Source organism: Bombina bombina, chromosome 2, assembly GCF_027579735.1.
Source record: "Bombina bombina isolate aBomBom1 chromosome 2, aBomBom1.pri, whole genome shotgun sequence".
In the NCBI taxonomy this organism is placed as follows: Eukaryota; Metazoa; Chordata; class Amphibia; order Anura; family Bombinatoridae; genus Bombina; species Bombina bombina.
In genome coordinates, this window is record NC_069500.1 from 778,938,972 (window position 1) to 779,083,150 (window position 144,179).

General features: G+C 39.5%; 1 protein-coding gene across 1 annotated transcript; it reads left to right on the forward strand.

Moving 5' to 3' along the window:
• The first annotated feature begins 17,205 nt into the window (after window positions 1–17,205).
• Window positions 17,206–85,714, forward strand: LOC128647260 (mpv17-like protein 2). The gene is made up of 5 exons (XM_053700054.1): window positions 17,206–17,392; window positions 17,478–17,639; window positions 31,556–31,632; window positions 41,416–41,544; window positions 85,694–85,714. The coding sequence occupies exons 1-5, from the start codon at window positions 17,206–17,208 to the stop codon at window positions 85,712–85,714; spliced, it is 576 nt and encodes a 191-aa protein (XP_053556029.1).
• Window positions 85,715–144,179: the final 58,465 nt, after the last annotated feature.

The following is a 144,179-nucleotide window of genomic DNA, read 5'->3' on the forward strand; positions in this document are numbered from 1 at the left end:
CTTTTATTTTAAAAGTTCTATTAAGTTTATAGATATCAAATTTTTGGTCAAACTCCGATGTAGGAGTACTGGGCACAAATGATAGTCCTCTGTTGAGCGAACAAATTGGGCAAATAATGGCACAGTGTCAAAAGTTAATATAGGATATATTAGAGGTATGGGTAAAACCTTGGTGCTGCCCCTTTAAATAATATAGCAAAATGGGATAGGGAAAGATGAGGGACTGAGAGGGGAGTACTAGCACTCTAACTCCTATAGTTATGATATGCTTTATCAAAACAGCTTAGGTTTAGTATATAATGAAGGTATTTTTTATTTTTTTTAAATTTAAGCTTTATTATTACTATTTAAAATAAATAGAGTAAATAATAGTGATAAAGATCACGAGCTCACACACCATTATCAAAAATATAAAACCAATCACACAAAAATATTTACACAACACCTTACAGACTGCACAATTCCACCAAGTGATACCCCCCTGTATTCCTGGCCGATAACCGGATACTTCGGCTTCAGGTGACAGGGGCAACACTGGTAGCTTACTGTATCAGCAGTCAAAAATGGTGACAAAAAGTTAGTGGATTGTAAGAACCCCACACAAATGCGTTTCGGCCATAATGCAGGCCTTTCTCAATGTGTATCTGATAAAAAATGATGTAGGAGTACTGGGCACAAATGATAGTCCTCTGTTGAGAACCTTGTGCTCATTAATCGTAAGAATATATGTGCTAAGGTTAATGACTATATACTCTGGCGCCCTCGTCTGGGGAGGTCTGTACCTGGTGCACCGCCCTCCTGATGTGGGGTCTATTATGCCTTCCCTGCGTGACCGTGTAGTCACCCATAAAAATTGACTAGGGGTAGAATGTAGTCTAGTAGGATGTTGCGTGCTAAATTGGTCCTGTTGACCATATGAGCCTGGTGATGCATAGGTTAGACTGGATTGATGTCTTTCTGTATCTGAGGAATCCCCCCCACTGGTATCCACAGTGTCAAACCTAAACTTTCTAACCCTTTGTCTCCGCCTAGGTTGGCTAGTTTGTGATGTGGTGAGCCATTTGTAGACCTTTCCCTGTACATAGTCAGTGTTAACTGTCTCAAGCTTTCTATTTTTGAATGCTATGAGTTCGTTTTGATATTTATCAATTTGTTGTGTAATTTTAGAGAGCCAGTTCTCCTGTTGGTCATTGATCAGTGTGCTGTTATGTGAAGCTTCAAAAGAATGAATTTCAATTCTAACCTTAGATAGTATGTCAGTTACTTCTTCAATGACTAAGAGTATGAGGTCTAAAGAACATTTATTGAGAATGAAACACCATTTCTTCCTAAATTCTGGGTTCTCTCTGCCTATAGTAGGGACATTATGCACTCTAAAGCCCCTAGGAATATGGCCTGTTCTATAGTAAATCAGATAAATAACTGCCATGCAAGGCTAAATCCACTTTTCTTTTCTTCAATTTAAGTAGAGTATAGTAAAGGTTTACAGGGGTCTCACCGGCTGTTCTGGAGATAGGTGCAAACAAAATACGGTTGGCATCATCTTGAGTGTATGAAACTGTGCCGGTCTGTGCCATTCTGGCTTGGCAAGTCATATCCTCCACCTGGAGTCAAGGATCCATGGTTACACTGCCCTGCTGGTCTGCTTGAGATGTCATGCTGGCCCAAAGGAAAGCAAAAACAAATAAATGCAAAGTTCAGGAACAAATAAATGCAAAGTTCAGGAACACAGTCCTTCTATGGTAGTAAAGATACAAATGATATAGTCCAATGAATGCTTGGTAAAGGACAAGTGGTCAAAATGTGGGGGTTCCGCTGTTCAATCAAACATAAACAACTCAGCTCCAGCTCAACCCTCCTCCTGACATCTGCCTGGGTACGATGATACCAATAGATAATAAACAAAAAGTGGCACTCACAGGTCTTTTGAATACAAGTACTACGTATTTTAATATGAAACGTTTTCGGGGATCTAGTCCCTTTCATCAGCATGCAACAGTGATACAAAGCAAACCTTTTATAGTGTCTATACAAGTAAGTGAACAAACCTTATTTACCAAAGCGGCGCCAAACCTCCGTGTGTGGAACGCACCTTGCGTTCCACTGAACTATCATTTACATATGATCACCAGTGTAACTCACTTTATGTAGGGTTCGGCAGTGTGTTTAGCCGTTTCCATGACAACCTAGTATACATTATTGTATTCCACAACTTGCTGTGATCACTATGTTGTATAGGAATATACCTTTTTTGTACAATAGGACACATCAGATATATTGTCTTATTTACTGTGCACCTATTTTATATCAATTATGTGGTTATCGATTTATAACTTTACATAATATTCACTTGGCCGGTTCCAATAGTTCAGTGGAACACAGAGGTTTGGCGCCGCTTTGGTAAATAAGGTTTGTTCACTTACTTGTATAGACTTGCTTTGTATCACTGTTGCATGCTGACGAAGGGGACTAGATCCCCAAAAACGTTTCATATTAAAGTACGTTGTACTTGTATTCAAAAGACCTGTGAGTGCCACTTTTTGTTTATTATCTATTGGTATCGTCGCACCCAGGCAGATGTCAGGAGGAGGGTTGAGCTGTAGCTGAGTTGTTTATGTTTGATTGAACAGCGGAACCCCCACAATTTTACCAAGCATTCATTGGACTATATCATTTGTATCTTTACTACCATAGAAGGACTGTGTTCCTGAACTTTGCATTTATTTGTTCCTGAACTTTGCATTTACTTGTTTTTTCTTTCCTTTGGGCCAGCATGACATCTCAAGCAGACCAGCAGGGCAGTGTAACCATGGATCCTGGACTCCAGGTGGAGGATATGTCTTGCCAAGCCAGAATGGCACAGACCGGCACAGTTTCATACACTCAAGATGATGCCAACCGTATTTTGTTTGCACCTATCTCCAGAACAGCCGGTGAGACCCCTGTAAACCTTTACTATACTCTACTTAAATTGAAGTGGATTTAGCCTTGCATGGCAATTATTTATCTGATTACTATAGAACAGGCCATATTCCTAGGGGCTTTAGAGTGCATAATGTCCCTACTATAGGCAGAGAGAACCCAGAATTTAGGAAGAAATGGTGTTTCCTCCTCAATAAATGTTCTTTAGACCTAATACTCTTAGTCATTGAAGAAGTAACTGACGTACTATCTAAGGTTAGAATTGAAATTCATTCTTTTGAAGCTTCACATAACAGCACACTGATCAATGACCAACAGGAGAACTGGCTCTCTAAAATTACACAACAAATTGATAAATATCAAAACGAACTCATAGCATTCAAAAATAGAAAGCTTGAGACAGTTAACACTGACTATGTACAGGGAAAGGTCTACAAATGGCTCACCACATCACAAACTAGCCAACCTAGGCGGAGACAAAGGGTTAGGTTTGACACTGTGGATACCAGTGGGGGGGATTCCTCAGATACAGAAAGACATCAATCCAGTCTAACCTATGCATCACCAGGCTTATATGGTCAACAGGACCAATTTAGCACACAACATCCTACTAGACTACATTCTACCCCTAGTCAATTTTTAGGGGTAACTACACGGTCACGTGGGGGAGGCATAATAGACCCCACATCAGGCGGACGGGGCACTAGGTACAGACCTCCCCAGACAAGGGCGCCAGAGTATATAGTCATTAACCTTAGCACACATATTCTTACGATTAATGAGCACAAGGTTCTCAACAGTGGACTATCATTTGTGCCCAGTACTCCTACATCGGAGTTTGACCAAAAATGTGATATCTATAAACGTAATAGAACTTTGAAAATAAAAGAATTCTTTCAAAATACAGAGACTATCCATTCCAAGACTCCTATTGAACTCAAACGTAGCATACCGAGTTCTTTTGAACCTGCTAATTGTAGTCCTAGTACCAGAACTTTTATACGCCTGGTTACCCAAGATCTAGACAATGAGAGAGCCCATACCCCATGGAAACACAATTTAACTAAAGAAGAACGGGATGCCATACAAACTCTTCAGGGAGACTCTTCTGTAGTCATTAGGCCCGCAGATAAGGGCGGGGCCATTGTCCTTTTAAATTACCCTGACTACAGAACAGATATCCTTGAACAATTGGCAGATCTCCATACTTACACTCCCCTTCTAACCGACCCGACAGGTGCATACAAACGACAGCTTGACAATCTCATTATACTAGGCTTTGAACAAGGTTATATTTCTGAACACATTCAGGATTTTTGTATAACCAAGTTCCCAAGGATTCCGATCCTGTATACTATCCCCAAAATTCACAAAAGGTTAGACCATCCACCAGGCCGACCCATAGTGTCTGCTGTACAATCTTTGTTACAGCCAGTGTCACAGTACGTGGACATCTTACTGCAACCTGTGGTCAAGAACATTCGGTCATTCATTTTGGATACCAATGACTTTATCAGACGATTGCAGGAAGTAACTATTCAACAGGGTGACATTTTGGTCACCCTGGATGTTAATAGTTTGTACACCATCATCCCTCACAGTAGCGGATTGAGCGCCATTAAGGAACACCTTATGGTCAATCCTCTCTATGAGGGCCCGCCTGGTGGAATACATTTTAGCTCTCATTGAATTTTGCCTGCACAAAAATTACTTTCGTTTTGAGAGTGATTTTTACTTGCAGATTGCTGGTACGGTGATGGGTTCCTCCATGGCCCCCTCGTACGGGAATATTTTTATGTCGCAATTTGAGAATTTATATCTGTGGGGCGAGTGTGATGCGTCTATCATTTGCTACCATAGATACATTGATGACATTTTCCTGGTGTGGCGGGGGGGCCTGGAGGAACTCCATAACTGGTTTCACAATTTCAACAGTACCGATACCCCTGTCAGATTCAAGATGACCTTTCATGAACACATTATTAACTTTCTAGACCTTAGTGTCTATAAAGAGACAGAACGGTTAGGTACAACTCTATATAACAAACCAACTGACCGTAACTCTATTCTTAGGGCAGACAGTTGTCACCCCCCGGCCTTGCTGAAGGGCATTGTAAAATCCCAATTTATCAGGATAATGCGCAACAATTCGGACGCAGTGACAGGGGTTTCCCAGCTGACTGGAATGGGTGACAAATTCCTCGAAAGAGGATACAAATCGAGTCTGGTTAAAGAGATGATAGATGAAGCATCTTCACTAACACAGTCAGAACTCATCCAAAACAAACCTAAGAAGGAAACAACTGATAAATTGATCATGTTGACCGTATTTACACCAGGTACAACGAAAACGGGACAAATTCTTCTGAGACATTGGCCTATTATGTCTTCGGATCCCAGATTGTCCTTTGCCACCAATCTACTACCGATGGTGGGCTAGAAAAGAAATACCAACCTGAAAGATTTGCTGGTCAAGACGGACCCAAAACAGAGTTATACTACTGGAACAAGGAGCAATATAAAAGGATCATACCGTTGCCTTGGGTGCACCACCTGCAATGGTCTAATCAACACCAAATCTTTTTACCATCCACACACCAACTGTAATTTTGTCATCAGACATTCCATTACGTGCACTACTACCCATGTAGTATATTTGCTGTTTTGCCCGTGTTGCAGTTTCTATGTGGGAAAAACATCTGGAACACTAAGGAAACGTATGGCTAACAACAGGCACGCTATCAGAACAGCATTACGCCAGGGAGACTCAGATCAACCCGTTGCAAGGCACTGTGCCAGGGAAGGACATTCCATCTCGTCTATCCGGTACATCCTTATAGACCACGTTCCTATCATGGAGCGAGGGGGCGATCAAAACAAGATGCTGTTAAGACGTGAGGCACAATGGATCTACTGGTTGGGTACAATCCACCCTGGTGGACTTAACACAACCCCAGACTTTAAGGTATTCCTTTAGTTCTGATTTGCGCGACACATACTGGAGTGCATCCCTGGGGTAGCAGAGACTCTGTATTGGCGCTAGGTGTGCAGGGATCCCACTTGTTGGTGTCTATGCTCACCCTATGCCCACAGTACACGGGAGTAGGAACATTCAGTATCCCTCTCTCTGGGTAGAAGTCCTGCACCCGGGTTGAGATTACTCACTTGATACGCGCTCTCGGATCCTATTATCTAGGATACCAGGTAGTCTATATGGGTGGACTGTCAAGTATTTTGGTCTTTTCAATAGACAGTTATATTGCTGTAAGATGGTATATCTATCTACCATGGAAAGTTATTAAGCTATGGATAAATATATCTCCTGAGTATTATCTTAATGTGATGACCAACAATGAATATATAGGGTCAGGATGATCCATCATTAGTTGGTACTACAGTTTTGGTTTAGTAGAAACATTACTTGCCTCTTTACATTTACTCTGAGTATATTCCAGTAGCTTAAGCTGATTTTTAAATTGACCCTTATAGCAAGTATATGGTAGGGATATTGTCTACATACTGCAATATATCATTCATCAATACAGAATGTAACACTCAAATATGATATAGGCCTCTATTTATCAAGGTCTGTCGGACCTTATCCGACAGTGCGGATCAGGTCCGACAGACCTCGCTGAATACGGCGAGCAATACGCTCACCGTATTCAGCATTGCACCAGCAGCTCACAAGAGCTGCTTGTGCAACGCCGCCCCCTGCAGACTCGCGGCCAATGGGCCGCTAGCAGGGGGGTATCAATCAACCCGATCGTACTCGATCGGGTTGATTTCCGGCGATGTCTGTCCGCCTGCTCAGAGCAGGCGGACAGGTTATGGAGCAGCGGTCTTTGTGACCGCTGCTTCATAATTGCTGTTTCTGGCGAGCCTGCAGGCTCGCCAGAAACACGGGGCATCAAGCTCCATTCGGAGCTTGATAAATATGCCCCATAGTCTTTATGTACCTTATTTTATGTACCTCATTTTATGTATCTCTTTTATGATTATCATGTCTAAATAGGGAACACACACTATAATAGGAATATTGCTGCTTATTTCACAGTATGAACTTTGCACGAGAAACAAGATGTGCCATAAAAAAAAAGTTTTTGTTGATACTGTGTGAGCACTACACCAGCACGGCACAAATGCTTTCATTTACATATGATCACCAGTGTAACTCACTCTATGTAGGGTTCGGCAGTGTGTTTAGCCGTTTCCATGACAACCTAGTATACATTATTGTATTCCGCAACTTGCTGTGATCACTCTGTTGTATAGGAATATACCTTTTTTGTACAATAGGACACATCAGATATATTGTCTTATTTACTGTGCACTTATTTTATATCAATTATGTGGTTATCGATTTATAACTTTACATAATATTCACTTGGCTGGAAGTGACAACGTCACGCTTCCGGTTCCAATAGTTCAGTGGAACGCAAGGTGCGTTCCACACATGGAGGTTTGGCGCCGCTTTGGTAAATAAGGTTTGTTTACTTACTTGTATAGACACTATAAAAGGTTTGCTTTGTATCACGTTTAAAACTTATAAAACGTTTCATATTAAAGTACGTTGTACTTGTATTCAAAAGACCTGTGAGTGCCACTTTTTGTTTATATATATATATGTGAGAAATTCTTTATTTTAACATATTACACATGTGTTTTGTTATCCAAATATTCTAGCTTCACCAATTTACATCAGGTCTCCAAGAGATCTAAATTTTCCAGAGTTTGAGCGCAATACATAATTCACCACTTGTAATATGAGAGATTACAGTGCACCTGGGCCTGCACTTTCCAAAAGTGCAAGTCACGTTTAGGATTCAGGGATACATCATTTTTAACATTCACTTATAATAGATTCTAGATTTTAAACTTTTTTTTCCGTTTTTAACACTTGATGAATCATACGGCTAGATTAAGAGTTTTGTCGGTAAAGACCTGTGTAGCTAACGCTGCTTTTCTTTCCATCGCACCCTTAAGACAACGCTGGTATTTAGAGTTGTCTGAGTGGCTGCGTTAGGCTCAGAAAAGGGAGCGTTGAGCATAATTTAGCTCCACTTCAACCCTCAATACCAGCGTTGCTTACGGTAGCGGTAAGCTGGAAAAACGTGCTTGTGCATGATATCCCCATAGGAAACAATGGTGCTGAGCTGGCTTCAAAAAAACCTAACACCGGCAAAAAAGCAGCGTTCATCTCCTAACGCAGCCCCATTGTTTCCTATGGGGAAACACTCTCTAAGTTTACACCTAACACCCTAACATGAACCCCGAGTCTAAACACCCCTAACCTTACACTTATTAACCCCTAATCTGCCGCCCCGCTATCGCTGACACCTGCATTATACTATTAACCCCTAATCTGCCGCTCCGGTCACCGCCGCAACCTACATTATAGTAAAAAGTTCTAAAAGTCCAGCACCTGGGATCCAAGGTGTGCAAACACGGGGGCACTGCACAATACCCCCAATAAATGTAACAAGAGATGATAGTCGCACCACCAAGTTCAGTGAATAATTTTCTTTATTGAGCCAAGATCAAAAAAATCAGCAACGTTTCCGACACAAGTCCTTAATCTTGCATAACAAACAGACACTGATTCACTTCTTATATACCCAAAATAAGTCACACCTGCACAGCTAATTGTAACACCTGAAAAGTCAGGTATAACATTAACAGCCAAATGCTGCCACCATGTGGTCAACTACAAACATCACACTTATCTAAATAATTTTAATTTAACTATTACTTATCCAGCAATGAATTAATACATAGTCTAAATATATCCATGTACAGTGCAGACTCTCAAGTAAAATAATATACTGCTTGAGAGTCTGCACTGTACATGGATATATTTAGACTATGTATTAATTCATTGCTGGATAAGTAATAGTTAAATTAAAATTATTTAGATAAGTGTGATGTTTGTAGTTGACCACATGGTGGCAGCATTTGGCTGTTAATGTTATACCTGACTTTTCAGGTGTTACAATTAGCTGTGCAGGTGTGACTTATTTTGGGTATATAAGAAGTGAATCAGTGTCTGTTTGTTATGCAAGATTAAGGACTTGTGTCCGAAACGTTGCTGATTTTTTTGATCTTGGCTCAATAAAGAAAATTATTCACTGAACTTGGTGGTGCGACTATCATCTCTTGTTGCAACCTACATTATAGCTATGAACCCCTAATCTGCTGCCCCTAACACCGCCGACACCTATATTATATTTATTAACCCCTAATCTGCCCCCCCCCAAACGTCGCAGCTACCTAACTACAATTATTAACCCCTAATCTGCCGACTGGAGCTCCCCGCCACTATAATAAATGTATTAACCCCTAAACCTAAGTCTAACCCTAACACCCCCCTAACATAAATATAATTTAAATACAACGAAATAATATTCCTATAATTAAATAAATAATTCCTATTTAAAACTAAATACTTACCTGTAAAATAAACCATAAGATAGCTACAATATAACTAATAGTTACATTGTAGCTATTTTAGGATTTATGTTTATTTTACAGGCAACTTTGTATTTATTTTAACTAGGTAGAATAGCTATTAAATAGTTATTAAGTATTTAATAGCTACCTAGTTAAAATAATTACAAAATTACCTGTAAAATAAATCCTAACCTAAGTTACAATTAAACCTAACACTGCACTATCATTAAATTAATTAAATAAATTAACTACAATTAAATACAATTACATTTAATTCAATAAACTAATCTATAATACAAAAAAAAATCAAAACACTAAATTACAGAAAATAAAAAAATATTACAAGAAGTTTAAACTAATTACACCTAATCTAAGCCCCCTAATAAAATAAAAAAGCCCCCCAAAATAAAAAAAAAATGCCCTACCCTATTCTAAATTACAAAGTAATCAGCTCTTTTACCAGCCCTTAAAATGGCTTTTTGCGGGCATTGCCCCCAAGTAATCAGCTCTTTTACCTGTAAAATAAAATACACCCCCCCAACATTAAAACCCACCACCCACATACCCCTACTCTAACCCACCCAATCCCCCCTTAAAAAAACCTAACCCTAACCCCCTGAAGATCTCCCTACCTTGAGCCGTCTTCACCCAGCCGAGCCGAATTCTTCATCCAATCCGGGCGATGTGGTTCTCCATCCGGGCGAAGTCTTGATCCAAGCGGCAAAGAAGAGGTCCTCCATCTGGGCGATGTCTTCCTCCAAGCGGCATCTTCTATTTTCTTTCTTCCGGCTCCATCTTCAGACCCCCGACGCAGAACATCCACCTTCCCAGACGGACTAACGACGAATGACGGTTCCTTTAAGGGACGTCATCCAAGATGGCGTCCCTCGAATGCTGATTGGCTGATAGGATTCTATCAGCCAATCGGAATTAAGGTAGGAAAAATCTGATTGAATCAGCCAATCAGCCAATCAGATTGAGCTTGCATTCTATTGGCTGATTGGAACAGCCAATAGAATGCGAGCTCAATCCGATTGGCTGATTGATGGTTTATTTTACAGGTAAGTATTTAGTTTTAAATAGGAATTATTTATTTAATTATAGGAATATTATTTCGTTTTATTTAAATTATATTTATGTTAGGGGGGGTGTTAGGGTTAGACTTAGGTTTAGGGGTTAATACATTTATTATAGTAGCGGCGACGTTGCAGACGGGAGATTAGGGGTTAATAATTGTAGTTAGGTAGCGGCAACGTGGGGGGGGCAGATTAGGGGGTTATAAGTATAATGTAGGTGTCGGCGGTGTTAGGGGCAGCAGATTAGGGGTTCATAGCTATAATGTAGGTGGCGGCGGTGTCCGGTCGGCAGATTAGGGGTTAAAAACATAATTTATGTAAGAACTTACCTGATAAATTCATTTCTTTCATATTAACAAGAGTCCATGAGCTAGTGACGTATGGGATATACATTCCTACCAGGAGGGGCAAAGTTTCCCAAACCTTAAAATGCCCATAAATACACCCCTCACCACACCCACAAATCAGTTTAACGAATAGCCAAGAAGTGGGGTGATAAGAAAAAAAGTGCGAAGCATATAAAATAAGGAATTGGAATAATTGTGCTTTATACAAAAAAATCATAACCACCACAAAAAAGGGTGGGCCTCATGGACTCTTGTTAATATGAAAGAAATGAATTTATCAGGTAAGTTCTTACATAAATTATGTTTTCTTTCATGTAATTAACAAGAGTCCATGAGCTAGTGACGTATGGGATAATGACTACCCAAGATGTGGATCTTTCCACACAAGAGTCACTAGAGAGGGAGGGATAAAATAAAGACAGCCAATTCCTGCTGAAAATAATCCACACCCAAAATAAAGTTTAACAAAAAACATAAGCAGAAGATTCAAACTGAAACCGCTGCCTGAAGAACTTTTCTACCAAAAACTGCTTCAGAAGAAGAAAATACATCAAAAAGGTAGAATTTAGTAAAAGTATGCAAAGAGGACCAAGTTGCTGCTTTGCAGATCTGGTCAACCGAAGCTTCATTCCTAAACGCCCAGGAAGTAGAAACTGACCTAGTAGAATGAGCTGTAATTCTTTGAGGCGGAATTTTACCCGACTCAACATAGGCAAGATGAATTAAAGATTTCAACCAAGATGCCAAAGAAATGGCAGAAGCTAAAGAATGCAATGATTTCTCCTTAGAATTCTTAGGATTAGGACATAATGAAGGAACCACAATTTCTCTACTAATGTTGTTGGAATTCACAACTTTAGGTAAAAATTCAAAAGAAGTTCGCAACACCGCCTTATCCTGATGAAAAATCAGAAAAGGAGACTCACACGAAAGAGCAGATAATTCAGAAACTCTTCTAGCAGAAGAGATGGCCAAAAGGAACAAAACTTTCCAAGAAAGTAATTTAATGTCCAATGAACGCATAGGTTCAAACGGAGGAGCTTGAAGAGCTCCCAAAACCAAATTCAAACTCCATGGAGGAGAAATTGACTTAATGACAGGTTTTATACGAACCAAAGCTTGTACAAAACAATGAATATCAGGAAGAATAGCAATCTTTCTGTGAAAAAGAACAGAAAGAGCGGAGATTTGTCCTTTCAAAGAACTCGCGGACAAACCCTTATCTAAACCATCCTGAAGAAACTGTAAAATTCTCGGTATTCTAAAAGAATGCCAAGAAAAATGATGAGAAAGACACCAAGAAATATAAGTCTTCCAGACTCTATAATATATCTCTCGAGATACAGATTTACGAGCCTGTAACATAGTATTAATCACGGAGTCAGAGAAACCTCTATGACCAAGAATCAAGCGTTCAATCTCCATACCTTTAAATTTAAGGATTTCAGATCCGGATGGAAAAAAGGACCTTGAGACAGAAGGTCTGGTCTTAACGGAAGAGTCCATGGTTGGCAAGATGCCATCCGGACAAGATCCGCATACCAAAACCTGTGAGGCCATGCCGGAGCTATTAGCAGAACAAACGAGCATTCCCTCAGAATCTTGGAGATTACTCTTGGAAGAAGAACTAGAGGCGGAAAGATATAGGCAGGATGATACTTCCAAGGAAGTGATAATGCATCCACTGCCTCCGCCTGAGGATCCCGGGATCTGGACAGATACCTGGGAAGTTTCTTGTTTAGATGAGAGGCCATCAGATCTATCTCTGGGAGCCCCCACATTTGAACAATCTGAAGAAATACCTCTGGGTGAAGAGACCATTCGCCCGGATGCAACGTTTGGCGACTGAGATAATCCGCTTCCCAATTGTCTACACCTGGGATATGAACCGCAGAGATTAGACAGGAGCTGGATTCCGCCCAAACCAAAATTCGAGATACTTCTTTCATAGCCAGAGGACTGTGAGTCCCTCCTTGATGATTGATGTATGCCACAGTTGTGACATTGTCTGTCTGAAAACAAATGAACGATTCTCTCTTCAGAAGAGGCCAAAACTGAAGAGCTCTGAAAACTGCACGGAGTTCCAAGATATTGATCGGTAATCTCACCTCCTGAGATTCCCAAACTCCTTGTGCCGTCAGAGATCCCCACACAGCTCCCCAACCTGTGAGACTTGCATCTGTTGAAATTACAGTCCAGGTCGGAAGAACAAAAGAAGCCCCCTGAATTAAACGATGGTGATCTGTCCACCACGTTAGAGAGTGCCGAACAATCGGTTTTAAAGATATTAATTGATATATCTTCGTGTAATCCCTGCACCATTGGTTCAGCATACAGAGCTGAAGAGGTCGCATGTGAAAACGAGCAAAGGGGATCGCGTCCGATGCAGCAGTCATAAGACCTAGAATTTCCATGCATAAGGCTACCGAAGGGAATGATTGAGACTGAAGGTTTCGACAGGCTGTAATCAATTTTAGACGTCTCTTGTCTGTTAAAGACAAAGTCATGGACACTGAATCTATCTGGAAACCCAGAAAGGTTACCCTTGTTTGAGGAATCAAAGAACTTTTTGGTAAATTGATCCTCCAACCATGATCTTGAAGAAACAACACAAGTCGATTCGTATGAGACTCTGCTAAATGTAAAGACGGAGCAAGTACCAAGATATCGTCCAAATAAGGAAATACCACAATACCCTGTTCTCTGATTACAGACAGAAGGGCACCGAGAATCTTTGTGAAAATTCTTGGAGCTGTAGCAAGGCCAAACGGTAGAGCCACAAATTGGTAATGCTTGTCTAGAAAAGAGAATCTCAGGAACTGATAATGATCTGGATGAATCGGAATATGCAGATATGCATCCTGTAAATCTATTGTGGACATATAATTCCCTTGCTGAACAAAAGGCAATATAGTCCTTACAGTTACCATCTTGAACGTTGGTATCCTTACATAACGATTCAATAATTTTAGATCCAGAACTGGTCTGAAGGAATTCTCCTTCTTTGGTACAATGAAGAGATTTGAATAAAACCCCATCCCCTGTTCCGGAACTGGAACTGGCATAATTACTCCAGCCAACTCTAGATCTGAAACACAATTCAGAAATGCTTGAGCTTTCACTGGATTTACTGGGACATGGGAAAAAAAAAAAAAAAAAAAAAAAAAAAAAAAAAAAAAAAATCTCTTTGCAGGAGGTCTCATCTTGAAACCAATTCTGTACCCTTCTGAAACAATGTTCTGAATCCAAAGATTGTGAACAGAACTGATCCAAATTTCTTTGAAAAAACGTAACCTGCCCCCTACCAGCTGAACTGGAATGAGGGCCGTACCTTCATGTGAACTTAGAAGCAGGCTTTGCCTTTCTAGCAGGCTTGGATTTATTCCAGACTGGAGATGGTTTCCAAACTGAAACTGCTCCTGAGGACGAAGGATCAGGCTTTTGTTCTTTGTTGAAACGAAAGGAACGAAAACGATTGTTAGCCCTGTTTTTACCTTTAGACTTTTTATCCTGTGGTAAAAAAGTTCCTTTCCCACCAGTAACAGTTGAAATAATAGAATCCAACTGAGAACCAAATAATTTGTTTCCCTGGAAAAAAATGGAAAGTAGAGTTGATTTAGAAGCCATATCAGCATTCCAAGTCTTAAGCCATAAAGCTCTTCTGGCTAAGATAGCCAGAGACATAAATCTAACATCAACTCTAATAATATCAAAAATGGCATCACAGATGAAATTATTAGCATGCTGGAGAAGAATAATAATATCATGAGAATCACGATTTGTTACTTGTTGCGCTAGAGTTTCCAACCAAAAAGTTGAAGCTGCAGCAACATCAGCCAATGATATAGCAGGTCTAAGAAGATTACCTGAACATAGATAAGCTTTTCTTAGAAAAGATTCAATTTTTCTATCTAAAGGATCCTTAAACGAGGTACCATCTGATGTAGGAATGGTAGTACGTTTAGCAAGGGTAGAAATAGCCCCATCAACTTTAGGGATTTTGTCCCAAAATCTAATCTGTCAGGCGGAACAGGATATAATTGCTTAAAACGTTTTAGAAGGAGTAAATGAATTACCCAATCTATCCCATTCCTTAGCAATTACTGCAGAAATAGCATTAGGAACAGGAAAGACTTCTGGAATAACCGCAGGAGCTTTAAAAACCTTATCCAAACGTATAGAATTAGTATCAAGAGGACTAGAATCCTCTATTTCTAAAGCAATTAGTACTTCTTTAAGTAAAGAGCGAATAAATTCCATCTTAAATAAATATGAAGATTTATCAGCATCAATCTCTGAGACAGAATCCTCTGAACCAGAAGAGTCCAAAGAATCAGAATGATGGTGTTCATTTAAAAATTCATCTGTAGAGAGAGAAGATTTAAAAGACTTTTTACGTTTACTAGAAGGAGAAATAACAGACAAAGCCTTCTTTATGGATTCAGAAACAAAATCTCTTATGTTATCAGGAACATTCTGCACCTTAGATGTTGAGGGAACTGCAACAGGCAATGGTACATCACTAAAGGAAATATTATCTGCATTAACAAGTTTGTCATGACATTTAATACAAACAACAGCTGGAGGAATAGCTACCAAAAGTTTACAGCAGATACACTTAGCTTTGGTAGATCCAGCAGGCAGAGGTTTTCCTGTAGTATCTTCTGGCTCAGATGCAACGTGAGACATCTTGCAATATGTAAGAGAAAAAACAACATATAAAGCAAAATAGATCAAATTCCTTATAAGACAGTTTCAGGAATGGGAAAAAAATGCCAAACATCAAGCTTCTAGCAACCAGAAGCAAATGAAAAATGAGACTGAAATAATGTGGAGACAAAAGCGACGCCCATATTTTTTGGCGCCAAATAAGACGCCCACATTATTTGGCGCCTAAATGCTTTTGGCGCCAAAAATGACGCCACATCCGGAACGCCGACATTTTTGGCGCAAAATAACGTCAAAAAAATGACGCAACTTCCGGCGACACGTATGACGCCGGAAACGAAAATGAATTTTTGCGCCAAAAAAGTCCGCGCCAAGAATGACGCAATAAAATGAAGCATTTTCAGCCCCCGCGAGCCTAACAGCCCACAGGGAAAAAAGTCAAATTTTTGAGGTAAGAAAAATATGATAATTAAAGCATAATCCCAAATATGAAACTGACTGTCTGGAAATAAGGAAAGTTGAACATTCTGAGTCAAGGCAAATAAATGTTTGAATACATATATTTAGAACTTTATAAATAAAGTGCCCAACCATAGCTTAGAGTGTCACAGAAAATAAGACTTACTTACCCCAGGACACTCATCTACATGTTTGTAGAAAGCCAAACCAGTACTGAAACGAGAATCAGTAGAGGAAATGGTAAATATAAGAGTATATCGTCGATCTGAAAAGGGAGGTAAGAGATGAATCTCTACGACCGATAACAGAGAACCTTATGAAATAGACCCCGTAGAAGGAGATCACTGCATTCAATAGGCAATACTCTCCTCACATCCCTCTGACATTCACTGCACGCTGAGAGGAAAACCGGGCTCCAACTTGCTGCGGAGCGCATATCAACGTAGAATCTAGCACAAACTTACTTCACCACCTCCCTTGGAGGCAAAGTTTGTAAAACTGATTTGTGGGTGTGGTGAGGGGTGTATTTATGGGCATTTTAAGGTTTGGGAAACTTTGCCCCTCCTGGTAGGAATGTATATCCCATACGTCACTAGCTCATGGACTCTTGTTAATTACATGAAAGAAAAAATGTATTATAGTGTTTGCGATGTGGGGGTTTAGGGGTACATAGGTAGTTTATGGGTGTTAGTGTACTTTATAGCACAGTAGTTAAGAGCTTTATGTTCCCGCGTTAGCCCATAAAGCTCTTAACTACTGACTTTTTTTTGCGGCTGCAGTCTTGTCGGTAGAGGGTCTACCGCTCACTTGTTCCAAGACTCCAAATACCAGCGTTAGGCAAATCCCATAGAAAAGATAGGATACGCAATTGACGTAAGGGGATCTGCGGTAGCCTCGAGTCGCGGAAAGAAAGTGAGCGGTAGTCCCTTTCCTGCCTGACTCTAAATACCAGCAGGCGGTCAAAAGCAGCGTTAGGACCCCTTAACGCTGCTTTTGACGGCTAACACAGAACTCTAAATCTAGCCAATAGTTTCTTTAAATATGTTTTGTGCATTTGACAGACAAGGACATGAGTGTAATAAAAATAGATTTCTAACAATTTTTTTGAAGGCATAATTTTTTTTTCCTCCCATCTAACTCATCATTCCTGTTCTAATCCTCACATTCAGTTCTGGGCTTTTCATCTATGCCAATACTTTTACAAATTGCACTCATCCTTTTTCCTTTCTAGACAGGTCTGTAATCAGAGTCTGTCTTCTGGCGACCACCACCCTGCAGACAGAATGACATCCCAGGGTTATGCATTACTTTCCCGGTTTGCTGGTTGCTGGAGGCAGATGTTTAGCGGACGTGCTCTACTGATCACAAACACTGTGAGCTCAGGAGTATTTTTGAGTATTGGGGATGCCATCCAGCAGACTTGGGAAGTTAAGAAAAATTCTGAGAAGCAACATGACTGGCTAAGGTCAGGTACGCATAAGTATGATTGCTCTGTGTGCATCAGTATCTGTGATTCTGCTCTGTCCTGTAGAACGTGACATTTTTTTATACACAGGTAGGATGTTTGCAATCGGTTGTTTGCTTGGTCCTGTGGACCATTACTGGTTCATCTGGTTGGATCGGACGTTCCCAGGTCCTACCATAAAAGTGGTACTACGAAAGGTCTTGATAGAGCAAGTCATTGCCTCACCTATCCTATCAACCGTGTTTTTCATTGGTGAGTATTAATGCCCTTGTTTAAAATATTTTGATGGGGCAGGATTTTTAATCAGTGGTTAAATTTAACCTAAAAGAGCACAATCATGAAAGGACATGAAAAACATCCCCCCCCCCCCCCCCCCACGATTCAAATAGAGCCTATAATTTTATACAACTATCCAGTTTATTTGTACTTTAAAATTTGCTTTATTCTCTTTGTATCCTTTGTTGAAGGAGTGGCAATGCATAACTGGGAGCTAGATGAACATCAGGTGACCCAATAACAAGAGACATATATGTGCAGCCACCAAATGGCAGCTAGCTTACAGTAATGCATTGCTGCTCCTACGCCTACCTAGGTATTTTTTTCAACAAAGGATAACAAGGGAACAAAGCTAATTAGACACTAGAAGTAAATTGGAAAGCTATTTAAAATTGAATGCTTTATCTGAATAATTTAATTCTGACTTTAGTGTCCTTTCATTTAAGATGGAGGCACTTCAGCCTTTCTGTAGAGGGTAAAATGATGTTGAGTTATTTTACAGTGAAAGTAAGCAAAATGAATAATGTATATTGTAATGGTGTTTTATTTTTCTTAATTAAACTTTTTCAGACCTGTTCTTTTGTGAAATTAAAGCAGCATGTTCCTCTCTTTTGGATGTATTGAGTACTTGTAAAGCGCAGCTAATCACCGTAAGGGTCTCAAGCCGCTGCTCATTTTATCGTACTCGGAAGGATGAAAGGCTGAGTGGACCCCGCCAGGGATCGAACCTGCAACCCTTGGTTTGCTACAGAGCTCAGCCACAGTACCTTAGCATGCTAAGATATCTGTCTGGCTTAAGTACCTTAAGTACACAGACTCCGCACATGTGTGAACACTTAACCCGGAAGTGATCTGCAAAGGTCATATAAAATGATGGCCGCAGTCTGTCACTGTTGCTATTGAAATGACTAATCATACAGTGGAAATGTTTTCTAATGTTCACATAGCTTTATTGTAAGCATAACACACCCGTGCACTGTACATACAGGGTAAATAACGTTACATATATAGCTATTTACACAGTGTCTGCTACTGAGTGCATGTAGCTGCTGCTATAGCAATGCTTGCTCAGTGACCAGCAGTAGCCCTTGGCTTGCAGCCTGATGCTCATTATGTGACCGCAAAGTCATGTGTGCCAGGAAAATACCCTGCCCTAGTCACTGGCACTACTGGGGTTAATGTGTCGCCTGTTAGAGTCTTGCTACAATGGCAACTGCATGTCCCATAGTGCTGTGTACCATGTGACTGACGTCACTCACTTCTGCGCTATTTAGCGCTGCGCTACTTAGCTTCACAGTGCCACTGACTGTAAAAAAAGTTTCTCAGGCAATCAGTAAGGCAGATGGACCGAATGGACCCAAAACTGTCCGTTTAAAAAATATATATATATTTTACCAGACAGCAAATAGAAATACCGGACTGTCCGGTCAAATACTGGACACCTGGCAAGCTGGGACAGAATGATCAATCAGGTGGGACACTGGGACAGCGCCTCAAACATGGACAATCTCAGTCAAACTGGGACCTCTGGTAAGCCTAGGCATATCTGTATAGCCACCAATCACAAGCTAGCTCCCAGTAGTCTATTGCTTCTCCTTAACCTTTCTAGGTATGTTTTTTTTCCAAGATACCAAGTAAACAAAGTGCATTTTATAATAGAAGCAAATTGAAAACTTAATTTGTGTGCTCTATTTGAACCATGAATGTTTAAAGGGACATTCCAGTCAAAATATAAATGCACATAAGGGGCGGAGCCAGCAGCCATAAGTGGCAGACATGCTATCTCTCAGCTCCTGGGCCCAAGTTTCTAACTTTGATCACTACACCTATTAAAACTGTTCTAAACAGCCATCGGACAGTTGTGGGAGCATTCCTTGGTATCTGGCACAAATTAACCTCTGTCTGAACCGCCAGAGGCAAAGAGCTGATTACCTGAAACGGTCCTATACCATCAGACCGCGTCCGCGGCGGACCTCCACTCGCCAGGATCCAGGCCATCACACAGACACTCCGGAGAGTTGGGGCTCCGCTCCGGAGTCTGTGTCTGCTTGTCAGAGACCACAACCTAGAGGAGACAGTACGAGGAGGTTGCTCCCAGCTACACCGTTAACTGAACTTTGAGCAGCCAGAAGGACCGCGTTCGGCAAGGGACCAGCTACCATACTATTGCCGGTGAGACCGGAGGGTGCCTGACGGGGGGGGGGAACTGCTAGTCGGATAAAAGCTAAGGGGAAAACACTGAGGAGCATAGTTTGGAAGGCCTCCGTGAGTCACAGTAGAATCCGCCAAGTGGCCAAGTAAGTGCGTAGCTCGCAGTTTAAACACAAGCAGTAGCGCCACAGACGGGCATAAATCTGGGACCAACTTTAAAACCCTGCCACACACTGAGGTGTTCCCCCAGGCCCAACACAGGATCCCCTCCAAAGTGTGCCTGATCCTGGTACTGGACACTTATTGCTGACACACAGGGGTGTATTACATACACATAAGGCATCAAAGGCTTTTCTCTTAGTAACCGTTGAAGGCACTAAGAGCCTACCTGAGGGCACAAAGTGTTGGGACACTGATGAGGCTAAACCCACTACCCTCTACGCAGCTTAAATTCAAATGTTTGTGGCCCTCCTCACTCACAAGAAACAGTTAGACCATACAGCTACACTATCATTCTCATGCAGTGGGGTGAATTGTTATAGTGATGTGTAGCAGGATACAGTCAAGAGTGACTTTTGAAAAATACGACTGTCAAGTGCAAAACCTGTAGAGTAGTGTCTCAGATACCGACTCTCCCCTGTATTTGAGAGGCACAATTGCTTCATATTCTTTTGGGGATCTGACAGCTTTGATACTTCAGGCCCTGCATCTATAAGGAGCTATTCATTGACTCCCTCACAACATACCGGCAGAGCCCACCCGTTAGCCCACTCTCCCACATTTCCCACCTGCAACCACAGGTGGGTCATATCCCAGATACCCCTTCCCAGCTTCATCGATAGGAGACACGCTCCCTGGAAAGTGGGCTTGGGCTTTCCAAGAGGGGGCAGTCTAGATTGACAGAGGAACTCCTTTGCACTATGCTTTGCTGATTAAAGAAGATCTTAAATGGAGGGGTCTTCATAACGAGGCTTGACTACTAAGGGCTCTCAATCCCAACCTGATGTTTCCAACTATATAACAGACATATGCTATTCTGCATAAGAAGAGAGACTGAATACCCACGAGAGACTGTTTAGTGATTTACGGCATCAAGACTGGAAAGTGTCAACCCTATACATCTTAGGCCCCATGAACTGAGATTAAAACCGTCATGTCTCAGAACCAAAGAAGGAAATCTAAATCCTAACATCCTCAAAAGAAAACTGTCTTAGACCACTTCCACCTTGCCTCTTTGGTTAAGCAGGAGGCGAGGATCTATCAGACTCTAACACCCAATATGAAGCCCTCCTGGGACCAGCTCTGGGTTCAGCCCGCTACAATAACAGGCCACCTCCTAGCAACTCCACAGACTTAATAGACACCATCAAAACCCTTCTGGCAGGACATCATGACTCTATGAAAAAAAGTTTAATAAGTCACATGCCGACTTAAAAAGGGATTTTGCCTCGATAGGGGAAAGGACTGATGCTTTGGAGCGGAAACAGGAGGATCTTATTATAGACCACACTAACCACCTGTCCTATTTGGAGAACCTGGCCCTACAGATCTCCTCGCTAGAGGCCAAGCTAGCAGACCTAGAAGATAGGTCAAGGAGAAATAACCTCAGGATTAGAGGAGTCCCAGAGTCGATTTGCCATCAGGACCTAGAGAACTACCTAAAGGAATTCTTCAAAGAGTTAATCCCTGAAGCTAAGGACGCTGATCTTTCTATCTATCTCAGCTGATAAGCCTAGAGATGTGGTAACTAGGCTTCACTATTTCTCCATCAAGAATCAACTCATCAACATAGATGAAGGCTAAAACACTGCCGGAGAAATTTGAGCAAATACAATTATTTCCAGATCTGTCTGCTCACACCCTATTCTTGAGGAAAACATTTGTGGACTACACTAAAATTCTCAGAGTTAAAGGCATCAGGTACAGATGGGGATTCCCAGTAAAGCTCCTGATAACTAAAGATGGACTCCCTCATACGGTTTCAAAGACGGAAGAGGCTCGGATCCTGTTACAAAAGTGGGGATTCCTCTCTGAGGATCAGGAAGACCAGGAGACACCATCATCTAGGTTGGTTCCACTGAGAGCAGGCGCACCTGAATGGAAACCGCTCCCAAAGAGAACAGATCAGCCTTCCAGAAAACAGTCTTCCACTCATTGCAACCCCCCCCCCAGTAGGGTTTTTGTGTTCCTTTTCTCCTACTCTCTACTTCAGCCTCTCTCCAAAGGGACTTATGCTCCACTTAGACAAGTGCCTACAGAACAACTTTCTAGTACAGTATCCTTTTACAATGTGCCGTCTCTGATTCAGGAGGAGTCCCTGAACATTGAGCTCAATATTCCCTCCTATGGTTATATAAGTTTGTGGCTAAGTTGCCCTATTGCTCACAAGTTGCTTGTTACCTATTACTGTTGGCATTTGCCTGTACAATAAGTGATGTTCATGTTCTTGGATTTATTTAGTGTCTGTTATTATTTTTATTATACTTGTACTAACGCCTTGAATCCACAGGTTTCTATCCCCCACATGGCCCCTCAAGGTCAGCTATTATAGTATTAATTCCGCCGAGAGACCCTTACCTGGCCAATTATTGTTTATCACCTCAGTCCTTCCCCAGCTACCTGGCCCTAGGTGATAACTCTACATCACAGGTTTACAACTAGTTATGTGTCTATAAATGTAAGGCCCTTTATTACCCGCCTTCCCACATTAAGCCTCAGTATAACTACAGTGGCCTAGTTGGAGCCCGGAGGATAGAAAAGATTACAACCCAAATTTCGAGTGAAGGCCCTTCCTACTCACTCCCCCCCCCCTCATTTAGTGAGTACTAGTGTACTTGTTTGAGCGCTACTCTGTGAATCCATACCTGGAATTCCCAGAGTCACCTTGGGCAGTGCTTTTATGCACTAACCACCACCCACACTCTATAAATGCCTGTGAAATGTGATAATGTGTTTTATTTTTCCTCTCTTCTTTTGTCTTTCTCTTGCTGTTCTTCCTCAATCTCTCCTCCTTGCCATTCCCCTCTCCCAGCAGGTTGGAAGTTAGAGCCCAGTGCGAGGTCCTATTTCGATAGCCATATGACAGACCTAACTATTTCCACCCTTAATACTAAGGGACTCAACATACCCACGAAATGGAGCCTACTGGTAAGATACTTGAAAAAACATAAAGACAGAGATAGCATATGTTCAGGAGACACACTGGACCGAACCCTCTCCCCATAAGCTCAGGTCAACCTTATACCCAATTTGCGAAACAGCTTCATTCACACAAAAAAAGGGGGCGTAGTTATACTCATTAGAAATTATGTAAAATATATCCCCATCACCATAGACAGGGACTCAGAAGGTAGATATCTAATCATTGTCTGTTATTTAGATGACAACCTCTATACCCTTGTTAACATTTATGCCCCCAATACTCGACAGGCTACATTCTTCAAACACCTTCTGGAGAGAGTTGATCAGATAAAGAGAGGGTCTATACTTATAGGAGGGGATTTTAATTCCACCTGGGACCCCTTATTAGATAGACGATCCTACAACACGACTGACCCTGACCCGGGGTTTGCCTCCCATCGCCAAGATTCCATAATCTGATGATGGGATACAATCTCTTCGACATATGGCGATGTCTACACACAACCGAAAAAGACTATACCTTCTATTCCATGGCACACCACTCATATTCCCGCATTGACTACATATTCACAGATTCTTGGACCTTGGACAGAGCACACATTGCCAAAATTGTGGTTTGCCCGTGGTCTGATCAGGACATGGTATCGGTCACACTCAACCCCTCCTTCCCCGATGGTCACGCAAAAGCGTGTCGGTTAGCAGACCACCTGCTAAAGAACCCCTGGACACAACAGACAGCTACTGACCTGAAGGATTTCTTTACCACAAATGACACGGGACAGACAACAAACACTACTCTATGGGCGGCTATGAAAGCGTTCCTGATAGGGACTTTTTTTTAAACGGACGGCGCAATTGCAACGTAAACAAGGGGCCACTCCTGCACAACTATTCGGGGACCTTCGATCCCTAGAACGGGATAACAAGCTCCATCCCAACCCCAGGTTATGCTCTCGTATAGGGCAGATTCGCGCTGAAATCACAGCAAAGGAGGTCTTAAGAGTGCAGGATTCCTTATTGAAATTTAAAAAATTGTTTTACTACCAGGGAAATAGGGCAGACAGGTTGTTGGCCTCTAAACTTCGAGAATACAGAAGATTCAATCCTCAGGTAGAACCCTTCACGACCCCAAAGATATTGGTGAAGCCTTTATGGCCTATAACAGGGAGCTATATAATCTAGATACCTGTCCGAACACTCCCAAAGCGGAGACTCGTACTATTACAGACTTCCTGGCCTCCCTCAACCTCCCCCAACTAGACACTGACCAGACGGCCATCTTGCCGATCCCATAACTGCTTCCAAAATTAAATCAGTTATTAAGTCATTCAAGTTGCACAAAGCACCCGGGCCGGAAGGCTACACCGCATTTTTCTACAAAACATATGCGATTAATCTAATTCCTTATCTGCAGAGATTGTTTGCCGAAACTTTTGAGACGGGTTACCTGTCGGGAGATTTTGGAGGCTTCAATATTAACTCTCCCAAAGAAGGTAAGGACCCTTCTCTGTGCCAAAGCTACCGACCCATCTCACTTATTAATTTAGACTTAGTCCCTTACTGCCTAGTCTCATACACAGAGATTAGGTCGGCTTTGTGACTGGCCGTCAAGGTACGGACAGCACGCGTTGACTGTTTAAAATATTTACAGAAGTTGACAACATGGGGAGATCCCTTCTCACCCGGTCGTTTGATGACAGGGTGCGCTAGGACTATCTGACTGCGGTACTTGAATCTGTGGGTTTACTGGATGGTTTCCGTTGAGTGGTGGGGGCACTGTATTCTAACCCGACGGCTAGGGTGAGGGGGATTGGGATTTTGTTCCCGACCCTTCGTTCGCTCTTAGGAACGGCACTCGACAGGGGTGCCTACTGTCCCCCCTCTCCTTTTTGTTTTGGCCATTGAACCGTTGGCAACAGCCATTCGAGCACATAAAAAATATCAGAGGTATATATGTACATGGGACTTATCAGAAGTCTCTTCACAGATTACTTAATGGTTTTCCTTACATACCCAGACCACTCCCTCCCGAATCTCCTTGAACGTTTCGGTAGACTCTACTTTTATAAGCTTAATGTGACTAAGACTTAGGCTTACCCATTGCATCTCCCAGATGCCCAACTCCACGTTCTGCAAAGCAAATACAAATTTAAATGGAACCGCAGAGGGATCAGACACCTTACTAGTCTTCCTATAACATGACTTTAAGACAGTAATTGAGACGTATTATGACCACTTCTTACTAACTCTCAAACAGACGCTGACACTCCCCAGATATAAGGAAATTTCTTGGATGGGTAGAATCTCTGCATTTAAAATGATGATTTTGCCGAAACTCACCTACCTCTATAGATGTCTCCCACTAAAGATCCCAAATACATACCTAGATACTTACCAATCACTGTTAAATAAATATGTTTGGGCGGACTCACTTCCCCGTATAGCGAGTAGAATTTTGCAGGCTCCAATAGATAGAGGGGGGCCTAGGTCTTCCCAACCTCAAGCTGTACTACAAAGTGGCGATGCTTACTTATATATTAGGATGGGGCATTTCTAAAGAACCCCCTAGATGGTATGAAATTGAATAGGCCTCGCTACCCCATGGTACCCTCCATCCCAACCTACTTTGGATCCCTCAACACTGTAAGTCCCCTGTTTCCCCATCCAACGCAGTAATTAAACATTGCCTCTCTACGTGGCACAAATTACGTCACTCCCCGATGGTAGCTCCACATCCATCCCCAGTCCATAGTATACAGGGATTACTTAAAGGGTTACTAGATTCAAATTCCATGGCTTGGACTAACCTAAATCTTGCGACTATTCAGGATTTGCATATTGGAAACACCTGGGCCGCTTGCTCCGAGATAATCTCACATTGTACAATTCCACAGATAATGCACTTTGAAGTGATGAGGTTTAGATCCTTATTAAGCAGTTGGAACTTCTTTAAAAGCGCCCCACGTCCCAACACACTATGGGAATTCCGCTGGAAACTAGGACTGCAGGGATATAAGCCACTTACAACACATTATCAGTGCCTCCTGCACTGCCCCGTATTACAAAAGACACATAACATCATGGCATGGGAACGGGACCTAGATAGAGTACTAGATTTTAAGGTGTGGACGAGAGCCATCGCTGACACAAGACAGGTAATCCACTGCATAACCCTCTTTGAGCTTTACAATAAATTACTCACGAGATGGCACTGGTCCCTACTAGACTTCACTGTATCTCGCCTACCACCCCAGATAGGTGTTGGAGAGGTTGTGGCAAAAAAGGGGACAATATCCACATTTGGTGGAGCTGTCTGGAAGTTCACCGGTTGTGGACTAAAGTTCTTGTCCTATGCAGACACCTAGCCTTCCCGACAGAAAAGGGCCCTGAGACCTATTTGTTACATTTGGATTTGCCAAAGCCAGCTTAACCACAAAAACACCTCCTTATCTACATCCTAATGTCTACTAAGCTTGCTATTGCAAGACACTGGAAGCAGCAGAGCGCCCCTACAATAGGTAAAGTAATTGCGAAAAAAGGAAAAATTTCCTGCTACCCCCCGCCCCTATCTCCCACCTCCCTTTTATTCAATCTTTTTTTTTCTTCCCTCTTTCTCTATCATACTTTTACTTGCTGAGATTGCACAAGCTCACTTGCAATGATATCTGTAAGTATTGTTATGTATACGTTGCATTTTGCTGTTCATAAATGTTGTTATTTCACTCATGGAGCTATTTCCTTAAGCTCTCATGAGTTTACCTCGGACATGCCATTACTCTTTACTCATTGTGTTACAGAGAGTATAGTCCATGTTATTGGATGACCGGCTACCTAATTTATTTGTATAAATTGTAAGGATATGGATAAATAGCTGATCCTCGATAGGGGAATTGGTATGATTTATTTAGTAAGATGTTTTGTATCTTGTTGTCTGACTACTATGTAAAATGGAAAGAATCAGCTAGAAAAACCCAAAAACTTACTGCTGTACCTTGTTAATAATGACCTCAATTAAAATTGAATTGTTTAAAAAAAAAAAAAAAAAAAAAATTATATATATATATATATATATATATATATATATATATATATATATATATATATATATATATATATATTTATATATACAGGGAGTGCAGAATTATTAGGCAAATTAGTATTTTGACCACATCATCCTCTTTATGCATGTTGTCTTACTCCAAAAAAAGCCTACTACCAATTAAGCATATTAGGTGATGTGCATCTCTGTAATGAGAAGGGGTGTGGTCTAATGACATCAACACCCTATATCAGGTGTGCATAATTATTAGGCAACTTCCTTTCCTTTGGCAAAATGGGTTAAAAGAAGGACTTGACAGGCTCAGAAAAGTCAAAAATAGTGAGATATCTTGCAGAGGGATGCAGCACTCTTAAAATTGCAAAGCTTCTGAAGCGTGATCATCGAACAATCAAGCGTTTCATTCAAAATAGTCAACAGGGTCGTAAGAAGCGTGTGGAAAAACCAAGGCGCAAAATAACTGCCCATGAACTGAGAAAAGTCAAGCGTGCAGCTGCCAAGATGCCACTTGCCACCAGTTTGGCCATATTTCAGAGCTGCAACATCACTGGAGTGCCCAAAAGCACAAGGTGTGCAATACTCAGAGACATGGCCAAGGTAAGAAAGGCTGAAAGACGACCACCACTGAACAAGACACACAAGCTGAAACGTCAAGACTGGGCCAAGAAATATCTCAAGACTGATTTTTCTAAGGTTTTATGGACTGATGAAATGAGAGTGAGTCTTGATGGGCCAGATGGATGGGCCCGTGGCTGGATTGGTAAAGGGCAGAGAGCTCCAGTCCGACTCAGACGCCAGCAAGGTGGAGGTGGAGTACTGGTTTGGGCTGGTATCATCAAAGATGAGCTTGTGGGGCCTTTTCGGGTTGAGGATGGAGTCAAGCTCAACTCCCAGTCCTACTGCCAGTTTCTGGAAGACACCTTCTTCAAGCAGTGGTACAGGAAGAAGTCTGCATCCTTCAAGAAAAACATGATTTTCATGCAGGACAATGCTCCATCACACGCGTCCAAGTACTCCACAGCGTGGCTGGCAAGAAAGGGTATAAAAGATGAAAATCTAATGACATGGCCTCCTTGTTCACCTGATCTGAACCCCATTGAGAACCTGTGGTCCATCATCAAATGTGAGATTTACAAGGAGGGAAAACAGTACACCTCTCTGAACAGTGTCTGGGAGGCTGCGGTTGCTGCTGCACGCAATGTTGATGGTGAACAGATCAAAACACTGACAGAATCCATGGATGGCAGGCTTTTGAGTGTCCTTGCAAAGAAAGGTGGCTATATTGGTCACTGATTTGTTTTTGTTTTGTTTTTGAATGTCAGAAATGTATATTTGTGAATGTTGAGATGTTATATTGGTTTCACTGGTAAAAAATAAATAATTGAATAGGGTATATATTTGTTTTTTGTTAAGTTGCCTAATAATTATGCACAGTAATAGTCACCTGCACACACAGATATCCCCCTAAAGTAGCTAAAACTAAAAACAAACTAAAAACTACTTCCAAAAATATTCAGCTTTGATATTAATGAGTTTTTTGGGTTCATTGAGAACATGGTTGTTGTTCAATAATAAAATGAATCCTCAAAAATACAACTTGCCTAATAATTCTGCACTCCCTGTGTGTGTATATATATATATATATATATATATATATATATATATATATATATATATATATATATATATATATATATATATATACACACACATAGATTTATTGCATTTTTGAATAGAAACATATTTTCAATATATATGTATTTGCAAAAATGCTTCTAGTGCATGTGAAGCATAGCTAGATATTTTTCTTCTTAAAACGGGCAAAGTCCACAGCTGCATTGATTACTTTTGGGAAATACAGAACCTGGCCACCAGGAAGAGGCAAAGATACCCCAGCCAAAGGCTTAAATACCTCCCCCACTTCCCTCATCCCCCAGTCATTCTTTGCCTTTTGTCACAGGAGGTTGGCAGAGAAGTGTCAGCCTCTCAGTGAGAGCATGGATGAAAGTTAGAGTCCGGAGATGCAGGGAGAGTCTTTCTGCCAAACCATCCTGACTCATATTAACAGCTCCATAAGCAATCAGCGTTAATGAGTTTCGCCGCCTGCTTTCTTCACTCAAGTCCATGTCAGAAACAATGCTACTATCTGTCAAACTTGAAGGACAGTGTTACTGTTCCATGGCATAGATTCCGGTAAGATCATTTCATTTTCAAGATTTTAATAGTCTTGGATCTGTCTGGCATTCAGTAGCAGGCTTGTTTTCCCGGTCCTGGGGAAATCTCCTTGTTCCTACTGGGGCGGTTCTTTTTATCTCTTATGGAGAGATTGAGGATGTTTTTCCTGGGAATTTCTTTACTGGAATATTCCTGGATTTCTTCATTTTCCTTCTATTTATAAGGATCTGTTCTATTGCGCCTATCCAGTTGGCTCCTCCTGAGGTAGATTTCCTCATCTGATTCTAGGAGTTCAGTGGGTCGGGGTTTTCTCTTGTCTGCAGTATACCCTCCCTTCGGGTTTCTGAGGGGTAATGAATATAGGTATCCTGGATCCCGAGTTAGTCTCTCTGGGTGTCGGTGCCTCTTTTTCCTTAGGAACTCGTGGTTGGAGATTCATTATCTCTGGGCCTTGTCGATGCTGGGATTTTTTAATCTCTTTTGCCCTTGGGACATTGACAGTCGCTTCTGTGATAGGACTGCTCGATCAGAGTAGGGGTCAGGAATTCTGACTGCTCTGTTTGGGCATCGACCACGTATCTTGTCTCTCGAAGGATCCTTACTTAGGTTGGGATGCCTTGCAGTTGGTTCGGGAACCTTCCCTTAGCAGGTAGTTGGTTTTTCCTTATTGGTCAGGGTGTTGTTCTCCCTTACCCCATTTTCTAGCAGGGGGGGGACTTGATCCGCCCTGCTTTCTGAGTTTTTTTTTCTCTTGTTCCTTTCCAGAAATGTTGTGGTGCAAGTTTTCTAGCTACTCGGTTGGCTAGTTACTATGGTTTGACGTTTAGTCTGACTGCCTATCCGAGGAAAGCCTGTGGCTTTCGTTTGTGGCGTAAATGGATGTTACTATTCCGTTCCTGTTCTGCTCCTGGGTTTTTTTCTGACTTACCGGTGTTCATTTTCTCTGTGCTAGTTAGCTGTTTATGGTAAGGTAGTCTTGTTCTACCTTTTGTCCTTCTGGGACGTCGGTTCCGGTTAAGGCTTTACATTGGTTCCTTTTAGATCCATGTAGGAGGTGATTTGGAATTTTTCCTTTCTTTGCTCTCCTCCGTCAGTAGAGTATTTTCTACAGGACTTTGTCCTTTTGCAGCCTGGTAGCCGCTCTTTTTCGAGTTCTGCTAGGGACTCCTCTCTCTGTTTTGTCCTTGAATCTTCGGCGATTGTTTCTGGAGGTACTTTCGGATCTTCTTATAGGATTCTTCCCTTCTTTCAGTTAGGGAGATTGTGGTGTGGGAGTTTGTTTGTTGTTTCCCTTGCCATTGTTCATGGAGAGGTTTTTATTTGTGTGGGACTTTTGTCTCCTCGGAGGCTTTTGTGCTCAGTGGAGTCCAGAATTTAGAGTGATCTCTAAGTGGGTTCTAATTGATGGGCAGTTACCTTGTCCTCTTTCCATATTTTTGTTCTTCCTGCTTCTGTTCAAGTAGTTTTTTTATCGGGAATCTAGGTTGTGTCAGGCTGTGGTGCCATCAGAATGGGCCACCTTTTTTGTTCCCGCCCGTTTTTGCATTCAGTGTCCTCTATAAGTTTGGGTATTGATTTCCCAAAAGTAATGAATGTAGCTGTGGACTCTCCCCGTTTTAAGAAGAAAAACTTAAATTATGCTAACCTGATCATTTTCTTTTCTTCTGTACGGGGAGAGTCCACAGCTCCCCGCCCTTTTTTTTCTGTGGGCGGCCTTAAAAATATTTTTATTCGTTCTTTTCTCAACCTGATATTCCTCCTACTGTTCCTTGTTCCCTTGGCAGAATGACTGGGGGATGATGGAAGTGGGGGAGGTATTTAAGCCTTTGGCTGGGGTGTATTTGCCTCCTCCTGGTGGCCAGGTTCTGTATTTCCTAAAAGTAATGGATGCAGCTGTAGACTCTCCCCGTACAGAAGAAAAGAAAATTATCAGGTAAGCATAATTTAAAGGGACACTGAACCCAAATTTTTTCTTTTGTGATTCAAATGGAGCATGCAATTTTAAGCAACTTTGTAATTTACTCCTATTATCAATTGTCTTCGTTCTCTTGCTATCTTTATTTAAAAAGAAGGCATCTAAGCTTTTTTTTATTTCAGAACTCTGCACAGCACTTTTTTATTGGTGGATGAAGTAGCAGTGAATGCTTAGCTTGGTGTCAAAAGGGAAATGCAATAGTGATTTTTTTTTTTTTAATTGTTCTCCACTAGCGTTCTTATCTACAATGCATCCTGCATTTTTATACATGCAATGCAAAATATTTCTCATCTAAGTCTTTGTAAATATAAGCCTAAATATTTCATGAAATCTAGTATAAAAATATGATTGCAGATAATAAATCTAATAATATAGTCTATTTTAATTTTATAGGAACGGATTCCATGGAAGGAAAAAAATTGAAAAGTAGCTGGATGGAATTTCAGAGCAAGTTTTGGGAGATGTATAAGGTGGGTGATTGCGGAGGGATGGTAAAGTCAAATTTTAACTTGTATTATTCTGACAAAACATGTAATTTTAAATAACTTTCCAATTTACTTCTATTGTCTAATTTTCTTTGAAGCATACCTTGGTAGGCCCAGGAGCAGCAATGCACTCTAGAAACTAGCCACTGATTGGTGGCTGCACATATATTCCTCTTGTCAGTGGCTCACCCGTTGTGACCAACTAGCTGCCAGTAGTGCATTGTTGCTCCTGATTTTACTCTTTAATAAAGGATACCAAGAGAATGAAGCAAATTTGAAAATAGAATTAAACTGGAAAGTTGTTTAAAATTGTACGCTCTATCTGAATCATGAAATAAAAATATTTGGTTGCATGCCCCTTTAATCGCTAATTACAGGTGGAGCGGCATTGTATCTGATTGGTAAACCAGATAAGTAACATATCTCTATGTCTGGTAAGTGTAATCCAGCACCCACTCCTGGTGCCTGATTTAAAGGAAATAGCACGGTCCTCTAGGGCAGTGATTTTTAACCTTTTTTTTGCCGTGGCACACTTTTTTACATTAAAAAATCCTGTGGCACACCACCATCCCAAAATGTTAAAAAAATCACACATTGTAGCCTAATACAGCATATATATATACACATACACACAAACACACACATACTGTATGTATTGTGCTGTTATGCCATGCCTCCTACAACCTACCCCTGCACTGGGAGTAAAAAACAAGCAAAGTTTAAAAAATATGTCACACTGTTGTCAGTCTGCCGTGGCACACCTGAGGGTGTGCCACGGCACACTGGTTGAAAAACACTGCTCTAGGGTATAAATGACACAGCCTTGATAAATTTAAATAGTCAGTTTTATTTTCACTGTCCAAGTGCAGATAACAGCAATCTGTGTTTATAGCAGTTTAACACACTTAATACTACAAACAAAAGCCTAGCTCAGTTTGAGCACTTACTAACACAAGTTCACATCACTTACTGAAACAGGGTAAACTAAACTAAACATGCTGTTTTTAGCAAACTCACTTTTATCAGCTTTTCTCAGATCAGCTGCAATGTGTGTCTCTCTCCAAGTCAGAAACACTGGTGGCTCTCTATTTTTCCACCTAGCAGCTGGAGAATAAATTACCCTCCAGGTGAGTAAAGATCCCTTCCTGATTGCTTACTCTCAGCTATAGAAAACTGAGGAATGGAACCCTGGCCCACCCTCTCTCCAGTGTTCCACCCCAGGAACCCAAAAAACACAGTAGCTTAAAGGGACAGTTCACCCAAAAACCTTTCTCCCCTTTAAATTATTCCCAATGATCCTTTTTACCTGCTAGAGTGTATTAAATTGGTTGCAAGTAGCTCCTTTACTCATTTTTCAGCATTTGAAATAGCTGATTTAGCTTGTGGTTTCCCAACCTATACTGAAAGTTTTGATACTGGCGTATACGCTATTGACAAGCCTTAGTAAACACAGCCATCAGAAAAGATTACACCCTCAGTGGGGGGGGGGCATGATAGTTAAGTAATAAAATGATAATTTTCCATTGTTCTCTCTATGTATTGAGCTTTGTTATTGCAGACAAATATAAGATAAGGAAGCAAGTCTGTGTACATAAAAGTGATAACGTAATGAGATCTGATATTACCTGAAGCTCAACCCATTGTAATAGGCTGTGGTTTCAAAGCACAAAACCAGCTACTTCAGATACACAAATAAACCAGAAAATGCAATTTCTCAAATATTTTATACTCTGCAGTCGGTATAACAAGTCATTTAAAATACATTTATGGAAAAACAATTTTACAGTGTACTGTCCCTTTAATTTCTAGCCACATTTTATACAACACATTTCCCTGAGGTTTGAAAACTGAATACACTTTTCAACATAGTAAGAGAAATATACACCTGATCACTCACAATTCCCTGTTCTCTGTCACATATCCTACCCACCAGCTCAGACCTATTGGGGTGAGCGGCCTCAGACCACAAACAATGAACTCGAGAAAGACCATCTGCGTTCCCTTGTTCTTTACCAGCCCTATGCTCTATAGTATAATTAAAAGTTTGCAAACTAAGGAACCACCTGGTCACTCTGGCATTTTTCTCCTTTTTTTGCCTCATCCATGTTAACGGAGCATGGTCAGTAATTAGTTTAAACTTTCTCCCAAGCAGGTAATATCTTAAAGTTTCCATAGCCCATTTGATGGCTAAACATTCTTTCTCTACTACAAAGTTCATGGGAATTCATTTTTCTACTTAAGTACATAACTGGGTGCTCTTCTCCCCCATACACTTGAGAAAGTACTGCTCCCAAGCCTACATCAGATGCATCTGTCTGTACCACAAATTCTTTAGAGAAATCTGGAGCCATCAATACTGGGTCAGCGCACAATGCCTCTTTCAAAACACAAAATGCATGCTCTGCTTCAGGGTTCCACTTCACCATTACAGAACTTTTAGCTTTAATGAGTTCTATCAAAGGGTTAGCAATAGTAGCAAAATTTGGGTTGAACCTGCGATAATACCCAGTTATTCCCAGAAATGCCCTTACTTGTTTCTTGGTCACCGGACATGGCCAACCTGAAATAGCCTCAACTTTACCCTGTTGTGGTTTAAGGAGCCCCCTACCGATTGTATAACCCAAATATTTTGCCTCTTCTAATCCTAGAGAGCATTTTTCAGGGTTGGCAGTTAACCCTGCAGCCCATTGTGCATCCACAACAGCCTGAACACGGGGAAGATGTGTTTCCCAGTCCGCACTGTGAATTACCACATCATCCAGATAAGCAGCTCCATACGCTCTATGAGGCCTAAGTATTTTATCCATCATACGCTGAAAGGTTGCTGGAGCACCATGCAAACCAAATGGCAACACTTTATATTGAAATAGCCCCTCAGGTGTAGAAAAGGCCGTTTTCTCTTTTGCTCTGTTTGTCAGTGGGACATGCCAGTAACCTTTAGTCAGATCTAAAGTGCTTAGATACCTAGATCTACCTAATCTCTCTATTAGCTCGTCCACTTGAAGCATAAGGTAAGCATCAAATTTGGAGATTTCATTAAGCTTGTGAAAATCATTACAAAACCTTATTTCACCATTCGGCGTAGGCCACAAAACAATTGGGTTGCTCCACTCACTTTGTGAAACCTCTATTACTCCCAACTTAAGCATCTTTTTGACCTCCACACTAACTGCCTCTCTCCTGGCCTCAGGTATTCGGTATGGCTTCAAATTAATTCTTTTCCCAGGTTCTGTAATTATATCATGCATGATTACATTTGTTCTCCCTGGCAATGGGGAAAAAACATCTCTGTTTTTAGACACAAATTATTTCACTTCCTGCTTCTGATGGGGAGCTAGCATCTCTGCTATGTATACCTCAGGATTTTTCTCAACTGTAGCATGAGTAAATGTATCTTTTATTATTGTCAAAACCTCTCTGTCTACCCACGGTTTAAGTAGATTTATGTGATCTGTTCTGGTTTTCTTCTACCAGGTTGAATCACTTTATAATTAACATTATTGACCTGTTCAATAATCTCATACGGACCATGCCAACTTGCCAGGAAGTTACATTCAACTGTAGGTACCAGAACTAGAACTCTATCTCCAGGTTGAAAAACCCTTAGCCTTGCATTTTTATTATAACTGGCTTCCTGAGCTCTTTGTGCTTTCTGCATATTTTCCCTTACTATTGGCATTATAGCTTACATTCTTTCTTGCATTTGTGCTACATGCTCTATAACACTACGGTGAGTTGTAGTTTCCTGCTCCCATGTTTCTTTCGCAATGTCAAGTATTCCCGAGATGCCTGACGTATAACAATTCAAAAGGTGAAAAACCTGTGGAAGCTTGGGGCACTTCCCTAATGGAAAACATAAGGTACGGTAACAAACAATCCCAGTTCTTTCCATCCTTGTCTACCACTTTACGCAACATGCTTTTTAGAGTTTTATTAAACCTCTCAACTAACCCATCAGTTTGGGGGTGATACACAGATGTGTTTTTTTTTTTAAATGATTTTTATTGAGGTAGCAAAGACATACAAAAACAAGATCATATAATTGTCATGGCAACACGCCTATATACATACATCAAGACTTATACGTCTAATACATAGGCATGTCATAGAAACCATAAACAGAAGTAGATCTTCAACAGAAGAAGATGTAATAAGCCATGAGTTGCACCTCTTTTTAAATATTAGACATTTTAACTTGGACAAACCAAATAACTTAGTAAGTGATAATCATGAGACCTAACTTTCGTTTAAGGACTCTGAAAGGGAAGAAGTAGATCTCTGTGTCCACATCATAAGCTGCAGATCAAAAATCAATGAATCATAGCACAGAAGAAATATTATTAGCCACCTGATTCTTACTCTCCCTTCAGAACAGTGGGAGGCTTAGAGAATTTCTTCAAGTGTGATAGTAGTATACTTATATATAATAGTAGAGCCACTCTTGGACCCTACAGATATATTAACAAGCAGAGGGCTAAAACTCCCAAAAAGTTAGCGTAACCATTAAATAAGAGAGAATACGTATACCCAGAACTCAGCCACACAGCTAACGCTCCGAACATATGCTAGAATTAAACAGAGTGGGCTACTTTTGAACTCGGGAATATACATTCGTAATTAATAATGTGAGTTCTAGGATAGAAGCAGGGGCCTTTCCAGGAGACTAATAGTAATAAGTCTTACTATGCTCTATAAGTTTTATATGCATCTGGTTGAGTTGAAGAGCCTGGAACATAGTAGAGCCTCAAGTAATGATAAGAGTTAACACTGGATCTCTAAATGCTCCTAAACAAAATAAAAAATTAGGAGGGAGTATGTCCCATACGTACTCTCTCAGCCACAGACAGTACATCAAGGCTGCTATATGTATGGAGTCGAGAGACCCAGCAAGATACATTTATGCAATTAGATCCTGTGGTGGCTTTAGTGCAATGAAATATAAGCTTCTTGTTAGCCTTCAACACTGGGCCTAACAGATATATCAGATCTGGCTTAGGCAAACTACTAGCTCCATAAGCTCACTAAGATGTCAGCTAATGTCTGCAAACCTAGAGAGGCCTCCCCTACCAACTAAAAGGGATTAGTAGAAGGTTACATATGAACTAGGATTATATGACGGCTAAGAAGACAAACTTGGAAAATTTTAGTATAGCAAGGAACAACTATTTAACATAGTTAATGTAGTACATGGCTATATCAATATAACACATAAAAGGCGACATCTAGGCATAAAGAATACATTTTGTATGTTAACCGTAGGAGTCATCTTAGGAAGATATTAAGAATATAAGTGCTGCCCCAAATATTCACATCTGATCAAGGCTATATAACTCAAAAGTAAAGAAGCTGGTCTTACAATATATACTTATCAAAGAGAGATAAAAGTTCCAGCATAACAATAAGGTATAATACCACATATGTCCCATACAGCCATTCTTCCATTGTTACCAGACTTTTTATGAAGGTATAGGTATGTAAGGCATCATTGTAGAGCATTCCGCAAATCTGGCAGCTGTCGTCGGGCCACAATCATATTGTCTCCAGTCTAATTTCCTACCCGACCCCAGCTCTCACAAACCACCAGTAGATAAAGGGCCTCAGAGCCTAAAGAGTTCCCTCGTACAGGATCGACATTGGCAAACAGTGGGATCAACTCTTCTTCATCAAGTTCAGGGTGTCGGGAATCAAAGAGGTGAGTGAGCGGTCGGGAAACCACCCTGCGCCCTTCCAAAGTAAGTAGCAAGTCTTGCTCCTGCTGCGCCCAACCACCATCCGCCGAGTAGTCTCGGCATGGTACACAGGAGCCGGTCGCCCGGCCACAAAAGCTGTAGATTGTTTCCTGGTAGTAGGCAGAAGAAGTTTCACCACACACTCCCAAATCCAGGCTAGGGGGGGCAACTCCAAATATGTCTTGCTGCACTTCTGTGCTCTCTTCCTCTGTCTCATATATCTCCATGCCTGAACACCGTACGGCTGATGCATGATCTATATTCCCCCATTTATCACCTTGTTGTGCAGCAGAAATACTTGCGATGCGGTCAATCCTCTCACATATCTTCCTTTCTCGTTCTTCTAATAAAGCCTGAATTAGGGTAAGTAGCTCGTCCATGATGTAAAAGTTGTTAAGAGAACTGCTTATGTTCTCTCTGTCTACACAGATGTTTTTAATTGTTTAATTTTAAGAAGTTTACATAACTCTTTCATAATTTTGGACATAAAAGGGGTTCCCTGATCCGTAAGGATCTCCTTTGGTATGCCCACCCTGCTGAACATCATCATTAACTCCTTAGCAATATTCTTAGAGGAGGTATTCCGCAAAGGAATTGCTTCAGGATAGCGGGTAGCATAGTCAACCACAACTAAAATATGCTCATGCCCCCTAGCAGACTTTAGTAAAGTCCCCACCAAATCCATTGCTATTCGCTTAAAAGGAACCTCTATAACAGGAAGAGGTATTAGTGGATTGAGGTAACCTTTAAATGGAGCCTTCAATTAACATTCTGGGCAGGATTTACAAAATCTCTCTATTGAAATAAAAATACCAGGCCAATAAAATCGTGCAAGAACTCTTTCTCTGGTCTTTTCAATACCAAGGTGCCCCCCTAGCACATGACTATGGGCTAATTTCAAAACTGTATTTCTATAAGACTTGGGAACCAATAATTGCTCCACTTCTTTAACCCATTTCTTTTCTGCTCTATAAAGCAAGTTATTTTTCACCTTAAAATAAGGAAAACGTAATTGTTTTTCAGGATCTATGACAGTGCCTTCAATTACTTGAACATTCTCCCTCGCCACTATCAGAGTCGGGTCCTCCCATTGGGCAGCTCGGAAATTACAAGAATTAATCCCTAGATCCTAAAGTTCAATGTCTTCTCCAGAAGCATTACTCTGAGGGGGTTTTGCCTCATTGCATAGACACACCAGAGGTGCCTCCTGTGCAATGTCTGGTTCCCAATCAATATTGGAGAATGCAAACATGGTTTCCATTCCCTCCACCTCCTGCACCTCCCCAGGACTAATCCCATGACCTACTGAAAGATTTCTCCCACACTTGACAAAAGTGAGGAAAGTCTCTCCCCAGTACTATATCATAGGGCAACACAGGTACTGCCCCTAAGCGGCACTTAACTGTACCAATATCTGTGATAATTTCAACCTCAGCTGTAGGGTATGAGTGTGTGTCCCCATGTATACAGACAATATCAAGCATTTGATCTCTATCTTACTTTTCTGGCTGAAGCAAAACACTTTTTACCAAAGTAACTTCACTCCCTAAATCCAGGAGTGCTTGTACACTCTTACCCTCCACATTCACAGATCATAAATGACTAGAACATACAGCAATGGAAACAAAAGACATTTTGGTGCAGGTTAACATTGTAATATGTCTGTCCCTTGCACCCATATTACATTGCATAGGCTTCTCCCCCTGTGTACAGTTACGTGCAATATGCAAAACACCTTATTTGTTCATCAGTTTGTCCTCTTGGCCATAATGGTTCCCTAGGGAGCCGTTTCCCACCATAGTCATTTTGTCCCTGGTTATGACCTCTGTGCTTCTGTTTTTCCACTTGTTTTTTTATAAGGCAGCTTTGATTTAGGTTGAGGATCATTGCTGTGCAATTCCTTAGCAGAAAAATATCTCTCAACCAAGCTCATCATTTCTTCTGGGTCTTTAGGATCCCCTTGACTGACCCACTGTCGAAGTCCAGCTGGAAGATTCATGAGAAATCTATCCATTACAACCTTTTCTATAACTTTTGTGACTGCATTTATGTCCGGCTGCAGCCATTTCTGAGCAAGTCTCAGCAGTTCATACATTTGGGCTCTTGTAGGTTTTCCCATCTCAAACATCCAATTGTTAAATCTTTGGGCACAAATTGCAGGTGTTACTCCCAAGCGTGTAAGAATTTCAGTTTTTAGTTTCTGATAATCTTGAGCTTGGCTGTGAGACAAATCCTCTTATGCTTTCTGGGCTTCTCCACTAAGACATGGTGTGAGTAGCACTGCTCACTGTTCAGGTGGCCACTTTTCTCTGGCAGCACTCCTCTCAAAAGTTGTGAGGTAAGCCTCAATATCATCCGTCTCTGACAACTTATGCAGAAAGTCATTTGTTCGGATATAGCGCCCCCTATCCACAGTGGGGTTAGCTACAGAAGGCTGTATGACTTGCTGCAATACATTAACCAATGTAGATCTATCCTCTCGCTGGGCATCCATCATGCTGCTAACTTGTGCAGTCAGTAAGCGATTTGTCTCCTGCTGTACAGCAGTTGCTTGCACCAAAGCTTTCACCAGCTCCTCCATTTTGTAAAATGTCTCCTCTTAGAAGCAACAGGTAACACCAAGACAGGTAAATGTTTAAAAGACACAGTGTCACTTTTATTTCCAACAGTTTAAAGCAAAAGTTTTCTTACTGCAGCTTGCAGAAAACTTTTTATACCCACAGACCATATTTGTGCTATGCCTGCATTCTCCACCATATTGTAATCCAGCACCCACTCCTGGTGCCTGATGTAAAGGAAATAGCACAGTCCTCTAGGGTATAAATGACACAGCCTTGATAAATTTAAATAGTCAGTTTTATTTTCACTGTCCAAGTGCAGATAACAGTAATCTGTGTTTATAGCAGTTTAACACACTTAATACTACAAACAAAAGCCTAGCTCAGTTTGAGCTCTTACTAACATAAGTTCACATCACTTACTGAAACAGGGTAAACTAAACAAAACATGCTGTTTTTAGCAAACTCACTTTTATCAGCTTTTATCAGTTGAGCTGCAATGTGTGTCTCTCTCCAAGTCAGAAACACTGGTGGCTCTCTCTCCACAAACTCACTTTTATCAGCTTTTATCAGTTCAGCTGCAATGTGTGTCTCTCTCCAAGTCAGAAACACTGGTGTCTCTCTCTCTCTCTCCACCTAGCAGCTTGAGAATAAATTACCCTCCTTTAAAGGGACACTGAACCCAATTTTTTTCTTTTGTGATTCAGAAAGAGCATGCAATTTTAAGCACCTTTCTAATTTACTCCTATTATCATTTTTTTTCATTCTCTTGCTATCTTTATTTGCAAAAGAAGGCATCTAAGCTTTTTTTTGGGGTTCAGAACTCTGGATAGCACTTTTTTATTGGTGGATGAATTTATCCACCAATCAGCAAGGACAACCCAGGTTGTTCACCAAAAAATGGGCCGGCATCTAAATTTACATTCTTGCATTTCAAATAAAGAGACCAAGAGAATGAAGAACATTTGATAATAGGAGTAAATTAGAAAGTTGCTTAAAATATCATGCTCTATCTGAATCACGAAAGAAAAAATGTGGGTTTAGTGTCCCTTTAATTAAACACAGGTGAGTAAAGATCCCTTCCTGATTGCTTACTCTCAGCTATAGAAAACTGAGGAATGGAACACTGGCCCACCCTCTCTCCAGTGTTCCACCCCAGGGAACCAAAAAAACACAGTAGCTTAATACCTAGCCACATTTTATACAATACATTTCCCTGGGGTTTAAAAACTGAATACACATTTCAACATAGTAGGAGAAATATACACCTGATCACTCACAATTCCCTGTTCTCTGTCACATAAGTGAAGGGGGCTTCTGACAGGATGTACAGTTTAAAGCAAAGGATAGATACTTACAGTGGATAGATGCATAGACCAGGAAGTCCAAGCAGCTGGGTGTGATGCATAATTAGAATATGCACAGGTAGGTACATTAGGGTGTTGCTTTGGTCATCATATTGATTTTTCTGTTCTTGGCAGGTTGAATGGTGCGTGTGGCCACCAGCCCAGATAATAAACTTCTACCTGCTTCCTCCAAAGTACAGGGTGTTGTATGATAATATCATCATGCTGGGATGGGATGTCTATCTCTCCTACCTCAAACACAGGGTGAGATTTCTGCAATGACTATAGTAGCAAATCAGGACTGTAGGGTTGAAACTTGGTTTGTTTTTGTTAGTTTTAAGAAAGAAAATTGGTTTATAGTACTTTTCTTTATAATAGCCACCCTTTAAAATTTGAGATAACACACACTGAACAGGTTAAAACATGTCCTGCTCTAATTCAATTTTAACATTAGTGACCATGCCCTAGATGACAAGTGGAGCACAAAAATATTAACGCTATTGTGTGTTAACATTTCTCAAGCACAATCAATATAGCTGCTGCTGTTGTGCTCATTTTACAAGCCCAGGGTTATTTTTAGCTCTTGAGCAATAGTCTAGGAAGCTTTAAACTCTGTATATCGGATAGTGCAGGGGATCTAAATTCCTCCCATAATAAACATCTTTGGGGCGCACAGTAAAATTCATAACCAATATCACTCAAGCACTAAGACAATGGTGCGCTAAGCCAATGGTGTGCAAGTGGTGGCGCTCAGCACTCTTAATGTAGTTCTGTGCTATGCTGTTAATAATAATGGTTTACTTCAAGCATTAAAACATGCTAAATTTCACAGCAGTATTTTGGATTGTGCTTGAGTGCAAAATTTACTCAACATTTGTAATTTGAGCACAATGAGCGCATTAATATTGCTGCATGCACTATCCATTAAAAGTATAGGGCCTGCTAAAAAATTTTAGGCCACATTAAAGGGACACTGAACTCAAATTTTTTCTTTTGTAATTCAGAAAGAGCATGCAATTTTAAGCAACTTTCTAATTTACTCCTATTATCAATTTTTCTTTGTTCTCTTGCTATCATTATTTGAAAAAGAAGGCATCTAAGCTTTTTTTTGGTTTCAGTACTCTGGACAGCACTTTTTTACTGGTGGATGAATTTATCCACCAATCAGCAAGGACAACCCAGGTTGTTTACCAAAAATGGGCCGGCATCTAAACTTACATTCTTGCATTTCAAATAAAGATACCAAGAGAATGAAGAAAATTTGATAATAGGAGAAAATTAGAAAGTTGCTTAAAATTTCATGCTCAATCTGAATCACGAAAGAAAAATTTTGGGTACAGTGTCCCTTTAAGATGTTTTGGTTGAGATATAAAACTATCCACTTGTAATACCAGATTGTGCGTTATTATTTGCACAAGGTCACAAAAAAGATAAGGCACTCTGTAATATCAATTGCACTCCACTTGCAATCTAGACACATATGGGGTTAAACACATAGTTAAAGTACTGCTCAGGAGCCACAGAGCAACACTGGTCCAAAGCGGGAAACTGCTACTGATCGAATCAGCAGCGTCAGTTGTGCAGCTGGGTTGTGTGACTAATGCTGCTGATTTGGGTCAGCACCAGTTTCCATGGACTGCTTTTATATACCAAAAACCCTTCAGGCGATGCCTATAGAATAACAGCTTAATATATTTCTAAAACTTACATTTTTAGATCTTTTACAATGGATTGTTTATCAACTGTTATGTGTAATGCATGAATACAAAATGACTATAATTCTAATTAAAGGGATACTGTACTCAAAAAAAGTATAGCATCTCTATGACTGAGCATGGTAAAAAAATGGAGTGAAAAAGGTTAGGTTAAAGCAACTTAAATTTAAAGAGAAAGTGTATTGTATTGTTTTACTCCTGAAAAATTAACTGAAATAATTTGTTATGCCTAGAAGTGTGTGTGAAATGATGAGATTTGTGTTTTAGATTGATTTTCTGATAAAAACCTAAGCTGATCATTTTAGTACAGCCATCCCATATTGTCAGATGTTCTATTGTGAGAAGCTACTGTTGACTTCTCAGTCCCCTTGATTAGATTGAGAAATGTATTAATTTATGAAAAAAGATTCACTGAGATTACAGAAAGTACAGTGACAACCGTAACAACCTGTGCACTAACCCCTTATTACTTAAGCTATGATCACAATATTTAGGGGGGTAGTTATCAAGCCGTCTACTTTTCTGGCTTTGCCGGCCCAATACGCCCGCCTAAGCTCGCCTACCTTCGCCGCCGCGGACCTTGAATACGTTCGCCTAAGTTATCAAATAAAGCTGTCAAAAAGCCGCGGGGGCGATGAGCAGCGGACTGTGACAGTTATCACTCATCCGATCTCGCTGCCCTTCGGCTTTTTCCCAGCTTTATTGCTAGCCTGTCACTAAGCACTCACACTAAACTGCACTGTTCTACCCCCTATACCGGCGCCCCCGGAGCCCCCCGCAACTAAATAAAGTTACTAACCCCTAAACCGCCGCTCCTAGACCCCGCCGCAACTCTTATAAATGTATTAACCCCTAAACCGCCGCTCCTAGACCCTGCCGCAACTCTTATAAATGTATTAACCCCTAAACCGCCGCTCCCGGACACCGCTGCCACCTACAGTATACCTAGTAACCCCTATCCTGCCCCCCCTACACCGTCGCCCTCTATTATAAAATTATTAACCCCTATCCTGCTGATCCTGCACCTCTCCGCAACTAAATAAATAGTTTTACCCCTAAACCGCCGCTCCATGAACCCGCCGCAACCTATATTAAACCTATTAACCCCTATCCTGCCCCCCCTACACCGTCGCCACCTATAATAAATTTATTAACCCCTATCCTGCCCCCCACTACGCCGCCGCCACTGTAATAAAATTATTAACCCCTAAACCTAAGTCTAACCCTAACGCCCCCCTAACTTAAATATTAATTAAATAAATCTAAATAAATTAACTCTTATTAACTAAATGAATCCTATTTAAAACTAAATACTTACCTTTAAAATAAACCCTAATATAGCTACAATATAAATAAGAATTATATTCTAGCTATCTTAGGATTTATATTTATTTGACAGGTAACTTTCAATTTATTTTAACCATGTACAATAACTATTAAATAGTTATTAACTATTTAATAGCTTACCTAGCTAAAATAAAGAGAAATGTACCTGTGAAATAAATCCTAACCTAAGTTACAATTACACCTAACACTACACTATACTTTAATAAATTATTACTATTTAAAAATAAATACTTACCTGTAAAATAAACCCTAAGATAGCTACAATATAATTAATAATTATATTATAGCTATCTTAGGATTTATATTTATTTTACAGGTAACTTTGTATTTATTTTAGCTAGTTAGAATAGTTATTAAATAGTTATTAACTATTTAATAACTACCTAGCTAAAAGAAATACAAAATTACCTGTAAAATAAATCCTAACCTAAGTTACAATTAAACCTAATACTACACTATCATTAAATTAACTAAATAAACTACCTACAAATAACTACAATTAAATACAATTACATAAACTAACTAAAGTACAAAAAATAAAAAAAGCTAAGTTACAAAAAATAAAAAATTAAGTTACAAACATGTTAAAAATATTACTACAATTTTAAGCTACTTACACCTAATCTAAGCCCCCTAATAAAATAACAAACCCCCCAAAATAAGAAAAATCCCTACCCTATTCTAAATTAAATAAATTTCAAAGCTCTTTTACCTTACCAGCCCTTAAAAGGGCCATTTGTGGGGGCATGCCCCAAAAAGTTCAGCTCTTTTGCCTGTAAAAGAAAAATACAACCCCCCCCAACATTAAAACCCACCACCCACATACCCCTAATCTAACCCAAACCCCCCTTACAAAAACCTAACACTAATCCCCTGAAGATCATCCTACCTTGAGTCGTCTTCACTCAGCCGAGCCACCGATGGAACTGAAGAGGACATCCGGAGCGGAAGAAGTTAATCCTCCAAGCGGCGCTGAAGAAATCTTCCATCCGATGAAGTCATCATCCAGGCGGCGCTGAAGAAGTCTTTGATCCGGCCGATGTCATCTTCCAAGAGGCGCTGTAGATGTCTTCTATCCGGGTGAAGTCATCTTCCAAGCCGGGTCTTGAATCTTCCTTCCGCCGACGCGGAACCACCTTCTTCACCGACGGACTACGACGAATGACGGCTCCTTTAAGGGACGTCATCCAAGATGGCGTCCCCTCAATTCCGATTGGCTGATAGGATTCTATCAGCCAATCGGAATTAAGGTAGGAAAAATCTGATTGGCTGATGGAATCAGCCAATCAGATTGAGCTTGCATTCTATTGGCTGTTCCGATCAGCCAATAGAATGCGAGCTCAATCTGATTGGCTGATTGGATCAGCCAATCGGATTGAACTTGAATCTGATTGGCTGGTTCCATCAGCCAATCAGATTTTCCTACCTTAATTCCGATTGGCTGATAGAATCCTATCAGCCAATCGGAATTGAGGGGACGCCATCTTGGATGATGTCCCTTAAAGGAGCCGTCATTCGTCGTAGTCCGTCGGTGAAGAAGGTGGTTCCGCGTCGGCGGAAGGAAGATTCAAGACCCGGCTTGGAAGATGACTTCACCCGGATAGAAGACATCTTCAGCGCCTCTTGGAAGATGACATCGGCCGGATCAAAGACTTCTTCAGCGCCGCCTGGATGATGACTTCATCGGATGGAAGATTTCTTCAGTGCCGCTTGGAGGATTAACTTCTTCCGCTCCGGATGTCCTCTTCAGTTCCATCGGTGGCTCGGCTGAGTGAAGACGACTCAAGGTAGGATGATCTTCAGGGGATTAGTGTTAGGTTTTTGTAAGGGGGGTTTGGGTTAGATTAGGGGTATGTGGGTGGTGGGTTTTAATGTTGGGGGGGGTTGTATTTTTCTTTTACAGGCAAAAGAGCTGAACTTTTTGGGGCATGCCCCCACAAATGGCCCTTTTAAGGGCTGGTAAGGTAAAAGAGCTTTGAAATTTATTTAATGTAGAATAGGGTAGGGATTTTTCTTATTTTGGGGGGTTTGTTATTTTATTAGGGGGCTTAGATTAGGTGTAAGTAGCTTAAAATTGTTGTAATATTTTTAACATGTTTGTAACTTAATTTTTTATTTTTTGTAACTTAGCTTTTTTTATTTTTTGTACTTTAGTTAGTTTATGTAATTGTATTTAATTGTAGTTATTTGTAGGTAGTTTATTTAGTTAATTTAATGATAGTGTAGTATTAGTTTTAATTGTAACTTAGGTTAGGATTTATTTTACAGGTAATTTTGTATTTCTTTTAGCTAGGTAGTTATTAAATAGTTAATAACTATTTAATAACTATTCTAACTAGCTAAAATAAATACAAAGTTACCTGTAAAATAAATATAAATCCTAAGATAGCTATAATATAATTATTAATTATATTGTAGCTATCTTAGGGTTTATTTTAAAGGTAAGTATTTAGTTTTAAATAGGATTCATTTAGTTAATAAGAGTTAATTTATTTAGATTTATTTAATTAATTATTTAAGTTAGGGGGGCGTTAGGGTTAGGGTTAGACTTAGGTTTAGGGGTTAATAATTTTATTACAGTGGCGGCGGCGTAGTGGGGGGCAGGATAGGGGTTAATAAATTTATTATAGGTGGCGACGGTGTAGGGGGGGCAGGATAGGGGTTAATACATTTAATATAGGTTGCGGCGGGTTCAGGGAGCGGCGGTTTAGGGGTTAATACATTTATTATAGTTGCGGTGGGCTCCGGGAGCGGCGGTTTAGGGGGTAATAACTTTATTTAGTTGCGGCGGTGTAGGGGGGGTCAGATTAGCGGTGTTTAGACTCGGGGTACATGTTAGGGTGTTAGGTGTAGACAGCTCCCATAGGAATCAATGGGATGTCTGTCAGCAGCGAACTTGTACTTTCGCTATGGTCAGACTCCCATTGATTCCTATGGGATCCGCCGCCTCCAGGCTGGCGCTTTGAAAACCAGGTACGCTGGGCCGTAAAAGTGCCGAACGTACCTTCTAGTTTTTTGATAACTAGCAAAAGTAGTGAGAATGTGCCGCACTTGTGTGCGGAACATCTGGAGTGACGTAAGAATCGATCTGTGTCGGACTGAGTCCGGCGGATCGAAGTTTACGTCACAAAATTCTACTTTTGCCAGTCTCGAGCCTTTGATAACTAAGGCGAATCAGCCTCGCCACAAATACGCTGCGGAATTCCAGCGTATTTGAGGTTGACGGCTTGATAACTAGGCCCCTAAATGTTTTGGCTGATAGATGCTCTTTCTTCAGGCTTAGACTGTTTGAAAGGTTGTTCCTACAGCTGATTTGAAAACAATGAAATATTGACAGCGGCTTTCCTGAGTATACTATCCCTTAAATGTGCTTTTAAAGCGATAGTCTAGTCAAAATTAAACTTTTATGATTTAGATAGAACAGGCAATTTTAAGCGACTTTCTAATTGAATCTTATTATCAATTTGTCTTCATTCTCTTGGTATCTTTATTTTAGAATGCTGGAATGTAAGCGTAGAAGCCGGCCCACTTTTGGTTCAGCACCTGGGTAGCGCTTGCTGATTGGTGTCTAAATGTAGCCATCCAATCAGCAAGCACTACCCAGGTGCTGAACCAAAAATGGGATGGCTCCTAAGTTTACTTTCCAGCTTTTTAAAATAAATATACCAAGAGAACAAAGAACAATTGATCATTGGAGTAAATTAGAAAGTTTCTTAAAATTGCCTGCTCTATATGAATCATGAAAGTTTAATTTCTCCTGTTAAGTGTAGTCAGTCCACGGGTCATCCATTACTTATGGGATTATAACTCCTCCCTAACAGGAAGTGCAAGAGGATCACCCAAGCAGGGCTGCTATATAGCTCCTCCCCTCTACGTCATACCCAGTCATTCTCTTGCACCTAACTAATAGATAGGATGTGTGAGAGGACAGTGGTTATTAAACTTAGTTTTTATTTCTTCAATCAAAAGTTTGTTATTTTAAACGGCACCGGAGTGTGTTGTTTTTTCTCAGGCAGTATTAGAAGAAGAATCTACCTGAGTTTTGTGTATGATCTTAGCGGACGTAACTAAGATCCATTTGCTGTTCTCAGCCATTCTGAGGAGCGAGGTAACTTCAGAACAGGGGACAGCAGGCAGGGTTCACCTGCAAAGAGGTATGTTGCAGTATATTATTTTCTAAGGAATGGAATTGACTGAGAAAATACTGCTAATACCGATATAATGTAAGTACAGCCTTAAATGCAGTAGTAGCAACTGGTATCAGGCTGATATGTATGTATGTTGGCACTGAAGTATTTCTGGGGAATGGCACTTCACTAAGAAAATACTGTATACATATAACTTATAGCCTTTCTGCAGTGATAGCGACTAGCAACAGGCTTTTAATATCATTTCATATATTTATATTTAAAACGTTTACTGGCAGGTTAATCGTTTTTTCTCTGAGGTACTTGGTGAAAAACTTTATGGGCATTATTTTCCACTTGGCTGTCGTTTGTTTTTGAATAAATTCAGTTTACTGAGCTTCCCCACTGTTGTATTATGAGTGGGAGGGGATTATTTTGGCGCTTTTACTACGCATTAAAAATTCAGTCACAAGTCTTCCTTATTCTCCTTGCATGATCCAGGACGTCTCTACAGAGCTCAGGGGTCTCCAAAACTAGTTTGAGGGAGGTAATCACTCACAGAAGACCTGTGAGACTGTGATTTGACTGTGATAAAAACGTATATAATTTTATTGTTATCCGTTTTTTTGGTATTAAGGGTTAATAATCCATTTGCTAATGGGTGCAATCCTTTGCTAAATTAATGCATTTCATGTGAAAAATTGATTGCTATAACTAATCCGGTTCATTGTTATCTCAACTGTGACAGTTTTTTGTGTGCTTCTTAAAGGCACAGTGACGTTTTTTATATTGCTTGTAAATTCATTTGAAAAGTATTTTCCAAGCTTGCTAGTCTAATTGCTAGTTTGTTTAAACATGTCTGACACAGAGGAATCTCTTTGTGCAATATGTTCAAAGGTCAATGTGGAGCCCAATAGAAATTTATGTACTAATTGCATTGATGCTACTTTAAATAAAAGCCAATCTGTACATGTTAAGAAAAATTCACCAGACAACGAGGGGGAAGTTATGCCGACTAACTTGCCTCACGTGTCAGTACCTGCGTCTCCCGCTCAGGAGGTGCGTGATATTGTAACGCCAAGTACATCAGGGCGGCCATTACAAATCACTTTGCAAGACATGGCTAATGTTATGACTGAAGTTTTATCTAAATTGCCAGAACTTAGAGGTAAACGAGACCACTCTGGGGTGAGAACAGAGTGCGCTGATAATACTAGGGCCATGTCTGATACTGCGTCACAATTTGCAGAACATGAAGACGGAGAGCTTCATTCTGTGGGTGACGGATCTGATCCAAATAAACTGGATTCAGACATTTCAAATTTTAAATTTAAGCTTGAGAACCTCCGTGTGTTATTAGGGGAGGTGTTAGCGGCTCTGAATGATTGTAACACGGTTGCAATCCCAGAGAAAATATGTAGGTTGGATAAATATTTTGCGGTACCAACGTGTACTGACGTTTTTCCTATACCTAAAAGACTTACAGAAATTGTTAACAAGGAGTGGGATAGACCCGGTGTGCCTTTCTCACCCCCTCCTATATTTAGAAAAATGTTTCCAATAGACGCCACCACACGGGACTTATGGCAGACGGTCCCTAAGGTGGAGGGAGCAGTTTCTACTTTAGCTAAGCGTACCACTATCCCGGTGGAGGATAGCTGTGCCTTTTCAGATCCAATGGATAAAAAGTTAGAGGGTTACCTTAAGAAAATGTTTGTTCAACAAGGTTTTATATTGCAACCCCTTGCACGCATTGCGCCTGTCACGGCTGCGGCGGCATTCTGGTTTGAGTCTCTGGAAGAGACCATTAGTTCAGCTACGCTGGATGAGATTACAGACAAGCTTAGAGTCCTTAAGCTAGCTAATTCATTTATTTCGGATGCCGTAGTACACTTAACTAAACTTACGGCTAAGAACTCCGGATTCACCATTCAGGCGTGCAGAGCGCTGTGGCTTAAATCATGGTCAGCTGATGTGACTTCTAAATCCAAATTGCTTAACATACCTTTCAAAGGGCAGACACTATTCGGGCCCGGTTTGAAAGAGATTATCGCTGACATTACTGGAGGTAAGGGCCATGCCCTGCCTCAAGACAGAGCCAAACCAAGGGCTAGACAGTCTAATTTTCGTGCCTTTCGTAACTTCAAGGCAGGAGCAGCATCAACTTCCTCCGCTCAAAAACAGGAAGGAACCGTTGCTCGCTACAGACAGGGCTGGAAGCCTAACCAGACCTGGAACAAGGGCAAGCAGGCCAGAAAACCTGCTGCTGCCCCTAAGACAGCATGAAGTGAGGGCCCCCTATCCGAAAGCGGATCTAGTGGGGGGCAGACTTTCTCTCTTCGCCCAGGCTTGGGCAAGAGATGTCCAGGATCCCTGGGCGTTAGAGATCATATCTCAGGGATATCTTCTGGACTTCAAAGCTTCTCCCCCAAAAGGGAGATTTCATCTTTCAAGGTTGTCAACAAACCAGATAAAGAAAGAGGCGTTTCTACGCTGTGTACAAGATCTTTTACTAATGGGAGTGATCCACCCGGTTCCGCGGTCGGAACACGGACAAGGGTTTTACTCAAATCTGTTCGTGGTTCCCAAGAAAGAGGGAACCTTCAGACCAATCTTGGATTTAAAGATCCTAAACAAATTCCTAAGAGTTCCATCGTTCAAAATGGAAACTATTCGGACAATATTACCCATGATCCAAAAGGGTCAGTACATGACCACAGTGGATTTAAAGGATGCCTACCTTCACATACCGATTCACAAAGATCATTTCCGGTATCTAAGGTTTGCCTTCCTGGACAGGCATTACCAGTTCGTAGCTCTTCCCTTCGGGTTAGCTACTGCTCCAAGAATCTTCACAAAGGTTCTGGGTTCTCTTCTGGCGGTACTAAGACCGCGAGGAATATCGGTAGCTCCATACCTAGACGACATTCTGATACAAGCGTCAAGTTTCCAAACTGCCAAGTCTCATACAGAGTTAGTACTGGCATTTCTAAGGTCACATGGGTGGAAGGTGAACGTAGAAAAGAGTTCTCTTTTGCCACTCACAAGAGTTCCCTTTTTAGGGACTCTTATAGATCCTGTAGAAATGAAAATTTACCTGACAGAGGACAGGTTAACAAAACTCCTAAATGCTTGCCGTGTCCTTCATTCCATTCCACACCCGTCAGTGGCTCAATGCATGGAGGTAATCGGCTTAATGGTAGCGGCAATGGACATAGTTCCCTTTGCACGCCTGCATCTCAGACCACTGCAATTGTGCATGCTAAGTTAGTGGAATGGGGATTACTCAGATTTGTCCCCTATGCTGAATCTGGATCAAGAGACCAGAAATTCTCTTCTATGGTGGCTCTCTCGGCCACATCTGTCCAAGGGGATGCCCTTCAGCAGGCCAGATTGGACGATTGTAACAACAGACGCCAGCCTGCTAGGTTGGGGCGCTGTCTGGAATTCCCTGAAGACTCAGGGATCATGGACTCAGGAGGAAAGCCTCCTTCCCATAAACATTCTGGAATTAAGAGCAGTTTTCAATGCCCTTCTGGCTTGGCCTCAGTTAGCAACTCTGAGGTTCATCAGGTTTCAGTCGGACAACATCACAACTGTGGCTTACATCAACCATCAGGGAGGGACAAGGAGTTCCCTAGCGATGATGGAAGTCTCAAAGATAATTCACTGGGCAGAGTCTCACTCTTGCCATCTATCAGCGATCCACATCCCAGGAGTGGAGAACTGGGAGGCGGATTTTCTAAGTCGCCAGACTTTTCATCCGGGGGAGTGGGAACTTCATCCGGAGGTCTTTGCCCAAATACTTCGGCGTTGGGGCAAACCAGATCTGGATCTCATGGCGTCTTGCCAGAACGCCAAGCTTCCTTGTTACGGGTCCAGGTCCAGGGACCCGGGAGTGGTTCTGATAGATGCTCTGACAGCACCTTGGGCCTTCAACATGGCTTATGTGTTTCCACCCTTCCCGATGCTTCCTCGATTGATTGCCAGGATCAAACAGGAGAGAGCATCGGTGATTCTAATAGCTCCTGCGTGGCCACGCAGGACCTGGTATGCAGATCTAGTGGACATGTCATCCTGTCCACCTTGGTCTCTGCCTCTGAGACAGGACCTTCTGATTCAGGGTCCTTTCAAACATCAAAATCTAATTTCTCTGAAGCTGACTGCATGGAGATTGAACGCTTGATTTTATCAAAGCGTGGATTTTCGGAGTCAGTAATTGATACCTTAATACAGGCTAGGAAACCTGTTACCAGAAAGATTTACCATAAAATATGGCGTAAATACTTACATTGGTGCGAATCCAAGAGTTACTCATGGAGTAAGGTTAGGATTCCTAGGATATTATCTTTTCTACAAGAAGGTTTATAAAAGGGTTTATCTGCTAGTTCCTTAAAGGGACAGATCTCAGCTCTGTCCATCCTTTTACACAAACGTCTGTCAGAGGTTCCAGACGTTCAGGCTTTTTGTCAGGCTTTGGCCAGGATTAAGCCTGTGTTTAAAACTGTTGCTCCACCATGGAGCTTAAACTTAGTTCTTAACGTTTTACAGGGTGTTCCGTTTGAACCCCTTCATTCCATTGATATCAAATTGTTATCTTGGAAAGTTCTGTTTTTAATGGCTATTTCCTCGGCTCAAAGAGTCTCTGAGTTATCGGCCTTACATTGTGATTCTCCTTATCTGATTTTTCATTCAGACAAGGTAGTTCTGCGTACTAAACCTGGGTTCTTACCTAAGGTAGTCACTAATAGGAATATCAATCAAGAGATTGTTGTTCCATCATTGTGTCCTAACCCTTCTTCAAAGAAGGAACGACTTCTACACAATCTGGATGTAGTCCGTGCCCTGAAATTTTATTTACAGGCAACTAAAGATTTTCGCCAAACTTCTTCCCTGTTTGTCGTTTATTCTGGACAGAGGAGAGGTCAGAAAGCTTCTGCTACCTCTCTCTCTTTCTGGCTTCGTAGCATAATACGTTTAGCCTATGAGACTCCTGGACAGCAGCCTCCTGAAAGAATTACAGCTCATTCTACTAGAGCTGTGGCTTCCACTTGGGCCTTTAAAAATGAGGCCTCTGTTGAACAGATTTGCAAGGCTGCAACTTGGTCTTCACTTCACACTTTTTCCAAATTTTACAAATTTGACACTTTTGCTTCTTTGGAGGCTGTTTTTGGGAGAAAGGTTCTTCAGGCAGTGGTTCCTTCCGTGTAAAGATCCTGCCTGTCCCTCCCGTCATCCGTGTACTTTTAGCTTTGGTATTGGTATCCCATAAGTAATGGATGACCCGTGGACTGACTACACTTAACAGGAGAAAACAAAATTTATGCTTACCTGATAAATTCCTTTCTCCTGTAGTGTAGTCAGTCCACGGCCCGCCCTGTTTTTTATGGCAGGTCTAAATTTTGACTTAAACTCCAGTCACCAGTGCACCCTATAGTTTATCCTTTCTCGTTTGGTTTCAGTCGAATGACTGGGTATGACGTAGAGGGGAGGAGCTATATAGCAGCTCTGCTTGGGTGATCCTCTTGCACTTCCTGTTAGGGAGGAGTTATAATCCCATAAGTAATGGATGACCCGTGGACTGACTACACTACAGGAGAAAGGAATTTATCAGGTATGCATAAATTTTGTTTTTGACTAGACTATCCCTTTAAGATCATCAATCTGGAAAGACTGACTTATTTTTCTCTCTTGTTTATGGCTAAATCAGGACCCTTGCGAAGGTCCTGAAACACCTGAAGAACCGATAGATGATGCCACAACTGTAACAAACCCAAAGGATTTAAATGTGTAATTAAATGTTTTTTTTCTTTTAATTATTGTTTAGCACAAACACATTTTATAACAAGTTTTTTGCAGCATTATAATTCATTTCATGCGCCAACTGTGATGTTTCTGACAATGTGCAATTGAATAGCAGCAGGTCAGTGGTTCTTATCATATGATCTGGATCCAAAACTGCTACCACAAATATAATCAGGGACCAAGGTTCCTGTTTAATGTCAGTGCAGAAGACACTAATGTTAAGTGTCATAGAAGCACACTACAGATAGATAGATAGATAGATAGATAGATAGATAGATAGATAGATAGACAGATATATTGTTTTCTTTTTTAACAAAAACAAAGCATAAGATTTGCATTGCATTATAATAAAATGGTGTGTCTGCTCAGAGAGCAGTTACATGATACAAACCACAGCCAGTTCTCTAAACAGATGCACTGATTAAAATACTGGTACATTAAACTTTTAGTTATGCTACACATTCACAGTAGATTGTACTAAAAACATTTTTTGCTAATGAAAGTATTTTGCAAAAAAAAAAAAAAAGAAATTGGTATTCAAAATTGAAATGCACTGACTTTATTGATTTTATAAAGGAACATTTGATGAACATATTTAATTTGTGTACACATTTCATAGTATAAAAGTATTTTTTTTAAAGTGTGATTTGAACTTTTCATTAACAAGTGAACTTAGCATGCACAAGAATTGTATTATTGGCAGAAGTCATGCATATACTGCCAAGATAAGCATTTGAAACAGGCCAAAAGTGTATCATTTAAAAATTAAACAATTCCCTTGACAAACTGCAGAAAACACATTTCTTATCAATTGGAATACAGGTGTCAAATTGCCCTCATACAGGGTTCAGTGGGTGTTTTTATAGCCTAAATGTATTTGAAATGTTATGATGAATGGGTTTTCAAATGTTTTAGACTAAGCTCAAATTGAAAATGTAAAGTAAGCTTATGAAGCACTTAACAAGGGAGTTGGCTCTGTTTGAAATGGAGGCAACATTTATTGAAAATTTGATAATATGCAGCTTTAATTTTCATAATAAATATAATTAATTTACTGTATATGTTAAATATGTTGTTATTTCTACATATTGAAATAAAGTGTATTTTCTTTTTTTGCAATATCAGTATTATAAATCTTTAGATGTTTATGTTTAAGTTTAACATGCTTGGATATAGCACTTATGTAAACACACTGCCTATTCTTACTACAATGACTACATTAACCCAAATTCAGAAAGCCCTTATAAAAAACAATGTGCTTGTTTTGAAAAATCACTCATAGGTATGATTCACAGAAAGATCCATTAACTCTGCAATATATTTTTGTCCAGAAGGCAGAGAAATTATCCTTAGTGCTTATGTCATATTGTATAAAATAGAATAGGATAAATATGAACAATAAAAAATCATTGACAGTTCACATTTATTCATGTAATATAATAATACATCACCTGGTATTGTTATATAAAAGTATCCTGGATAATGTAGTATAGTCATAATTATAGTTGTAGCATCTATAACTCTTCTTGAATGCCAGATACATTTTCATGGGAGCTGAAGGGATACGTGCAGTTTTATAACAGTATTTCTCAATATATCTTTTGTTAAACCCATACACAAAAAAGCCCAGATTTTCATGATTTGATTTGTCAATGATATTTGAACTAACATTCTATACTACATATAAATAGTTATTGTTTAAAGGGACAGTCTAGGCCAAAATAAACTTTCATGATTCAGATAGAGAATGTAATTTTAAACAATTTTCCAATTTACTTTTATCACCAATTTTGCTTTGTTCTCTTGGAATTCTTAGTTGAAAGCTTAACCTAGGAGGTTCATATGCTAATTTCTTAGACCTTGAAGGCCACCTCTTTTCAGAATGCATTTTAACAGTTTTTCACCACTAGAGGCTGTTAGTTCATGTATTTCATATAGATAACACTGTGCTCGTGCACGTGAAGTTACCTGGGAGCAGGCACTGATTGGCTAAATTGCAAGTCTGTCAAAAGAACTGAAATAAAGGGGCAGTTTGCAGAGGCTTAGATACAAGATAATCACAGAGGTTAAAAGTATATTAATATAACTGTGTTGGTTATGCAAAACTGGGGAATGGGTAATAAAGGGATTATCTATCTTTTAAAACAATAAAAAATGAAAAAAGTGAAAAATGTTGGCAAGTTATGTATGCCAGTTATATTCATTTAGATTTGTTAACTATGTAAATACATTTATTTTTCATCTAAATCAATTAGTTGTGAAACTTCTTTTTCTAAGGGAAAAAAAAACTTTTGACCCCTAAATATGGTTCTGCATACACATTAAGAACATTGTTGTATTCATGTGACTCATAATATACATACCCCTAAATGTAGCTCAATATCTAGATCACCATGGGCTGACCAGTAGATCACATTATCATTTCCCCTTATCTCTCTCATACTGTATTACCAATATTGCCCCAAGTAAGAAGACATGTGTAGATGTGTTTTGTACAAGTATATCCCCCATTCCCAACTCTGGATTTGAGTTAAAAATAAAAAAATGGCATCTTCATAGAAGAAACTTGTAATTCAATGTAAGGATAATTGAAAATTTGGTGTATAATATTTTCAATTTAAATTTTGCTGAGTGAAGTTTGTCCATTATGTTATGCTTTATTTATGGAAAACCTGATTTCTTTTTGACAGTAGATCCTATGTCAAAAAAATCTGGACACCACTGTTGTAATCTAATTTGCTCTGAAACTGCTGAACAGATTTACTCGCTCTTACCCACACGCTAAATATCTCCGGGCTCTGAGGTTGCTGAACCAAACTTCTCCAGAACCTCTAAGTAGTTTTGACTGTAAACAAGGTAAAATATTTATTATGGAGGAATGACTATAACATATTTAACATAGTGTTTGTTGTTGTTTTTTTTTACATTTTTCGATTTGATAGAGACAGACAGTCCAATTTATAATACACAATAAATAAGTATTAGAAAACAAGGCTTGAAATTGCTACATCATTTCATTCTAAACTATGGCTGTGCTATATAGGCAAATATATAATTTTAACTGCTGGTACTTTACTGAAAACTTTTATTAACAGACAGACAATAAAACAGCAGAGTACCAGCACAACTTATGCAAGCCAAGGGGTTAACCACCCTTACTGGGCACATTAAAAAGTAGGCCACATTATCACTGAATGGATGATTTATTTTACTTTAGCAAATGCCCTCAGTTCCACTCTTTCCAGCCTTGTAATCGTTTGTCACTTGGGGTTTTACTAGTAAATTATTCATGAGCCTATATAAAAATACTTTGATAAAATAAATTCCACAACAAAGCAGAAGAATTCAGAAGAGCAAGCCAGGTGGGGTGCACATCAAAGCAGGCACTAATCAAATGTATATAGCACTGAGGAAGACAGCAAAAGAATACAAGGTGTTCTTATATGATTAAACCAGCTGGAGAAATGAGTGAGTGTTAATGAGATTCTCTGCAAAATAGTGACAGATTCTTATTTATTTTTTCTGAGATACAAATGATGATTTATTTGCACATGAAAATAAATGTATATTTATTATTATTATTATTATTATTATTATTATCGGTTATTTGTAGAGCGCCAACAGATTCTTCAGTGCTAATTTACTGATAAATTAACCTCTAACAAAGTAATGTAGTATATTTAATAAATCTTGGGTTGATTGCTTCATAACCATATGGAGCAGGTGTCAAATCCTTCAAAAAAAGCGTGGTAACTTGCCAAGACTTCCACCCCTCACAATTAATATTGTTTTATATTTATACTGTACAGACACACACTGTATTTATATGTATATAATCTATACACTTTGGTTAATGAAAGCAAATTAAAACCAACGAAGGGTTGAATGTTTGCCTTTGGGCCTGAGACAACTCCTCTGTCACAGAGTCTCACCCACTAAAAGTGCAATAGTCCTATTTCTGCTGAGGGTAGCTAAATAACACCAGAGCAAGCCACACATGATTGTAAGCACCATGTGTGCACCAGTGTGGGGTGATCACACAGCAGGACTGCTGAAAGGCTTACATTTAGTGTATTGTAGGAAGTGTTACTGCCCATTACTAGATGATCTCACTATCCCTCTAACCAGACTGTGCTCCAGCTCCTCCCACTACCAGCAGCAGTGTTTACTGAAGCATTTCTGTTCTCTGTCCAGGGGGAACTCAGTTCCTGGACTTGACCCCTTTTTTCTTGCTACTGGTTTTATTTCACATATAGGGCCAGATTCTCTAAAGCTTTCTGAGAACATAGATTACAATAGCACTCACTTTAAATATAAAATTAATAAACTAACGGCTAGATTACGAGTTTTGCGTTATACTGAAAAAGCAGAGTTATCAGGTTATAACGCTGCTTTTTCACTACCGCTGGTATTACGAGTCTTGCAGATTTAGGGGCACCGCACACTTTTTTGGCCCTACCGCAAATCAACTTACGCAAATTGCGTATAGTCTTTTTTCTATGGGACTTCCATAGCGCCAGTATTACAAGCTTGTCCTGGGAGGCCAAAAAGTGAGCGGTACACCCTATCCCGTCAAGATTCGTACCGCATTTTAAAGTCAGTAGTTATGAGTTTTACACTACAAAGCCGTAGCATAAAACTCATAACTAAAGTGCTAAAAAGTAAACTAGTACCCATAAAGTACGTATTAACCCCTAACCGAGGCCCTCCCGCATCACAAACACTGAAATAAAATTATTAACCCCTAATCTGCCGCTCCCGACATCGCCACCACTAGAATAAACATATTAACCCCTAAACCGCCGCACTCCCGTCTCGCAAACACTAGTTAAATATTATTAACCCCTAATCTGCTGTCCCTAACATCGCCGCCACCTATCTACATTTATTAACCGCTAATCTGCCGTCCCCAACGTCGCCGCCACTATTCTAAATTTATTAACCCCTAAACCTAAGTCTAACCCTAACACCCCCTAACTTAAATATAATTTAAATACATCTAAATAAAATTACTATGATTACCTAAATAATTCCTATTTAAAACTAAATACTTACCTGTAAAATAAACCCTAAGCTAGCTACAATATAACTAATTGTTACATTGTAGCTAGCTTAGGGTTTAATTTTATTTTACAGGTAAGTTTGTATTTATTTTAACTAGGTAGAATAGTTACTAAATAGTTATTAAGTATTTAATAACTTCCTAGCTAAAATAAATACAAATTTACCTGTAAAATAAAACCTAACCTAAGTTACACTAACACCTAACACTACACTACAATTAAATAAATTACCTAAATTAAATACAATAAAATAAATTAAATACAATTAGCTAAATAACAAACAAAAAACACTAAATTACAGAAAATATAAACAAATTACAAGATATTTAAACTAATTACACCTAATCTAATAGCCATATCAAAATAGAAAAAGCCCCCCCAAAATAAAAAAAAGTCCCTAGCCTAAACTAAACTACCAATAGCCCTTAAAAGGGCCTTTTGCGGGGTATTGCCCCAAAGAAATCAGCTCTTTTACCTGAAAAAAATACAAACAACCCCCCCAACAGTAAAACCCACCACCCACACAACCAACCCCCAAATAAAACCCTAACTAAAAAGAACCTAAACTCCCCATTGCCCTGAAAAGGGCATTTGGATGGGCATTGCCCTTAAAAGGGCATTTAGCTCTATTGCTACCCAAAGCCCTAACCTAAAAATAAATCACACCCAATAAACCCTTAAAACATCCTAACACTAACCCCCTGAAGATCCACTTACAGTTTTGAAGATCCGACATCCATCCTCGACGAAGCCGGGAGAAGTCCTCATCGAAGCGGCAAGAAGTCCTCAACGAAGCCGGGAGAAGTCTTCATCCAAGCCGGGGGAAGTGGTCCTCCAGACGGGCAGAAGTCCTTATCCAGACGGCATCTTGTATCTTCATCCATCCGGCGCGGAGCGGCTCCATCTGCAAGACATCCGACGCGGAGCATCCACTTCATCCAAGAGGGTGTCCCTTAGATTCCGATTGGCTGATAGATTTCTATCAGCCAATCGGAATTAAGGTTGAAAAAATCCTATTGGCTGATGCAATCAGCCAATGGGATTGATTTTCAATCCTATTGGCTGATCCAATCAGCCAATAGGATTGAGCTTGCATTCTATTGGCTGTACCACAAAACTCGTAATCTGGCCGTATGTATTGAAATAAAAATACACAATGAAAAATTGTATTTAATCGCATTAAAAGCAATAACCAACGCGTTTTGCAAAACTAATATTTTATAGAAAAATTTAAATTCTTATTGAAATTGTGCAGGAAAGAAATTATTTAAGGTGCACAGTAGAAATCATAATAAAACTACACTTCATGTGTTGTGAAATTTGTATTTATAATGAGAAATTTAAAGCATATTATTTTTCTTTATAGGGAAAGAAAAAACAGCGCATCCGCGACTCACAGCTTCTGTTTATTAGGGTTACATATAACGCAAGACAAGATTGCACTTACAAGATGTTCAAAGTAAACAGCCACATCAACAAAAGGCCAGCTTTCCGTGGGTACTCCTTCCTGTGTAGGTATCCTTAATGCTGACCCGCGGCTCCGGTTCCCACTTAGTAGTGCTCAACAGCTGGAGTATCCTAAAGGTAATAGCGTCCGGGCTTCTACCGTTAACTCTTCCCTACACGTTTCGTCCATACACAGACGGACTTTCTCAAGGGCTTAATGAACTGATGGATGCCTAGGATGCCCACTCCGACTTTTTAAATGTTCCTCTCAATCCCGCCTTTCATGAAGTAGACGTATACGTCATCAGGTTGTCAATCAGGCCTGAGTGTGCGTTTTAGGATTGTATGTACTGTGTGCTTGTAACACAATGAGGAAGAAAAAGGCCGACACAGACACAGAGTTGGTCAACCAACTGGAGCAGAATCAGGAAGTCCATTCATTAAGCCCTTGAGAAAGTCTGTCTGTGTACGGACGAAATGCTTAGGAAGGAGTTAACGGTAGAAGCCCGGACGCTATTACCTTTAGGACACTCCAGCTGTTGAACATTCCTAAGTGGGAACCAGAGCCATGGGTCGGCATTAAGGATACCTACACAGGAAGGAGTACCCACGGAAAGCTGGCCTTTTGTTGATGTGACTGTTCACTTTGAACATCTTGTAAGTGCAACCTTGTTTTGCGTTATATGTAACCCTAATAAACAGAAGCTGTGAGTCGATGATGCGCTGGGTGTTTTCTCATAAACCAACAGCTGCTCTGCACACAGCAATCTGTCCTCAATGAAGTCCTCAACGAAGTCCTCAACGAAGCCGGGAGAAGTCTTCATCCAAGCCGGGGGAAGTGGTCCTCCAGACGGGCAGAAGTCCTTATCCAGACGGCATCTTCTATCTTCATCCATCCGGCGCGGAGCGGCTCCATCTGCAAGACATCCGACGCGGAGCATCCACTTCATCCAAGAGGGTGTCCCTTAGATTCCGATTGGCTGATAGATTTCTATCAGCCAATCGGAATTAAGGTTGAAAAAATCCTATTGGCTGATGCAATCAGCCAATGGGATTGAACTTCAATCCTATTGGCTGATCCAATCAGCCAATAGGATTGAGCTTGCATTCTATTGGCTGTACCACAAAACTCGTAATCTGGCCGTATGTATTGAAATAAAAATACACAATGAAAAATTGTATTTAATCGCATTAAAAGCAATAACCAACGCGTTTTGCAAAACTAATATTTTATAGAAAAATTTAAATTCTTATTGAAATTGTGCAGGAAAGAAATTATTTAAGGTGCACAGTAGAAATCATAATAAAACTACACTTCATGTGTTGTGAAATTTGTATTTATAATGAGAAATTTAAAGCATATTATTTTTCTTTATAGGGAAAGAAAAAAACAGCGCATCCGCGACTCACAGCTTCTGTTTATTAGGGTTACATATAACGCAAGACAAGATTGCACTTACAAGATGTTCAAAGTAAACAGCCACATCAACAAAAGGCCAGCTTTCCGTGGGTACTCCTTCCTGTGTAGGTATCCTTAATGCTGACCCGCGGCTCCGGTTCCCACTTAGTAGTGCTCAACAGCTGGAGTATCCTAAAGGTAATAGCGTCCGGGCTTCTACCGTTAACTCTTCCCTACACGTTTCGTCCATACACAGACGGACTTTCTCAAGGGCTTAATGAACTGATGGATGCCTAGGATGCCCACTCCGACTTTTTAAATGTTCCTCTCAATCCCGCCTTTCATGAAGTAGACGTATACGTCATCAGGTTGTCAATCAGGCCTGAGTGTGCGTTTTAGGATTGTATGTACTGTGTGCTTGTAACACAATGAGGAAGAAAAAGGCCGACACAGACACAGAGTTGGTCAACCAACTGGAGCAGAATCAGGAAGTCCATTCATTAAGCCCTTGAGAAAGTCTGTCTGTGTACGGACGAAATGCTTAGGAAGGAGTTAACGGTAGAAGCCCGGACGCTATTACCTTTAGGACACTCCAGCTGTTGAACATTCCTAAGTGGGAACCAGAGCCATGGGTCGGCATTAAGGATACCTACACAGGAAGGAGTACCCACGGAAAGCTGGCCTTTTGTTGATGTGACTGTTCACTTTGAACATCTTGTAAGTGCAACCTTGTTTTGCGTTATATGTAACCCTAATAAACAGAAGCTGTGAGTCGATGATGCGCTGGGTGTTTTCTCATAAACCAACAGCTGCTCTGCACACAGCAATCTGTCCTCAACGAAGTCCTCAACGAAGTCCTCAACGAAGCCGGGAGAAGTCTTCATCCAAGCCGGGGGAAGTGGTCCTCCAGACGGGCAGAAGTCCTTATCCAGACGGCATCTTCTATCTTCATCCATCCGGCGCGGAGCGGCTCCATCTGCAAGACATCCGACGCGGAGCATCCACTTCATCCAAGAGGGTGTCCCTTAGATTCCGATTGGCTGATAGATTTCTATCAGCCAATCGGAATTAAGGTTGAAAAAATCCTATTGGCTGATGCAATCAGCCAATGGGATTGAACTTCAATCCTATTGGCTGATCCAATCAGCCAATAGGATTGAGCTTGCATTCTATTGGCTGTACCACAAAACTCGTAATCTGGCCGTATGTATTGAAATAAAAATACACAATGAAAAATTGTATTTAATCGCATTAAAAGCAATAACCAACGCGTTTTGCAAAACTAATATTTTATAGAAAAATTTAAATTCTTATTGAAATTGTGCAGGAAAGAAATTATTTAAGGTGCACAGTAGAAATAATAATAAAACTACACTTCATGTGTTGTGAAATTTGTATTTATAATGAGAAATTTAAAGCATATTATTTTTCTTTATAGGGAAAGAAAAAACAGCGCATCCGCGACTCACAGCTTCTGTTTATTAGGGTTACATATAACGCAAGACAAGATTGCACTTACAAGATGTTCAAAGTAAACAGCCACATCAACAAAAGGCCAGCTTTCCGTGGGTACTCCTTCCTGTGTAGGTATCCTTAATGCTGACCCGCGGCTCCGGTTCCCACTTAGTAGTGCTCAACAGCTGGAGTATCCTAAAGGTAATAGCGTCCGGGCTTCTACCGTTAACTCTTCCCTACACGTTTCGTCCATACACAGACGGACTTTCTCAAGGGCTTAATGAACTGATGGATGCCTAGGATGCCCACTCCGACTTTTTAAATGTTCCTCTCAATCCCGCCTTTCATGAAGTAGACGTATACGTCATCAGGTTGTCAATCAGGCCTGAGTGTGCGTTTTAGGATTGTATGTACTGTGTGCTTGTAATACAATGAGGAAGAAAAAGGCCGACACAGACACAGAGTTGGTCAACCAACTGGAGCAGAATCAGGAAGTCCATTCATTAAGCCCTTGAGAAAGTCTGTCTGTGTACGGACGAAATGCTTAGGAAGGAGTTAACGGTAGAAGCCCGGACGCTATTACCTTTAGGACACTCCAGCTGTTGAACATTCCTAAGTGGGAACCAGAGCCATGGGTCGGCATTAAGGATACCTACACAGGAAGGAGTACCCACGGAAAGCTGGCCTTTTGTTGATGTGACTGTTCACTTTGAACATCTTGTAAGTGCAACCTTGTTTTGCGTTATATGTAACCCTAATAAACAGAAGCTGTGAGTCGATGATGCGCTGGGTGTTTTCTCATAAACCAACAGCTGCTCTGCACACAGCAATCTGTCCTCAACGAAGTCCTCAACGAAGTCCTCAACGAAGCCGGGAGAAGTCTTCATCCAAGCCGGGGGAAGTGGTCCTCCAGACGGGCAGAAGTCCTTATCCAGACGGCATCTTCTATCTTCATCCATCCGGCGCGGAGCGGCTCCATCTGCAAGACATCCGACGCGGAGCATCCACTTCATCCAAGAGGGTGTCCCTTAGATTCCGATTGGCTGATAGATTTCTATCAGCCAATCGGAATTAAGGTTGAAAAAATCCTATTGGCTGATGCAATCAGCCAATGGGATTGAACTTCAATCCTATTGGCTGATCCAATCAGCCAATAGGATTGAGCTTGCATTCTATTGGCTGTACCACAAAACTCGTAATCTGGCCGTATGTATTGAAATAAAAATACACAATGAAAAATTGTATTTAATCGCATTAAAAGCAATAACCAACGCGTTTTGCAAAACTAATATTTTATAGAAAAATTTAAATTCTTATTGAAATTGTGCAGGAAAGAAATTATTTAAGGTGCACAGTAGAAATAATAATAAAACTACACTTCATGTGTTGTGAAATTTGTATTTATAATGAGAAATTTAAAGCATATTATTTTTCTTTATAGGGAAAGAAAAAACAGCGCATCCGCGACTCACAGCTTCTGTTTATTAGGGTTACATATAACGCAAGACAAGATTGCACTTACAAGATGTTCAAAGTAAACAGCCACATCAACAAAAGGCCAGCTTTCCGTGGGTACTCCTTCCTGTGTAGGTATCCTTAATGCTGACCCGCGGCTCCGGTTCCCACTTAGTAGTGCTCAACAGCTGGAGTATCCTAAAGGTAATAGCGTCCGGGCTTCTACCGTTAACTCTTCCCTACACGTTTCGTCCATACACAGACGGACTTTCTCAAGGGCTTAATGAACTGATGGATGCCTAGGATGCCCACTCCGACTTTTTAAATGTTCCTCTCAATCCCGCCTTTCATGAAGTAGACGTATACGTCATCAGGTTGTCAATCAGGCCTGAGTGTGCGTTTTAGGATTGTATGTACTGTGTGCTTGTAACACAATGAGGAAGAAAAAGGCCGACACAGACACAGAGTTGGTCAACCAACTGGAGCAGAATCAGGAAGTCCATTCATTAAGCCCTTGAGAAAGTCTGTCTGTGTACGGACGAAATGCTTAGGAAGGAGTTAACGGTAGAAGCCCGGACGCTATTACCTTTAGGACACTCCAGCTGTTGAACATTCCTAAGTGGGAACCAGAGCCATGGGTCGGCATTAAGGATACCTACACAGGAAGGAGTACCCACGGAAAGCTGGCCTTTTGTTGATGTGACTGTTCACTTTGAACATCTTGTAAGTGCAACCTTGTTTTGCGTTATATGTAACCCTAATAAACAGAAGCTGTGAGTCGATGATGCGCTGGGTGTTTTCTCATAAACCAACAGCTGCTCTGCACACAGCAATCTGTCCTCAACGAAGTCCTCAACGAAGTCCTCAACGAAGCCGGGAGAAGTCTTCATCCAAGCCGGGGGAAGTGGTCCTCCAGACGGGCAGAAGTCCTTATCCAGACGGCATCTTCTATCTTCATCCATCCGGCGCGGAGCGGCTCCATCTGCAAGACATCCGACGCGGAGCATCCACTTCATCCAAGAGGGTGTCCCTTAGATTCCGATTGGCTGATAGATTTCTATCAGCCAATCGGAATTAAGGTTGAAAAAATCCTATTGGCTGATGCAATCAGCCAATGGGATTGAACTTCAATCCTATTGGCTGATCCAATCAGCCAATAGGATTGAGCTTGCATTCTATTGGCTGTACCACAAAACTCGTAATCTGGCCGTATGTATTGAAATAAAAATACACAATGAAAAATTGTATTTAATCGCATTAAAAGCAATAACCAACGCGTTTTGCAAAACTAATATTTTATAGAAAAATTTAAATTCTTATTGAAATTGTGCAGGAAAGAAATTATTTAAGGTGCACAGTAGAAATAATAATAAAACTACACTTCATGTGTTGTGAAATTTGTATTTATAATGAGAAATTTAAAGCATATTATTTTTCTTTATAGGGAAAGAAAAAACAGCGCATCCGCGACTCACAGCTTCTGTTTATTAGGGTTACATATAACGCAAGACAAGATTGCACTTACAAGATGTTCAAAGTAAACAGCCACATCAACAAAAGGCCAGCTTTCCGTGGGTACTCCTTCCTGTGTAGGTATCCTTAATGCTGACCCGCGGCTCCGGTTCCCACTTAGTAGTGCTCAACAGCTGGAGTATCCTAAAGGTAATAGCGTCCGGGCTTCTACCGTTAACTCTTCCCTACACGTTTCGTCTATACACAGACGGACTTTCTCAAGGGCTTAATGAACTGATGGATGCCTAGGATGCCCACTCCGACTTTTTAAATGTTCCTCTCAATCCCGCCTTTCATGAAGTAGACGTATACGTCATCAGGTTGTCAATCAGGCCTGAGTGTGCGTTTTAGGATTGTATGTACTGTGTGCTTGTAACACAATGAGGAAGAAAAAGGCCGACACAGACACAGAGTTGGTCAACCAACTGGAGCAGAATCAGGAAGTCCATTCATTAAGCCCTTGAGAAAGTCTGTCTGTGTACGGACGAAATGCTTAGGAAGGAGTTAACGGTAGAAGCCCGGACGCTATTACCTTTAGGACACTCCAGCTGTTGAACATTCCTAAGTGGGAACCAGAGCCATGGGTCGGCATTAAGGATACCTACACAGGAAGGAGTACCCACGGAAAGCTGGCCTTTTGTTGATGTGACTGTTCACTTTGAACATCTTGTAAGTGCAACCTTGTTTTGCGTTATATGTAACCCTAATAAACAGAAGCTGTGAGTCGATGATGCGCTGGGTGTTTTCTCATAAACCAACAGCTGCTCTGCACACAGCAATCTGTATGGTGGTGATCACTACAGGACTTTACGAAACCTGTATCTGATGTGTTCTTAACCCCTAAGTAACAGATACTTTTGGGACTTAGCTAAGTGCTTATCGTTTCCATTGCTCTGGATGTTGATTGTTATTTGATCCAATTTATCTTATGTTTATCTGTACCATTCACCATTAATAGTGATTATTGCCATATACTATTGATTATCACCATTTCTAATTAGAGTCACTTGTCTAGTCTGGTGTTTGTGTTGCTGTTTATTGTTTTTTCCTGTGTGATATTATGTTTCTTAGTATAACATTAATTTTCATGTCTCTACTAGTAAGCTGAACAGGGACGTTCCATGGCAGTAGTTGAAATTTTTCCTCTAGGTCTAGCATATTCTATAAACATTAACCCAGCAGATCTCGCTGTTTTCCTGCAAACTAAAAGGTGGCGAGATTGTGTCAAAATACACAAAACACTTATTACAAAAATGAAGGAAACCTGCATATGAAAATACAGGTGATTGTAACATACTATACACTGAAAACAGGGTAATCTGATTTATATTGGTTGCTCCTTGCTAACTTTGATCACTTTCCAGCAAGTTCCATTACTTTCAATGGGGGGCATCTTGCAACTCGCAGGGACAGCCCCTAGTTTTAAAGAATTCCGTGAAGGTAGCCCATGTGAGTGTGTCAGCATTGTTTTTCATGTCTGACCCGTGAGCTAGGATCAATGTAAAAAAAAAGAAAGGTGGAAAAGAAAGTCTGCAATCATAACACATTCGCAAGATGTGAAGAACAGTATATTATTATGACTAGCAGCTTATTGTTTCATTATGAAAAAACTGATTTGTTGCTAAGTATAAATCTAGTTTTCTTTTATACTCTCTTGGAATTGTATTCAGTACTAGTGGATGAATACCAAAGCAACTTAAGGCCAGAAAAATACTTGTTTACCTACCTCTTAAAGGGACACTCAGCACCTCTTGCTTTTGTGTAAAATTGGACTTTGTCCAACACTCCCTGTAAAGGCCCAAAAAAATAATCTGTAACCTATCTTTTCAAAATGCAGAAAACTGCCTGAACCAGCCATTTGATTTGCAGGTGACAGAATTTTCTTTTGACTCTGTGAGTGTGGGATAAGCACAATTTTTACACAAAATTGTCCTCAATACTTTACTCCAAAAATGCTGCTTTTAAATATACATACACTTTTAATTGTTAAAGTATAGTGAATGTATCCACTGAAGACCAAGTGGCTGTCTTCCACAGTTGTATCAGAAGCAAATACAAATTAACTAAATACATTAATTGCATTAGTACAGTAGATGGATATTAGAGCCATTTAAAAAAAAAAGAAAAAGCATATTCTTTTCTTAACCAACAATTTTCATTTAAGCCACTGATTTTGTTTCTTTTTTTTTATTTGGTGGTGTTAAAAATAGTGACCCCTCCACCATATAAGGGCTGGTAGTGTTACTATGACTACACTGTCACTAAACTATGTTAAAGGGACAGTGTATCCTACATTTTCCTCCCCTTTAATTTGTTCCCAATGATTCATTTTACCTGCTGGAGTGTATTTAATTGTTTCCAAGTAGGTCCTTTACCTTTATTTCAGCTTTTAAAATAGCTAAGTTTGCTTATATATCCCTACCTTTAGAAAAGTTGTGTAAACATAATGAGCAGAAGAAATTACTCTCCCAGTAGGGATTAGGAGAGATACATAATAAAATGTAAAGTTTCAATTGTAATATAATACAGATAATATAAAGAAGCAAATGTGTGCACAACAAGTTATAATGTAAGAAGATCTAATTTCCCTGTAAGTTTAACATATTTTAATGGGTTGTGGTTTAAAAGAACAAAACCAGCTATTCCATATACAAAAATAAACCCAAATAAGAAATTTATCATACATTTTGCATTTTATAAAAAATTAACTATCCTTCCTAAGATTAGAAGGGGTCACTGCATACTGTGCATAATGATCAATATGACTAATTATTTTTTTTATTTTTTTTTGTTAAATCATTATAGCTGAAAGGTACGTTAAACATAAAATATAATGATTGACTGCACCTCATGAAATGACTTTACAATTTACTTTATTAATTTTCTACCTCTTCTTGTAATTTACCTCAGAAAACAAACCTAACCCTGTCACATATATGTCCGTAAATGGCCTCAGAAGAAAAGTAACTGTAAAACAATTAATATTTTGTTAATAAAATGACTGCGCTAGCTATATCTACTCCAGTAACAAGTCTGGAGTGGCTATTATAAATAAGGCAAGTGATCAATGGAGTTTGACCTTTGAAAAACAATTGTAGCAAACATGGTGTTAAGGCATTAAAAACTTTCCACTCTTACCTAGTATGTAAATGTATTGCAACTTCAGAAGAATCTTGTAATTACAAGGTGTTTACTGTCCTTAAATGAACATAAAACTCAAAAATTTTCTTTCATCATTCAGATAGATCATATGATTTTAATCAACTTTCCAATTTACGTCTATTATCAAATTTGTTTTCTTGTTATCGTTTGTTGAACAGAAATGTAAACTCAGGAGTGTGCATGTGTCTGCAGCAAAATATGGCAGCAGTTTTGTAACAATTTTATACATTAGCAAGAACAGTAGATGGCAGCACTATTTCCTGTCATGCATTGCTACAGACATGTGCACACTTCCTATCTAGATATCTCTTCAACAAAGAATAACAACATTAGAATTGAGCAAATTTGATAATAGAAGTAAATAGGAAACTTTTTTTAAAATTGTATGTTCTGTCGGAATCATAAAATAAAAAATTTGAGTTTCATGTCCCTTTAAAATGACAGAACTGACACAGAACTATTACCCATATTATTGCAAAAAGGAGAATTGAAACTGGCGGGAAAGTTTTTCTTTGCGTGAGTTTTTACCTATTCTAAGTGGGTATGAAGGAACTATATAGCGCATACCACAAGAGTATGGGAGAAATTCATTCAAAAGGATACCATTGCACCACTGTACATTTTGTACTCTGTACAAAACAAACATGGAGAAACATTAACTTAGTGTAAAGTTACAAAAATAATATTTTTTTCCCTACTGTGGATCTTGGGTTTTGCACATACATTTTCCAAGAGGGTCACATAGACTTGTGTTTAAATGGACATTGTACACTAGATTTCTTTCCATAAGACAGGGAGAGTCCACAACCTCATTCTTTACTGTTGGGAAATACAACACCTGGCCACCAGAAGGAGACAAAGACACCCCAGTCAGTCCCTGACTCTCAATTAGAGCTGTGGAGCTTCATCCCTAAGGTGGATGGCGCCATGTCGACACTAGCTAAGTGTACTACTATCCCTCTTGAGGATAGCTCTTCCTTTAGAGAACCTATGGATAAGAAGTTGGAAACTTTCCTTAGGAGAATGTTCCAACACACAGGTTTTTTATTTCAACCACTGGGGCCGCCACCTAATGGTGCAACTCCCTGTCAGAATTATCGAGATGGAATCTCCCCTCAAGGATATTCAGGAAAGAATTAAAGCTTTAAGAGTAGCTAATTCTTTCATCTGTCATGCAAATATGCAGATTATTCTGAATGCTAAGGCTTTAGGTTTTGTGGTCCTAGCCCGCAGGGCTCTCTGGTTGAAGTCTTGGTCTGCGGCTATGACTTCTAAATCCAGACTATTTTCTCTTCCTTTCAAGGGAAAGATTTTATTTTGACCAGGTCAGGTTTGGAATCCATCATTTCTACAGTTACTGGAGGGAAAGGTGCCTTCCTACCTCAGGATAAGAAGAACAGACCTAAGGGACGGCAGTCCTCTAATTTTCGCTCCTTTCGTTTGGACAAATCCCAATGATCTCAATCTTCATCCAAGCCTGAGCAGCCCAAGAGCAATTGGAAGCCTGCTCAGTCCTGGAACAAGTCCATAAAGACAAAGAAGTCCACTGATAACAAATTGGCATGAAGGGGCGGCCCCCGGTCCAGGATCGGATCAAGTAGGGAGCAGATTGTCGCTTTTCTCAGACTCTTGGTTTCAGTATGTTCAGGATCCTTGGGTTCTGGAGGTCGTATCTCAGGGATACCAGATAGGATTCAAATCTCATCCACCCAGGGCAGATTCCTACTCTCCAGACTGTCTACAAGACCAGAGAAGAGGACAGCCTTTTTAGATTGCATAAGGGATCTATCCTACTTAGAAGTAATAGTCCCGGTGCCTGCATCAGAAAGTGGTCTTGGGTTCTATTCAAACCTTTTTGTGGTTCCCAAAAAGGAGGGAACTTTTTGTCCAATTCTGGACTTGAAGTGCCTAAACAAGTTTCTAAGTGTCCCCTCCTTCAGGATGGAGACTATAAGATCAATGCTTCCCCTGGTTCAGGAAGGACAGTTTATGACTACCATAGATCTGAAGGATGCATATGTTCTGATCCACAGGGAATTTTCCAGTTCCTGAAATTCACCTTTCTGGATCAACACTTCCAGTTCATAGCACTTCCGTTTGGCCTAGCTACTGCTCCAATAGTATTTACGAAGGTTCTGGGGGCTCATCTAGCGGTTGCCAGAATCCGAGGTATAGCAGTAGCTCCTTACCTGGATGATATCTTGGTACAGGCACCATCTTTTTGTCTAGCAAGGGATCACTCAGCCTTACTTCTAAGTCTTCTTCGGTCACATGGATGGAAGATAAAGAGTTTACTTACTCCAAATACCAGAGTGAATTTCCTGGGCACAGTTATAGACTCGGTGTCCATGAAGATCTTTCTAACAGATCAGAGATGTTATCTAGTTTGTAGATAAATGCTTGTCCCATGCATTTTTAAAGTCCCCCACAGTGTTTGTTGCTACTACCTCTTGAGGAAGTTTATTCCATAAATCAATCACTCTTTCTGTAAAGAAGTAATTACTCCTAAATCTACTACCCTTTAGCTTGAGCTCATGACCCCTTGTTCTTGAATTTTCCATTTTATGTAAAATACCCACAGCCTCAGTTTTACTAAACCCTTTAATGTACTTGAAAGTTGCTATCATATCACCTCTTTCCCTTCTCTCCTCTAAGCTTCATATTTAGGTCATTGAGCCTATCCTGGTAAGTTTTATTTTTTAGACCATATACCATTTTGGTAGCCCTCCTTTGCACAGATTCAAGTTTGTTAATATCCTTCTGAAGATATGGCCTCCAGAACTGCACACAATACTCAAGATGAGGCCTAACTAATGATCTATAAAGTGGCATAAGAACCTTACTATTTCTGCTGCAAATACCTCTACCAATACATCCAAGCATTCTGCTAGCCTTACTCGACCATTCCGATCTGTAACAACAGATAGTTTTGGAAAGCCAGTCAAGAGACTTGCTCTCTTGGTGGCCTGTCAAGAGACTTGCTCTCTTGGTGGCTCTGTAAAGATCACCTGTCCCAAGGCACATGCTTCTTGAGACCGTCCTGAGAGATTGTGACTACGGACGCCTGTCTATCCGGCTGGGGAACCGTTTGGGGTGCCAGGAAGGCACAGGGGCTGTGGACTCAGGAGTCCACTCTTCTGATCAATATCTTGGAACTCCGGGGAATCTTCAATGCTTTGAGGGCTTGGCCTCTCCTTGGTTCGTCCCAGTTTATCAGATTCTAATCAGACAATATAACTTCGGTTGCCTACATCAACCATCAGGGAGGAACGAGAAGTTCCTTAGTGATGAGAGAAGTATCTCAAATCCTAGAATGGGTGGAGGCCCACAACTGTACACTGTCAGCGATCCACATTCTGGTTAAGGACAACTGGGAAGCGGATTTCCTCAGCAGGCAATCTTTTCACCCGGGGAATGGTCTCTCCACCCCAAGGTCTTTGCAGAGATATGCAGCAGATGGGGGATGCTGGAGATAGACCTCATGGGCTCCCATCTCAATGCCAAACTACCCAATTACAGGTCGAGATCGAGGAATCCTCAAGCTGTTATAATAGATGCCCTAGCGGTTCCATGGAGGTTCAGACGCATATCTCTTTCCTCCATTACCTCTTCTACCTTGTGTGGTGGCCCACATCAAACAAGCGCAAGCATCAGTGATTCTAATTGCTCCATCCTGGCCTCGAAGGACTTGGTTCGCGGATCTGGTGGGGATGTCTTCATCTCCTCCGTGGAGTTTACCTTGTCGCAGGGACCTGCTGATACAGGGTCCCTTACTTCATCAAAATCTAGATTCTCTGAGGCTGACTGCGTGGAGATTGAATGCTTAGTCTTAGTCACGAGAGGTTTCTCTAAAAGTGTCAACGACACTTCGATTCAAGGTCGTAAGCCAGTTACTCGACGCATCTACCATAAGGTGTGGTGGACTTACCTGCACTGGTGTGAGGAGCGTCGTTTTTCTTGGCATAAGTTTAAAGTTGTCAGATTTTTTTTATTTATAAACAAGCTTTATTGAATCAAATTTGCAGATGTACAATAAGAATAAACAAAACAGTACATATTCTACCAGCAGTCTGGCGTCATTATTGTTTACAAGTTGTTACAAAAGATGATCTTGTAAGCAATCTAATTAGACCGATAATATAGTAAACAGATAAATAATTCTCTGTTGATGAACAGTCTGCATATATCTGGATTCACCTTATTTCGTACAAAGCTTGCTTTATTTGTAGAGCGAGAGAAGAAAAGGGGAGAAAAAAAGGGGGGAGGGGAAGAAGGGTGGGGTTATCAGAATTTTATCTTTTCTCCAGGATGTATTGGAGAAGGGTCTATCTGCTATTGGAGAAGGGTCTATCTGCTAGTTCTCTGAAGGGACAGATATCAGCCCTGTTGGTGTTGCTACAGAAGTGATTAGCTGAGGTTCCGATGTGCAGTCCCAATCCTTCTTTGGTGAAGGAATGTTTGCTTTACAATCTAGATGTGGTTCGTGCATTGGAGTTCTACCATCAGGCTACTAAGGAGTTCAGACAATCTTCATCTCTTTTTGTCATCTCTGTGGGTAAGTGTAGGGGTCAGAAGGCCACTACATCTTTCCTATCTTTCTGGTTGAAAAGTGTTATCCGCCTAGCTTATGAGACGGTGGGACAACAGCCTCCTGAGAGCATTACGGTTCATTCCACTAGAGCAGTAGATTCTTCCTGGGCTTTTAAGAATGAAGCCTCAATGGATCAGATTTGTAAGGCGGCTACCTGATCCTCCTTACATACTTTTTCTAAATTTTACATGTTTGATGTGTTTGCTTCGGCTAAAGCAGCTTTCGGGAGAAAGGTTTTGCAGGCTGTGGTGCCTTCAGATTAGGGTCCACCTCTTTTTTGTTCCCTCCCGTTATTCCTTCAGTGTCCTCTGGAGCTTGGGTATTGTTTTTCCAACAGTAAGGAATGAAGTCGTTGACTCTCCCTGCCTTATGGAAAGAAAACAAAATTTATGCTTACCATATAAGTTCCTTTCTTTCCTGGCAGGGAGAGTCCACGACCATGCACGATAGTTTATTCTTTGTTTGGGCGGCTCCCTTTTTGTTTTTTTTCTGACACCTTTATGCTGATGTTTCTCCTACTTTTCCTCATTCCCTCTGCCGAATGACTGGAGGGATAGGGGAAGTGGGAGGGATATTTGAACCTTTGGCTGGGGTGTCTTTGCCTCCTCCTGGTGGCCAGGTGTTTTATTTCCCAACAGTAATGAATGAAGTCGTGGACTCTCCCTACCAGGAAAGAAAGGCATTTATCTGGTAAGCATAAATTTAGTTTTTTTATTTGCATACATTTTTGGAGATAATCCATTTATATAGCAAATCTGGGGTGGTTTTGTAACAATGTTTAGTTTTGCTTATTTTGCTTATTTTTAAATTACATAGTGCTGATTTTCAGACTCCTAACCAAGCCCCAAAGTATCAGATGTAGACTCCTGCTGGCTCTTGTTTGTATAATGGACCTTTTCATATGCAGGGGGGTCTGCCCTTCCTGCTTTCTCAGCCCCTTTCAGTGGGTGTCCCAGCCTAACTTCATCAAAAGTGCTAAACTGGGAGCTTCTAAGTAAGTTTTTAAACAGTTTTATACTGGATTTTTAGATCAGTATCTGTGCATATTCTTCTTTATAGTAGTGTCTAATACATGCAGTTATATGAAAATTGGTGTATTCTGTCCCTTTAAATATACAATTAATGACAACTCTCTAGAAAGCCTCAAGTATTGCTATTTTCCATCTGATGTCTTTCTGTGAGCTCTTATCATTAATCCAATGTTACAACAGTCTAGTTCATTTTTTATCTCTTCTGCTCCATCAGTCAGTGAATTTCAAGCACCAGTTGCATATGAATTAGCCTCTTATGCTCCCCCTTAAGGAAATCAAGTGCTGAGCAGCAGGGTTTAATGAAACTGTGTGAAAATATGCTATTAGTGAAAACGGGTTGGTGTCTTCGATAACTATGTTTTACTAACTATAAAGATAATTAGAGCATTCATTATATTTATCCCAGAAAAAGATAAGTCACAAAGCATCTCAATCAACTTTCTGCCTAATGTGTTTGCAGTGTTAAAGGGATATTGTACTGTAAGTTCTCTCCCCTTTATATACTCCCAATAATACATTTTATCTGCTGGAGTGTAGTAATTTTTTTTACAAATAGCTCCTTTACTTTTATTTAAAAACTGTAGTACAGCGGTCCTACCTGCTCTGCACCTCCTTCGCTCCGGATGAAGATAGAAGATGTCCCCGCGCAGGATGAAAATGGAGCCGACTGGAAGAAGACCTTCACCGCCGGACTTCAGGAATGGTGAGTACCTTTCTTTCATGTAATTGGCAAGAGTCCATGAGCTAGTGACGTATGGGATATACAATCCTACCAGGAGGGGCAAAGTTTCCCAAACCTCAAAATGCCTATAAGTACACCCCTCACCACACCCACAATTCAGTTTTACAAACTTTGTCTCCTATGGAGGTGGTGAAGTAAGTTTGTACGTTGATATGCGCTTCTCAGCATTTTGAAGCCCGATTCCTCTCAGAGTACAGCGAATGTCAGAGGGATGTGAAGGGAGAATCACCTATTGAATTCGATGGTTTTCCTCGCCAGAAATCTTTTCATAGGTTCTCTGTTATTGGTCGTAGAGCTTCATCTCCTACCTCCCTTTTCAGATCGACGATATACTCTCATATACCATTACCTCTACTGATAACTGTTTCAGTACTGGTTTGGCTATCTGCTATATGTGGATGGGTGTCTTTCGGTAAGTTTGTTTTCATTACTTAAGACACTCTCAGCTATGGTTTGGCACTTTTATGCATTAATATAAAGTTCTAAATATATGTATTGTACTTATATTTGCCATGAGTCAGGTTTATGTATATTTCCTTTTGCAGACTTTCAGTTTCATATTTGGGAAAAAAACATATTTAGGAAAATATTTTTCTTACCTGGGGTATAGTCTTTTTTCATTAAATTTCGCTGGCAAAATTAGGCTCGCGAGGGTGCAAAATGCCAAAGTTTATTGCGTCATTCGTGGCACGAGAATTTTTTTGGCACAAAGGTACATTCGGTGACGCAAATTCGTCATTTCCGGTGTCTTAGTTGATGCCAGGTCTCCTTGCACAAGGTTGCGTCTGCCATAACGTGAGTTGCGGCATTTCCGGATGTTGTTAGCTCCAAAAAATTTAATTTTGCGTTGCGCGTCATACTTGGTGCCAAATAATTTAATTATTTAAACCCCACTTCTGATATGCCTTTTGCCTTTTTCTATACTCAGAGGGCTACGCTTTTCCCATTCCTGAAACTGCCATATAAGGAAATTAATGATTTTGCTTTATATGTTGTTTTTTCTCTTACATTTGCAAGATGTCTCAATCTGATCCTGTCTCAGAAACGACTGTTGGATCCCTGCTGCCTGATAACAGTTCTACCAAAGATAAGTGTATCTGTTGTAAGTTAGCGGAGATTATATCTCCAGCTGTAGTATGTAACAGTTGTCATAATAAGCTTTTACATGCTGAGAATGAATCCATCAGTACTAGTACAATGCCTGTTGTTCCTTCAACATCTAATGTACATGATATCCCTGTGAATATAAAAGATTTTATTGCTGATGCGATTCAGAAGGCTTTGTCTACTATTCCGCCTTCTAATAAACGTAAAAGTTCTTTTAAAACTTCTCATAAAGTTGATGAAATTTCAAATGACCAACAATATTCTGAATTATCCTCTTCTGATGATGATCTATCTGATTCAGAAGATCCTACTTCAGATATTGACATTGACAAATCTTCTTATCTCTTTAATATGGAGTATATTCGTTCCTTGTTAAAAGAGGTGTTGAGTACTTTGGATATTGAGGAAACTAGTCCTCTTTATACTAAAACTAGTAAATGTTTAAATTCTGTTTATAAACCTCCTGTGGTTACTCCAGAGGTTTTTCCAGTTTCTGATGCTATTTCTGATATGATTTCAAAGGAATGGAATAGGTATGGTACTTCTTTTATTCCTTCTTCTAGGTTTAAAAAGTTGTATCCTTTGCCAGCAGTCAGATTGGAGTTTTGGGAAAAAATCCCCAAAGTTGATGGGGCTATTTCTACTCTTGCCAAACGTACTACTATCCCTATGGAAGATAGTACTTCCTTTAAGGATCCTTTAGATAGGAAACTTGAATCTTATCTAAGGAAAGCTTATTTATATTCTGTCTATCTTCTCAGGCCTACCATTTCTATGGCTGATGTTGCAGCTGCATCAACTTTCTGGTTGGAAAGCTTAGCGCAACAGGAAACAGATCCTGATTTGTCTAGCATTGTTCGCTTGCTTCAACATGCTAATCATTTTATCTGTGATGCTATTTTTGATATCATCAAAATTGATGTTAAATCTATGTATTTAGCTATTTTAGCTACATGGTATCTAAGTCTAGATTACTAGCTCTTTCTTTCCAAGGTAACAATTTATTTGGTTCTCAGTTGGATTCAATTATTTCAACTGTCACTGGGGGAAGGGAGTTTTTTTACATCAGGATAAAAGATCTAAGGGTAAATCTAAAGCTTCTAATCGTTTTCATTCTTTTCGACAGAATAAGGAACAGAAACCAAATCCTTCCCCGAAAGAATCTGGATCCAATTGGAAACCTTCTTCAAGTTGGAATAAATCCAAGCCTTTTAAGAAACTAAAGCCAGCCCCCAAGTCTGCATGATGGTGCGGCCCTCATTCCAGCTTAGCTGGTGGGGGGCAGATTAAAATTTTTACAAAACATTTTAGCAGATTCTGTCCAAAATCATTGGATTGGAGTATTGTCTCTCAAGGGTATCGAATAGGATTCAGAGTAAGACCTCCTGTGAGAAGATTTTTACTCTCACACATTCCAGCAAATCTAGTAAAGTCTCAGGCTTTTCTGAAGTGTATTTCATATCTAGAGCTTTCAGGGGTAATCATACCAGTTCTGTTTCAGGAACAGGGTCTGGGGTTTTATTCAAATCTATTCATTGTCCCAAAGAAAGAAAATTCATTCAGGCCAGTTCTGGATCTGAACATTTTGATTCGTTTTGTAAGAGTGCCAACTTTCAAAATGGTGACTATAAGGACTATACTGCCTTTTGTTCAGCAAGGCCATTATATAGCCACAATATACTTACAGAATGCATATCTTTATATTCCAATTCATCCAGATCACTATCGGTTTCTGAGATTCTCTTTTCTAGACAAGCATTACCAATTTGTCGCTCTTCCATTTGGCCTAGTGACAGCTCCAAGAATCTTTTTAAAGGTTCTCGTGCCCTACTCTCTGTAATCAGAGAACAGGGTATTGCAGTGTTTTCCTTATTTGGACGATATCTTGGTACTAGCTCAGTCTTTACATTTTGCCGAATCTCACACAAATCAACTAGTGTTGTTTCTTCAAAGACATGGTTGGAGGATCAATTTACCAAAAAGTTCCTTGATTCCTCAGACAAGGGTCACCTTTTTAGGTTTCAAGATAGATTCAGTGTCCATAACTCTGTCTCTAACAGACAAGAGACAAATAAAATTGGTTTCAGCTTGTCGGAACCTTCAGTCTCAATCATTCCCTTCAGTGGCTATGTGCATGGGAGTTTTAGGTCTCATGACTGTAGCATCGGACGCGATCCCCTTTGCTCTGTTTCATATGAGACCTCTCCAGCTTTGGATGTTGAAACAATGGTGCAAGGATTATACAAAGATATCACAGTTAATAAAGACAAAAAGGGAACGGGGAGGCGCAACCCCTCTAAGTGCAGACTTATGTACTGGTAAAATATTTATTAAAAGTGATGATAACACACTCACACTCCAAACCCTCAAACATATGAGGTATGTGCAAAACACAGCAATAAAAAGCAGTCAGATGCTTCAAGTGACAATCAGCAACTTGCTTCCTCCCCAGACCGATCCGTATGTAGAGAAAGCCACAGGAAAATAGCAAAGTTTGTTCACAAAGTCACAAGTAAAGGTCTCTAAAAGTACACGCCAAAAGCCAATACTGTACCAGACTTGTAAGGTAAAAAGCCGACTCCCATACAGCTGGTGTGTGCGACGTGGCGTGAAGACGGTGGGCGGGGCCTAATGCGTTTCGTAGGACGTCTTCCTACTTCGTCAGAGGCTGCCCACACTCTGGGGGGTAGTTATCAAAGTGTCAACTTTCCTGCCTTCGCAGGCCCAATACGCCCGCCTAAGCTCGCCTCACATCGCCGCCGCGGACCTGAAAAAATTTGCCTAAGTTATCAAGTAAAGATGTCAAAAAGCCGCAGGGCGATGAGCAGCGGACTGTGAGAGTTATCACTCATCCGATCTCGCTACTCTTCGGCTGTTTGACAGCTTTCTTTCTAGCCTGTCACTAAGCACTCACACTAAACTGCACTGTTCTACCCCCTATACCGGCGCCCCCCGCAACTAAATAAAGTTACTAACCCCTAAACCGCCGCTCCTAGACCCTGCCGCAACTCTGATAAATGTATTAACCCCTAAACCGCCGCTCCTAGACCCTGCCGCAACTCTGATAAATGTATTAACCCCTAAACCGCCGATCCTAGACCCTGCCGCAACTCTGATAAATGTATTAACCCCTAAACCGCCGCTCCTAGACCCTGCCGCAACTCTGATAAATGTATTAACCCCTAAACCGCCGCTCCCGGACACCGCTGCCACCTACATTATACCTATTAACCCCTATCCTGCCCCCCCTACACCGTCGCCACCTATAATAAATTTATTAACCCCTATCCTGCCCCCCACTACACCGTCACCACCTATAATAAATTTATTAACCCCTATCCTGCCCCCCCTACACCGTCGCCACCTATAATAAATTTATTAACCCCTATCCTGCCCCCCCTACACCGTCGCCACCTATAATAAATTTATTAACCCCTATCCTGCCCCCCACTACACCGTCGCCACCTATAATAAATTTATTAACCCCTATCCTGCCCCCCACTACACCGTCGCCACCTATAATACATTTATTAACCCCTATCCTGCCCCCCCTACACCGTCGCCACCTATAATAAATTTATTAACCCCTATCCTGCCCCCCACTACACCGTCGCCACCTATAATAAATTTATTAACCCCTATCCTGCCCCCCCTACACCGTTGCCACCTATAATAAATTTATTAACCCCTATCCTGCCCCCCCTACACCGTCGCCACCTATAATAAATTTATTAACCCCTATCCTGCCCCCCACTACACCGCCGCCACTGTAATAAAATTATTAACCCCTAAACCTAAGTCTAACACTAACCCTAACACCCCCCTAACTTAAATATTAATTAAATAAATCTAAATAATATTTCTATTATTAACTAAGTTAATCCTATTTAAAACTAAATACTTACCTGTAAAATAAACCCTAAGATAGCTACAATATAATTAATAATTACATTGTAGCTATCTTAGGATTTATATTTATTTTACAGGTAACTTTGTATTTATTTTAGCTAGTTAGAATAGTTATTAAATAGTTATTAACTATTTAATAACTACCTAGCTAAAAGAAATACAAAATTACCTGTAAAATAAATCCTAACCTAAGTTACAATTAAACCTAACACTACACTATCATTAAATTAATTAAATAAATTAACTACAAATAACTACAATTAAATACAATTACATAAACTAACTAAAGTACAAAAAATAAAAAAAGCTAAGTTACAAAAAATAAAAAAAATAAGTTACAAACATTTAAAAAAATATTACAACAATTTTGAGCTACTTACACCTAATCTAAGCCCCCTAATAAAATAACAAACCCCCCCAAAATAAAAAAATTCTACATTAAAAAAGTTCAAAGCTCTTTTACCTTACCATTTCCGATCAGCCAATAGAATGCGAGCTCAATCTGATTGGCTGACTGGATCAGCCAATCGGATTGAACTTGAACTTGAATCTGATTGGCTGATTCAATCAGCCAATCAGATTTTTCCTACCTTAATTCCGATTGGCTGATAGAATCCTATCAGCCAATTGGAATTGAAGGGACGCCATCTTGGATGACGTCCCTTAAAGGAGCCTTCATTCGTCGGTAGTCCGTCGGGAAAGAAGGATTTTTTTTCCGCATCGGCGGGATGAAGATTCAAGACCCGGCTTCGAAGATGACCTCACCCGGATAGAAGACTTCTTCAGCGCCTCTTGGAAGATGACATCGCCCGGATGGAAGATTTCTTCAGCGCCGCTTGGAGGATCACTTCATCGGATGGAAGATTTCTTCAGCGCCCCTTGGATGATCACTTCTGCCGGTCCGGATGTCCTCTTCAGTTCCATCGGTGGCTCGGCTGAGTGAAGACGACTCAAGGTAGGATGATCTTCAGGGGATTAGTGTTAGGTTATTTTAAGGGGGGTTTGGGTTAGATTAGGGGTATGTGGGTGGTGGGTTTTAATGTTGTATTTTTCTTTTACAGGCAAAAGAGCTGAACTCTTTGGGGCATGCCCCCACAAAAGGCCCTTTTAAGGGCTGGTAAGGTAAAAGAGCTTTGAACTTTTTTAATGTAGAATAGGGTAGGGAATTTTTTTTATTAGGGGGCTTAGATTAGGTGTAAGTAGCTTAAAATTGTTGTAATATTTTTTTAAATGTTTGTAACTTATTTTTTTTATTTTTTGTAACTTAGCTTTTTTTATTTTTTGTACTTTAGTTAGTTTATGTAATTGTATTTAATTGTAGTTATTTGTAGTTAATTTATTTAATTAATTTAATGATAGTGTAGTGTTAGGTTTAATTGTAACTTAGGTTAGGATTTATTTTACAGGTAATTTTGTATTTCTTTTAGCTAGGTAGTTATTAAACATTTAAAAAAATATTACAACAATTTTAAGCTACTTACACCTAATCTAAGCCCCCTAATAAAAAAATTCCCTACCCTATTCTACATTAAAAAAGTTCAAAGCTCTTTTACCTTACCAGCCCTTAAAAGGGCCTTTTGTGGGGGCATGCCCCAAAGAGTTCAGCTCTTTTGCCTGTAAAAGAAAAATACAACATTAAAACCCACCACCCACATACCCCTAATCTAACCCAAACCCCCCTTAAAATAACCTAACACTAATCCCCTGAAGATCATCCTACCTTGAGTCGTCTTCACTCAGCCGAGCCACCGATGGAACTGAAGAGGACATCCGGACCGGCAGAAGTGATCATCCAAGGGGCGCTGAAGAAATCTTCCATCCGATGAAGTGATCCTCCAAGCGGCGCTGAAGAAATCTTCCATCCGGGCGATGTCATCTTCCAAGAGGCGCTGAAGAAGTCTTCTATCCGGGTGAGGTCATCTTCGAAGCCGGGTCTTGAATCTTCATCCCGCCGATGCGGAAAAAAATCCTTCTTTCCCGACGGACTACCGACGAATGAAGGCTCCTTTAAGGGACGTCATCCAAGATGGCGTCCCTTCAATTCCAATTGGCTGATAGGATTCTATCAGCCAATCGGAATTAAGGTAGGAAAAATCTGATTGGCTGATTGAATCAGCCAATCAGATTCAAGTTCAAGTTCAATCCGATTGGCTGATCCAGTCAGCCAATCAGATTGAGCTCGCATTCTATTGGCTGATCGGAAATGGTAAGGTAAAAGAGCTTTGAACTTTTTTAATGTAGAATTTTTTTATTTTGGGGGGGTTTGTTATTTTATTAGGGGGCTTAGATTAGGTGTAAGTAGCTCAAAATTGTTGTAATATTTTTTTAAATGTTTGTAACTTATTTTTTTTATTTTTTGTAACTTAGCTTTTTTTATTTTTTGTACTTTAGTTAGTTTATGTAATTGTATTTAATTGTAGTTATTTGTAGTTAATTTATTTAATTAATTTAATGATAGTGTAGTGTTAGGTTTAATTGTAACTTAGGTTAGGATTTATTTTACAGGTAATTTTGTATTTCTTTTAGCTAGGTAGTTATTAAATAGTTAATAACTATTTAATAACTATTCTAACTAGCTAAAATAAATACAAAGTTACCTGTAAAATAAATATAAATCCTAAGATAGCTACAATGTAATTATTAATTATATTGTAGCTATCTTAGGGTTTATTTTACAGGTAAGTATTTAGTTTTAAATAGGAATAATTTATTAAAGTATAGTGTAGTGTTAGGTGTAATTGTAACTTAGGTTAGTTTTTAGTTTACAGGTACATTTCTCTTTATTTTAGCTAGGTAAGCTATTAAATAGTTAATAACTATTTAATAGCTATTGTACCTAGTTAAAATAAATTGAAAGGTACCTGTAAAATAAAAATAAATCTTAAGATAGCTACAATATTATTATTATTTATATTGTAGCTATATTAGGGTTTATTTTACAGGTAAGTATTTAGTTTTAAATAGGATTAATTTAGTTCATAATAGAAATATGATTTAGATTTATTTAATTAATATTTAAGTTAGGGGGTGTTAGGGCTAGTGTTAGACTTAGGTTTAGGGGTTAATAAATTTATTACAGTGACGGCGGTGTAGTGGGGGGCAGGATAGGGGTTAATAAATGTATTATAGGTGGCGACGGTGTAGGGGGGGCAGATTAGGGGTTAATAAATTTAATATAGGTTGCGGCAGGGTCAGGGAGCGGCGGTTTAAGGGTTAAACTATTTATTTATTTGCGGCGAGGTGCAGGATCGGCAGGATAGGGGTTAATAACTTTATTATAGGGGGGGCAGGATAAGGGGTTACTAGGTATCATGTAGGTGGCGGTGGGCTCTGGGAGCGGCGGTTTAGGGGTTAATATGTATAGAGTAGATTGCGGTGGGCTCCGTGAGCGGCGGTTTAGGGGTTAATCATTTTATTTAGTTGCGGCGGTGCAGGGGGGGACAGATTAGTGGTGTTTAGACTCGGGGTACATGTTAGGGTGTTAGGTGTAGACATCTCCCATAGGAATCAATGGGATGTCTGGCAGCAGCGAACTTGTACTTTCGCTATGGTCAGACTCCCATTGATTCCTATGGGATCCGCCGCCTCCAGGGTGGCGGTTTGAAAACCAGGTACGCTGGGCCGTAAAAGTGCCGAGCGTACCTGCTAGTTTTTTGATAACTAGCAAAAGTAGTCAGATAGTGCCGCACTTGTGTGCGGAACATCTGGAGTGACGTAAGAATCGATCTGTGTCGGACTGAGTCCGGCGGATCGAAGCTTACGTCACAAAATTCTACTTTTGCCGGTCTCTAGCCTTTGATAACTAAGGCGAATCAGCCTCGCCACAAATATGCTGCGGAATTCCAGCGTATTTGAGGTTGACGGCTTGATAACTACCCCCCTCTGTCTCAACCGTCTATTTGTCCATGCTGCTGCTCCAAGATGTCGCTCCTCATTGGATATCTGCAAACAGCTGGTTAAGGAAAGAAAACCCCTATGTATACACTGTGCTATAGAGTGTTATCTAAGCAGGGAATAAACATGTAAAAATCGCTACCATTATTTTGTTTGTCTCAACCTACAAAGAAAAACGGACTGCCTAAAAATTTACAAATGCATTGTATATTGCATCTGTAAACAATCCATATAGCCCCTATTGGTACTAAACAGATCTATCAACTAAATGTATATATACACCACTGTTATTGATATAACGATAATAATAATAAAAAAATCCCATTTAGACACATTTAAAACCATAAATATCAAAGTGATCATTATAAATATTTCATTTCATTTATTATAAAATTTCATGCACCATAGGTTAAAAGGTGGTTCATATACATAAACGTTGAATGTTTAAAAGCGCACACAATTAATACAAAAATATAAAAAAATATCAGAACCAATTAATTAGTTAATGCATTCAATTCATAAATACAACAATAAAGAATGAATACATACATACAAAAAGAGATTCATAAGTGAATCTGGAAATATTTCCACATAATTTATTAGTATGTATCATAAAAAACAAATTTTTCTATATGTATTTATTTTTCTCATAGAGCCATATAGACCCTTATTGAATGAATTATAATATGTAAACCACAATATAAACCACAATATATAATATAAACATTTACAACCTATTTCCTTATAAAACCATATATTAAAAAGCTGTGACTATAAGACCAAAAAAATATATATATACATATATCCATATACACATACATATACATATCACAATACACACATATATATACACACATAGATGCGATTATACACATATATGCACACATTTGGTGCTCAATTCTTATCATAAATGTGCACACATTTGGTGCCCTATTATTAGTAAAGTTATGTGTATATCACATCCAATCACACATATGAAATTTGTTAGAAAATATATATATGTATATATATATTAGATTTCGTACTAATATAATTCATCTATGTGTGTATATATATATGTGTGCATTGTGATATGTATGTGTATATGGATATATGTATATATTTTTTTTTTTGGTCTTATAGTCACAGCTTTTTAATATATCGTTTTATAAGGAAATAGGTTTACATATTATAATTCATTCAACAAGGGTCTATATGGCTCTATGAGAAAAATAAATACATATAGAAACATTTGTTTTTTATGATACATACTAATAAATTATGTGGAAATATTTCCAGATTCACTTATGAATTTCTTTTTGTATGTATGTATTCATTCTTTATTGTTGTATTTATGAATTGAATGCATTAACTAATGAATTGGTTCTGATATTTTTTATATTTTTTTATTTTTGTATTAATTGTGTACCTTTTAACCTATGGTGTATGAAATTTTATAATAAATGAAATGAAATATTTATAATGATCACTTTGATATTTATGGTTTTAAATGTGTCTAAATGGGATTTTTTTTATTATTATTATCGTTATATCAATAACAGTGGTGTATATATACATTTAGTTGATAGATCTGTTTAGTACCAATAGGGGCTATATGGATTGTTTACAGATGCAATATACAATGCAACTAAATTTTTAGGCAGTCCGTTTTTCTTTGTAGGTTGAGACAAACAAAATAATGGTAGCGATTTTTACATGTTTATTCCCTGCTTAGATAACATTCTATAGCATAGTGTATACATAGGGGTTTTCTTTCCTTAACCAGCTGTTCGCAGATATCCAATGAGGAGCGACATCTTGAAGCAGCAGCATGGACAAATAGACGGTTGAGACAGAGTGTGGGCAGCCTCTGACGAAGTAGGAAGACGTCCTATGAAACGTGTTAGGCCCCGCCCACCGTCTTCACGCCATGCCGCACACACCAGCTGTATGGGAGCTGGCTTTTTACCTTACAAGTCTGGTGCAGTATTGGCTTTTGGCGTGTACTTTTAGAGACCTTTACTTGTGACTTTGTGAACGAACTTTGCTATTTTCCTGTGGCTTTCTGTACATACGGATCGGTCTGGGGAGGAAGCAAGTTGCTGATTGTCACTTGAATCATCTGACTGCTTTTTATTGCTGTGTTTAGCACATACCTCAAATGTTTGAGGGTTTGGAGTGTAAGTGTGTTATCGTCACTTTTAATAAATATTTTACCAGTACATAAGTCTGCACTTAGAGGGGTTGCGCCTCCCTGTTCCCTTTTTGTCTTTATTAGTTACTATCCAGCCTCCAGTGCTGTGTTATGGGGGAAGTTGCAACTTCTATCTGACACACTGAATCATTAGGATCTCTGATCTAATATATCCTTTGATTGATTGTTATTTTATTGCATTTCATTTTAAATTTATCACATGTGTTATTGAATTATTGAATTGGTTCCTCTGCATAGAGGTTCAAGCAATATATTTTATTTACACACACAGGGCACTCTCATATATACACACTTTTTTAGGTAGGTATTATTGTTATATATATCACAGTTAATATCATTAAATCCCAATGTTCGACTCTCTCTGACTTGGTGGTTAGATCACCATCGTTTGGTTCAAGTGGCCTCTTTTGTTCGTCCAACCTGGACTGTAATCACAACAGATGCAAGTCTTTCAGGTTGGGGAGCTGTCTGGGGATCTCTGACAGCACAAGGGGTTTGGAAACCTCAAGAGGTGAGGTTACCAATCAATATTTTAGAACTCTGTGCTATTTTCAGGGCTCTTCAGGTTTGGCCTCTGTTGAAGAGAGAACCATTCATGTGTTTTCAGACAGACAATATCACAACTGTGTCATATGTCAATCATCAGGGTGGGTCTCACAGTCCCCTAGCTATGAAAGAAGTATCTTGGATACCTTCTTGGGCAGAATCCAGCTCTTGTCTAATTTCTGCAGTACATATCCCAGGTGTAGACAATTGGGAAGCGGATTATCTCAGCCATCAGACTTTACATCCGGGGGAGTGGTCTCTCCATACAGATGTGTTTATTCAGATTGTTCAGATGTGGGGTCTTCCAGAAATAGATCTGATGGCCTCCCATCTAAACAAGAATCTTCCCAGGTAGGTACTTGTCCAAGTCCAGGGATCCTCATGCGGAGTCAGTGGATGCATTAGCAGTTCCTTAGTTTTACCAACCTGCTTATATCTTCCTGCCTCTAGTTCTTCTTCCAAGAGTGATCTCCAAGATCATCATGGAACAATTGTTTGTGTTTCTGGTAGCACCAGCATGGCCTCACAGGTTCTGGTATGCAGATCTTGTCCGGATGTCCAGTTGCCAACCTTGGCCACATCCTTTAAGACCAAACCTTCTGTTTCAAGAACCGTTTTTCCATCAGGATCTCCAATCGTTAAATTTGAAGGTATGGAAATTGAACGCTTAGTGCTTAGTCATAGAGGTTTCTCTGACTCAGTGATTAATACTATGTTACAGGCTCGTAAATCTGTTTCCAGGAAGATTTATTATCGAGTTTGGAAGACTTATATTTCATGGTGTTCTTCTCATAAATTCTCCTGGCATTCTTTTAGAATTCCTAGAATTTTACAGTTCCTTCAGGATGGTTTGGATAAAGGTTTGTCTGCAAGTTCCTTGAAGGGACAAATCTCTGCTCTTTCTGTTTTATTTCACAGAAAGATTGCTAAGCTTCCTGATATTCATTGTTTTGTGCAGGCTTTGGTCCGTATCAAGCCTGTCATTAAATCAATCTCTCCTCTTGGAGTCTTAATTTGGTTTTGAAGGCTTTACAGGCTCCTCCTTTTGAGCCTATGCATTCTTTGGATATTAAACTACTTTCTTGGAAAGTGTTGTTCCTTTTGGCTATCTCTTCTGCTAGAAGAGTTTCCGAATTATCTGCTCTTTCTTGTGAGTCTCCTTTTCTGATTTTCCATCAGGATAAGGCAGTTTTGTGGACTTCATTTAAATTTTTAAACAACAACATTAATAGGGAAATTGTTGTTCCCTCTTTGTGTCCTAATCCTAAGAATTCTTTTGAGAGATCCTTACATTCTCTGGATGTTGCAAGAGCTTTGAAATATTAAGTTGAGGCTACTAAAGATTTCAGGAAGACATCTAGTCTATTTGTTGTCTTTTCTGGTCCTAGGAAAGGTCAGAAAGCTTCTGCCATTTCCTTGGCATCCTGGTTAAATCTTTTGATTCATCAGGCTTATTTGGAGTCGGGTCAGGCCCTGCCTCAGAGAATCACAGCTCATTCTACTAGATAAGTTTCCACTTTGTGGGCTTTTAAGAATGAAGCTTCAGTTGATCAGATTTGCAAAGCAGCAACTTGGTCTTCTTTGCATACATTTACTAAATCCTACCATTTTTGGTAGAAAGGTTCTTCAGGCAGCTGTTTCAGTTTGATTCATCTGCTTATGTTTTAAGTTTTTTCTTTTCAATTATGACAAAAACTAATTTTTTTGGATGTAGATTTAATTTTTTTCAGCGGAAAATGGCTGTTTTTATTTTTATCCCTCCCTCTCTAGTGACTCTTCTGTGGAGTTCCACATCTTGGGTATTGATATCCCATACGTCACTAGCTCATGGACTCTTGCCAATTACATAAAAGAAAACATAATTTATGTAAGAACTTACTTGATAAATTAATTTCTTTCATATTGGCAAGAGTCCATGAGGCCTCGTTTTCCTTTGTTGATGCTTTTCTACTCCTTTCTTTATCACCCCACTACTTGGCTATTCGTTAAACTGAATTGTGGGTGTGGTGAGGGTGTATTTCTAGGCATTTTGAGGTTTGGGAAACTTTGCCCCTCCTGGTAGGATTGTATATTCCATACGTCAATAGCTCATGGACTCCTGCCAATATAAAAGAAATTAATTTATCAGGTAAGTTCTTACATAAATTATGTTATTTTGGGGTTAGACTTATTTTTTTTTGGATGTTTTTTTTTTTTTTTTAGTTTAGGGATTTTTTATTTTAATTGGCAGGAAAAGAGCTGATTGCACTTTTAAGGGGCAATGGGTAGCTTAGGTTTTTTTAGTGTTAGTTTTTTTATTTTGGGGGTTTAGAGGGTGAATTTAGTGGGAAATTTGTACTTTATTTAGGTAAAAGAACTGATTGCTTTAGGGCAATGCCCTACAAAAGGCCATTTTAAGGGCTATTGGTAGTTTAGTTTTAGGGGGTGTTTTTATTTTGGGGAGCTTTTTTTCATTTTGGATAATTTTGTTTATTTTTTTCTGTAATTTTAGATTTTTTTATTTTTTGTAATTTTAGATTTTAGTCCCTTGTGGACTAATTTTGGAGCTAGATTTATGCTTGTAAAAGATGAGCTAAGATATGTGTAAATCTGTGCAAATCCAAAATTTAGGGCAATTTAAGCTAGAATGATTACTGCGACTTCGGAACTCTGGTAAACTGTTACAATTGTCACAAAACACATCAAAAATACATTACAAAGTACAGTTACACTCATAATAACACTGTCTGATAAAATGATTATAAAAAAATATTGCACAAGATAGTTATAAGGGCTCAAAGATAGGAGGTCTCAGGTGTTAGAAAAAATGCAGGCAAATGGCTTTAACATAGAGATACATACATACATACACATGTCTAAATATGTATATGTATGTGTATATATATATATATTCACCAGTTCACCTACTGAACATGAGGTAGAGGCTCTACCTCATGTTCAGTAGGTGAACTGTAGAGCCGCAGATTCGTTTCCTGCAGTGCTGAATCATGAGTCACTGACTGTGTGAGTTGTGTGACAGACAGTCCGACTCCTGTGTACTGGGACTACAAGCTCTATATCTAAGCTAACTTTTACTTAGCAACAGCTACAAATATATATATATATATATATATATATATATATATATATATAATGTGTAGCTGTTGCTAAGTAAAAGTTAGCTTAGATATACAGAGAGTGCAGAATTATTAGGCAAGTTGTATTTTTGAGGATTCATTTTATTATTGAACAACAACCATGTTCTCAATGAACCCAAAAAACTCATTAATATCAAAGCTGAATAGTTTTGGAAGTAGTTTTTAGTTTGTTTTTAGTTATAGCTATTTTAGGGGGATATCTGTGTGTGCAGGTGACTATTACTGTGCATAATTATTAGGCAACTTAACAAAAAACAAATATATACCCATTTCAATTATTTATTTTTACCAGTGAAACCAATATAACATCTCAACATTCACAAATATACATTTCTGACATTCAAAAACAAAACAAAAACAAATCAGTGACCAATATAGCCACCTTTCTTTGCAAGGACACTCAAAAGCCTGCCATCCATGGATTCTGTCAGTGTTTTGATCTGTTCACCATCAACATTGCGTGCAGTAGCAACCACAGCCTCCCAGACACTGTTCAGAGAGGTGTACTGTTTTCCCTCCTTGTAAATCTCACATTTGATGATGGACCACAGGTTCTCAATGGGGTTCAGATTAGGTGAACAAGGAGGCCATGTCATTAGATTTTCTTCTTTTATACCCTTTCTTGCCAGCCACACTGTGGAGTACTTGGACGCGTGTGATGGAGCATTGTCCTGCATGAAAATCATGTTTTTCTTGAAGGATGCAGACTTCTTCCTGTACCACTGCTTGAAGAAGGTGTCTTCCAGAAACTGGCAGTAGGACTGGGAGTTGAGCTTGACTCCATCCTCAACCCGAAAAGGCCCCACAAGCTCATCTTTGATGATACCAGCCCAAACCAGTACTCCACCTCCACCTTGCTGGCGTCTGAGTCGGACTGGAGCTCTCTGCCCTTTACCAATCCAGCCACGGGCCCATCCATCTGGCCCATCAAGACTCACTCTCATTTCATCAGTCCATAAAACCTTAGAAAAATCAGTCTTGAGATATTTCTTGGCCCAGTCTTGACGTTTCAGCTTGTGTGTCTTGTTCAGTGGTGGTCGTCTTTCAGCTTTTCTTACCTTGGCCATGTCTCTGAGTATTGCACACCTTGTGCTTTTGGGCACTCCAGTGATGTTGCAGCTCTGAAATATGGCCAAACTGGTGGCAAGTGGCATCTTGGCAGCTGCACGCTTGACTTTTCTCAGTTCATGGGCAGTTATTTTGCGCCTTGGTTTTTCCACACGCTTCTTGCGACCCTGTTGACTATTTTGAATGAAACGCTTGATTGTTCTATGATCACGCTTCAGAAGCTTTGCAATTTTAAGAGTGCTGCATCCCTCTGCAAGATATCTGACTATTTTTTTACTTTTCTGAGCCTGTCAAGTCCTTCTTTTGACCCATTTTGCCAAAGGAAAGGAAGTTGCCTAATAATTATGCACACCTGATATAGGGTGTTGATGTCATTAGACCACACCCCTTCTCATTACAGAGATGCACATCACCTAATATGCATAATTGGTAGTAGGCTTTCGAGCCTATACAGCTTGGAGTAAGACAACATGCATAAAGAGGATGATGTGGTCAAAATACTCATTTGCCTAATAATTCTGCACTCCCTGTAGAGGAAGAACAACAAATTATATATATATATATATATATATATATATATATATATATATATATATATATATATATATAATGCTGCTGTTTGCAAACGAATCAGTTCAGTCTTGTGAACTGATTCATACAGTTCACTGAAAAGAACCAGTTCAAATGAACGATTCGTTCATGAACTGGACATCACTAGTAATTAGGTCAGCAACTGACACAGCTGTTAATGAGACATTTGCAGCGAAAATATGAGTTCATAGTATACTAAAGATAATATTGGATCTCTGTTTATAATACATACATTACCACATTATACCTTCAATTTCATGTTAAAAAGAATAATAAAAACATCTTTAAAAAATAACTTATACTGATAAATAAATACATTGATACATAAGCTCACATATTGCATAACGCATGTCACTAAAAACATAAATATAAATAACAGTTATATATACACCAAATATTATCTACAGACCTAAAAAAACTAAAAAGATCTTCTAATTCATAGTACTCATAAAACACCTCATAAGGGTTGAGCCCAGTGTACTTAAGTGGAATATAATTATGGCTCCTATATGCGGATTTAATCAATATAAAATACTGTAACAGCTCAATGGGAAGGATATATCTTAAAACCATATAGAAAGGGGTTAAACCCATAGTGGGATCTCATATTGGAGCATGTAAATATGAATTTATACACTCACACCGATAGACTGTACCATCATTCAGTGCAAGTGTACAACGCTATAAACGGCTTATTAGAGATAATAGCGAGGAAATGTACACTCCATCTATCCTGGTTTGCAAACTGCGAGACAGGAGAGGAGTCTATTTCATCAATTAGTTAAGACATATATATATATATATATAGTGCAGGCGAAAGAGAAGGGGGCATGGATATGGATGATAAATACTCCATTATATATTAAGGAAGGCTGCAAGGTCTATGTCACGGTTGAGGCCCCCTGGATCCATGGACCCCAACTTATGGATCCAGTATGTTTCCCACTGTCTAAGGCGTAAAACGCGGTCTCCTCCACTAATAGAACTTTTAACATGTTCGATTTCTAATACTGTCAGTCCTGTGCTTACTTGGCTATGTTTTTCTAGAAAGTGTGCTGACACTCCATGGCTATCTAGACCATTGTCTATATTCCTTAGATGCTCATTGAAATGTGTTTTTATAGAACATTTCCTACGAATATGTATATCATGTCACATGTGCATCTAAGGAGATATACCACATGGCATGTCTTGCAAGTCATGAGTCCTTTTATCTTATATGTGTTGTCACCTTTCTTTTCTCCAAAACATTGATTCTGTTTCTCTATATGGGCACAGCATTTACAGCTTTTTCTACCACACTTAAAGAAACCCTGTGTATTTTTTTTTATTTTTTTTTTTTATTTTTTAATTTTTTTATTGAGGTATATTCAAACATAACAAAGTACCATTCACAGTTGGTAAAAAACAGCACTCACTTATATAGGTATACAGTAACCTCAGATTTTCAATGTGGAGATAGTCCCCTTGGAGTATAGCATACAGTAACAAACAATGATTTCCCTCTATGAAAGATTGAGGCCTCTCTTGGACCCCCTGAAAAAGAATGTCAGACATTATAGGGAATTTAAGGGGCAACAAACATAAAAAAAAAATAACAGAGTGGGCCACTTTTGGACCCCAAATGCAAACAAGTGAAACAACCCTTTAAATATTTACAATAATTATATAAAGTTAAAACAATCAGACACAGAGTATGTATATCATGCTAGATGGGAAAGGAGACAAATCATACATTAATATGGAAGCTAGAAGAAGTTTGACGTGGAATCGCCCATATATATATAGGAATGAAACACTTCCCGGAGCTGGTTAATAGGAATAAGAATAAAAATAAAGATAAAAATAGTGGGGTGGTGGGCTTGAAATCTCAGGGGTAATGATTGGAGCACCCAGTGGGAGCCAGTGCGCTGAATAATTTCTCTAGGAACATAGGACTGAATAAGTTGCTTACCCTAAAACTTGTCCCTTAAAAGCGAGAGATAAAGATCCACATTGTGAAGTTCAAATATACATGGGGCTATAAGTTAGGCAATGGCATGAAAGTCAAATTAGCAGGTTGTGTTGCACTATCAACTAACATGTATTTACTAATAGAGCATGCCTTGTGCTCATAGCAAGCTTGATTTTCAAGGACAAATGGCAGACGCCTCATGGCCCGCCCCAATGAATACCTATAAATGGGGTAAGAGTGTGCCTGCATAGTAGCGAATAATGTAATACACTATGACACAAGCGGGAATAGGCAAATATTGGGAAGGAATATACCAGAGCTCACAGGGCAAAGACATATACACATCTATACGCCCACACACATATCCACTTACATATGTATACAAATACACTCCCATCCATGCACACATAGACAAACATACCCATACATAAGTTATTCTGGTGTTGGTATAAATAGGTCTCCCAAATTTAGAATCTCACCCTGCCACCCCACCGGCAAGCCAAGATGTAGGAGGGTAAAAGTGATACTAGCTTCAATTTCATGCTCCAAGAGCCCTAGCCACAGGCGGCAGAATAGGAGCACCAGCAGGGGGGGAATAATGGTAATCACATAACATTGCGAGGCATAATAACAGGGTATATCCTAGTGCAAATAAGCACATGCCCCTGAAAATAGATAGTTAGTGCGCATAATAAACAGAAGTACACAGCATAGGAACCGTTCACATAAAATAGGCAACAAATTAAGGATCACCCCTTCCGCATAGAGCTAACCCGCCCAAAGTTTGTGTAAATAATGTCCCGTAATGCTGGATTCCAGCTTAGACCCAAAACAGGCCAAATATAGCGGCTAGGCACATTTCGGTAGTGTACAAGTATATATAGATAGGCATCAGTAGTTCAGGTCTCCACTCATAACCACACTATAATCAAAGATGTAGAGTTCACAATGAGCACAACACCATGTCATTCAAAGGGGAGTTGTATGTATACTTCCCGTTCTATCCTGCACAAGTGAGGTGGGGGGAAAAAAAAAAAAACACAGTGTTCTGTATGCTGCGTTCGTTCATACCTAATTCCTCAATTGCAGAGGGCCGATGCAGGGCTATTAGAATTGGTATGGAGGTGCACGGACAGATAGACATTAACCCACACCGATTCTCAATGTTGTGCCCCCAGGGTCAAAGAGCTGAAACAAATCGCCATCCTGCTTGTTTAAGTCTGGGGCTCCGGTACTCAGGTTCCCTCTATTTGTAGTGAGCCCATAGTGAGCCAGAAGGGGCCCAATACCGAGGCGCCAAAAGAGCTTGGGAATTATCTGCTGAGATGTCGGAGTAGGAATCTTCGCAGTCCGTGACCCTATCTCGGTAATGGGATGCAGTGATCTCCCAAGGTACTGGGTGTTTACCCACTCTGGTGTCCCCAGCGATAACACTGTCGATGACTTCTCTTGTCTGGCAGCCGCCGGGTATTGGCTTGTAGCCAGCGATCTGTACCTCTCACTCGAGGTCTGTGTGCGACCCACAGGCTGTTTTGGCCGCAAAGGTATAGTGCACAAGTTAGTGGGGGCATTATCTTCATGGTGAAGGGCTGCTGTAGTTGCCGTCTTTGACAAAGTGCTCAATGCTGGTGCAACTGTCTGTCCTCTCTCTGAGTCGGCCTCTCTTGGTAGACCTGGTTTGTGTAGAGGCTCCGGGAAAGTCGGCAGCTCCAGTATGCGACACAGTTCCAGCTCTAATTCTTCAAAGTGAGACTTGAGTAGAGATTGCAGCTCATATTCCCACCGGTCCACAGCACTCATTATGGCTTCCATGTTTCGTCTCCCCCAACTATCAGTCCTTAGCTTTCCGGATTGCTTAACTTTAGTGTCTGTACATGAAAAGGCAGTCTGTAGCAGTATTGGCAGCACAAAGTGTGCTTGTATTATCCTACCAGAGGATATCGTAACCCCGGGATTCGGGGGGGGGTAATATCACGGCAGCCCCAGACCCACTCTCCAAGACCTATACAGGGTCCACCCCTGATCCACACGCTGCTGTGTAGCTACAGAAATGGCCTCCTGTCCTGAAAATAGGCCTGAAGTGTGGCTGACTCAAGGAACATAGGCTAAAAGTCCGTCATAATATCCACTCCTAGTGCACATCAGTTCTCTATAATAAATTTCTGCTTCGGGACAGAAAATTTCGAAGTTTAGCTATAGTTAGCTTATAAAAAGAGATTCAGGCTCAGAGAGCTTCACTGAGACGTGTCTTGCCGCAATGAGTGCAGGCTCCGCCCCCCAACCCTGTGTATTTTTTTCCAACCAATTCTGGGTTCGTATAGGTTTTAGCAGACTGGGACTAATTCTGTTCCTAATATCAGAATTCCTTTTAAAAACAACCTGTCCTTTTTCACTTAATACCTTAGGACAGGGTCCTGCATTAGGATTGGCCAATGTTTCTTCATCGCTTTCTCAATATCTCTTGAGGCCCTATTAAATTTTGTCACTAGTTGTATCTTCCTTTTGCCTATGACTTCACTATAAGGGTAACCCTTTTCCTTTTTCTTAGTCTGGATTAATTTATCTCTATCCATGTTGTCTTAACCTCTTCTAAAAGATCCCCTTGATAACCTTTTGCTAGAAATATGTTGGTAATGACTTTGGCCGCTGTTTGGTAATCACCATCTTTGGCACAATTACGTCTGGCTCTCTGGAACTGACCCAGAGGTATGTTTTTCTTCCACTTTTCATGGTGGCCACTCCTAGCATGAAGCTACCCATTTGTGTCGGTGGGTTTCCTATATAAATTAGTGTATACACCCCCCTTCTTGTATAGTCTCAAGATCCAAGAATGTAACCTTCTCCTTACTCCACTCCATAGTGAATTGGAGGTTCATAAAATTCTTGTTGGTATAGTCTAGGAAATCTTTCAATTCTCCCACCGAGCCCTGCCAGACCAGCAAAACGTTGTCTATATAACAATACCAATGTTTGATGTTATTGTTGTAAGGATTTTCCATGTTGTAAATAACTAGATCATCCCACCACCCCATGTAAAGGTTTCGCAAAATTGGGGGCAAACTTCGTACGAAATATCTACTTTCAAACATGAAATAATTCTTAATTAGGATGAATTCCATAGCTGCTTCTAAAAAGTTCATTTGTATGTCATTAATATAGTCACTTTTCTCAACAAAATATTTGATTGCGTTATACCCAATGTATGGGGAATAGAGGTATATAGAGAGCATACGTCCATCATAACCCAAATATAATCCTCCTGCCAGCACATTGCTTTTATGATCTCTAATATGTGTGGGGTGTCTCTTACATATGGCTGTAAACAAGGTACCATAGGTTTCAGAATATGATCAACATATTCCAATAATTTGGTGGTGAGACCTCCTATCCCCCCGACACTATCGGCCTCCCCGGGGGATTAACCAATCCTTTATGAATTTTGGGTAGGTGAAAGAAGATCGGCAGGACAGGATTCTCAACCACCAAATATTGGAACTCGGTGTTCGTAAGAACTGAACTCATTCTATCCAATCTAATCAGACTATCATAATATTTTTAAAAATCTCTGGTTGGGTTCCTATCCAGTATCTGATATGTCTCAATATCCCCCAATAACCGGTGTGCCTCTTTAATATAATCTATCCTTCCCTGGATAACCACCCCTCCGCCTTTATCGGCACTGCAGAGAACTATGTCCATATCTTCACTCAACCTTTTAAGTGCTTTCTGTTCAGCTAGGGTTAGGTTGCTCTTATGAGTTTTCCTCCTTCTATCCCTCAGACAAATATCTCATCTCTTTTTCCAAGAGTTTCTCAAATACGGGGATACAGTTCCCTTTTGACTGCACAGGATAAAAAGATGAATTCCTTTTTAATGAGCTATGGTTCATAGGTATATTTTTGGCCTCATTTTCAAGATCTTGCAACATATTAACAAGGGCTGTGTCATTATCTTCAATGTTACCCTCAATCTCTAAACTTTTGAGAACAACCAAGGATTCATCTCCTTCTATCAGACCTCCATTTTCCTCTACTGCAGCTTTTTTTATTAAAATGTCTAGCAAATGTTAATTTCCTTTTAAGTTTTTTAGTGTCGATATATAGCTCGAAAATCATCCATTGATATAAATTTCCTAGAGCATACATCCATCGCTTCTTCCCATTCGCTATGAAATTCTACCTCGTCTAATTATAAAATACAGGCTTTTTGCAATTTAAGCCCCTTGGGGTACACCAAATATAACTACTACTATGAGTTTTGGGAAATATTTTGACCCCCTTACTAGGAGTAGATTATTACCCACTACGGTAGATACTGAAGAGGAAGAGAGGGACCCAAAACTTTTATTTAGAAGATTGGAGAAATTAAGTAGATCACAAATTAATTGTTGTTATGATCTAGTTACACTAGAGAATTTTGAAAAATATGGCATTATCCCAAAAGGGCTTAATTTGCAAAAAGCCTGTATTTTTTAATTAGACGAGGTAGAATTAGATGAATGCTCTAGGAAACTTATATCGATTTTAAAGAGATACAGAGATAAAAAGGTGGAAAGATTAACTACCGAAATAGGTCAGATTGAGACAGTTCTAAATGAGTACAAAGAAGATGTCCTATATAAAGAATTGGACATGAGAAACAGAATATCTCTAAAACAGTTTGAATCAGAAATCATTAAGAATAAAAAGCAAAAACTACACAATGCCCTGTATGGTGGGAAAGAGAATGAGGTACAGGAAGGGACAGCCACTGTGGAGACCCCGGAGGAAATACTAGGGAAGATATGAGTAATGAGAAACCAGGTTATGACCATAAGAGATATCATGTTAATGGTCAACCTAAACAGAAAATGAATATGAAGTATGCTGGAGTATGCTGGAACATAACTCATACGTTTGAGGTTATACTGTGTGCATTTTTTATTGTGCTTTTGATGTATTAAAGTGTTACTATATTTACTACACTTAGATCGTTTGTGCATTTTTCTGGTGCACGGTGTTGAGCTCCATTTCTTTCTGTCTTTTCAGAAACTTAATTTATAAGTGTATATACTGTATGTATTTACAGAGCTATGTACACATATAAAGCCATAAATACATATGTACGCATATATAGACATATACAAGTGCATATGAGCCCTTTGCAAGATGAAAACATGAAAAAGCATATTTCTGCGATATTCATTTTTAATAAAGTGTTAAACTGTGTATTTAATGTAAATATTTCACATTCCAATGTTCTGCACATAGCAGAATATGTTCTACGTATTTATAAATAGATATTCCTATATATATCTGTATATATCTATACCTATATATAAGCATGTATATATATATATATATATATATATATATATATATATATATACACAGTATATATAACATAATTTATGTAAGAACTTACCTGATAAATTAATTTATTTTAAGGTGGCGAGAGTCCACAAGCTATTTACTGATGGAATATACATTCCTACCTGGAGGGAGCAAAGTTTCCCAAACCTCAAAATAAAAACAATAAAACATGTTTCTATGATACAAACGAGAGAGGGAGAGAGTGTGGTAAAGAGAGAGTGAGGGGTAGAGAGGGGAAGAGAGATATGGGGTAAAGAGGGTGGGAGAGAGAGAGAGAGGGAGGAAGCGGGAGAGAGGGGGGAGAGAGGGGGAAAGAGGTAGAGGGAGGAAGAGAGAAAGAGAGGGGGAGAGAGAAAGGGGGAGAGAGAGAGGGGGGAAAGAGAGAGAAGAAGAGAGAGGGAGAGAGGGGGAGAGAGAGAGAGGTGGGGGAGAGAGAGAGGTGGGGAGGGAGAGAGAGAGGTGGGGGAGAGAGAGAGGTGGGGAGAGAGATGGGGGGAGTGAGAGAGAGGGGTGAAGGAAGAGAGAGGGGGAGGGGGAGAGAAGAAGAGAGAGGGGGGAGAGAGAGAGGGGGAGAGTGGGGGAAAGAGAGAGAGATGGGGAGATAGATATGGGGTAAAGAGGGAGAGGAAGAGAGAGAGAAGGAGCAAGAGAGGAGGGGAGGGAGAGGTAGAGAGAGAGGGGGGGGAGACAAATAAAACAACAACAAACAGATATTACCCCCAAATCACCATGCTCAGCCCTCACTGTAGGTGCCAGGCAAACTCTTAAAAATACAAGCCGGGACTCAGAATGGTACATTGTGTTGTCATACTGGAGCTTTTTTTATTTAGGATGCATATCATTTTCTACTCATTGTGTTCCCATACTAGAACTTGAATAGCAAATGATAATGCCTGCGTCCGGATATGCATCCTAAATAAAAATACACTTCATACACTCTTAAACAGTTCTGGATGAGACTACTGTCACTGTGCAGATGCAGGAGCCTACTACACGCTGTAACTGTTAAACTAAATTAAAATTAGACACCACGAAAATAAAATAAAGACTTCTTTCAAAGGCCAGAAACTTACCTCCTCAGCTGCTGCTGTCCTTGCTTTCACTGTGCGAGCATGCTTCCTAGTGAAGGTAAATGGTGCACTACGTTTATATACTCTCTGTAATTTTTGCATAGGCCTGTCGCACTCTCTTTACAGGCCAGAAAGAACAGTGAGTGATGTTTACAGAGTTATTGCTCGTGTGCCATAGGTTCGCCATCACTGATCTTTGAGATCACTCTTGGAAGAAGAACCAGAGGTGGAAAAATGTAAGCAGGTTGGTAAAACCATGGAACCGCTAGAGCATCCATCAATTCCACCTGAGGATCCCTAGACCTGGAGAGGTATCTGAGAAAATTCTTGTTTAGATGAGAGGCCATCAGAGCTATCTCTGGAAGACCCCACATCTGCACAATCTGATTGAACACTGATGGCTGAGATAATCCGCTTCCCAATTGTCTACACCTGGTATATTAATCGCATTGATTAGACAAGAGTTGGATTCCGCCCAAGAAAGTATTAGAGATACTTCTTTCATTGCTAGGGGACTGCGAGTCCCACATTGATGATTGACATATGGCCCTGTTGTGACATTGTCGGTTTGAAATCCAAATATACAATCCTCCAACCATGTCTTTGAAGAAACAACAGAAGTTGTTTTGTATGAGATTCTGCTAAATTAAAAGATTGAGCTAGTACCAAGATATCGTCCAAATAAGGAAACACAGCAATACCCTGCTCTCTGATTACAGATAGAAGAACACCTAGAACTCTTGAGAATGTTTTTGGTACTGTTGCAAAGCCAAACAGAAGAGTGACAAATTGGTAATGCTTGTTTAGAAAAGAAAATCTCAGAAATCGATAGGGATCTGGATGAATCAAAATGTAAAGCTAAGTGTCATGTAAGTCTATTGTGGACATGAAGTGACCTTGCTGAACAAAAGGCAGACTATTTCTTATAGTCACCATCTTGAAAGTTGGGACTCTTACAAAATTATTTAAAGTTTTCAGATCTAAAATTGGTCTTTGGTACAATGAATAGATTTGAATGAAAACCCAATCCTTGATCCTGCTGTGGAACTGGGACAATTAACCCTGAAAGTTTTAGATCTGAAACACATTTCAGAAAGGCTTGAGCTTTTACTGGGTTGTTTAGTACATGGGTAAGAAAGAATCTTACCAAGGGAGGTCTTATTTTGAATCCTATTCGATACCCCTGAGAAATTATATTCTGAATCCACTGATTTTGGACAGTCTATCCAAATATTTTGAAATAGCTTTAGTCTGCCCCCTACCAAAAGAACTGGCTTGAGGCCTGCACCTTCTTGGGGCAGAAAAACTGCCTTCCCCCCAGTGATAGTGGAAATAATAGAATCCAATTGAGAACCAAAAAGATTCTTTACTTTGAAAAGAAAGAGATAGCAATCGTGTTTAGATACCATCTCAGCATTCTAATATTTAAACCATAAAGCTCTTCTAGTAAGAATAGCTAAAGACAAAGATTTGATGTAAGTTTCACAACATTAAAAGATAGTATCGCAAATAAAATGATTTTCATGTTGAAGTAAGAAAATAATGTTAGATAATTCTGGGTCTAAAGACAACTGCTGAGCTAAACTGCCCAACGAAAATATAGAGGCAGCAGCAACATCAGTGATAGATATAACTGGTCTAAGAATATAGCCAATATGCAAATATGCCCTTCTAAGCTAAGATTCAAGTCTTCTATCTAAAGGGTTTAAAAGAAGTGCTGTCTTCTATAGGAATGGTACCTTTGGCAAGAGTGAAAATAGCCCCATCAATGTTAGGGACTGTTTCCCAAAGCTCCAAATTAGCAATAAGTAAAAGACCTATACAGGGTCCACCCCTGATCCACACGCTGCTGTGTAGCTACAGAAATGGCCTCCTGTCCTGAAAATAGGCCTGAAGTGTGGCTGACTCAAGGAACATAGGCTAAAAGTCCGTCATAATATCCACTCCTAGTGCACATCAGTTCTCTATAATAAATTTCTGCTTCGGGACAGAAAATTTCGAAGTTTAGCTATAGTTAGCTTATAAAAAGAGATTCAGGCTCAGAGAGCTTCACTGAGACGTGTCTTGCCGCAATGAGTGCAGGCTCCGCCCCCCAACCCTGTGTATTTTTTTCCAACCAATTCTGGGTTCGTATAGGTTTTAGCAGACTGGGACTAATTCTGTTCCTAATATCAGAATTCCTTTTAAAAACAACCTGTCCTTTTTCACTTAATACCTTAGGACAGGGTCCTGCATTAGGATTGGCCAATGTTTCTTCATCGCTTTCTCAATATCTCTTGAGGCCCTATTAAATTTTGTCACTAGTTGTATCTTCCTTTTGCCTATGACTTCACTATAAGGGTAACCCTTTTCCTTTTTCTTAGTCTGGATTAATTTATCTCTATCCATGTTGTCTTAACCTCTTCTAAAAGATCCCCTTGATAACCTTTTGCTAGAAATATGTTGGTAATGACTTTGGCCGCTGTTTGGTAATCACCATCTTTGGCACAATTACGTCTGGCTCTCTGGAACTGACCCAGAGGTATGTTTTTCTTCCACTTTTCATGGTGGCCACTCCTAGCATGAAGCTACCCATTTGTGTCGGTGGGTTTCCTATATAAATTAGTGTATACACCCCCCTTCTTGTATAGTCTCAAGATCCAAGAATGTAACCTTCTCCTTACTCCACTCCATAGTGAATTGGAGGTTCATAAAATTCTTGTTGGTATAGTCTAGGAAATCTTTCAATTCTCCCACCGAGCCCTGCCAGACCAGCAAAACGTTGTCTATATAACAATACCAATGTTTGATGTTATTGTTGTAAGGATTTTCCATGTTGTAAATAACTAGATCATCCCACCACCCCATGTAAAGGTTTCGCAAAATTGGGGGCAAACTTCGTACGAAATATCTACTTTCAAACATGAAATAATTCTTAATTAGGATGAATTCCATAGCTGCTTCTAAAAAGTTCATTTGTATGTCATTAATATAGTCACTTTTCTCAACAAAATATTTGATTGCGTTATACCCAATGTATGGGGAATAGAGGTATATAGAGAGCATACGTCCATCATAACCCAAATATAATCCTCCTGCCAGCACATTGCTTTTATGATCTCTAATATGTGTGGGGTGTCTCTTACATATGGCTGTAAACAAGGTACCATAGGTTTCAGAATATGATCAACATATTCCAATAATTTGGTGGTGAGACCTCCTATCCCCCCGACACTATCGGCCTCCCCGGGGGATTAACCAATCCTTTATGAATTTTGGGTAGGTGAAAGAAGATCGGCAGGACAGGATTCTCAACCACCAAATATTGGAACTCGGTGTTCGTAAGAACTGAACTCATTCTATCCAATCTAATCAGACTATCATAATATTTTTAAAAATCTCTGGTTGGGTTCCTATCCAGTATCTGATATGTCTCAATATCCCCCAATAACCGGTGTGCCTCTTTAATATAATCTATCCTTCCCTGGATAACCACCCCTCCGCCTTTATCGGCACTGCAGAGAACTATGTCCATATCTTCACTCAACCTTTTAAGTGCTTTCTGTTCAGCTAGGGTTAGGTTGCTCTTATGAGTTTTCCTCCTTCTATCCCTCAGACAAATATCTCATCTCTTTTTCCAAGAGTTTCTCAAATACGGGGATACAGTTCCCTTTTGACTGCACAGGATAAAAAGATGAATTCCTTTTTAATGAGCTATGGTTCATAGGTATATTTTTGGCCTCATTTTCAAGATCTTGCAACATATTAACAAGGGCTGTGTCATTATCTTCAATGTTACCCTCAATCTCTAAACTTTTGAGAACAACCAAGGATTCATCTCCTTCTATCAGACCTCCATTTTCCTCTACTGCAGCTTTTTTTATTAAAATGTCTAGCAAATGTTAATTTCCTTTTAAGTTTTTTAGTGTCGATATATAGCTCGAAAATCATCCATTGATATAAATTTCCTAGAGCATACATCCATCGCTTCTTCCCATTCGCTATGAAATTCTACCTCGTCTAATTATAAAATACAGGCTTTTTGCAATTTAAGCCCCTTGGGGTACACCAAATATAACTACTACTATGAGTTTTGGGAAATATTTTGACCCCCCTTACTAGGAGTAGATTATTACCCACTACGGTAGATACTGAAGAGGAAGAGAGGGACCCAAAACTTTTATTTAGAAGATTGGAGAAATTAAGTAGATCACAAATTAATTGTTGTTATGATCTAGTTACACTAGAGAATTTTGAAAAATATGGCATTATCCCAAAAGGGCTTAATTTGCAAAAAGCCTGTATTTTTTAATTAGACGAGGTAGAATTAGATGAATGCTCTAGGAAACTTATATCGATTTTAAAGAGATACAGAGATAAAAAGGTGGAAAGATTAACTACCGAAATAGGTCAGATTGAGACAGTTCTAAATGAGTACAAAGAAGATGTCCTATATAAAGAATTGGACATGAGAAACAGAATATCTCTAAAACAGTTTGAATCAGAAATCATTAAGAATAAAAAGCAAAAACTACACAATGCCCTGTATGGTGGGAAAGAGAATGAGGTACAGGAAGGGACAGCCACTGTGGAGACCCCGGAGGAAATACTAGGGAAGATATGAGTAATGAGAAACCAGGTTATGACCATAAGAGATATCATGTTAATGGTCAACCTAAACAGAAAATGAATATGAAGTATGCTGGAGTATGCTGGAACATAACTCATACGTTTGAGGTTATACTGTGTGCATTTTTTATTGTGCTTTTGATGTATTAAAGTGTTACTATATTTACTACACTTAGATCGTTTGTGCATTTTTCTGGTGCACGGTGTTGAGCTCCATTTCTTTCTGTCTTTTCAGAAACTTAATTTATAAGTGTATATACTGTATGTATTTACAGAGCTATGTACACATATAAAGCCATAAATACATATGTACGCATATATAGACATATACAAGTGCATATGAGCCCTTTGCAAGATGAAAACATGAAAAAGCATATTTCTGCGATATTCATTTTTAATAAAGTGTTAAACTGTGTATTTAATGTAAATATTTCACATTCCAATGTTCTGCACATAGCAGAATATGTTCTACGTATTTATAAATAGATATTCCTATATATATCTGTATATATCTATACCTATATATAAGCATGTATATATATATATATATATATATATATACACAGTATATATAACATAATTTATGTAAGAACTTACCTGATAAATTAATTTATTTTAAGGTGGCGAGAGTCCACAAGCTATTTACTGATGGAATATACATTCCTACCTGGAGGGAGCAAAGTTTCCCAAACCTCAAAATAAAAACAATAAAACATGTTTCTATGATACAAACGAGAGAGGGAGAGAGTGTGGTAAAGAGAGAGTGAGGGGTAGAGAGGGGAAGAGAGATATGGGGTAAAGAGGGTGGGAGAGAGAGAGAGAGGGAGGAAGCGGGAGAGAGGGGGGGAGAGAGGGGGAAAGAGGTAGAGGGAGGAAGAGAGAAAGAGAGGGGGGAGAGAGAAAGGGGGAGAGAGAGAGGGGGGAAAGAGAGAGAAGAAGAGAGAGGGAGAGAGGGGGAGAGAGAGAGAGGTGGGGGAGAGAGAGAGGTGGGGAGGGAGAGAGAGAGGTGGGGGAGAGAGAGAGGTGGGGAGAGAGATGGGGGGAGTGAGAGAGAGGGGTGAAGGAAGAGAGAGGGGGAGGGGGAGAGAAGAAGAGAGAGGGGGGAGAGAGAGAGGGGGAGAGTGGGGGAAAGAGAGAGAGATGGGGAGATAGATATGGGGTAAAGAGGGAGAGGAAGAGAGAGAGAAGGAGCAAGAGAGGAGGGGAGGGAGAGGTAGAGAGAGAGGGGGGGAGACAAATAAAACAACAACAAACAGATATTACCCCCAAATCACCATGCTCAGCCCTCACTGTAGGTGCCAGGCAAACTCTTAAAAATACAAGCCGGGACTCAGAATGGTACATTGTGTTGTCATACTGGAGCTTTTTTTATTTAGGATGCATATCATTTTCTACTCATTGTGTTCCCATACTAGAACTTGAATAGCAAATGATAATGCCTGCGTCCGGATATGCATCCTAAATAAAAATACACTTCATACACTCTTAAACAGTTCTGGATGAGACTACTGTCACTGTGCAGATGCAGGAGCCTACTACACGCTGTAACTGTTAAACTAAATTAAAATTAGACACCACGAAAATAAAATAAAGACTTCTTTCAAAGGCCAGAAACTTACCTCCTCAGCTGCTGCTGTCCTTGCTTTCACTGTGCGAGCATGCTTCCTAGTGAAGGTAAATGGTGCACTACGTTTATATACTCTCTGTAATTTTTGCATAGGCCTGTCGCACTCTCTTTACAGGCCAGAAAGAACAGTGAGTGATGTTTACAGAGTTATTGCTCGTGTGCCATAGGTTCGCCATCACTGATCTTTGAGATCACTCTTGGAAGAAGAACCAGAGGTGGAAAAATGTAAGCAGGTTGGTAAAACCATGGAACCGCTAGAGCATCCATCAATTCCACCTGAGGATCCCTAGACCTGGAGAGGTATCTGAGAAAATTCTTGTTTAGATGAGAGGCCATCAGAGCTATCTCTGGAAGACCCCACATCTGCACAATCTGATTGAACACTGATGGCTGAGATAATCCGCTTCCCAATTGTCTACACCTGGTATATTAATCGCATTGATTAGACAAGAGTTGGATTCCGCCCAAGAAAGTATTAGAGATACTTCTTTCATTGCTAGGGGACTGCGAGTCCCACATTGATGATTGACATATGGCCCTGTTGTGACATTGTCGGTTTGAAATCCAAATATACAATCCTCCAACCATGTCTTTGAAGAAACAACAGAAGTTGTTTTGTATGAGATTCTGCTAAATTAAAAGATTGAGCTAGTACCAAGATATCGTCCAAATAAGGAAACACAGCAATACCCTGCTCTCTGATTACAGATAGAAGAACACCTAGAACTCTTGAGAATGTTTTTGGTACTGTTGCAAAGCCAAACAGAAGAGTGACAAATTGGTAATGCTTGTTTAGAAAAGAAAATCTCAGAAATCGATAGGGATCTGGATGAATCAAAATGTAAAGCTAAGTGTCATGTAAGTCTATTGTGGACATGAAGTGACCTTGCTGAACAAAAGGCAGACTATTTCTTATAGTCACCATCTTGAAAGTTGGGACTCTTACAAAATTATTTAAAGTTTTCAGATCTAAAATTGGTCTTTGGTACAATGAATAGATTTGAATGAAAACCCAATCCTTGATCCTGCTGTGGAACTGGGACAATTAACCCTGAAAGTTTTAGATCTGAAACACATTTCAGAAAGGCTTGAGCTTTTACTGGGTTGTTTAGTACATGGGTAAGAAAGAATCTTCCCAAGGGAGGTCTTATTTTGAATCCTATTCGATACCCCTGAGAAATTATATTCTGAATCCACTGATTTTGGACAGTCTATCCAAATATTTTGAAATAGCTTTAGTCTGCCCCCTACCAAAAGAACTGGCTTGAGGCCTGCACCTTCTTGGGGCAGAAAAACTGCCTTCCCCCCAGTGATAGTGGAAATAATAGAATCCAATTGAGAACCAAAAAGATTCTTTACTTTGAAAAGAAAGAGATAGCAATCGTGTTTAGATACCATCTCAGCATTCTAATATTTAAACCATAAAGCTCTTCTAGTAAGAATAGCTAAAGACAAAGATTTGATGTAAGTTTCACAACATTAAAAGATAGTATCGCAAATAAAATGATTTTCATGTTGAAGTAAGAAAATAATGTTAGATAATTCTGGGTCTAAAGACAACTGCTGAGCTAAACTGCCCAACGAAAATATAGAGGCAGCAGCAACATCAGTGATAGATATAACTGGTCTAAGAATATAGCCAATATGCAAATATGCCCTTCTAAGCTAAGATTCAAGTCTTCTATCTAAAGGGTTTAAAAGAAGTGCTGTCTTCTATAGGAATGGTACCTTTGGCAAGAGTGAAAATAGCCCCATCAATGTTAGGGACTGTTTCCCAAAGCTCCAAATTAGCAATAAGTAAAAGATACAATTTTTAAAACCTAGAAGAAGGATTAAAAGAAGTACCAGGCTAAGACCATTCTTTAGCAATGAGATTAGAGATAGGGTCTGGAATAGGAAATACTTTAGGAGTAATAACAATAGTCTTGAATACAGAATTTAAATGCTTACTAGGCCTATCATCAGGAGTTTTAGGCTCCTCCATCCCTAAAGTAAATTCCCTCTGCATTAGACTGGAAATTATTAACAGTGATAGCATTTATACTCAGAGAAAATATTAAAACAATAGCTACATAATTGAGCTGAAGAAATCAGATCAGCCTTTAAAAACAAACACACTTATCTTTTTGTAGAGATATGTTCAAGCAGCTTAGTTTCTATGGTAACTTCTGAGGCAGGTTCAGTTTGAGACATAGTAGCATAAAAACAAAACAAAAATATATACATTTTTTGCAATTTTATATCTATGCTCCTATATATAGCAGGCTTGAGAGAGTGGGAAACAGTGCCAATATATATATACCGCTATTTGCAATTTTATTAACATAAGTTGCAACTTATTTGAGACAAATATATACTTTGTTGTGGAGCCGATACACATGTATTAATATCTGTAAATGAATAATCTTTATGGGTACTCACTCACAGTATTTTAGTTGAGTGATTATCTCACTTATGATATTTAATTAAATATATCGGTCTCTACATAACAATAACCACTGATAATATCTTTTGGTCATTTCAAGTGCTATTTTTTTATATCTGCCTTTGCATTTCACTTGATACTAAATTCAACAGCATAACCTTATAAGAGGGGTATTTACCAAATGCTATTTGAATTAATTGTACATGATATTATTATTTATAATACCTCTACTTAGAAAATAGTAATTTATAGTACTGAGTTTAGGCTACTTTTAACAGTGTGTGTTTGGGTGTGTGCAGGAGTCTGGCTGGACTCTGATCTGTTGGCAATTTTCTTAATAAAGTTATTTAGTATGCATGTGCCAATTTGATAGCTAATTTTTCTCTCATATATATATAGTAATAGAGTGAGGCAATCTTTCTTTTTCTTGCAATTCCTTTTGCATTTCAAGTACATACTAAGATATGTTTCAAACTCAAACAAACCTGTTTTGCAGCTATAGTATATAAGGAGCACTAAACAACTGACTCAAGGCATATATATATAATTTTTGTTGTAGGTGTGTGAACTCTCACTATCTGTCATCAACCGCCAGGGTGCTCTATGGGTATTTCAATAGTATTCAAATAGGATAAGCACTCACTGGACTTCAGCCGTCTGTGTAATAAACAATTTTATTGGTGACGTTTCGGGACAAAAAAACAGTCCCTTCCTCTGACAAACAACAATACAAAGTACCAAACTAATAAAGGTGAATAAAGCCCTCCCCTGTGTTCAAAAACCAATCAATGTGATCTGCGTGTAAAGACTGGAGAGACAAGTCTCCTGATAGGTTAGAGACCAAAGGTCAAACAAGTTGATAGGATTAAAAACTGTCAATCAAAGTGCATATTAATCTGAATGATTAAAAGTGAACAAAAGTGTGTGTGTTAAAAAACAAAGTCCTGGGTCAGCAACTAATAAATAGGCATATAAAGACAACAAAGGGTGTCAATCATAATGTTGAGTGAGGCCCGTGTGGCATTGATTTACATCATACAAATAACCAATGGCATTAGTCCACACAAAAGGATCAAGCCCGATCAACCAATCACACAATCCGTCAGACAAATGGTAAGATGAGTCACAACTCGTCCGGCTCCACCTCCAAAATTGTCCGTGTCTCCCAGATTGACTCTGTCAAAAGATTTATGTCGATCAGGATATATCCATCACGCTAGTCACCAACTGTCAATAGGGGTCTCATGTATATCCCCACTGAGTTAAGATCTATCACAACCCCATAGAAGTCCGGTCCCAGATACATAGACTGGACAAAGGCTAAAGCGACATCGTCCAGAACAATGGGAGCACACAATCGCCACACTTTCCCATCGGGTCCACTCCGACCAAGAGCTGCGACACATTACCATCACAAATAGAAAATAGAAAATAACCACTATCCTGTCTCAATCTGTGCCCGACAAGTGTATACTATCTAGCGCGCGTCACTGGCCAATGGTGTGTCGGTGTGGAGCCACACACCACCGGTGCACCAATCATACGCATTGTTGACTAAATATTGTAGTCACGCGTCTCTAACCAATAGTGTTACAGTGTGGCGCCACACACCACTGAAGCACCAATCATGTAAAGTATAGCCACAATGCACGCCCATATATTCGCAAGTAATCTACATACTATGGACGGCACTGTCTAACTCTGTCAGTAAAGAAGACGCTGCCGAAAGAAACACCTAGTTACCAACACAACCATGTATCAACAAGAACTACTATGTTCTGTTAAAAGAAAAACAAAACAAAACCTAGAGACTCGCAATATCTAAATGACCACCTATCAAACCAATCACAACTGCCAAAAAAACAGGCAGTGTGACAACGACTCTTCAATGTGTAAGACAAACAATGTGTAGTTCCCACATGCAGAACCCAAATCATAGATATGCGCGCACCAAATATAACCAAAAAGCCGTAGGCAATCCCTTATAGCCTAATACATGCAACAAACTGTCTTGGCAACGCCATGTGTAAGTGTCATCGGCCGCAGCCTATCACATTAAGTGTTCCTCATAAATTAGTGATACGGCAACAAGCCACTATCGGAGTGTGAAACAAACTTAAACATACCAACTCCCTATATCATAGTATAAATAAATTAATCAAAATACATAATTAGTTAGCTCCAATAGTGTCTAGATCAAACCAAGATCCTAGACATTCTACAGAAAATAATGATAGTGGAAACAAGCCACTTATCGGAGTGTGAATAAATTTCATCCTACCAACTCCCTATCGTATCAAAATAAATCTATCAAAATACATAATTGGTTAGCTTCAATGGTGTCTAGATCAAACCAAGATCCTGGACATTCTAGAGAAAATAGTGTTAATATTGGTAGTGGTGCTGCCTATAACTGTTTATGTGTGTAATTCCATGCCCCCACAGCCTGTCACTCTCTAAGCACCAACATGGCTATTTGCTGACCAAGGAACATTGCCAAAATAAAAACAAACAAAACAAAAACAAATTAAAAGCAATGGTGTCCTATTGCAATATTAGTATCTTGTTTAAAAAATGTACCCATTGTATATCTTCTTAACATCAGAGGAACATAATGGTAGTGTACAGAGTAATCATCATACTATATCTATTCATATAAGTGAATTGAGGACAAAACCTGTATCAAATAGGTTCACAAAGGCTCGTGGACTCTCACTATCATGTGTGGACCATAGACTCTCATTACTAAAGATGGATCAATGAACTCTCATCAAAGATAGCATTGCCATCCTGTGTGGACGTTAAGACCTCTTGGTTGTAATGTCCCCAATTCGAACATCCATCTGGCTTCTTTCTTTAGAAGAATTGTCGCCCTGTCGCCTCCTCTGTTCAATTTAGGAACATGGTCAATGATCCGAAATCTCATGTCTGTGACCGTGTGTCCAGCTTCCAAAAAGTGGCGAGCCACCGGTTGGTCTGATTTACCATTGTTGATTGCAGATCTAATACTGGACCGGTGATTTGCCATCCTAGTCCTGGCATCATCTGTCGTCTTACCGGTGTAATATTTGCCACATGAACAATTCAAGAGATATACAATATGCGTGGTGGTACAGGTCACTACATGTCTCCAGGGAGTGCAGAATTATTAGGCAAGTTGTATTTTTGAGGATTAATTTTATTATTGAACAACAACCATGTTCTCAATGAACCCAAAAAACTCATTAATATCAAAGCTGAATATTTTTGGAAGTAGTTTTTAGTTTGTTTTTAGTTTTAGCTATTTTAGGGGGATATCTGTGTGTGCAGGTGACTATTACTGTGCATAATTATTAGGCAACTTAACAAAGAACAAATATATACACATTTCAATTATTTATTTTTACCAGTGAAACCAATATAACATCTCAACATTCACAAATATACATTTCTGACATTCAAAAACAAAACAAAAACAAATCAGTGACCAATATAGCCACCTTTCTTTGCAAGGACACTCAAAAGCCTGCCATCCATGGATTCTGTCAGTGTTTTGATCTGTTCACCATCAACATTGCGTGCAGCAGCAACCACAGCCTCCCAGACACTGTACAGAGAGGTGTACTGTTTTCCCTCCTTGTAAATCTCACATTTGATGATGGACCACAGGTTCTCAATGGGGTTCAGATCAGGTGAACAAGGAGGCCATGTCATTAGATTTTCTTCTTTTATACCCTTTCTTGCCAGCCACGCTGTGGAGTACTTGGACGCGTGTGATGGAGCATTGTCCTGCATGAAAATCATGTTTTTCTTGAAGGATGCAGACTTCTTCCTGTACCACTGCTTGAAGAAGGTATCTTCCAGAAACTGGCAGTAGGACTGGGAGTTGAGCTTGACTCCATCCTCAACCCGAAAAGGCCCCACAAGCTCATCTTTGATGATACCAGCCCAAACCAGTACTCCACCTCCACCTTGCTGGCGTCTGAGTTGGACTGGAGCTCTCTGCCCTTTACCAATCCAGCCACGGGCCCATCCATCTGGCCCATCAAGACTCACTCTCATTTCATCAGTCCATAAAACCTTAGAAAAATCAGTCTTGAGATATTTCTTGGCCCAGTCTTGACGTTTCAGCTTGTGTGTCTTGTTCAGTGGTGGTCGTCTTTCAGCCTTTCTTACCTTGGCCATGTCTCTGAGTATTGCACACCTTGTGCTTTTGGGCACTCCAGTGATGTTGCAGCTCTGAAATATGGCCAAACTGGTGGCAAGTGGCATCTTGGCAGCTGCACGCTTGACTTTTCTCAGTTCATGGGCAGTTATTTTGCGCCTTGGTTTTTCCACACGCTTCTTGCGACCCTGCTGACTATTTTGAATGAAACGCTTGATTGTTCGATGATCACGCTTCAGAAGCTTTGCAATTTTAAGAGTGCTGCATCCCTCTGCAAGATATCTCACTATTTTTTACTTTTCTGAGCCTGTCAAGTCCTTCTTTTGACCCATTTTGCCAAAGGAAAGGAAGTTGCCTAATAATTATGCACACCTGATATAGGGTGTTGATGTCATTAGACCACACCCCTTCTCATTACAGAGATGCACATCACCTAATATGCTTAATTGGTAGTAGGCTTTCGAGCCTATACAGCTTGGAGTAAGACAACATGAATAAAGAGGATGATGTGGTCAAAATACTCATTTGCCTAATAATTCTGCACTCCCTGTAATTTTATACTTCTTCCTGCGTTCTGGGTGTTGAAAGTGTGTCCCCGCTATCATCGCATTGCATGTGACACACCCTAGGCATCTGTAACACCCTGTTTTCTTGCTGAGCCAAGTTGTATGTGTGGCTTCAGTGATGTCCGTCTTCATCAGCAGATCCCTGAGGCTCCGGCCCCTTCTGTAGCCAATCCGTGGCGTCTGCCATTTCGTAAAGGGTAACTTCGGGTCAGCCTCCAATAACTTCCACTCTTCCTTCAGAGATTGAATAATCCGGTTCTTATCTGGTGTGTAGGTGGTTACGAAAGTCATTTGAGGTGACTTCCGATTATCAACAGTATTGCTCCTTGTAGGCGTAATAGCCAATGTGCGCATTTCAGTAAGCACCTTCTGGCTGTACCCCCTTTCCTTGAATCTTTGTGTCATTTCTTCAAGCTGGGTTAGACATCTCTCATTTTCAGTGTTGTTTCTAATTACTCGTTGGTATTGTGCTTTTGGGATGTTTTTGATTAGACTGGGTTGGTGGCAACTGCGAGCATGTAGAATTGAATTTCGGTCAGTTGTCTTCCTATATAGGGTAGTTCCCAACTTAGTGCCATTCTTAAAGACCCTAACGTCTAGATAATCCACGACCTCACTGTTGGTGGTATGACTGAATCTGATTGTGCTGTTGATCTCATTGAGGGTCTGAATCCATGTGTCCAGTGTATCTGGGCCATCTTGCCATATCAGAAACAAGTCATCAATATAGCGACAGTAATATTTTATTTCTGGTTTTTCAAATATCTTCAATATATTGATCTCATAATCAGCCATGAAAAGATTGGCTAGTGATGGGGCCACATTGGACCCCATCGCCGTGCCAGAGGTTTGCAAATAGTAGATCTTGTCAAACCGAAAATAATTTTCAGAGAGGCATATATCCAGAAGTTTGATTAGTACCTCCTCAGCAGGGCTAATATATGGTACTCGTCTTAGACATTTGGCCACTGCTGCTATACCCGATGTATGTGGTATAACAGTATATAAGCTTGAAACATCTAGTGTGGCCAAAATGTCAGTTGGTTTCATATCTGTAATCCGTAATATATGAGACATAAAGTCTGTGGAGTCCCGAATATATGATTTTTGTTGCTTCACCCACGGTTGTAGGAAGGAGTCAACGTATTCTGCCAGTGGTTGGAGCAGCGAACCCCTGGCCGACACAATCGGCCTGCCAGGGGGATTTTTACTGTCCTTGTGGACCTTGGGGAGTGTGTATAGTATGGGAACCACTGGAAAATCCCGTTTCAGAAAACTGTAGTGGTTCTGTGTAATCTGACCCTCAGTTAACCATTGTTGTAAACTGGCATCGATTTTCTTTTTGAGTACTGTTGTGGGATCACTCGGAAGAGGTTGATATGTTTTTATGTCAGATAGTTGTCTTAAAATTTCTGCCTTGTAGTCCATGGTGTTCATAACTACTATACCCCCGCCTTTATCGGCGGGGCGTATGACGATGGAAGAGTCTTTCTGTAGTGAGCCAATGGCAAGTCTTTCTTCTTTAGTCAAATTATCAGACCACCGATGCGTAGATCTTTTGGGAATCTGTTCCGCTAAGAAGTTAGTGACTGTCTGGATGGTGGCATTATTGGAATGTGGATCAAAACGCCCTTTTGGTTTGAATCTATCTATGACGTCAATCTCATCATTTTCAGTGCCAAAGTACTCCTTTAACCTGAGATTTCTCCCAAATTTTTGAATGTCTATATATAGGTCAAAGTTATCTTTCTTGGTGACTGGTATAAATGATAGTCCTTTGTTAAGCAGGCTCATTTCTGCCTCATTTAATATACGATTACTAATATTAAACACCATATTTGTTTTTACAGCTGTGTTGGAGGGCGGCGGGCAGTGCTCCCCCCTCCTCGTGTGCGGCCTCTGCCTCAACCTAAAAAACGGTTTCCTGAGCTGGGTGGTAGTGATGTAATTGTATTCTTGGGATTATCCCACTGCTGATGCCACAACAGTACTCAAAAAGAAAATCGATGCCAGTTTACAACAATGGTTAACTGAGGGTCAGATTACACAGAACCACTACAGTTTTCTGAAACGGGATTTTCCAGTGGTTCCCATACTATACACACTCCCCAAGGTCCACAAGGACAGTAAAAATCCCCCTGGCAGGCCGATTGTGTCGGCCAGGGGTTCGCTGCTCCAACCACTGGCAGAATACGTTGAGTCCTTCCTACAACCGTGGGTGAAGCAACAAAAATCATATATTCGGGACTCCACAGATTTTATGTCTCATATATTACGGATTACAGACATGAAACCAACTGACATTTTGGCCACACTAGATGTTTCAAGCTTATATACTGTTATACCACATACATCGGGTATAGCAGCAGTGGCCAAATGTCTAAGACAAGTACCATATATTGGCCCTTCTGAGGAGGTACTAATCAAACTTCTGGATATATGCCTCTCTGAAAATTATTTTCGGTTTGACAAGATCTACTATTTGCAAACCTCTGGCACGGCGATGGGGTCCAATGTGGCCCCATCACTAGCCAATCTTTTCATGGCTGATTATGAGATCAATATATTGAAGATATTTGAAAAAACAGAAATAAAATATTACTGTCACTATATTGATGACTTGTTTCTGATATGGCAAGATGGCCCAGATACACTGGACACATGGATTCAGACCCTCAATGAGATCGACAGCACAATCAGATTCAGTCATACCACCAACAGTGAGGTTGTGGATTATCTAGACGTTAGGGTCTTTAAGAATGGCACTAAGTTGGGAACTACCCTATATAGGAAGACAACTGACCGAAATTCAATTCTACATGCTCGCAGTTGCCACCAACCCAGTCTAATCAAAAACATCCCAAAAGCACAATACCAACGAGTAATTAGAAACAACACTGAAAATGAGAGATGTCTAACCCAGCTTGAAGAAATGACACAAAGATTCAAGGAAAGGGGGTACAGCCAGAAGGTGCTTACTGAAATGCGCACATTGGCTATTACGCCTACAAGGAGCAATACTGTTGATAATTGGAAGTCACCTCAAATGACTTTCGTAACCTCCTACACACCAGATAAGAACCGGATTATTCAATCTCTGAAGGAAGAGTGGAAGTTATTGGAGGCTGACCCGAAGTTACCCTTTACGAAATGGCAGACGCCACAGATTGGCTACAGAAGGGGCTGGAGCCTCAGGGATCTGCTGATGAAGACGGACATCACTGAAGCCACACATACAACTTGGCTCAGCAAGAAAACAGTGTGTTACAGATGCCTAGGGTGTGTCACATGCAATGCGATGATAGCGGGGACACACTTTCAACACCCAGAACGCAGGAAGAAGTATAAAATTAGACATGTAGTGACCTGTACCACCACGCATATCGTATATCTCTTGAATTGTCCATGTGGCAAATATTACACCGGTAAGACGACAGATGACGCCAGGACTAGGATGGCAAATCACCGGTCCAGTATTAGATCTGCAATCAACAATGGTAAATCAGACCAACCGGTGGCTCACCACTTTTTGGAAGCTGGACACACGGTCACAGACATGAGATTTCGGATCATTGACCATGTTCCTAAATTGAACAGAGGAGGCGACAGGGCGACAATTCTTCTAAAGAAAGAAGCCAGATGGATGTTCGAATTGGGGACATTACAACCAAGAGGTCTTAACGTCCACACAGGATGGCAATGCTATCTTTGATGAGAGTTCATTGATCCATCTTTAGTAATGAGAGTCTATGGTCCACACATGATAGTGAGAGTCCACGAGCCTTTGTGAACCTATTTGATACAGGTTTTGTCCTCAATTCACTTATATGAATAGATATAGTATGATGATTACTCTGTACACTACCATTATGTTCCTCTGATGTTAAGAAGATATACAATGGGTACATTTTTTAAACAAGATACTAATATTGCAATAGGACACCATTGCTTTTAATTTGTTTTTGTTTTGTTTGTTTTTATTCTGGCAATGTTCCTTGGTCAGCAAATAGCCATGTTGGTGCTTAGAGAGTGACAGGCTGTGGGGGCATGGAATTACACACATAAACAGTTATAGGCGGCACCACTACCAATATTACACTATTTTCTCTGGAATGTCCAGGATCTTGGTTTGATCTAGACACCATTGAAGCTAACCAATTATGTATTTTGATAGATTTATTTTGATACGATATGGAGTTGGTAGGATGACGTTTATTCACACTCCGATAAGTGGCTTGTTTCCACTATCATTATTTTCTGTAGAATGTCTAGGATCTTGGTTTGATCTAGACACTATTGGAGCTAACTAATTATGTATTTTGATTAATTTATTTATACTATGATATAGGGAGTTGGTATGTTTAAGTTTGTTTCACACTCTGATAGTGGCTTGTTGCCGTATCACTAATTTATGAGGAACACTTAATGTGATAGGCAGCGGCCGATGACACTTACACATGGCGTTGCCAAGACAGTTTGTTGCATGTATTAGGCTATAAGGGATTGCCTACGGCTTTTTGGTTATATTTGGTACGCGCATATCTATGATTTGGGTTCTGCATGTGGGAACTACACATTGTTTGTCTTACACATTGAAGAGTCGTTGTGACACTGCCTGGTTTTTTGGCAGTTGTGATTGGTTTGATAGGTGGTCATTTAGATATTGCGAATCTCTAGGTTTTGTTTTGTTTTTCTTTTAACAGAACATAGTAGTTCTTGTTGATACATGGTTGTGTTGGTAACTAGGTGTTTCTTTCGGCAGCGTCTTCTTTACTGACAGAGTTAGACAGTGCCGTCCATAGTATGTAGATTACTTGCGAATATATGGGCGTGCATTGTGGCTATACTTTACATGATTGGTGCTTCAGTGGTGTGTGGCGCCACACTGTAACACTATTGGTTAGAGACATGTGACTACAATATTTAGTCAACAATGCGTATGATTGGTGCACCGGTGGTGTGTGGCTCCACACCGACACACCATTGGCCAGTGACGCGCGCTAGATAGTATACACTTGTCGGGCACAGATTGAGACAGGATAGTGGTTATTTTCTATTTTCTATTTGTGATGGTAATGTGTCGCAGCTCTTGGTCGGAGTGGACCCGATGGGAAAGTGTGGCGATTGTGTGCTCCCATTGTTCTGGACGATGTCGCTTTAGCCTTTGTCCAGTCTATGTATCTGGGACCGGACTTCTATGGGGTTGTGATAGATCTTAACTCAGTGGGGATATACATGAGACCCCTATTGACAGTTGGTGACTAGCGTGATGGATATATCCTGATCGACATAAATCTTTTGACAGAGTCAATCTGGGAGACACGGACAATTTTGGAGGTGGAGCCGGACGAGTTGTGACTCATCTTACCATTTGTCTGACGGATTGTGTGATTGGTTGATCGGGCTTGATCCTTTTGTGTGGACTAATGCCATTGGTTATTTGTATGATGTAAATCAATGCCACACGGGCCTCACTCAACATTATGATTGACACCCTTTGTTGTCTTTATATGCCTATTTATTAGTTGCTGACCCAGGACTTTGTTTTTTAACACACACACTTTTGTTCACTTTTAATCATTCAGATTAATATGCACTTTGATTGACAGTTTTTAATCCTATCAACTTGTTTGACCTTTGGTCTCTAACCTATCAGGAGACTTGTCTCTCCAGTCTTTACACGCAGATCACATTGATTGGTTTTTGAACACAGGGGAGGGCTTTATTCACCTTTATTAGTTTGGTACTTTGTATTGTTGTTTGTCAGAGGAAGGGACTGTTTTTTTGTCCCGAAATGTCACCAATAAAATTTTTATTACACAGACGGCTGAAGTCCAGTGAGTGCTTATCCTATTTGAATACTATATATATATATATATATATATATATATATATATATATATATATATATATATATATATATATATATATATATATATATATATATATATATATATATATATATATATATATATAAACAATATAAAACTACTTTTGCTTAAAAAGTGCCTAATCCATAGCTGAGAGTGTCTTTGTTAAAAAAAGATACATTTTCATACTTACCTTTAAAGTGAAGGTAAAGTTTTACCGCTCTCTATACACCAATCAATTAGTCATATCTTCATTTACTAAGTCGCTAAGCTTTTGTCACAAATCGATTATATATTTATGTAAAAAAAAAACTTTTCTTTTTCACTATCGTTACCTTCCTAACTCCTCCCCACAGCCATTTCCTTATTTTAGAGACTGACGTACAGAGCAGTCTCCAACGCGCGTTCACGAGGAATGCAACAAACTGCGCATGCGCATAACGTAGTCCACTCATGGCAATAATTAATGTCAATTCTCATACTAATGTATTATATGAGATTACATTGTTATTGTTTTAAAACAGTAATTGAACTGTTTATTATGCTGTGTAAATATTTGTAGCATTCCAGATTTCACCAATTCTCATATTCGAAACGGGAGCGCGCTTGTATTGCAAGTCCGATAATAAAAATAAAACGCATGCGCAGATCATCTGGAAGGCGGATGACGTAGATTGACGGCCGCCTAACGGCCAGAATTTCAGTTGGATGAAAAGAAAACGTGACCAAAAAAAATTACGGGTTGACATCGGCAAAGTTAAACATTTGAGTATAAACAGGAAAAAAAGACTTTATTATTTGAAATTGAAAAAAATTATGACTTAAACTCATATCAATTTGGGTCAACAAGTGATATTAGACTGTGAAATAGAATTAACTTTACCTTCAGTTTAAGACACCATCCACATATAGCAGACAGCCAAACCAGTATGAAACATATCAGCAGAGGTAATGGTACAAGAGTATAATGTCAATCTATAAAGGGAGGCAGCAGATTAATCCCTTTGACCGATTTACAGAGAGCCTTAAGAAAAGCTTTCCCATAGGTGAAAACATGGTATTATCAGGCAATACTCCCTTCACATCCCTCAGACAAACACTGCACTTAGAGAGGAACTGGGCCTCAATATGCTTAGAAGCACTGTTCACTGAAGAAATCAAGCACATCATGCTTCACCATCTCCTAAGGAGGCAAAGTTTTTAAAACTGAGGTATGTGTGAGGTGGAAGGTGTATCTATAGGCATTTGAGGTTTAGGAAACTTTTACCCCTCCTGGTAGGAATGTATTTCCCATCAGTAACTAGCTCATGGACTCTCGCCACCTATATGAAAGAAATGTATAAATATATATTGTACCAAAAAAATATCAGATATAGAAATATGTATTTATGAATAAATAGAACATATTCTGCTATGTGCAGCACATTTGAATGTGAAATTCATATTTTCATGTTGGGTTAGCGCATATGAGAATATGCGATCAGGTTAGCACTCAAGTCTGGCTTTTTTCCCCCTCCATTGACTTCTAGGGAGCAATAAGTTATCTTTTGCGTGATAGTCTAATTGCGCTAGAAGTAAGCTGTTTGTGTTCGTCAGGTTGGCACGGGCGTAATAACTTTTTACTTTCAACTCATAATACCAGCGCAATCCGACGCGCACGAAAAGATTACTTCTAGCTAAATTAGCGCTCTAACAGAATCGGTAAATAGCACTCCACTATTAATCTAGCCCTTAGTCTAGTGACCTTTCACAAGTATAAATCCATCTCGTGGCAACGTTGTTAAATGCTGAATGCCCATTGCATAGATGAGCTATGTAAATAAGAGGCAACCACAAAAAAAACTTCCCATTGAAGAGTAAGAGAGTCTAACCCATTTCAATTGGTGATTGTTCCTGCAGCTGCTTTAAATACAATTAGCTTTAATCAGTTGCTTGCTTGAGTATCCCTTTAAGATAGTGGCATGGATGCAACAACAGTTCAAATACCTCTCCAATGAGACAGTTTATTAAATAAAGGACAAGAAGGTATCTATTGGAACTCGAGGAACAGAAATGTCTCCTATAGCCGTATATGAGGTTCTTTACCGTAAGAACAATAAGGATATGGAGTTCTCTGCCTAATCAGGGTGTGTTAGCAAATTCAGTAGATGCTTTTTTTTTGTAAAGCAGCATATACAGTATAGGGATATAACAGTATTAACAGAAATCTAATTGCCATTAGTCGAAAAGTTGTTTTTTTCCCCCCACTATGAGCCACAATTGGAAAAGCTTCAATTTGGGAATGTTGTCTTCTCAATATGACCCATATGACTAGAGTCTATTAGCTACATAGAATAAAAAATAAGGATTTGTATTTAAAGATGGTGGAGATTTTAATGGAAAAATCAAAGGTATGCCCAGCACTCACCATCAAGTCTCTGGGGCACGCTGTTAGGGTCCATGCACTAACCCCATATAGTATCAGCAAATAAAAAAGGTATCAGAACCAAAATGTAGAAATTTTGTAACTTTTAATTAGAGACATACCAAAAAACAAACAATGTTTTGGTCAGCACCTGACCTTAATCATGTTGTATACAGAAATGTCCATACACACTCTTTATATAGCCATTAGAGGCGGAGTTACAGATACCTGTGTGGGTGTTCAACTTTTTGTTAACCCTTTCTTTACAGATCAAGGTATAGTTCTCCATACTCCCTCTAGTGGATAAGGGGATAAGGACACTTCATCTTAACCATCTATATTAACCTGTAAAACACAATATATATATATACATTGTTACCTAAATATTTCAAAACAATATTAATGACTGTATTAATTTACCTCCCTATAATTGCAACATTATTCCAATCACAGAGTTTTATCTAAAAATATATCTCTCCTCAATGAATAAAATATTCATAAAGTTACATGCCAGTCTATCTCCCTATTCATTCCCATAGGGATTAGTGTTTGTAATGTATAGATCCAGTATGTTCCTCTACATTTAAGGGTTCGCTGTCTATCACCCCCCCCCTCCTAGGTCTCTTGATCTGTTCAATGATCTGATACCTCAGTTGTGCAATAGTATGCCCTGCCTGTAAAAAGTGGTTTGAAACTGGAGCATCCCTGTTATTCCGTCGTATATATTTGATTTGTGTTCAATAATTCTGTCCCTTATCCTACGTGTTGACTCACCTAAATACATTTTGGAACAGGGGCATTTAATTAAATAAATCACATACTCAGAATTGCATCTGAAATATCCAGGGATTTTATATTTCTTACCAGTTAGGGGATGGGAAAAACAATCACCTTTAATGATGTTGTTACAGTTACAACACCCTAGGCATGGGAAACATCCCAGTTTAGGTGTAGATATATGTGTCTGTATCTGTCTCTTCCCTGAGCCTAGATCATCTCTCACTAGTTTGTCTCTCAGATTTCTACACCTTTTGTATGCTGGCATTGGTTGGTGGTTCTTCAAACTCTTTGATATGGGGATTCAAATCTTTAATGACAGACCGATGTTTTCTGATGATATTATTTATATCATTACTTAAGGGGTTGTACTGTGAGACAAAGACCATACATTTATTGTCCTGTTTTTGCTTCATTTTATTCCCTCTCAGGATAGAATGTCTGGGGATTTTACTGACATCTTCAATTTGTTTTTGAATAAGTTGCTTAGGGAAATCTCTCTATAAAAAAGTTTACCCATTTCCAGCAATCTGGTCTGTACAATATCCTCATCTGAGACAATCTTTTTGACTGTAAGGAATTGGCTCATAGGAAGGCTTTTAATAAGAGGGGGGGGGGATGAGCACTTTCATATCTAAGAAGGCTATTTTTATCGCTCTCCTTCCTGTATAGATCTACTTTTAGATCCCTCCCATTCTTAATAACCTTAGTGTCTAGGAATGCCACTGATTCCTCACTGTAATAGTCAATTTAAATTTGATATGTCTAGTGGATATATTAAGGTCAACCACAAACTCATGCAAGGAGTCAATGTCGCCCCCCATATGCCAAAGACATCATCTATATATCTAAACCAGCATAATCCATATTGTAGAAACAGCTTATTAGTGTATACAAATCTCTCCTCGTACACATTCATAAAGATGTTGGCATATGTGGGGGCGACATATTCAACCCCATTGCATTTCCTTGACATTGTATAAAAAATGAAGTAAAACGTGAGTTGGTTAAATGTATTGATAAGGCAATGTGTAATGGGCTGATAACAGATAAAGAACAAAAAATTTTACTACCAGAGAAATTTGTTACACCAGTATTTTACACACTGCCTAAAATACACAAAAATAGAGATACCCCTCCTGGCCGCCCAATTGTGGCCAGCACAAATTCTATCATGACCAATGTTTCTATATACCTTGACAAATTACTTAGACCCCTCGCTATAAAATCAATGTCCTATATTAAGGATACTGGGGATTTCTTTATTAAATTGAAAGAACTAGGTATGGAAAGTGAGAGGTTTACCCTTGATGTCAATAGCCTGTACACATCAATTACCCACACTAGTGGATTAGGTGCTATTAGATAGGCTATTGACAATAATGGTATACTATCTGTTACCCAATGTGAATTCATTTTGGAATTATTACAGCTTATCCTCTACTGTAATTATTTTCTTTTCCAAGATCAATTTTTTTATACAATGTCAAGGAACTGCAATGGGGTCGAATGTCGCCCCCACATATGCCAACATCTTTATGAATGTGTACGAGGAGAGATTTGTATACACTAATAAGCTGTTTCTACAATATGGATTATGCTGGTTTAGATATATAGATGATGTCTTTGGCATATGGGGGGGGCGACATTGACTCCTTGCATGAGTTTGTGGCTGACCTTAATATATCCACTAGACATATCAAATTTAAATTGACATACAGTGAGGAATCAGTGGCATTCCTAGACACTAAGGTTATTAAGAATGGAAGGGATCTAAAAGTGGATCTATACAGGAAGGAGAGCGATAGAAATAGCCTTCTTAGATATGAAAGTGCTCATCCCCCCCTCTTATTAAAAGCCTTCCTATGAGCCTTACAGTCAAAAAGATTGTCTCAGATGAGGATATTGTACAGAACAGATTGCTGGAAATGGGTAAACTTTTTATGGAGAGAGGTTTCCCTAAGCAACTTATTCAAAAACAAATTGAAGATGTCAGTAAAATCCCCAGACATTCTCTCCTGAGAGGGAATAAAATGAAGCAAAAACAGGACAATAAATGTATGGTCTTTGTCTCACAGTACAACCCCTTGAGTAAAGATATAAATAATATCATCAGAAAACATTGGTCTGTCATTAAAGATTTGAATCCCCATATCAAAGAGTTTGAAGAACCACCAATGCCAGCATACAAAAGGTGTAGAAATCTGAGAGACGAACTAGTGAGAGCTGATCTAGGCTCAGGGAAGAGACAGATACAGACACATATATCTACACCTAAACTGGGATGTTTCCCATGCCTAGGGTGTTGTAACTGTAACAACATCATTAAAGGTGATTCTTTTTCCCATCCCCTAACTGGTAAGAAATATAAAATCCCTGGATATTTCAGATGCAATTCTGAGTATGTGATTTATTTAATTAAATTCCCCTGTTCCAAAATTTATATAGGTGAGTCAACACGTAGGATAAGGGACAGAATTATTGAACACAAATCAAATATACAACGGAATAACAGGGATGCTCCAGTTTCTAACCACTTTTTACAGGCAGGGCATACTATTGCACAACTGAGGTATCAGATCATTGAACAGATCAAGAGACCTAGGAGGGGGGGGGGGGTGATAGACAGCGAACTCTTAAATGTAGAGAAACATACTGGATCTATACATTACAAACACTAATCCCTTTGGGAATGAACAGGGAGATAGACTGGCATGTAACTTTATGAATATTTTATTCATTGAGGAGAGATATATTTTTAGATAAAACTCTGTGATTGGAATAATGTTGCAATTATAGGGAGGTAAATTAATACAGTAATTAACATTGTTTTGCAATATTTAGGTAACAATGTATATATATTGTGTTTTACAGGTTAATATAGATGGTTAAGATGAAGTGTCCTTATCCACTAGAGGGAGTATGGAGAACTATACCTTGATCTGTAAAGAAAGGGTTAACAAAAAGTTGAACACCCACACAGGTATCTGTAACTCCGCCTCTAATGGCTATATAAAGAGTGTGTATAGACATTTCTGTATACAACATGATTAAGGTCAGGTGCTGACCGAAACGTTGTTTGTTTTTTGTAGATTTTAATGGAACATTGTTCTCTATGTTTTCTGTAATATATATGATATACAGTAGATATGGAGTGCAATTTTTTTTTTTTTTTTTTTTCAAAATAATTTTTATTGATATCACACTCAGAGGTACAACAAAAAACCACGATAAAGGTAATTACCTTAATACAACATTCAAAGAACAAATATGAATAAAGTTTACACATAATCCATAGACTACGACTTTCAATCCATTGTAGCTAAATAAAAAAAAAAAAAAAAAAAAAAATACTCTATAAGTTGGGTCTGAATTTGACCTATCTTTAGTTTGACTCCTTGTACTGATGTATTTTAAGGATCACCTCTATTTATAATCGCCTCTGATCATAACATCGTTTGTATTAACCGACCCACCCTCCCCCCGCGGCCCCCCTCCTCCAAACAGAGAAAAAAAAAGAAGAAAGAAAGAAAAGAGAAAAAAAAAAAAAAAAAAAAAAGGGGGATCAAAGAATTAAAAGGGTAAGATTAACCTCTGCTCTCTCTCCCTCCCCCATCCCCCACCCCAGTGTTGGGAATCGTATAAGTTGGGATACATTTTTACCATACTCCGAGTAATACCAGTTCCGAATTTCTAAATGGAAAAATCATATAGTCAGTCTCAGTTACAGAAAGGGTCTTAATAAATAGCGACCATTTTAGAAAAAACTTTCTGATATCTCCTTCGTTATTCATGTCCGTGTCCCTCTGTTCTAGTATACACTGTTTTTTTAAACAGTTTTTCACTTCCATGATAGTTGGAGTTACATTCGTTTTCCATCTTTTAAATATTAAATATCTAGCTGCAATTATTGTCATATTGATTAGTTTATGTTGTGGGTGTAGCTTCCCCATGTCTTTCCTTAAGAACACATTATAAGTCAAAGAGAATTCTAATGGAGAGATCTTAAGGGAGTTCTTCAACCAATATTCTAGTTTCATCCAGAATTGACTTACTCTAGGACAGTTCCATATCATATGAACAAGGTCAGCTGCGGGTTTCGAACATTTTGGACATTTATTAAAATCTAAATTTCCGCATCTGAGACCTTTTTCTGGGGTAAAGTATGCCCTATAAAGGAGTTTCACATGAGACTCCCTCCAGGTAGCAGATAGTGTAGTTTGTGCTATTCTAGTAAACGAGCCCTGCACAAGCTGTGGATTAATGTTTCCATCATGTGCTAAGGTGTTCCACTCTGTTGAAAGTTTCTCCAAATTCAATCGGCCCTTAAGGGAGATAAGTAACTGGTAACATGGAGTGATAGACAAGTGTCCCTTTTCCACTATGTTCAACCACCCCTCAAGATTCCCCCAAGACCATGGTCTATTTACTTCCTTCCGTAACTCTTCTACAAAATGTCTAGCCTGTAGGTACGCAAAGAATTCTTTATTAAGCAGATTGAATTCTTGTTTTAATGACTCAAAAGTTTTCACACACTGGTTCTCCTTATCAATGAATTGAATAACCCTACCCAAGCCTAAACTGTGCCATCTTAGGAACACTGCTGAGTGTATACCTGCTAAAAATTGAGGGTTACCTACAAATGAAAGGAACTTTGACACTCTGCAGTCCAGGTCCATGAGTTTACCCATTTTCCACCAGCTCTGTATAGGATTATATATAGTTTTAAACCCTTTCAGCTCTTGAGGTATTGATTTTAATTTACAATGCGTCAAAGCCGTTGGTAGAAATGGGTAACAAATACTATTTTCTAGTTCGTTATTTGTAACATAATCCTTAGACAGGAACCAATCTGCTACTATGCGTGCTAAGAAAGCATAGTTATAAAGACGCAGATCTGGGAGTGCAAAGCCCCCATAACTTCGAGGTAGCTGTATCTTAGAGAGAGCAATTCTTGGGACCTTGCCTTGCCAAATAAAGTTTCTCAACAGAGTATTCAGTGTCCGAATATCCTTCCCCTTGAGTATAATTGGAACATTTTGTAGAATGTACAGCAATTTTGGCAATAAAACCATTTTAAATAGGGCTACCCGACCTGAAATAGATAGGGGGAGGTTTTGCCAATTTTTCAATTTCTGCTTGATGTCTAGAAGTATTGGGGGGAATATTAAAATCATAGAGATTTTCTATGTTTGAAGGTACTAAGACGCCCAAGTATTTAAATGAGTCAGAGACTGTTTTAAAAGGTATGTTTAAGGACACGTCATTTTTCTTCCTTAACCAGAGAAATTCCGATTTTGAGTTATTTATTTTGTATCCTGAAAAGGATCCAAATTGACTGATAATGGATAATAGTATTGGGAGGTTTTTTTTGATATTAGATAAATATAAGAGAATATCATCGGCATATAAGGCAATTTTAAGCTCCTTTCTTCGAATTTTTATGCCTTCTAACTGGTGTCTAACTGCAATTGCCAGAGGTTCTATTGAGAGATCAAAAAGCAGGGGAGAAAGAGGACATCCCTGGCGTGTTCCCCTCTCCAGCGTGATTTCTGGGGAGAGTATACTATTAACTAACAACCTTGTATGAGGTTTATTATAGAGATTCCTTATAAATTGAGAAAATTTACCTTCAAAACCAAATTTGGACAGAGAGTGCATTATATGATCATAATGTATAGAATCAAATGCTTTTTCAGCATCTATTGAAATAACTGCCATGTCAGGGGTGTCCTCTTCCTCCTCCCGCCCCTGTGAAAAATAATCCACAAGTAACAGAATCTCTCTTATCTTTGCAGATGAGTTGCGGTTGGCGAGAAATCCTGCTTGATCAGTATGAATAATAGAGTTTAATAAAGGTTGTAGCCTATCTGCTAACACAGAGGTTAAGATTTTATAATCTGTGTTCAAGAGAGCTATAGGTCTGTAAGAACCTTTCAGACTAGGATCTTTCCCCTGCTTAGGTATTAAGGTTGTATTTGAAGCCGAAAAGGAGGGTGGAATTTGAACCCCGTCAGTATAGATGGCATTATACATTTTGCAAAGGCTCGGTACTATCACTGGGGAGAGAATTTTGTAGAATTCGTTTGGTAACGCATCTGGACCCGGTGTCTTATCCAATGCAAGTTTAAGAATAGCTCTCTCAATTTCAGATTCACGAATAGGGGTATTTAAATTTTCCCTATCTTCTATTGTAATAGTTGGAAGAATCATATTACTCCAAAATTGATCAGATTGACTCTTATCTGATTTTCTTAATGTATAAATGTCTTGGTAATATTTTGTAAAGTTCATCAAGATCTCTTCGGTCGTAGTAAGTGTTTCCCCCTCACTCTGAATTGATTCAATCGTCGTCGAGCCTTTCGCTCCTTTAACTAACTTAGTTAAAAGTTTCCCTGATTTGTTGCCAAATCTATAGAACTTAGCTTGTGTTTTTATATCTTTTTGAGTTGTTTGATGGATAAGGTAAGTATCTCTCTCTTTCTTAGCTCTTGTGTATCTTAACCAATTTACCTGCGTTTTTGCTAACAAATAATGATTGTATGAGTTAGACAATGACCTAAGCATTTCTTTCTCTCTAGCTTTAAGTTTTTTGACTATATTGGAGCTAAATGATATTATTTCCCCTCTTAAGACTGCCTTCGCCGCCTCCCAAAATACCACCGGGCGGTCTAGATACTCAGAATTATATTCTGCGTATTCTTCAAATTTAAGTTTGAGCCAATTTTTAAATTTTAAATCTTTTGATAAGTAGGTTGGGAAGTAAAAACGCGATTGTCTAGTCCTCACCTCAACTTGTTGAATTTGGAGAGAAATAGGACCATGGTCCGAAAGAGATATCGGTAGAATTTCTGCCTTAACTTTCAATTTAAGCAACCTATCATCGATAAGAAATAAGTCAATTCTGGAGAGTGACTTGTGCGCCTTAGAAAGGCACGTGAAGTCTCTAACATCAGGATTTTGTAATCTCCATATGTCTTTTACAGCCAAATTCTGAATGATATTTTTAATAATCTTAGTTTCCAATTTATCTTTTTTGTTTTTCCTCTGTTTCGAATCAGCTCTCAGCCTGTCTAAGGGATATTGTGGGGTCATATTGAAATCTCCCCCACAAATCAGGTATCCTTCCTGAAAAAACATTATTTTGGTTTGTAAGGAATCCCAGAATATTGAATCTATCACATTGGGAGCGTAAATATTACACAGTGTGTATGTTATTTTTGCCACTCTGATTTTCAGCATAATAAAACGTCCTTCGGGATCTATTTTAACACTTAAGACTTGCAGACCATTTACCATAATCTTTTTTCCAAGTAAAATAGCCACCCCTCTTTTTCTATCTACACTTGGAGATGCATATACCTCCCTCACCCATGATGATTTTAATTTCAAAACTTCCTCAATTTTCAAGTGTGTTTCCTGAAGGAATGCAATATCGGTGTTTATCTTTCTTAGCTGATTTAATATTGCTTTTCTTTTAATGGGGGATGTCAGGCCTCCAATATTCCACGAAGCAAATTTAATACTATCTAGCTCTTGCATATTTGAAATTTGAGCCTACCAAAATCAGTGGAGTGGGGGGGGGGATGGAGAGAGAGGAGGAAGAAGAGAAAGAAAAAAAGAAAGAGAGAAGAAAAAAAAAAAAAAAAAAAAAAAAAGGGGGGGGGGGGAGAGGGGAGGGAGGGGAGGGACACGAGATTGCCCCATAACCCATACTCTACCATGTTTGGGAACCATTCAACTAAGCAGGGAGATTAAGTTTGGCTAAGAGTTCCCTTGCATCTTTGGGGGATTCAGCAAAATAAAATTCATCCTTGATCCAGACTTTGAGTCTGGCAGGATAGATTAAGGTAGCTCGAATACCTAAATTAATGAGCTTAGTGCAAATTGGCGAGAGCTCCCTTCTCTTTATTGCTGTTTCCGTGGAAAAATCCTGAAACAGGAGAATATTTGAACTCCCCATGGCAACAGGCTGGTTTTTACGATAATATTCAAAAATAGTAGTTTTGTCCTGAAAATTTAAAACTTTAACTATAACTGGTCTAGGTCTAGCCTTCCCTGTACTGTCCAGGGGAGATCTGCCTAATCTATGTATTCTTTCAATAACAATTTTAGGGTATGTTTGTGGAATTTTAAGTAACTGTACTAATGTCTCAGAGACAAACTTATTCAGATCTTCATATTGCTTCCCTTCTGGGACCCCTATGATTCTGAAGTTGTTCCTTCTGGAACGGTTTTCTAACTCCTCTAGTTTAGACTGAATTTTCCCCAACTTAGAGTCGGCAGTGTCCAGCTTGGAACTATGTATTATGCTAAGATCTTCTAGATCCGAGACTCTCTGTTCGACTTCTTGCACCCTGTTTGAGAATTGTTTGAGTTCTTGGGTGAGGGACATAATGTCTTGTTTGATCTCCAATCTCAAGGTCTCGAATTTTGGGGCTAGGGCCTCGGAGATACTATCTACTAAAGCTTGGGTATTTAGTGGCTCAGCTGAGTGTGCATCTATAGGGGTATCAGTTATATTTTTAGCTCTCCTATCTTTCTGTTTATTTGTCATACTTGGAGACAGGGATTTGCCGTGACTATTAAGAAACTTATCCATGTGCTGTGTACTAAAGTGAAGAAAATAGTGATTAATTAATAACTCGTGTGAGGAAAAGGTGAGGAGAGAGAGGGGGGGGGGAGAAGAGAAGAAAAAAAAAAAAAAAAAAAAAAAAAAAAAAAAGGGGGGGGAAAAGAAAGGAAAGGGGGGGAAGGAAAGGAGTACGAAAAAATGTGGGTAATCAGTGGGTTGATTGAATAATTAGTGACTAATGTGGGAAAAGGAAAGGGGAGAGAAAAAAAGGGGAAGAAAAAAAAAAAAAAAAAAAAAAAAAAGGGGGAACCCCGAGGGGGGGTGAGGGGGGGGGGGGAAAGTGAGTGTGCTAAGTGATGTGTTCAGTGATTGAGGTGAGGGAAAAGAAGTTCAAAAAAAGAAAAAAAGAGAAAAAAGGAGGATGTGAAGGGAGACAAAGTGTTAATTAAGTGAATTCAGTTAGGAATCCCTGTCTCCTAAGCAAAAAGGAGAAACAAAAAAAAAAAAAAAAAGGGGGGGAACGAAAAGAAACAGAAAAAACAAACAAATAAATAAATAGATAAGTAAGAAGAGCCCGCTTTATCTGTCTATAATCAACCAGGTGGTACACGCTGACCCTTAGCTAGAATAAACCTCAGTGATCCAGGTGGCTAGTCTGAGGGCACCCTAAACCTTTAATTAATTTAAACAGTACCCCTCTTTCAGATGAGTTTAGTTTTGGATACTATTTTTTTTTTCTTTTTCTTCCCTCCCCCTTCTGTCCCTCTTTAGGAGTTTCCCAGCTCTCAAGGAGTTATAGTATAATCAGTTTACACAGTTATATTCACAATCTTCTATAATACAGAAAGTCTAAAATAACATTTCTTGTGATTAACCTGCAAAAACGTACCCTTGTGAAGAGTGGGCTATGGTTAACAGAATTACAAAGTCAGTTAGTTATTTTTGTAGATCCTAGCCCTTCCTCCCTTACTTATTTATCCATGCTGTGTCTCAGTGCTTTGAGCAATCTCCCCTTTAATATAAACCATAAAGATAAATTAGTGCAGATGCTCAGTGGTTCAGCAGTTATATAATAGGGTTGTTCAGAGTAAATCTGTAACCAAATGAGTGTAATCTAAGGAACTCTGAGTATTATAGTGTATATAGAGAAGGCTCCTTACAAAAACCTTTTACCTAAACACTAACATATCGTGTTAACTATCCAAAGCCTCTAACAGAAAAAAGAAACAGTCCTACTGTAATACCAGTCCCCGTTTATAATATAGAAAGTACTATGATTGCCTAGAATGTCTGATAATACTAGAGCTTAAACCAGACAGTTACAAACATATTTTTATAAACATTCCTAGGTCCTAATCAACAGAGATCTCCATAGTTGTTAGGCAGGAACCTGAATGCTTTTTATGGCACTTTAAGGCAGAGGACGCAAAAAAAAAGTCAAATAATCAAAAAAATCAAAAAAAGAGTCAAAATTGGACCCCTGCATACACAACTTCTAATAGAATACTTCAGCCTGACACTTTTTCCGCTAACTGATTAAAGTCCAGGTATCCTGTCCTTCGTCTCTTTCCTTTTTTACCCCTAGTTACAAGCTTTGTTTAACTACCCTTACACAGGGAGTAATTGACCGGGGAAGGGGTCACTGTTCAGGTAACTAAAGACGGGAAGAAAGCTATTACTCCACAGCAAACCAAGAAAAGACCTTTAGGGCAGAGATGAAGGGGAGAAAAATCAGTCTAGCCAGCGGTACTTTACCAGTCCTTATTGACAGGTGTGAAGTGGAAATCCAGACGGCGTCTCTCCGTGACTACCCCTCTCTCGCAGCATCGGTGGGAGGGGGGAGTCCGGAGAAGCTATCCCCGTTGATAGTTGTCACTGAGGCATATACACTTGGTAAAAAGAACTCCACACCGCTACTCCAGGAGCAGCCCAACAAGCACTCTCATACCTCACCCCTCGCGCAACACCGGTGGGAGGGGGGGTAGGGTTGTTAAACACTGTAGCTGTGTGAAGCACTGTGACTCTGAGGATCTTGGCCGTGCACACCGAACCAGCTTTGCAGCAGAGAGCTCTGACTCCAACCTCCACACCACAGGTATAGAGATTTTCAACAGGTAGCGTATCGTGTCACGCCCCACACGAATTCAGCGTCAGGAAACCCCTCCTGGGGCAGGCGGCAGTTCTGAACAGCGGGGCACCGCGTCCCTCTTCACTGACAAACCTTCCCCGCCGGTTGGATGAAATGTCCAAGCAGGAGCCCCCACCAGGTAGGGAGATCTTTTCCTTGTGATTGCCCAGCAGGGGAAAGAGTATGCGGTGTACTTTATCTCAGGTCCCCATTTCAGGTTTCAGCAGTTTTTATTTACACCAATAAAGGAATGAATCCTTCCCAAGGTAGTAGCAAACAGCTCAGGTGCGATGTTATAGCACCTATAGAAGTCCCAGTAGCAATCTATTCAGCTATCCAAGCAAACCACGGTCTGGGGTTTTAGGCACAGGTATCTCGCCAGACAAGCTTGGAAGGGAGGTAATGCAGAGCAGGTGCAACTCGTGACCACACACCTGAACTCCTCCTCCGGAACTCCCCTCCAGATCATACAATTTTTCTGGAGTGCAATTTTTAAACAACTTTCCAAATTAGTTATATTATGAAATTTGCTTTACTCTCTTGCTATCCTTTGCTAAAGAGTATACCTAGGTAGGCTCGGGAGCAGCAGTGTACTGCTGGGTGCTAGCTGTTGATTTGTGGGCTGCAGATATGCCTCTTATCATTTGCTCCCTAGATGTGTTCCACTAGTGTATTGTTGCTCCTAGCCTGCTGTTCAACAAAGACTGCCAAGAGAATGAAGCAAATTTAATAATAAATGTAAATGGGAAAGTTGATTAAAATTGTATGCTCTGTCTGGATTATTAAAGTTTTAATTTGACTTTTCTGTCCCTTTAAACATGCTAAATATGTGTGCATGAAAAAAAATGAAGATGAAAAAAGATCAAGTGAAAACTATATTTAAAGAACATGCAACTTACATTTTTTTCTTTTGTGATTCAGATAGGGCACTGGTTTTCAAACCTCTCATCAGGCCTCCCTAACAGGTTTTCAGGTTTACCTTGGATGACAGCAGGTAAAATAACCAGGTATACTAATCAGCCGATTATTTCACCCGAGCTCCAGTTTAGATATCCTCAAAATCTGGCCTGTTAGGGAGGTCTGAGGACAAGTTTGAAAACCAGTGAGAGAGAGCATGCAATTTTAAACAATGCACTTCTATTATCAAACGTATGTTGTTCTCTTGATGTCTTTTGTTGAAAAGCAGTAAGGTAAGCTCAGGAGAGTGCATGTGTCAGCAGTTTCGCATTAATGGTATCCATTTGCAAGAGCACTAGATGGCAGCACTGTTTCCTGCCATGTGGTGCTACAGACATCTACCTAGGTATCTCTTCAACAAAGAAAACAATTAGAACAAAACCAATTTGATAATAGAAGTAAATAAGAATCTTTTTAATATTGTAAGCTTTGACTTTATCATGGAAGAAACATTTTGGGTTCCATGTCCTTTAAAATACAACTTACAGAATGTAAAACAAAACCAATGGCACTACTTATTCATTATTTTGGACAAGGCCTAAAGATCACCCATAAATATCAAGCTAGTTCTAGTCACTAGTTTATTGCGGGTATAGGTGCTGGTGTATTAATAATCATTTTATTTACAACAGGTAGCAAGAAGAGACTTGCTCCCAAAAGAATACACACTATAGCACTCAGGACTTGTGCATATAATTACCATATATACTTAACGTGGATACAGGATATTGACAAATGCTAGTGATTCAAAAATTAAAATTTAACTTTTAATAATATATGTTAAAATAGGATTAGAAATTAAAAACACTCTTAAACTGCAAATGGTAGTGGATACATATAGGTTAATTATTATTGGTTCAGTTCCACCTAACCTTTTTATTTTTGCTAGGAGTAGTAACTAATCTAAGCACTTATACTGGACAGGTAACAGTGTGATGCCTTGCCTAGGGTGAAAGTGAATACAATATAATTCAATTAGTCTCTATCACTCTAGTAGCTGGATATACTTCAATGTCTCTTGTATACCTCTAAGTCTTTAGTTATCTAGTAAATTGACTGGCAGACACGTTACTCAGTATTCATGCTAATATCACGCTCTCAATAGATTTTGAGCGTGTTTCCAATATCATTGTACCTCCTATATTCCTATCTCTTATAACTCACAATGTCTATTGCTTGTATGCGGTGCTGTAGGTAGAGGTTTCATAAAGTTTCAGTTTTTTGTAGTACTCTATTGGTTTTACCTCTGCAGAAAAACACTACATATTTAGTGTGCGGGGTATAGCAGATCCGTTATTATCAGTATTTACGCTGTTCCTAATATTAAGTATGGAGAGCGTGACGAATAATTAGTCTGTTTGGATTTGCTATCAAATACACTTATTATTGCATTGGTTTAACTTCTGCAGAGAAACGCTGCATATTAAGTGTGCGGGGTGTAGCTGATCCTATAATGTCAGTGTTAATCGCTGTTCTTAATACTAAATATGGAAAGCGTAACAAATGATTGGTCGGTTTGGATTCGCTATCAAATATACTTGTCAATGTGGACCCCCCTTCTCACTTTCTATGCCTTTAGCGTTATATTAAGCTTGTAGGTGCTACTAGTGTTTTCCTCTCTTGAAACCTACAAAATTAGCTTACTGTTTGATACCATTCATACATTTGTTAGTTATTGCTTGACCCGCTTATGTAAGATTGCGGTCAGTGAAATCGTTGTGTTTTAACAAAGTTGAGAAAACATACGATTAGTAGCTGAATTAATTTAGCTTCTCAAACTCTTAGACGAAACATTGTTAGTTTCATTTTGAGAGAGTAGCTGGTCAGTTTGCAACTGAAAATATAATATACTTGAGACTGCTCAGAATTTCAGTTGCAGCTGTCAGCAGTGCTTGCTCTCTACTTAATACTGAGAGTTATAGGAATGTATCATTGAATTGGTGGAAACTGACCACCTGTAACTATAATATCACCAGTATCGACTACAGTAATTTTTATATGCAGCTTAAGGCTTGCCTAAAAACACAGGAGCTCCTAGGACTCACCATTTCCCTATCTTTCCTGACATGTTTCGCCGTGACCCGGCTTTTTCAAAGGATTAGGGGGTAATACATTTAATATAGCTGGTGGCGGTGTAGGGGGATCAGATTAGGGGGTAATACATATAATGTAGGTGGTGGCGGGGTCCGGGAGCGGCGGTTTAGGGGTTAAAGACTTTTATTAGGGATTGCGGCGGGGGATTGCGGTTGACTGGTAGATAGACATTGCACATGCGTTAGGTGTTAGGTTTTATTTTGCAGGTAGTTTAGGGAGTTACGGGGCTCCAATATTCAGCGTAAGGCTTACTACGCCTGCAATTTGTGGCGAGGTGAAAATGGAGTAAGATTTCTCCATTTTCGCCACGTAAGTCCTTACGCTGTATATTGGATACCAAACTGCGCGGGTTTGGTATATCACTCTATGGGCCAAAAAACTACGGCCGAAGGGTGAAATATACGAGCGTAACTTCTAGGTTACGCCGTATATGTGATACCAAACCCGTGCAATATTTGGCGTCGCCGGCTTCTGCGGGCGACGCTGCATATCGGATCAGCCCCCAAGGTGGAGAGATAGATTTAATTACAGGTTTGATACGAGTCAAAACCTGTACGAAACACTGAACATCAAGAAGATTAGCAACCTTTCTGTGAAATAAAACAGAAAGAGCAGAGATTTGTCATTTCAAAGTATTGGTAGACAAACCTTTATCCAAACCATCCTGAAGAAACTGAAGAATCCTAGGAATTCTAAAAGAATGCCAAGAATAACCATGAGTGAAATACCATAAAATATAGGTTTTCCGAACCTTGTGATATATTTTCCTTTAAACAAGCATACGAGCCTGCATCATAGTGTTAATTACAGAGTCAGAGAAACCTCTATGACTAAGGACTAAGCGTTCAATTTCCATGCCTTCAAATTTAAAAATTTGAGACCCGGAGGGAAAAACGAGCCTTGAGACAAAAGATCTAATCTTAGAGGAAGTGACCAAGGTTGGCAACTGAAGTATGAATGAGGTGGGATGTGTATTTATTGGCATTTGAGGTTTTGGAAACTTTACCCCCTTCTGGTAGGAACTAGCTTGTGGACTCTTGCCAACTATATGAAAGAAATGCTCTCAAACAGAGAAAACACAGTGCAAACTCCCTTTAATACATCTAGGTCAGTGTTTATTAACAGCAGGTGGGGAGTTGACTATTCACTGCAAGTGGGATGAAATAGAGGGGCGATGATTAATAAAAAGATGAAAAAAGATGGATGAGCAATTTGAAACACTCAGAGAATAATGTATTTTACTAAATTACTCAAGAAATACTCTCGGCTAGATTTAGAGTTTGGCGTTAGCCGTCAAAACCAGCGTTAGAGGCTCCTAACGCTGGTTTTGGGCTACCGCTGGTATTTGGAGTCAGTCAGGAAAGGGTCTAACGCTCACTTTGCAGCCGCGACTTTTCCATACCGCAGATCCCCTTACGTCAATTGCGTATCCTATCTTTTCAATGGGATCTTTCTAACACCGGTATTTAGAATCGTGGCTGAAGTAAGCGTTAGAAATCTAACGACAAAACTCCAGCCGCAGAAAAAAGTCAGTAGTTAAGAGCTTTCTGGGCTAACGCCGGTTTATAAAGCTCTTAACTACTGTGCTCTAAAGTACACTAACACCCATAAACTACCTATGTACCCCTAAACCGAGGCCCCCCCACATCGCCGCCACTCTATTAAATTTTTTTAACCCCTAATCTGCCGACCGCACACTGCCGCCACCTACGTTATCCCTATGTACCCCTAATCTGCTGCCCATAATACCGCCGACACCTACATAATATTTATTAACCCCTAATCTGCCGCCCCCGCTATCGCTGACACCTGCATATTTTTTTAACCCCTAATCTGCCGCTCCGTACACCGCCGCAACCTACATTATACCTATGTACCCCTAATCTGATGCCCCTAACACGGCCGACCCCTATATTATCTTTACTAACCCCTAATCTGCCGCCCCCAACGTCGCCTCCACCTACCTACAATTATTAACCCCTAATCTGCCGACCGGACCACACCGCTACTATAATAAATGTATTAACCCCTAAAGCTAAGTCTAACCCTAACACTAACACCCCCCCTAACTTAAATATAATTTAAATCTAACGAAATAAATTAACTCTTATTACATAAATTATTCCTATTTAAAGCTAAATACTTACCTGTAAAATAAACCCTAATATAGATACAATATAAATTATAATTATATTGTAGCTATTTTAGGATTAATATTTATTTTACAGGCAACTTTGTAATTATTTTAACCAGGTACAATAGCTATTAAATAGTTAAGAACTATTTAATAGCTACCTAGTTAAAATAATTACAAAATTACCTGTAAAATAAATCCTAACCTAAGTTACAATTAAACCTAACACTAGACTATCAATAAATAAATTAAATAAACTACCTACAATTATGTACAATTAAACCTAACACTACACTATCAATAAATTAATTAAATACAATACCTACAAATAAATACAATTAAATAAACTAACTAAAGTACAAAAAATATAAAAGAACTAAGTTACAAAAAATAAAAAAATATTTACAAATATTTTAGAAAAATATTGCAACAATTTTAAACTAATTACACCTACTCCAAACCCCCTAATAAAATAACAAAGACCCCCAAAATAAAAAAAATGCCCTACCCTATTCTAAAATTAAAATAGAAAAGCTCTTTTACCTTACCAGCCCTGAAAAGGGCCCTTTGCGGGGCATGCCCCAAAGAATTCAGCTCTTTTGCCTGTAAAAAGAAAACATACAATACCCCCCCTACATTACAACCCACCACCCACATACCCCTAATCTAACCCAAACCCCCCTTAAAGGGACAGTACACCTTAAAAAAAAATGTTATATAATTCTGCACATAGTGCAGAATTATATAACATTACATTAGCCAAACATTTTAAATCATAATATTGCCTTTTTATTTTTAAAAAATATCGCTGTTTTACAGACCCGCTCTCTGGGCTCTGCTGAGCGGGTCTGTTGTTTTTACTGAGCGCATCGGGCCAGCTGTATAGTCACAGCCCGGCCCGACCGCGCCATTAGACACAATGCAGCTCGCTCCTGCTCTGTCTGACAGCGGGAGCGAGCTGCATTGTGTCTAATGGCGCGGTCGGGCCAGGCTGATTCAATCAGCCAATCAGATTTTCCCTACCTTAATTCCGATTGGCTGATAGAATCCTATCAGCCAATCGGAATTCGAGGGACGCCATCTTGGATGACGTCATTTAAAGGAACCTTCATTCGGACTTAGGACGTCGCAAGAAGAGGATGGATCCGCGACGGAGGTCTTCAACATGGAGCCGCTTGTCACCGCTTTGAAGAAGATGGTTGCCGGTCCGGATCTACTCTTCTGCCCGGATAGGAGGAAGACTTTGGAGCCTCTTCTGGACCTCTTCAGCCGTCGCTTGATAGAAGACTTCAGCCGGATGATGGATCTCCAGCCCCCGCTTGGGCTTGGATGAAGATTTCGGATCCTGGAGCGATCGGTGATACCTGGCATGGTGAAGACAAGGTAGGAAGATCTTCAGGGGCTTAGTGTTAGGTTTATTTAAGGAGGGTTTGGGTTAGATTAGGGGTATGTGGGTGTTGGGTTGTAATGTTGGGGGGGGGGTATTGTATGTTTTTTTTTTTACAGGCAAAAGAGCTGAATTCTTTGGGGCATGCCCCGCAAAGGGCCCTTTTCAGGGCTGGTAAGGTAAAAGAGCTTTTCTATTTTAATTTTAGAATAGGGTAGGGCATTTTTTTATTTTGAGGGTCTTTGTTATTTTATTAGGGGGCTTAGAGTAGGTGTAATTAGTTTAAAATTGTTGTAATATTTTTCTAATGTTTGTAAATATTTTTTTATTTTTTGTAACTTAGTTCTTTTTTATTTTTTGTACTTTAGTTAGTTTATTTCATTGTATTTATTTGTAGGTATTGTATTTAATTAATTTATTGATAGTGTAGTGTTAGGTTTAATTGTACATAATTGTAGGTAGTTTATTTAATTTATTTATTGATAGTGTAGTGTTTGGTTTAATTATAGCTATTTTAGGATTTATTTTACAGGTAATTTTGTAATTATTTTAACTAGGTAGCTATTAAATAGTTCTTAACTATTTAATAGCTATTGTACCTGGTTAAAATAATTACAAAGTTGCCTGTAAAATAAATATTAATCCTAAAATAGCTACAATATAATTATAATTTATATTGTAGCTATATTAGGGTTTATTTTACAGGTAAGTATTTAGCTTTAAATAGGAATAATTTATGTAATAAGAGTTAATTTATTTCGTTAGATTTAAATTATATTTAACTTAGGGGGGTGTTAGTTTTAGGGTTAGACTTAGCTTTAGGGGTTAATACATTTATTAGAGTAGCGGTGAGATCCGGTCGGCAGATTAGGGGTTAATTATTGTAGGTAGGTGGAGGCGACGTTGGGGGCGGCAGATTAGGGGTTAATAAATATAATATAGGGGTCGGCGGTGTTAGGGGCAGCAGATTAGGGGTATATAGGGATAACGTAGGTTGCGGCGGTGTACGGAGCGGCAGATTAGGGGTTAATAATAATATGCAGGTGTCAGCGATAGCGGGGGCGGCAGATTAGGGGTTAATAAATATAATATAGGGGTCGGCGGTGTTAGGGGCAGCAGATTAGGGGTACATAGGGATAATGTAGGTTGCGGCGGTGTACGGAGCAGCAGATTAGGGGTTAATAATAATATGCAGGTGTCAGCGATAGAGGGGGCGGCAGATTAGGGGTTAATAAGTGTAAGGTTAGGGGTGTTTAGACTCGGGGTTCATATTAGGGTGTTAGGTGCAGACATAGGAAGTGTTTCCCCATAGGAAACAATGGGGCTGCGTTAGGAGCTGAACGCTGCTTTTTTGCAGGTGTTAGGTTTTTTTTCAGCTCAAACAGCCCCATTGTTTCCTATGGGGGAATCGTGCACAAGCACGTTTTTTAAGATGGCCGTGTCCGTAAGCACCGCTGGTATCGAGAGTTGCAGTGGCTGTAAATATGCTCTACGCTCCCTTTTTGGAGCCTAACGCAGCCATTCTGTGAACTCTAACTACCAGCGGTATTTAAAAGGTGCGGGGGGAAAAAAGCCAGCGTAGCTAACGCACCCCTTTGGCCGCAGAACTCTAAATCTAGCCGTCTGTATTTATCAAATTGATTCATAAAGATGTAAAACTAAATACAAATTTGGCATAACATCATAGTTTAAGTGGCCAAAGAAAAACACATACCCTTGAAGTTATTTATATTATTTGGCACTGTTCCTGGTATGCTGTATCCTGCAGCAAACGTTCTGTATATTACACTTAACCTCCTGAATTCTCTATAAACACATCAGAGCAAACACACGGTCACACAATTGTTATGCTATGGGGGCTGGGAGCCCTAATTTAAAGAGGGGCAGAAATATTTTCTCTTTTAAGGGGGGCTGTACCTCTAAATGAGACAGATGAAATACACGCACTATTTGTTTAAGAACTATATAGGTTCCCTTATAAAAATGCTTATCACAGAAGTGATTTTGTTACATTTTAGCACTCTGGCAGTTAATGATTTAAGTCATAGTATGCAAATATATGCAGATTAGATCCACTACACATAACATATTTTCATTGTCTCTTTGACAGTCTCCATAAGCTTCCTCACTCATGGCGGCTGCAGATCAAGGGCTGCATATTCATTTATGGATATTAAACACATAGAAATATATTTAACCCCTTAATGACCACAGCACTTTTCCATTTTCTGTCCGTTTGGGACCAAGGCTATTTTTACAGCGTTTGTGTTTAGCTGTAATTTTCCTCTTACTCATTTACTGTACCCACACATATTATATACCGTTTTTCTCGCCATTAAATGGACTTTCTAAAGATACCATTATTTTCATCATATCTTATAATTTACTATAAAAAAAATATAAAATATGAGGAAAAATGGAAAAAACACACTTTTTTAACTTTGACCCCCAAAATCTGTTACACATCTAGAACCACCAAAAAACACCCATGCTAAATAGTTTCTAAATTTTGTCCTGAGTTTAGAAATACCCAATGGTTACATGTTCTTTGCTTTTTTTGCAACTTATAGGGCCATAAATATAAGTAGCACTTTGCTATTTCCAAACCATTTTTTTCAAAATTAGCGATAGTTACATTGGGACACTGATATCTTTCAGGAATCCCTGAATATCCCTTGACATATATATATATATTTTTTAGAAGACATCCCAAAGTATTGATCTAGGCCAATTTTGGTATATTTCATGCCACCATTTCACCGCCAAATGCGATCAAATACAAAAAATCGTTCACTTTTTCACAACTTTTTTCACAAACTTTCAGTTTCTCACTGAAATTATTTACAAACAGCTTGTGCAATTATGGCACAAATGGTTGTAAATGCTTCTCTGGGATCCCCTTTGTTCAGAAATAGCAGACATATATGGCTTTGGCATTGCTTTTTGGTAATTAGAAGGCCGCTAAATGCCACACGTGTATTATGCCCAGCAGTGCAGGGGTTAATTAGGGAGCTTGTAGGGAGCTTGTATGGTTAATTTTAGCTTTAGTGTAGTGTAGTAGACAACCCAAAGTATTGATCTAGGCCCATTTTGGTATATTTCATGCCACCATTTCACCGCCAAATGCGATCAAATAAAAAAAACGTTAAATTTTTCACAATTTTAGGTTTCTCACTGAAATTATTTACAAACAGCTTGTGCAATTATGGCACAAATGGTTGTAAATGCTTCTCTGGGATCCCCTTTGTTCAGAAATAGTAGATATATATGACTTTGGCGTTGCTTTCTGGTAATTAGAAGGCCGCAAAATGCTGCTGCGCATCACATGTGTATTATGGCTAGCAGTGAAGGGGTTAATTAGGAAGTTTGTAGGGAGCTTGCAGGGTTAATTTTAGCTTTAGTGTAGAGATCAGCCTCCCACCTGACACATCAGACCCCCTGATCCCTCCCAAACAGCTCTCTTCCCTCCCCCACCCCACAATTGTCCCCGCCATCTTAAGTACTGGCAGAAAGTCTGCCAGTACTAAAATAA

What these genes read in the sequence shown, in the direction of transcription:
- LOC128647260 (XM_053700054.1), top strand. Translation starts at nt 17,206, where the DNA reads ATGACATCCCAGGGTTATGCATTACTTTCCCGGTTTGCTGGTTGCTGG. An exon ending in ACATGACTGGCTAAGGTCAG is followed by an intron (nt 17,393 to 17,477) that starts GTACGCATAAGT and finishes TTTTATACACAG; the next exon opens with GTAGGATGTTTGCAATCGGT. An exon ending in TCTCCTACCTCAAACACAGG is followed by an intron (nt 41,545 to 85,693) that starts GTGAGATTTCTG and finishes TTTTTCTCATAG; the next exon opens with AGCCATATAGACCCTTATTG.